The following is a 119,584-nucleotide window of genomic DNA, read 5'->3' as shown; positions in this document are numbered from 1 at the left end:
TAAATTCAGGTGTTCCACAATTGTGGGAGGCACAATAACATCCCACAATTATGAAACAGGCAATTTGAAGGCAGTATTTTGCTGCTCTGGACAAAATAGTCTTGGAATGAAGTTTTTTGTTCAAAAGTACATACTACTTTTACTAGTGAAATAGCAAGATAATGTCCAAATAAAGGTTCTAAAAATAGTAAGGTCGACAGAAAAGCTACTTTTGGCATGCTATTGACAAATTATCATAAAAGTGTTCCGAATTTGTGGGTGTTCCGAATATGTGGGATGACTGTACAGGGAAAAAATGCCAATTTATCAAATTTCTTTTTTCACAAAAAATATTATTTGATTTTCGAGATTTTTTTATATGTTTTAGGGGACAAAACCCACAACTTTTGAGCCATGGAAATGTATGGTCAAACAATCTGCCGCCTAGTTATGATTTTTTATGAAAAAATGTGATTTTTGGAAAAAAAATCGATATTTCATGTAAAAACATATAAGACTTAATTTTTTATGGTAAATTGAATTTGCAATCGAAAAATACTTTACAGTTATTTTTATTACAGGGATTCGTTTTCAAGATATAGCCACCGAATGTTTGATTTTTGCGAAATATTTGCAGTTTTTCGATTTTTACGTTGATCAAATTCCAAATTCATGAAGGCCCAAATATAGCCCAACTTATTTCAAGATTATTTAGAAAAATACCTGTAAATAAACTCAATGTTAAAGTAGACTAAAACAAAGGCTCGATGAACTATTTTGTGAGTGAGAAACATTTTTCAGCCAGAAAAATATTTTTGCTGTGAAATTTTCTTACCCTTTTTTGCTTAGTTTTTGTCTTGATCAATCAATAAAATCAGCTAGTTAAACATTATGTTTGCGTACATGAATAATTCAGGTGCGCTGTATTGTGACTCGTTAATGTAGTATTATTGACATTATTTTCAATTTACGAAGAGCATATTTGAGTATGAAAATAATATTATTTTTGCCTTCCTTACTGAGGAAAGTGTTTAAAATTACTCTGAAAATTAATTTCTTAGTTAAACCACGTTCTCTCTACGCGCACGCTTTTGTCTGTGTGTGCGTTTTTATGGGATTGCACGAAATGATTATCTTGGCACTGCAGTACCATTTTAAACTTTTTTGGTCTCATTCGATCAGTTTGGAGTCCCATAACCCCCTACGTATTTCAATTTGCATTTTCTGTTTGATTTTACTTTTAGTGATTCAAATCGATCTGAACTGCATTTTGAACTGCAAATTTAAAACCAATTTCCATATCAATTGTAAAAAACGGGCCTATTTGCTTTTTTCATAATAGCACAGCCACTGCCCCTTTTTATGTCAATTTATGGTGAATGCTAATTACGCATGATGTTTGCACACACGTGGGCAGTTTATATGGTGCTCTGGTTACGGGAAGTTAACAGTGGCTTTTGAAGGCTTTTTGTTTGTTTTTTACAATATTAATTTAGAAAATGTAACGAAAGCCTGAGAGTATTTAAATTTTTATAACCAAAATTAATATTTTGGAAATAAATTGTTCATAAAATATCGGAAAAACACTTCCTGATTGTCTAACTTATTTTTAACTAGTACCTATAAGCTGTGATCATTGTATAAAATATCAACACCCATCTGATTCTAATCAGAAATTTTCATCAATCCCCTACAAATTTTGCCCAATCAAGATCTGCCCAAGGGGTACCATTGCTGGAAAGGTACGTGTTCATTTGCCTCCCCAGAATTAATCATCAAATTATTCCCATTTCTAGCTCGTTCCCCAGCCGAAAACGAACAACAACTGCTGCAATATTCATTTTCATAAACTGAATTACCGATGTTAAACAAGCACTTCGTTCGTTGTCATTTTCAGCAAGCGTTCAACGCGACCCATTTTCTTTCTTTTCAGCCCAAAGAGACACGTTTTGGTGCTTTTCGAGAGAAAGTCCCCGCTTTGCACCCACGCCCACTTTCGATTGTCTTTGGGGAAAATCCATCCCCCGCTCCCCGCCAAACTTCTCATCGCTTTCCTTTCAAGTCCCGTTTTCCACGGGGACAAACTTTTCCTTTCTTGCCAAACCTGCTACCTTTCATCATTTGCTTCGAGAAAAGAATAAAGAGAAAGCACCAGACCAAAAGTACAAATTGTTATCATTCGGCTGAAATCACATTAGCATCCACTTGAATGGTTTCTTTGTGAGCTTTGAGGCCGAACCACCCAACAACCACCACCCATGGGGAACGGTACAATGTTTGCTGTACTGCAGCAAACCAAGGGATCAGTGGTTTACAAGTTGATTTTTTTTAGTATAATGAATCCTAAAAAATGTAAACCAGAAAAATGACGGGGTCGTAGCACCCCTCCGTCACGAAACATCGAAAACAGACTTCCGATTGTGATCGAGGAACAAAATCGCCACTAAGAGCAAAGTTTCAAAGAAATCGGAAAGGGATCGGTTCAATATTTCCGATTTCGTGGAAATTGCCGAACACGTGAAAGAATAAAAACTTTTAAAATGTGTTTGAATTCAGATTTTACCCAGATTTTATCCAAAAGTATTTTGCTTTACTCGAACGAACTAATGTTGCTTGGTTTGTAATAAAGAAAAAAGTAATTCCCTTAATCATGATTATATGAAATGTAAAAAAATCCTTGATTAACAAAATCTAAAGAATATAACCTAAGTGGTCCTTTTTGCTGGAAAAAATCCATTCGAAAAATCCTTTTCGTTTCGATTTAAATGACTTGGGAATCACCGAAAACCGAACAAGGTAGTAAGCGATCGTGGCGATGGCGTTTCTATTTTAAAAATTGGAATAATTTTGTTCTTCGGGGGCGAAAAAAAAAGACGATTCCCCACCCAACAAGGTGGCAGAAAAACGTGTCCTGGCGAAAATCCACACCTCCAGTTGTTGATTCATAACGAGGGGGAAAAAAAGGAAAGAAAGTGCGATGACAGACGAGCAGATATTAATAGAATTTGCTCGATTTCAATGGCAACCAATCATCGTACTTTGGGATCACACTTTGAGCTAACGATGGTTGATTGAAGCTTCAATGCTGAATTAAAGTCCTTTCATGGTATAATTTTATGCAAAAATTTCGTACTTTAGCTGGAAAAAAAATATTCTAATCAAAATTCTTATCTTGAAATGAGAACTTATAACCTTGAATTTTATTCATTTTCATCAGACAATAATAAATGTGCGATTTTAATGTTATATCTAAAAACAAAAAAATGAACGCCTTATATACTATCTTTAAAGGTTTACATCAAAAGAGCAATATAAGTACCTTAATTTCCATTTCGCTACGTAACTTCCTCAATAAACCAGCCAAACCAGCACCAAAAATTTGTCGCCATCGTGCTAACTGGTCGTACGTGCATTTTGGGCCAAATTGAAATAAGAACCCTATTTTGTGCAGTTCACAATGCCTCACCTTTTGACCTTCATAGATCCCCAAAATTCGATTTCAATCCTGAAATATTCAATAAAAATCGAAAAAACTCCGTGCATTTTTGTCACTTTACATACGAAACTAGTTTCAATCATGTCGTGCTATCTTGTCACTCCCTGAAAATGGATGAAAGTGCGACAACTGGCCAAAGGGCTTTCAGGTCAGAACGCGTTTGACGCACGTACAAGTAAGACTACCGCAAACATTTGTAATTATAACTCGGGACTCCAGCAAACAACTTCAACCAAACTTCGGGACAATGCACAAAATGATCAACCAAACAAAATGTGTTTGTTATTGTTTACCTTGCGTGCTCCAGTTTTTTTGTTTATTCAAGGTCAAACATTAAAACACGTTTTTCTCGCAACGTCGAAATGGCGGGTGCAAAAAGATAGCACGACGACGTCGAATTGCGGACCTTCGGGCGAAACCTTATCGCTCCTTATTCGCCTACATTTATGCTGCCGCGGCGTGTTGCAGCAAGGTTTTTCTTTTGTTTTTGCGCAGGAATGTTGGCAATTATGAGTGCCGAAGGTGGCAAAACAACAAGAACAGCTTGACTAGCTGTTTGGACAAGGCGGGACTAGGAAAGGGCTAGGAAAGGTAAACAAATCGAACCATTAGGGTGGATAGGGTGAGTTTGAAGTGAAATGCGTCATCCGTCAATATACGTAAATATTTTCCCTGTGAGGTGTTTTTAGCGTGCGACCTGTTCAAGTCTGTGGTGTGTGAGTTTTTCTTTTACTGGAGGCGTGCATGAAACGCCTTTCCTTCTCAATGAAGTGGGTGACTTTTGTTGATTGGTTTTGTTTGTTTCAGATTTTATTCTATGTGACAAAATAACATTTTTCTATACTTTCTATATATGAAGATTCGGCACTAATGTTCAACAAGTTATAAATATATACGGTTTTGTGTTCGCCACACGTTGCGTAAATTTGGAAGGTTGAATATTACCTCTTTTATGATGTAATTTAACCCCAAATTAAGACTGACATATTATTACAGTCATCCCACATATTCGGAACGGTTTCCAGATCGGCCAATATTAAAAAAAATTATAGCAAATCGATAATTGAACTTAATGTTTCGCTTTTACCTACAATTGAAAGCTTTTCTTGCGATCTTTCGAATGCTGTATCGAACATCTGCAAATTTTAACTTTTATATGAAGTTTTTGAAGAATTACTTTGACCCTTGAAATCCACAAATTCTGAACACTTTTTTCTTACGAATGTAAACAAACTTTGGAGCTCTCCAACAGTATATATTTATTACCAAATAATGACTTCACACACTGAAACCAATGAATCTCAAGCTTAGTGATGTTTTATACATGGTTTGATAACTTTTTTGTGAACGATCCTCGGTCCAAATCTGGTCACAGCACCTAAAAAGACCTAATAAAAATAAGTTATGAAAAAAAAAACTTTTTTGTGAAAATATCAGTTAAATTCAGGTGTTCCACAATTGTGGGAGGCACAATAACATCCCACAATTATGAAATAGGCCATTTGGTTGCAGTGTTTTGCTGCTCTGGACAAAATAGTCTTGGAATGAAGTTTTTTGTTCAAAAAGTCCTACTTTTACTAGTGAAATAGCAAGATAATGTCCAAATGAAGGTTCTAAAAATAGTAAGGTCGACAGAAAAGCTACTTTTGGCATGTTATTGACAAATTATCATAAAACTGTTCCGAATTTGTGAGTGTTCCGAATATGTGGGATGACTGTACTATGATTATTTTTTTACTGTGCACCAAATCAAAATTGTCAAACACAAATTTAGTTGAATTTAGGTTTAGGAGATGCATTAGAACATTTATTACCACAGGAAGCTAAAATGTTGGTTTTGCCTAAAAAGATGTCAGCCATTTTTACGAATATGGTCAGTTCTTTATTGAATCTAGAACTGGGATAGAAAATAATACAATCTCAATTTTACGGCTTGCTTGAGCAACTATTTTTTTATCTTTGGCTCAAATTCATCGATTGGATTCCTTCAAATTGCTATTTAAAGGAGTTTTTGTTATTTAGTTCATAGTCTTTAATGTAATCATACTCGGAGAAATCTTTCTCAAGAATGTTGAAAAGTGTGCTATTCGTGACTTAATAACCCAAACAATATGCATGCTCCTTCTTCATAGCTAATTTCAACACAAACTCAAAACAAAATATATGTTTCTGAATCCAATGAAAAAGCCTATTTTTTATTAAAGTGATTTTATAACCTTTCCTTAGCTTGGAAGGCAAACCATGCTAATTTAAATGAAGACTTAAAAATGCATTTTTTTAAAATAAACAATAATTTCTATACAAATCACATGCAAGTAATTTTGAAGCAGGCACGTAGCCATGGAAGTGGGAGGGGCTGCCGGGCTGATAAGAGAGAGGAAAGAAAAAAAAAACAGAAAAAATGTTCCTTCAATACATACCTGCGGTACCTGTGTGCTTCTAGCAGCCCAAGTAACATTTTAGGATTTATCAAAGCTGTCACAACCGCTATAAAACATATCAACCAAAACCAACATTAAAACCACTAAGTCGTAACAGCCTCCCCAGAACCCAAATAAACCTCTGTTACAGCCCGAAAGAACCTCTGCAAAAGGTTGTCACGGCCTATTTATAAAACCTACATACACAGAAAAAAAATCAATTCTCGTAATCGTGAATTAAGCTCACGAATGTGAGAACCACGCGATACTGGTGGAAGAAAATTTGAGTTTAAGACTGACCTTCTTAGATTTGTGGTTCCTGAGCTATCACCATTTGAAAAAACAAGCCCAAAAGTCGATTTTTTTGGGAGCTATCAAATTTTAGGGGATGGTCCGATTTGGATGAAATTCTGAATTCTTTCAAGTTTCGAAGGTTTCGATAGTATCAACATCCCTGCCAAATTTTAGCAGGATCGGAGAAGGTATTTTTCAAATGCTGTTCCACTTCAGATGGAATAACCCAAATGCAAAAATCGCACATGAAACTCCTATTTTCTTAAATTTAATCAAAACACACAATTTAAAAGCACACAACTAAATTAAACAAATTCAAGTTTCAAACCCAATTTTTTAATTAATAAAACAATAAAAAATATGATAAAGGTTTAAGTTTAGCAAAATATCTTTAAAAATATGAAAATAGTTTCATGTCTTCGTGTCCCATCGAATGAGTAGTATTATATTCCAAAATATTTAGAACTGGCTCTGGCTGAACTAGTTTCATTTGACTTATAAGTCGCTATTGATTTGTTTGAAGCTTCGATAAAAAGTTCAAAAGTTATGATTATGAATTAGTGTTCACAAATATTTAAATGTTAGTAAAGTGACCGGATATCGTCTCAAATACCATCCTGTATACACAAAAAATGTTGAACTTTGGAATGTTAAAAATTTGGCAGATTGAATATTGCCTCTTTTTTTGAGTAATATTACATAAAAATTGTGTAAAAATGTGAACCTGATGAATATTCATTAAAATCTGATGAAAATTAATCATTTTCAGCAATTTTCTGAGGTACAATTAATTAAAAAAAAAAAACACAAAATCTGTCACCATTTCCTGATGAATATTACCATCATTTTTTTCTTTGTATCTTACCTACCTACCTACCTCAACTAAACTAAAAGTTTGAAGAATGGGCTTTACAAACAAATTATGGTAATATTCATCAGCAATAGGTGACAGATTTTGTGTCAAAAAAAATGTGTGATCTGAAAATGATGAATTGTATCAGGTACACATTTTACACATTTTTCGGTAATATTACTCAACCTATCAAATTTTCAACATTGCAAAATTCAACTTTTTTGTCGTTTTCCCAAAGATTCTGTATGTTTGATGATCTGGCAACCCTGTCTCAAGCTTATCATTTAAGTTAATTGTACATTTTGAAACATCTTTATTGGTACCATAAAAAAGTCAAGTTTTTTACACATTTTGTTTTCAAAGAGAGAATAATTCAAATGAGTATTTTGTTTGGATTTTTTTTGTGGATTCAGTTAGCTTTTTTTTGTAAATAATTGATAACATTACGTTAAAATTCCTCAATCATGTTTAATGTTAAAAAACCTCATTCAAATTTTAAACCTTTGCTACACAGTGTTACCAAGTAGGGTATCATCACATCGCCCAGGTTAGCTGGCACTACTAGGTTATGGTAATAGGGTAGAGGACCCAGTTTTCGCCCTGCTCCAGTTTTCGCCCACCTACTGGATTTAAACTGTGTTTAGCAAACTCATACCGTTTTTTGGTTGAATTTACTATGCAGGTTCACATATTTATTCATTTCTAGTACTAATTGAAACTTTCCTAATGAATTTCTATTGTTTATTAAGTTTTTATAAGCTTTTCAAAAATAGCCTTTCTGCAGCCGCCATATTTTTGTCAATTTAGACTACAGCGGGTAATAATGTTAATGAGGGAAAACAACTCATTTTGTCCGAAAATAATGTGAATGAATAATTCATTAGTTCACTGTTTGTCTGAATTTTATGAAAATCTATTGATTTACCTGTTTTAAACGTTTACCAAACGTTATTTCAATAAAATAAAGTGGGCGATTTCTGGGGTCATGAAAAAACATTCGATCCAATTTTCGACCAGGGCGAAATCTAGTATTGTGTTTTAAGATGTTATCTAGAACCAGTTTTCGTTTACCATAAAAACTTTTCTAATCGTAGCGAAATGTGATTGAAAATATATTTGGAACATTCTAGATTATTTTTAAAGGTTAAATAATCATTTTCATTACATTCATTCATAAGGGGTTTTGGTTCAAATGTTGTAAAAGTTTACTGGTACATAGGAGCACAAATTTAGCAGAGGATGGAGAAGTAGTTACACATGTGCTTTAATATTTTATTAAGAGGTACTCGATGATTTATATTGAGTCAATTCGGGAGCAAATGACCCATAGGGTTAAAGCTCCCCTAACAAAATCAACAACAACATGGAGCTAATTGTAACTCTGTGCCCTTATCTTGGGTGAACAGGGACACATGAAGTCTATCACACATTTTGATTCAGATCAATGAAATTTAGCTTCAGAAACATGTTGTGTATCAATAGGAGACCATATTTGCTTAGCTTTGTGTCATAATTTCATTTGATTTCTTGATTTTTGTCGTGGGCGAAAACTGGTTCCAAGAATGGGCGAAAATTGGATTTAGGGGGGCGAAAATAGGGTCTTCAGAGCACTTTATTAAAACGCAAAATTTTATCAAAAATGAACACGTAAATGATAATAACCTTGTGGAAACTTAAAATCAAATAGTTTATCAACGTTCTACAACAAATAGAACCAAAAACCATAAATTGTCATCAAATTCTCATCAAATTTCCTAGATTACCACTATAAAGTGGGCGATTTCTGGGTCCTCTACCCTATTTGATTACCTGATTGGATAACCCACACCAAGCCAGGTTGTCCGTCTCCTTGAAGTCCTTCCGCCGAAGTGACCCTGTTGTAAGTGTACTCTATCATTCTCTCTCTCTCTCTCGGTCGGTCCTTCCTGTGAGAATTTGCTCTCCGAAATTCCTGTACAGAACTTGAGTTCTTTCGAGGGAACCTCGTCGTTTTCAGGTTTCTTCTCTCTTGTACTCTCTGTTTTCCGTTGGAATTTCCCACCCTAGCGGAAACTACTAATGGTACTAGTATTGGTAGCAGTAGTAGTTGCTCGTCACCTCGACGAGCGAGGGCGAGCTCGCCACCCCTTCCGAAGAACTGTGCCAGTTCGAAGCCCACTTTGAACCGCGTCGGGTGGTGGGTCCTCGCTTTTCCGTCTGAGTTTTTCCAACCACGCCGACCTGTTTTTCAAAATTTAAATTGAAATAAACTTATTTAGGAAATCCTTAAATTCCTCCAAATCAGGCGAAATCCCGTGCTGCCAGTTTTTGTGAGAATGAAGTGCAAATGGAAATTTTGAGGTTAGAAAGTGACGCACTCCAAACGAGCAATCAATTAGTGATGGAATGTTGCCAAATTGCATGAATCGAGCAGTGTGAATGCAGTGGACTGGCAGTGGCCAGCTTCCTGGGGGGGAAAGCTTACCGTCGGAAAAGTTCAAAGTGCCATTCAATCGTGCCTGCAAAGTGCATTTTCAAAGTTATCAACCTTCGAGTGGAAGTGAAATCGATTGGCCTGGAGCCACATAACCTCAAATGGTTCGGCAGTGCCTCACGGTGTTATTATATTGTTTTTTCCTTTTCGAGTGATTTTGACCCAATTAGACACCAAAAGCCTCGTGGTTTGTGTGCCAGTGTGTTGCTGGAAGAAGCAGTGAGGCCATCTCGACCGCTAGGTTGCCAGTCTCTATTGAACTGATTAATTCTGTTGCTTTCTGTCCTCATTCCGGGTTGGGCGCGGACGGGTTTTTTTTTGAGGTGCCAGACGCGGCAAGTTTTCACTTTTTGTTTGGGTCTGTTGTTGCCGCACGGAAAGATTTATGAACAAAATTTGATGAAGAGATAACTGTTTGGTTTGTTTGGATAAATTTTCCATTTTCGAAATTGACTCAATTTACCTATAACAGGTCAAGTGCAATTTCTCAATTTTATTTTCACATGTCACTTAGGGAACAGCATATAACTCCGTCGTGGACTTTGATGATGAATTGGCTGTTTCTAAAAGGAGTTTTCAACAAAAAAAAAAAACACAATGATTCAAGGCAGAACGATGAAAATTTGAAGTAGAATTATTCACTGTCATTGAATAGAATATCTTAATTGAAATTTGATAAAATTTTCAGGGTTGAATGTTATCATTTAAAATCAAAATAATGTTTAGTACATTATTAAATAATCCTTAAAGTCCTTTGTTTAACCACAAATATGTTTGATCAGGCAACACTGCCACGAGATGATGATGATTCTTTGAATACAGTGAACTTTTCATGGCAAGATGTTGGTTTGTTTTGGTAAAAACTCCTGGAATAACATTTTTATATGATATTTAAAGGCAGTAAACTTTGTCCGATAATGCTAAATGACCTGGCAACACTGTCATGCGTTATTTTTGGATAAAAATACAATGAAAATTGCAAAAATAAAACATTTTTTTTTCTATTTTCAATTCAATTCAATTTATTTTATAAGTAAATAATCAATTTACAATTCCGTATTTCTTATAACCTAATAGAGTTTTGGAGTTCCTTTCAACTATGATTTGAACTATATTTCATTTTGATATAATTGGATATTCTAACAATGGATTTAGCAAGAGAAGGAAAAATAAAAAAAAAACTTCTAGATTTGCTAAGGAAAAGGATAGAAATAGAAAAGCTTAAAACTAAATCACAGTATGTTTTGTCTATTGACGTCGAAAAACTTCGCTGCGCAAGGCAGCTTATCCGTTGTAGATGTACTTCATCATCAGCTCATCGAGAGCTTGGAATTGTTCTGCCTTGTTTCGGCAGGCACGAAAGCGCGTGAGCATCTCTCCAGCTAGGGCGAAAAACTCAGGAAGCGTGAAGAGATCATCACCGGTAACATCAGCTTGTCCCGGGGGAGAACCGCCCTCAGAAGCGGCTACTCTAGCGTACGAACCTCCCCAACCGGGTTGGTCGATCGAACCGCTCCGCCGCCAGCTGCTGCAGCGGTCGAGCTCGAAGTCTCCGGGGGTTGGCGGGACGCTGGCGCTTTCTTCTTCTTGTCCTGCGATATACTTTTTCCGCGCGGCACAGCCACGGAAATTCGCTGTGTGGTTTACACCACAGTTTGCGCACTTGACGCGCGCTTTGTGCTGCTGAGCGTTTTCCCCCAGCTGGTCTTTCCGCGGAAGATTGCACCTTTCTGTGAAGTGGGTCTCACCGCACTTTACGCACCGGGGCGGAAGATGGCAGTTTCTTGAGCCATGTCCAAACTTTTGACAGCGGTGGCATTGGACTGCATCGGCCGGATTCTTCGTGTAGAATCGCCACGTCACAAAGAAGCCGTCCAGTGCTTTAATCCGCCGTAGGTCCTGGATTTTGACGGACCCGCGATCGAAGTACAAGAGGTACAAGGTGTACGTACCTGTCACCGTAGTCGATTTTGAGAGCACCTTTATCTCTCGAGGCTTTACCTTGACGCCCGTCAGGTGTTCTTCCAGGTCGGAGATCGGGCGATCCGGATATCCCTGAAGGACGATCTTCACTGGGACCTTATCTGCAGGGTCAAAGGTAAAAAAAAATAAAGTTTCGCAACTTCAACTTCTTCACCACCAAGTCGAAATTCAGCTTCTTGTGTGTAATCACTTGCACAGAAGTTTTGCTAATTTTGAGACAATATTGGAGTCCCTCAAGCAACTCGTCAACATCGTCAGCCAACGTATCCAAAACAAAAATTGGAGGTGGTCGTCGTTCCTTCGGAGGGTTACCGTTTTTCTGCTTTCCTTGTTTGCGCGCAAGTTCATCATCGTCATCGTCGTCTCCAGTACTGCTACTGTCACTGTCGGTGTTGTTTTCATCTCCACTCAGCATCTCAAATTCGTTGCTGGTGGGAACGTTGGAAGTGGTTGTTGTCGTAGTGCTGGTGGACTGCTGCTGCTGGCCAGAAGTGCTTCCGGATGCCCTGGTCGATTGTCTCGTCCGTACTGGGGACTCACGTGGACGGTATGACACGTGCACGCAAAGAAATTCCGGTGAACGTTGGATGCTCAATCGCGCTAACCCATCCGATGTTCAAAATTATTCCCATCGGATGCTCAAAGCATTTCAAAAATCACCAACACCACCGCATTCTGTATCATACGATTTTGTTCATGCTCTAGTATGCGTGATATTTGCGCAAACCGTACTGTCAACAGAAGAATTTCTTCTTCATCCTCTTTAAAATAGCCCGTTCTTCTCTGTGGCCAGTTTGACGTTTTGTTTTTTTGTCGCGGTAGGCTGTGCTCGCTTTGCAAGTTTTTTTCGTCCAACAACGGTAGGCGCTCCGGGAAAGTTTCCGCCGGTAATTCTGTGCACAGCGCATCGCGAGTGTCCGAAATTGGTTCCCGTCCGTAGCCCAGAGAACCAATTTCGGTTCACTGTTTAGTGTTTTCTCCTAATTAGTCAAGCCTCCTCTCTCCCCTCAACGTTTTTTTAGATTTAAGCTTACTAATGTGCGTGATTCCTAAAAGGAAATAGGACAGTCTGGTCGAGTCGTTGGTCCTGGTACTTCCCTCACCGGACGAATAAATCCGCGGCTGCCCGGCCGAAATGATGGTAAACGATACGGACCTGTTGATGCCCATGCCGGAAGAATCCGGAAAAGTACCCCGGCAAAGTGTGCGCCTAGTGCGCGCTCGGCGAATGCAGCCTGCTGCGCCAGGGCGCAATGCTACGGACCGAGGTCAAGAACAGTGTCGAAGGGACGGTGGCGGCCGCACTTTCGTCCTAGGAAGACGACGAGGGATTTTCCGGGAGCAGTCCCAGTCAGGGGGACAAAAACCCCAACACGGGCAGCGGTGGTGGTGTCCTCACGCTCGCAATATCGCCGCTGCTGAGCAGCAACAAACGGCAGAAAGGATTGAACGTAACGTAAGTGCGTATGGCTGTGACCTTTTGACCGGCGATCTTACTCAACACTCGATCTTTCTTCTGCAGAAACCCAGTTATCAACGCCGAGTACGTGAACGAGCTGGAGAAGATCGGCCACACCGAGCCGGTGGAGTTCACCTCGATCAAGAACGGCGGATACTTTTACATTCACCGGTCGTGTGCCAGCTGTTTGTTTGGCGTGGGGCGTGGCGCGGCCACGGGGACGCTCAGCATCCTGGAGGGGGTCGTGGCGCAGGCCTTAAGCAAAATGTGCTACTTTTGCTCGCGCAAGGGGGCGAGCTTAGTGTGCAAGGTAGATACGCAAGCTACATCGTGGTCCAGAGTATCAAAACATTTATTTTTCCCCAGATGTCCTGTCCAAAATTGTTCCACTACCCGTGCATCGCCGCGGCCGGTGGCCGGTGACACTACCACGGAACGTGACGTCGATTCCGAAGTACGGCTAAAAGTGCCGGTGCTGTCGGGTTTGTTTTGATTGTGCGAACGCCGGGAGGGGGCGCTTCGTCGCGATGGCTGCCAGCAGCGGGACAAGGGCTTTTCGTGTCCAATTCGTCATCTAGCTGGGCGGCGACCCACCGGGAGACGGTTAAGTGCAGTTGATGTAACAAGTATCGTCGAAGCGCCACCCCATCTGTTGCAGAAAAAACTGACCCAGACACCAATATCCACGCCAAAGTCCACCCCAAAACCGGAGGAAAAGATCATTCCATTCGCGCAGGCAATCACTACTTGGACGGAGTTTGCCTTAGCGAGCACAATCTGCCAAAATCAAATCGCTGCAGGCCGAGTTGGCAAGCGTGGCAAGCTGCAGTTGCAACCTCCCCCGGCATTGGTCAAGGACGACGCGATCGAATCAGTCGTAGCCGGGAGCAACTTTGACAACTCGTTTGATGATGCCAAGCTGGAACCGCTGGTTACGAACGAGCAGGACGTCGTTGAGCTACGCAAGAAACGGCAACGCAATCTGCAGAAGCTTGGCATCGGTAGTTTTTTTGTGCGGAGGCGTCCCGAGCGGACCAAAGACGACTAAATCAGAGAAGAATCTACGACCGCAGAGGTCAAACCGAAGGAACCAGAAAAATAAGCCGATACGTTCTTCGGCAGGCCACTGTTGCCGTGGTATTCCGTTGCCATCGGTAGACCTGCCAGTCTAGTTCGCCGCTTCTTTCAAAGTCTTCCATCAAGGCGTCCCTAAAATCCCATTCAGAAGACTCAGACCTGGCCGGCACGACCAAGTCGAGGAACCGGTTGACAACAACAAAAACATTTCGGTGTGTTACTTCGGAACTACTCGGCGGAGGTGCGGACAATTACTGCGTAGCACTGAATTCCTGACTCTTGATTCATTGTCATAGAGATGACTAAAAAGATGGGTGTTTAATTTAGTATTAAAAAATCAGAAATCAGAAAAAAAATAATAACAAATAAAAAAGCTGTTGTTTGTTTTTTAATATATTTTCTCTTTGGGAGGAATATTTATAAAAACATACAATTGCTGTTCTTGGTAAACCAAAAATAAACTGACTCAATCGTAAATTTGATTGATTCAGTTTTAATTTTGGTTTAACGGCAAATAAATTGTATATACATGTATGTTTTAATAAATATTCTCTGCTTCTTTTTGGTTTGTGTCCTGGGGATGGCGGAATCCATCTGGTGGCGAAAAGCGGTACTAGAACTAGCCGTGATGATGTACGGTGGCGGCGCTAGTGGCGAATAGTGCAAACAGTAAAAAGCTGCGTGTGATGACACGCACACATTCAAAAGAGCTGTCAAAATGTCAGAAAAACACGTTGAACATCGGATGGTCAACGCGCTTTGCGCATCGAATGCTCATGATCGTTTATGACCATTCGATGCTCAAAATTTTGATACCAATGGTCATTAAATTCGCATTGGCAGTTTTGCGTGTGTAAAAATGAAGGATCGGTGACGTCACCGGGCACGCTCCCGAGCGCGATGGCGGTCGATGCGGCATTTGTGTGTTTACCTTTCTGCACTCTGCCGGTACATGAACTTCGCAGGTTTTTCGAGGCCGCACTCGAACTGCCTCGGCCACGGCTGGCCCTTGGCATGCTGGAGGAGCTAACTCGTGGGTAATCACGGTGAATTACGGCGAAAAAATCGAAAAGTTTGAAGAGCTCCGAACACTTGACTTTTGCTGGCTGGTGTTGCCAGTCCCGATGGGATGAGGGTTTTTTTTCTCTTTTAAAGATAATGGTTTGCATAAAATTTGTTCTGTGACAATAAAATTCATGATATTTTAGACTTTTCCATTTTGTGTGAAATCTTGACTTGGCAATGTTTCTGTCATGATAAACAACATATTGCTTCAAAATTCCAAATAAATTCAAACATGTAGGTTTGTCCAGAATTTGAAAAATCAGTAAAATAACTATAATTTAATGATTGACCAACTTAAAGATAACCTAAATGTAATCTGAATAACTTTGGGAATAGAGGATTTCAAATAAACATACTGAGATTTTATTCTTTACAATTGTACACTTTCATTAAATAATATCATATTGTGGATACAAAAATACTATAGAGAAAATTTAAGAAAAAAATGCCAAGCTCAAGGTTAACAACAAAAAATCAATTTTTTTATATAATCTGATTTATTTTGTTCCATTTTTTATGTTTTTATGACTTATGAAATGTAACATAAAATAAATATTAGGAACTATTTTTTCCGTAGTTCCTCAATCTAAGAAAAATCGTTACTTCCCACACTTCCAGCCAGTCATGAGCCAGTGGTCATGCCAGCCGTCGCCGCCGGACCTTGCATGCCACGGATTTGTTTTGGACACGTCGGAATCTATGGAAACATCGGGGCTGGTTCTGAATGTGCTCCGCTGGTCTGGGGCCAATGCGTGCTTGCTGGCGCTAGATACGACTGGCAGATTGTTGTTCATTTTTGGATTTTGGAGGTTAAATTTGGAGGCCTTTTTATGGCTTGGTTTTGTTTTCGTGGAGCTCGTTTGAGAAGGTTTTCTTTTCGGTATAGTTGCTGGAATGTGGCTATTTTCGACAGGATGAAGTGAGAATAGTTCTACCTTACGTTTGCCTTGTTTGTTATATGTATAGTTTGTATCTTAGTACACAAAAAAATAAAATTTTATCAAGTACAAAATTGCATGATCACAACGTTCAAGTCTAATTCTAAATAAATCTAAACAGAAAAAAAGAACTAATAGTTTACCTTCGAAAATACCTATCCGATTCCTTTAAACCAGTTTGGAATATCAATGCTCTTCAAACGTATATGCTCCCTCGTTAAAACCAATAAAATTTTGCTCGATTGAACACACCAAAACAAATATAAAAAACAAAAACAAACACTCACCAACAAACATTCCATTGGGGGGCAGCTAGGATCGAGGACACTGCCGGCAACAGACACAGGGAGTTGCGTCGCGCATCGAGGAATTATTGAAACGGCAAATTCAGAAATATGTTCAGGAATTCCGGGGACTGTCCTGTTTTGGTCGCGCGCACGTTGATTGCAAAAGGTTTTTTTTATTTGGTTGGGGGAGGGGAGAGCAGTAGGAACAGGGCTAGGTGCTCTAAGCAGGGGCTCCAAAATGTTGGTCGGTTATGTTTTTTTATTTCTTCCGTTTCCTACGACAGGTTAACTGGTATTGAATGATTTTAGGGGAGGAAGTTAAATGTTTCTCATAATTGGCTTGTCTTTTTGAAATCTGTAATTTTTTTGCAAATTTTTCTGTTATAGTATCTTTATTTGATCATACCATTTGTACCATACCAACTTTATTTGACCATCGTTGTAGGGGTTTACTAGGGTTTACTATAGTTTACTATAGAGGTGAGCAAAAAGAGCGAGCCGCTCAAAGAGCCGGTTCATAAAAAAGAGCGAACGAACCATGGCTCACAAAAAAAGAACCACGGTTCTTTTTTGAACTCCGGTCTTTTGAAATATCCGTTCCAAGATGGAATGATTTTTAAACTTGTTATAAATAAAATTTATTGAATTTCCAACAAATTGTAGTGTTGAATTAGTTTTTGAGTATTGAAAATGCAATTTCAAATACGTATTTCAATGCTATTAAAAAATTAATCACAACATTGTCCCTTGGTGTTTTTTTTTTCAAGTGCTTCAGGATAAAAAAGCAGGCTAAAGAAGGGCCATTTCCCGACATTTTTAGATCCGAAACATCATGGTTCATTGAGATGTCTAAAGCAACTTTCTCATCAATATATATAGAAAGACTTTTAATAGCATTGATGCCAATATAAACGCCATATTTGAACACCACTTAATAGTTTTCAAACTCATATTTTCAGTTTCCTACATTTTTTGGAGTTCCAAAAGTAATAAAATGAAAAAAAACGTCTCATTGCACAACTGATCGTACACTAAAGTATTACCCGAATATAAATTTGAGCGTTTCAAATTGCTTAACTTGTAAAATATTACCTTGAATATTACCCAAAATCTACTAAATAGCTCAGAGAAAAAATCTCTTACCCGGATAAACTTTAGCGCTTATAGACTTTATCAATCAAATCAGAATGTAGATAAGAGTTAACAGAATATATTCTCTAAATAAAACATCAGCATAAGGTCAATGTTGGCAGAAATAAACAATGTTGACAGCAATTTCAAAATTAATAGCAATATTTCCCAAAATCTTGGGTTTAATTTTGGGACGGATTCTCGTTTCAGCTTATTTCTTTCAAATTATTTATATAATTCCAATGTGAAATAGCTTAAAAAATCACTCCTTTCTTTAAAATAAATATTTGATCCATATTTTGAAAAAAGCGAAAGAGCTGTCCAAAAGAGCGGCTCTTTTTAATGAGCGAACGAAAATGAGCGGCTCCTAAAAAAGAGCGGTTTTGCCCACCTCTAGTTGTTTTAGCCAACCATCAGTGAGAACGACCAAAAAAAGCAAACTCAAAACAAACAAAGTCTTTCTAACTGACAAGTCAATCAGAGAAAAATATTAGCATTATTTGTTTAGATAATCTCTATACTTTTTGCTTCATAAAATCAAATCGGTGTTTTATTGTTTTACTGTAAAGTTTTTGTCTGTTTATTTCATCACCATCTTATTGCTTAAAAAATAAAATAATTGATTTGCTTTGAAATATTCAATTCAATTTGGTTTCGATAAAGTTGTAATATTTCTAATGTATAATCATGTTTTATTCAAAGTTAGCTGGTTTGAATTTTATCTCACATTTCCCTACCCTAAATTTATCAGTTTGAACAGTAAAAAGCGCAACCACATCGCTTCAGGGGGGATCGAAGAGAGGGGGCACTAGCCCCGGAAAATGGCACCATTTTCCGTTGATTTACTTATGAAAAATTCCAATCATGAGCGCACTCGGGACAAACAGTGCCAAAACACGCACACATAGTTGAAATTCCCAAAAAAAAGCAACGGAAATCATACCTGTGTCACTGGGTGCTTGCTGTTGGCGGCGGTGACATTGTGCCGAAATGTTGGATTTCCTGGTGTTGCGGACGCCAGGCTGGGGTTTGAGGACGTTTCAGGTGAAATCGACCCGCGGAATTCTATCGTAAACCTACATTCGGGCTGAAACAGAATAAATAGTGCACTCTGCGAAGGCCACGAACCATTGGGGAGGATGGTTTCGGTCACGATAGGTGGGCTTGCGAGGCCGGAACAGGTTGATATTTGGTTATCCTAGGGTAGGAATTTGGGGGCGGTACGATTTGTTCACATACTTCGTTAACTCAATTTGGTAATTGAGCGTTATTGATGACACTCGCAATGTTAGTTTTTCATCACACAGCTCGTTTTCTTTAAAACGTTACTTAATTCACCATAAGGTAGTTCGTCGCCGTCGTGCTAACTTGTCGTACGTGTATTTCGGACCAAATTGAGTTAAGGACGCCATTTTGTGCAGCTCACAATGCCTCACCTTTTGACCTTCACAGATCCCCAAAGTTCGATTTCAATCTTGAGATATTCAATAAAAACTGAAAAAACCACGTGCATTTTTGTCACTTTTCATATGCAGGAAGTTTCAATCTTGTCGTGCTATCTTGACACAGTCTGAAAATTGATGCAAGTGCGACAATCGGCCCAAGGGATTTCAAGTCAGAACGTGTTTGACGCACGTACAAATTAGACTACAGTCATCCCACATATTCGGAACACTTTGATGATAATTTGTCAATAGCATGCCAAAAGTATACTATAGCTTTTCTGTCGAACTTACTATTTTTGGAACCTTCATTTGGACATTATCTTGCTATTTCACTAGTAAAAGTAGTACTTTTTGAACAAAAAACTTCATTCCAAGACTATTTTGTGCAGAGCAGCAAAACACTGCCTCCAAATGGCCTGTTTCATAATTGTGGGATGTTATTGTGCCTCCCACAATTGTGGAACACCTGAATTTAACTGATATTTTCACAAAAAAAGTTTTCAACCCATGTATAAAACATCACTAAGCTTGAGTTTCATTGGTTTCAGTGTGTGAAGTCATTATTTGGTAATAAATATGTACTCCTGGAGCGATCCAAAATTTGTTTACATTCGTAAGAAAAAAGTGTTCCGAATTTGTGGATTTCAAGGGTCAAAGTAATTCTTCAAAAACTTTATATAAAAGTTTAAATTTGCAAATGTTCGATACAGCATTCGAAAGATCGCAAGAAAAGCTTTCAAATGAAGGTAAAAGCGAACCATTAAGTTCAATTATCGATTTGTTATTGCTAAAAATCTTTGAACATTGGCCGATCTGGAAACCGTTCCGAATATGTGGTATGACTGTACCGTAAACATTTGTAATTATAACTCGGGACTCCAGCAACCAACTTCAATCAAACTTCGGGACAATGCACAGAATGGTCAACCAAACAAAACGTGTTTGTTATTGTTTACATTGCGTGCTCCAGTTTTTGTTTATTCAAGGTCAAGCATTAAAAGGCGTTTTTCTCGGGACTTATAAAAGCGATGGACGGGTATTTTCACCAAAATTATAAGATCCGTATTTTTTTTTTTTTGGCGATCAGGGTGAGCGTGATAGGGTGGTTCAAAAATGACAATTTTCGTCATTTTTCGCAAAAAACTACTTTATAAAAAATCATATCTCCGCGCCATTTTATCCATTTTAGCTGTCTTAGACGCAAAAGAAAGTTGATGAGTTTGGCTCTTTGGAAATATAGATAAAAGTTTGAAAAATCTAGCTTAACATTTGAAAAAGCCGTATGAAAACTAAAAATGGCGTTTTGACCGTGTCTGGACCAAAGAGCCTTTGTCTGAAAATATTTTTATCGGATTCCTCCGAAAACTTCACATAACATTTGGCCAAATAAGATTTTTTGAATATAAAAACTGAGTTTTTCGACACGCCACGTGCAAAAACAGAATAATGACGAAAGGCGTCATCCTTAAAGTATGTCACGCTAAAATCGGCCAAAAATGCCCCCCCCCCCCTCCACCCTATGTCACACTTTGTCACGCTGGCTCTGACCCACCCTGGAAAAGTACGCCACGTTTGGTCGGACCCCCCCCCCCACTATCTTGTTTTTTGTACAATTTTATCATGATTTTTAAAAAAGTATTATTTTTAAATTCGGAATTCAATTGAGAAAGTTTTGCCTTCCTCACCTTAACTGAGGAAAGGCTATAAAATAACTCGAAAAACGAAATTCTTAATTTGACCTCCTAGACCCACCTTCATGTATACATATCGACTCAGAATCAAATTTTGAGCAAATGTCTGTGTGTGTGGTGGGATGTTGATCAAAAAAATTTGCACTGAGTTATCTCAGCACTGGTTTTTTTTTCTTAGGGTCCCATAAGTCGCTATTTAAAATTATAAAGTTTAGTTAAGTACTTCAAAAGTTATGCTAAAAAACGATTTTAACAAAAGTCCGGAAGATTCATGTTCATGTCATGTCATGTCATGTTATACATTTTTAGAAAGGTATTTGAAAGACCTTTTCAACGAGTTCAAAAGATTAGAGATCTGACAACCCTATAAAAAGTTATAAGTACTTAAGTGTTATTTATGCACTTTTTAGAAGCCGAATTTCATATATTTCGATGAAAGCGTTGTCCGGATCTATCATGCGACCTGTTGTTGCATAGGTAATCAAAAGACCTTTCCAACGAGTTCAGTAGATTGAAAATCTGACATCCCTATCAAAAGTTATAAGCACTTAAGTGTTATTTATTAACTTTGTGAAGGCCGGATCTCAGATATCACTTAGCATTACACTCAAAATGTGAGGAAGGCACCAACCACCTAATGGTGGATTAAGTAACGTTTTTAATTGATACAGGTTGCGTTTAGATTTGTTTATTTTGTTCAATATTGTAATGAAAGAAATCAAACCGATTCTTAGCAAAGCTACACTAAAATGCAACATTTTTCAATTTCCAATGCGATTTTTCAAATGATAGGTTTCATTTGTATTATGATTTAATTATTGCAATGTGCTTTAAATGCGTTTTCTTACCTCAAAAGCCAAAAATATTGACCAAATAAAGTCTGCAAGCCATTGAACGGGAGATGAATTTTTCATAAATCTGCTCCTTTCGTTGTCCCGTCACGTGTACTGTATGGTTCATTCTCCATGACATTTGTTTGAAGTAAAATTAATTATCTTTCCAAATATATAATGATTGCTTTGACTATTTCTCATATCTTTTGCAAATTTTCATTGTTAAAAAAAATATTTTAATTCATTATCTTTGGCAACAGCCTCCAACACCCATACTCCAATAAGGTGAAGCCGTTTATCATTTTTGAAGAAAATTGATCATCACTAGAAAATATTCTGTATAAATTTCATTTCAACGAATATCTGCACCAAAATGAATCAGCAAGTGCCGGTTGTTGCTTTCTTGAAGCCACTGAAGGAAATTTTGCTCTAAATCAAATGTGTTTCAAAATTTATATAATTTTGTGGAACAATCATTGACGCCCAAGTTCGCAATCATTGATTAATGACGATTTCCATAACTTTACAAGAAATGGCATAATCGTTACCAAAAGGAATCAGCATGTGTTGGGCACTATTCTAAACAACTTGTTGAAGGAATTTTGTCAAAATATTGAAAGCGACGCAAAATTTATATCTTTGAACGAAAAATCATGACAATGATGGAAGTCTTCACGATAAGTCAAAAGTGAAATAATTTCATGGACTATAAGCCTACGGTATTAACTTCTTAGCCTATCGCAGTTTTTTCTCATGGTTTTACGATTTTTCTAAAACGTTTTTTTTACAGAGTTAACTTTTGCCCTGTAGACCAACAAGACGGCTTTTTTTCGTTTCAATTTCAACATATTCGTTATTTTTGAGAAATTTTGATTTAAAAAATAATTAGATAAAAAAGGTTTCAAAATAGTTAAATTTGTTTTGCCCTATGATCAATACGAACAATACTGTAACAAGTAGACGTAAATCCAATTCACCCCTAATTCAACAGATTGTTGAAAAATATTTTAATTCATTCTTAGTGGCAGTTTTTTCTTTCAAAAAAAAAATCAAGCATTTTGCACTAAATCAAGCCCGGAATCAAGCTTTCCATCATGCTCCGGTTTCAGAAATTTCCCTCGTCCAGCTCACTACACTGCTGCCACAAATTTCCAATATGTCAATAAAGTTGAAACGAGCTCAACTTGGAATCGATTTCAAAGCGTTTTTCACGTAGCGTAACTTCCGGTTATTTTCCATGCTTTGACTTTGCTCTGTTTAAGTTACGTCTTTTACTTCGTCGATCCTGGAAGAAATATTATTTCAAATAAATCTCCCCGGTTCGGTTTAAGCGTGTACTGGCCTTCCTTTTGGGTTTCGCTGAACGAAATTCCTGGTTGCGTTGTTTGTTTGGATTCTGGCAAGAAAGCGCAAGAGCAAAGTCAAGATTTATTTGCCGGGTTTTCAAAACTGCCAGCAAAGTGCAGCGATTCGAAAGGGTGGGGGGGGGGGGTAAATTGAAGGTGGGTGCGTTTAGTCGAGCACTGTGGCATGGTACATTTTGACACGGTGTTTTGTGGTTTTTCGATGGAGGTGGTGAACTGTTCGAAGGATGAAGTTTGTAACTTTTTTTAACGATTTTTCAAAGATCTGCCAATCCGACCATCTACTGCGGCTGTTGACTGGCGCAAAGTTCTGCGTCCAGGGGTGCGTTCGACGAAAAATGAGCAATCAACCAATCCCAAAATTCCATTCTTTCACGGTTTCACAACATCCGTTCCCTCCCGTATCCCCACCAAAGGTACAAGTTTTTCGACCCAAGGTACTGAGCCAAGAGTTGGCGGGATGGCTGTTTTCGCTCAAAGTTTGGCGGTTTTCCGCTCCCAATAAACCCGGAGAAGAGTCGAGCAAAGTTCGAGGAAAGACCGGCCAGCCAGCTCGGCTTGGCAGCGTTGGCTTATGAAAATGAGGTTAGGGGTTTGTGTACACTTTGAATGCTGCTGCGAAAATGAATTTCGTGCTGGTCGAGCTTGGTTGTTGGAGCTGTAAATATTTAAAGTTTTCTGATTTATACACCTTGATCAAACTGTAAGCGCGCTGTATTTCGGTGAAAAGTTGGTTGCGAGTAAACACACATTTTACAAGATTCTTGGAGCGCTCTCTTGGTTGGCGGCGGTTAGTTTCGTAGCACCTGGTTTCGTGGTGACTGAGTGACCTACATTCTGCGGGATAGCTGAATATTAACTCACAATTTACAAAAAAAATCTTCAAGTTTCCTTCCTTTGCCAAGTTCCGATAACTTTAACCACAAACTGCACCTTCAAAGACCGCACAGCTAGGTCAGTGTGTCATCACCGTGAAAACATGACAAAGCTCCTTGCACCTGGAACTTTCAACACGTGTCCGCACACGTGTGAGTTTGTGTGTGTGTATGTGTTTCCACACGTGATACTCGCCATTTCATCAAGTTTTCCACTTGAAAGCGACCGTAATTGCTGTTGATGGAAATTATTAACCGTGAACCGACGACGTGGTTCTAGCAAACTATCACTGCGCAAAGGGGTTGGTGAGTGGCGTGGATGGAGCTAATTAAATCATTCATGCGAACGCTGCCACCGTTTGTCATTCTGCTCATTGAGGACGAGTGAGTGGGGTGAGTAAACATTTCTACACCTCTCACCAGGAGACAGTTGCAGAAACCGCATAACTCTGCACATCAACACGCATGCTGACAGCGGGGAGACGCAGAAGAGAATAATAATGGCACCGGTGATAAGCCCAAATGTGAGCTGGATATGGTCCTCGCGGGCGGTGGGTTTGCGTTTAGCGGTCTGAGTCGTCCTGCAAAAGTAGTCCCTTGATCAGCATCCTCCGCACAGTAGCGAACGCGTTTATGTTGCAACAATTATCGATAAATTAAAGTTGACGTATCAACAAATAAAATCATTTTTTTTATAAACTTTAGATTGCTTGAATTTATTTTACTGGTTGGGTAGCCAGCAGCAATATATTCATATGCAAAAAAAATAAGAATAGCATGTACAATTTGTAAATGAATAACAAATTTGATAACTCTGTTCTGTATTGCACTGAATTTTAAATTTGAATAATCTAGCAATTAAAATTATTAATAATCATGAATTTGTAAAATTTTAGTTAACTTTTTCATTGTATCTTTTCCAACTAAAGCATTTTGACGGAAAATTTATGGATTCATAAGTTAATTGATGATCGAAATTCTATTTGAGAAGATTTTGTAAAATATGTTGATTTTTTGATACCTGTTGGAGGCAGCTTAACTCAAAACTTCATTAGTTGAGACTCTTAACTTAATGGAAACATGTATAAAAATGTTTATTTTCATCCATTTTAACCCTTTAAACAATTAAAGTAAAAAAAAAATCATTAATTTACACCAGAAAAAACAACTTCTTAATTGTTTGTAATGGATAAATAAACATTTTTATGCATGTTTCAACTGTGACATCGACTCAGAAACACGAATGATAAAAATGTCTAAAAAAAGTTGGATTTAAGGGGTCCCTCGATAAAAAGTTTACAACCAAAAGATTCACTAAAAGAAAAAGTGTATATATTCTATGTTAAACTTACCCAGACAGCAATTCATTACAAAATCGGTCTTTTTTCTTAAATTTTATTTTTTGTATTTTTTAATCCGACTGAAACTTTTTTGGTGCATTCGGTATGCCCAAAGAAGCCATTTTGCATCATTAGTTCGTTCATATAATGTTCCATACAAATTTGGCAGCTGTCAATACAAAAATGATATGTGAAAATTCAAAAATCTGTATCTTTTGAAGGATTTTTAAATCGATTTGGTGTCTTCGCAAAGTTTTAGGTATGGATACGGACTACACTGGAAAAAAATGATACACGGTAAAAAAAATTGTGATTTTCTTAATCAACTTTTTATCATTAAAACTTAATTTGCAAAAAAACACTATTTTTAATTTTTTTTATTTTTAATATGTTTTAGAGGACATAAAATGCCAACTTTTCTAAAATTTTCAGGTTGTGCAAAAAATCATTGACCGAGTTATGAATTTTTTAATCAACACTGATTTTATCAAAAAATTTAAATTTTTCAACTTTATTTTTCGATGTAAAATTGAATTTGCAATCAAAAATACATAGGTGAAATTTTAATTAAGTTCACCGTTTTCAAGTTATAGCCATTTTTATGTAACTTTTTTTTCAAAATAGTCGCAGTTTTTCACTTTTTAAAATTAGTGCACTTGTTTGCCCACATTTGAAAAAAATATTTTTGAAAAGCTGAGAAAATTTTTTATATTTTACTAAGATATTGTCATGCAAACGTTTAAAAACAGAAAAATTGATATTTTCTATGTCTTATCCAAACAACCCACCATTTTCTAATGTCGATATCTCAGCAACTAATGGTCCGATTTTCAATGTTAAAATATGAAACATTCGTGAAATTTTTCGATCTTTTAAAAAAAATACTTCCAAAATTGTTAAACCAAGACTAACATATTAAAAGAGCGTAATATTGAGTTTATGGCCTTTTTGAAATGTTATTGTGCACTTATTTTTAAAAATGAAAAACTGCGAATATTTTCAAAAAAGTCACCTGAAAATGGATTTAACTTGAAAACGGTGCAATTTATCAAAATTTCACAAAAGTACTTTTTGATTGCAAATTTGATTTTACATCAAAAAATGAAGTTGAAAAATTTTTGCGATTAATTTTTAGATTTTTTGAAAAAATCAGTATTGATTCAAAAATTTATAACTCTGTCAAAGATTTTTTGCACAACCTGGAAATTTCTGAAAAGTTGGCATTTGATGTCCTCTAAAACATATCAAAAAATAAAAAAAAAATCAAAATAGTGTTTTTTTGCAAATCAAGTTTTAGTGACAAAAAGTTAAATAAAAAATTACCAAAATTTTTTTTACCTTGTATCGTTTTTTTTTCAGTATAGTCCGTATTCATACCTACAACTTTGCCGAAGACACCAAATTGATCAAAAATTCCTTCAAAAGATACAGATTTTTGAATTTTCATACATCATTTTTGTATGGCCAGGTGTCAAATTTGTATGGAAAATTATATGGACAAACTAATGATGCAAAATGGCTTCTTTGGGCATACCGAAGGCACCAAAAAAGTTTCAGTGGGATAAAAAAATACAAAAAAAAATCGAATGATTGAAATCGGAGAGAACTGCTCAGGTCGAATTGTGTTGATATCTGGATGGAACACTTTTTATTTGAGTTTGAAAATTGTGCTATTTTTTCACTGAAATGCCACTAACTGTCTATAGATTTTATCAATTGAAATGCTTCATGCCGCATTTTGTTACCTTTCTTAAGCTCTTTGGATGCATTTTGAATTTCGAAAATTAATTGACTTTTGCCTAAGTTACAGCGTTTCAAAGATTTTTGACGTTTTTGAATCAAACAACTTTGTTTCCCAATTTGCCCCACTTCCCGTTGACCTAGAGTGTTCATATTTTGACCAGAAGCTATGTTTTATATGTACAAACAACCCCTGAAAAATTCTGGCGGATTGGTGAGATCCAATCGACGTCCCATACAAACGAGTATGCCCTGTTGGTGGATTCGCTCTTGAACCGTTGAAAAAAATAAGCCGATTTTTAAAGTATGTTGCATCCATATGCAATAAAAGTTTAAGCAATTCATTACTATTTCCCATTTTTATTACATTTTTTAAATGAAGATTGCCTCCAGCCACAACATGTTTAATACCCCTCGACCTTCACCAAATCATAGTTGGTAAATTTCTTACAAAAAAAAAATGCAGCAATCTGATTTCCATGATTTTTAAGGCTTGCAGATTGCCATGCAATTTTTCAAATAACTTTTTTTTATAGTTTTCACATCTGGCCGCGTGAGTTTTAAGTTTTCTTCAGCCATTCAAAAATGTTGGACACCCCTGTATATAGACTAGGGTGACAATAATACAAAATCGACATTAGGGATACCCTCTGACTCGATTCCATAGGCAACAATTAGTATCTGTGCCAATTTTGAGCCAACTCGGTTAAGGTTTAAGGGTTGCTTTATATCGTTGAGGTTTATAAAAATTGCAAAAATGTATGCAGAAAAACTTCGCTTCAGTGTTTTTCTGTCAGATGGCGTGGGTATCGTCCAAAATTGTCCAAGTGTTAGACTCTTGTAAGAAATTCAATTCCCTTCAACTTTGTCAAAGAGTGCAAAACGATCCGAGTTGATCCTGATTTTTGGTGATTATTTTAGTAAAAAATGTTTTCTTATAGAGCGATACCAGCTCAAATCAGGAATTTTTCTGGTACTTTTGTAGCCGACCCTCTCCGGTTTAAATGAAACTTTTTAGACATGTCATCCTAGGCCTATATAAGCCATTTTTGTGTTTATGAAGCCAATTGTACTCAAAAATGACCTTTGAGAAGGGCGTAGGTAATTTAAATATTTTTGACTTTTTTTCATTCATCCCCCTAAGTACTATCTACAAACCATTTTACAACATAGTTTGACTATTTTTACTCTAAGATTGTGGCAGTATTGGGTCCGTAAGTTTTATGACATAACTTTTGTTGATCGAAGTTTTAGGGTACACAGCAACTAAGGAATTTGTTATCTTCTTATTCCAAAATTGTCAATTCCTTAGTTGCTGTGTATTCTTGAACTTCGATCAACAAAAGTTATGTCATAAAAAAAGTTCGAGCAGAAACTTGCAATAGAGACCACAAAAGACCCAGAGGTCGTTAAAGGGGATGGTTTGATTGATATCATTGTGATCTTGGTATCTTGTCACACTCGCTTTTTTCACGGATCTGCGATGGTCATAAAGTGATTGCTGCACAAAATGGCGTTCTTGAATAAGGTGACAAAATAAGTCAACATTTCAGGAAGTGGATTACCAAGTGATATTGAAAACAAAAATTGAAAGTAAGAGAACACAAACATTTGTCAACTACGTTACCAGCCGTTTCGCCAAAGGCCCTTTTATTTGTGTGCGATGGAATGCGAACGACAACCATTTTTTGTCACAGACAGATTATTCCATCCCTTGGCCAATCTATCTCTTACACACACACGCACTCCCTTGCACCACGTGGCAAACTACGTGCAAACAGTTCGCGTTTTCCGAGAGCCCAACCAACCAACGTTCATAAATCAAGCTGACGTGTCTCACCATCAGCAACCACCAAGCTGAAACAAAGTGCGAATGCGTTACCTGGTTTAGAAGATAATGATGATGGTGATGGTGATGAGCTCTCGCGAGATTCCATGTGTGTGGGAGTGGGAAACTAGCGAAGATAGTTGTCTACACACACACACACACACACGTGGGAGCGCAACTTCCGGGAATGTAGATTATGAATTTTTCAGCATGCCAGCACCGGTGACGAGCGCGTTGATTGGATGCCGGTTTGCCGGAATTCCATCCAGGACCAAGATCCGCAAATAGAATGAAATTTCTCAAACTCGCATGGAAAAATGTTCGAGAAAGTTCAGCCACACCTCACTAGGTGGTTCGTTGTTTTCCAATTCGACAGATTGAACGTCATTCAATTTGTACTAGTTTTTACCAAGTTCGGGCTCCAAACTGAATCCCCATCATCGTCACGGTGACGAGTACTTTTGCAAATGCACTTTCTCGTCCTGCCCGGAGGACAGCACCGTGCGCACCGTGAGTCGTCTGTCTGTTACGGAAAAGTTTCCCGCTCGAATACTCGGAAATGGAACGATTCTTCTCCGAGCGCGTAAATCCTGCGGCCACGGAATTTCCGAGGAGTACACAAAAACAACCACTTTGGACTGGCCGAAAGTGCCCTTGAGCGTTTTTCAGGGAAAAAAGCAGCCGGCTAGGTAGATTTGGAGACTCAAATGACAAAACTTTAGCAGGGTGTGCTCTGCGTACTGACGGCACGTTACTCACTGTGCAAAAGCTCACGTACAGCTACTACATCTCGTTCGGCAGGGGTTACCCGAACAGAAATTTTCATATTGACAATAATTGAAACAGATTAGATAGATTTTTTTTTTCGACGGACAATACAAATGTATCAAGATTTACGATCTTGTTTTTTTCTGATTTTGCAGGGTTATTTTTAAGAGTGTAACAATGTTCTACAAAATAGTAGAGCAGACAATTACAAACATTTTCATATGTAAACATAAGGAGTTTGCTGATAACGATCATGAGTTTTCTCGATTTTAGGAAACATTTTTTTTTTTAATAGTTGCTTTTTGCTTTCTTCTATGTATTGTCGTTCGTGTATGTCACAGGTAACGATGAACGGGCATGATAAAATACAACCAACTTTTTTAAAACTTATTTTCATAAAATCGCCGTAACTCGTGATGATAACCAGCAAAACCATCATGTTTATATATCAAATCGGCTGATTTCGACCATTTTTATTTTTTGAATTTTTTGATTGACTCAAACTTTGTGGGGGCCTTCCCTATGACCAAAGAAGCTATTTTGTGTCATTGGTTCACCCATACAAGTCTCAATACAATTTTGGCTGCTGTCCATACAAAAATGGTACGTAAATATTCAAACAGCTGTAGCCTTTGAATGAATTTTCTGATCAATTTGGTGTCTTCGGCAAAGTTGTAGGTATTGTTGAGGACTATTGAGAAAAAAATAGGAAAGGCAAGGAAAAAAATTGCAGACTTTTAAATCAATTTTTTTCACCAAAACTCAATTTTCCAAAATACGATTTTTTTATTTTCGAGATTTTTTTATATGTTTTAGGGAACAAAAACCCGCAACTTTTGAGCCATAGAGCCATCCGTGTACCTATTTTTTTCTCAATAGTCTTCAACAATATCTACAACTTTGCCGAAGACACCAAATTGATCAGAAAATTCAGAAAATATTTACGTACCATTTTTGTATGGACAGTAGCCAAAGTTGTATGGAGACTGGTATGGGTGAACCAATGACACAAAACAGCTTCTTTGGTCATAAGGAAGGCCCCCCCATAGTTTGAGCCAAATCAAAAAATTCAAATAAAATCCATTTCCGGTTTTGGTAGAGAATCGCTCACGAATTTTTCAAATGAATAAAATGTGATCTAAATGGAAAAATGACCGTTCTGGGTTAATGTATATTTGAATAGTACCGCAAAACGGGGTGACTTTGGTAGGTTTGAGATTTTTCCGCAAAAAAAGAGTACAAATTAAATACGTAAGGAATGGTTTGGAACCATGCTGAACATGGTAGAGAAGTACTCAAAGTACCTCAAGAAGAACTTTTCATAACATTTTGAAAGGTTTAAAAAGTTAGTTAACTATAATTAAGAAAATGTTGATGAAAGGCATTATTTCAAACTTGTCAAAGTTTCATGATTTTCAAAATGTATATGATTTTGAATCGGAAAATGGAATACATTTTTGGATTCTTTGGACGATTTTCCACTAGGAAAAGGTCAACTAATTTTGTAAATATTAAATAATATGTGTTTTTGAAACATAATTTAAAAAAATATCCTATAAATTTCAGTTGAACAAATTTCATATAAAATGTGAAAACTTGTGATTTGTGTTTCGAATTCAGTTTAAAATGTAATATAAATCGATAATTTACCTAAAATTTATATGTATTTTGTTAAAAAGCCTTAAAACTTAGTTAACTTAATATAAACATAGATTTTTTTTCTTGAAAACTTTATCATCAACCTTAGTGATGGTTTAACGTAAAAATGAAGTTTGAACACCTATAATCTTATTTTAACGAGAAAAACTATGACTATCAAAGTCACCCCGGAATTTAAAATGAGAATTTTTAACGTAACTATTTTTCTGAGCATTATAGAAATATTTTTTTTTCCAGAAAAAGTTCGTGAACTTTGTGTAGCCTACCCCAGTACATGTTTTAAAAATAATAATCTTGAGAAAAATCTTTCCAGTTGGGCAATATTCATAAAATAAATTGAAATCCTATCAAAGTCACTCGGTTTACGGTACATTAAATTTCAAACTGTTGAGTAACAGAAAATGGCAGAATTTTTTTTCAGAATTTTGATTACGAGTACTCTTTAACACCAAATTTCCATCTTATTACCTTTTCAGACTGCTAATTATTAAAAAAAAAAACAGACTTTTTCGCATGTTCAAAAATTTAAGCGGTCGTACCGCCTCTGACCTCGGATTAGTGATAAGGGACAAAAGTTACCCCTTTGAACAGAGTTTCACGAAAATCGAATTCGTGTGAGTTGGTAGAGAATTACCCGAAAGACTTAAATTTTCGGACACAAAAACATAGTGTTTATATTTTCCGTTCCTGAACATATTTAAAAAAAAAAACAGAAAAAAAAATCATGCAATACTCTTGGGCAAATTAAATCAAACCCTATTTTTTCATTAAAAAGTGCTTGCCTGAATCAAAACCTTTTTTTGTAATTCATTATTTAATTACACCGAATTTTCAGAAATTGACAAAAAATACCGTGAATTTTGTTAAAATATTCCTAAATAAAATTTACAACTTTATAAGGAAGATATCCATAAAGTTTCAGATAAATTAAATAAAATGTAAAAAAATCTCTTTTTTTGTAAAAAAAATCCTCTGCATTGAATAATGCAAACAGGCTAAAAAACAACTTGTCACAAATATTTCTAAATTTCAATGTGATTTAATAAAGAACGTGATTCAAGTTTAAAAGAGCACAAACACAGATGATCAGGAAGGTTGAAGGTTATTAGAAATGACAAACTTATTTTCTGGGCTAGATTCTTTTAACGTTCTGTTAAACCACTTTCATCAATCAACATCAAAATATCCAACATTATTTTTCCCGTGTTCATTTTGAGCAACTTTTGTTCTACGAAAAACTTTACTTCTCTTGTTTCCTGTATATCTTGTTTCATTTTTTTGTATTTTAATTTCCATTTATCTTGTTAAGTTTATGCTTGTTTTTGGTAGTATTTGGCCTATTCTACCACCTCCTATCATTATACTTTGCCTATCTACTTTTTTCATGTTTTTACAGTCACTTTTCAAATTGTTTGCTTGTTTTTTTTTATAAATTTTCTGCTGTAAAGTGGCACCCTTATCATTTAAATTGTTAAAACAATCGTAGAGGCATAGTCTGGGACACTAGAAAAATTTCTGCATACTTCTGATTACTTTAAATATACGAAATGTTAATAAAAAATACAGCCAATGTTGACCCCTAACAAAACCCATAAATTTTCTTAAATTTCAAGAGTTCAAGAGTTGGTTGAATAATTGATTTTTGGAGATTTTTTCAAATCGAAGCCCGTCTAAAGGCGGGGTTGGGTTGTTGAGGGTTAACAAGCAACCAATCTATGAATTGTTTCTCTTACTATTTTTTAGCGTTAAAGTTGTTTCCTTAATCTTCTTAAACAACAATTTCCAATAATTTTCAAATCTTCCGGAAATTTTCGGGATTTCCCGAGAAATTTGTTGAAAAATTCCCGTTTACCGGGAAATTTTAAGCTCATTCAATCATAGGTGGTTCGAGCTTGGTTCGCAACCTTAACACTGTCCAAATGAAAAAATCTTAGTGCACATGTTTCTGAACCGGCGCAGAAATTTTGTTGTTGAGCGTGGCGATGGATGTCAAAACTGTTACAGCTATTTTTCAAGAGCCCTCAAGTTTTTTGGGTCCTCTTAAAATATCGTAATCTAATTTCATAAATTTGAAATCTTGATGTTTCAAGACTTATTGCTTGCTTAAAAATATTTCTTTTTTTAACGTACAACCCATTTATATAAAAAAATCATAATTATTCAAAAACAGATATATTTGTGGGCGTTCATCAACCCTGATTCTGTCCATCACAAAAAAAAAAACACTAACGCAATCCAACTTTTCCAATGACGCCGGTTAACTTTGGTCCTCTAGCCTTGAGGCATCCCGAGGACGCCAGCTCAAAAAAAAAGAAAGTTGTGTTTCCTCCCCACCACCACCATTTTCAGCCGGTGAAAGTTTGGAAAATCCATCACAGCTTGTGCCGATTCGGTAGGGGCCGGGAAGAAGAAAAAAAAAGGCAAACAAAAAACTGTCTCACCAACTCGTTTCAGCGCGCTAATTCAATCATCTAGATGTTCTGAGATTATTCATAAAAATTTGCCCCGATGCTCTGCGTGACGACGACGTGGGACTCTGTGGGAAAAAGTTGGTGTTTTTGCGGTGCTCCAAGATACACGAGCTAAATCAGACCGAGGCGCCGCCAAGGGGTTTCCAGCATCGTGTCAGACTGGTCACTAATCCGGAATTACTTGGAATTTGAGCAAGTAATTCTGTAATTCCGGATTTACTGAGTAATTCCAGAGTAATCCTGGTAATTCCTAATAATCCCAGTAATCCTGGTAATTCCATGATTCTTGTTTGTGAAAACATACTTCAGAAAATAATAAAATAATAAAAAATAACTGTTAAAAAGATAATTTCGATAAACCTTTTATAATTCTATTTATTGCCTATTAATTTTCATGCATGAAACCAAAGTTACAGCTAGTACGGGATCATTCGGATTTTGAGTAAGTAATTCAGTAATTCCAAAATTACTCCGCAATTCTGCAGTAATTCCTGTAATTCTGGAATTACCTAGTAATTCCGTAGTAATTCGAGTAATTCCATAGTTACTCAGTAATTCGTGTATTTCCCATTAATTCAAGTAACTACTAGTAATTCTTAAAAGGTAAATCGGCAGAATGCATTTTGCTTTTCATTGATGCTTTTTATGGTTGTAAGAAGTACAGAGTGGATTCGAAATGTCCGCCAATTTGGGTGCTCTCTAATTCAAATGTATTCGGATGAAAAACACTCAGACGTCAAAATCAGTTGTCAAACTGACGTTGATGTTTACCACATTATTCGATGATTTCCAAGTAGGGCGTCCAATTTTCCAGGGTTTTGAGTTTACCGGAAAACGGAAAAAATATATTTTTTATCCCGGGAAATTTTTGAAAACGTCATGAAATCTATGTTTTCTTTATATTAGTTATGTTTTTAAAATCAAACTATTAGCACAATACTATTAAAATCAATCTAAACAGGGATAGCACTTTTAGATAGTTTTGAAGATTTTTTGTTCTTTGTTGTGCTTTGAATTTTAAATGCACTCGAACGCCAAAATCAGTTTTCAAAATGATGTTGATATTTACCCAATTGTTCGATGATTTCCAAGCAGGACGTCTAATTTTCCCAGGTTTTGAGTTTCCCGGAAAACGGGAAAAATATTTATTTATTCCGGAAGTTTTTAGTTTTTGAAAAAGTCATAAAATCTATGTTTTCTTTATATTTTTATGTTTTTCAAGCTTTAAATTTATAGAATTAGCTCAATACTATTAATATCAATCTAAACAAGGATAGCAGTTTTTAGATAGCTTAACATTCCAACGCCCAAGGCTCCAAAAAAGTTGGAACGGTAACTTCAACTCGCTGGTTCTCGGGCATAACTTAACCAATCAAGATGATTCTTCTTTCCAGTGATTTGTTAGATGTTTAGATGATTATAGAACTTTGCAGAACTTAATTCGATCAAATCTGTAATTTTTGCGATCAAAAACATCGTTCCAATTTTTTTTTCACGTGTAAAAAAAAATCGCCGAAAATTCCGCGGCGGCAGTCGTTTTAAAAAAGGTGGAACGATGTTTTTGATTGCAAAAATTACAGAATTGATCGAATTAAGTTCTGCACAATTTTAGGATCTAGACATTCTTACAAATCACTGGAAACAAAAATTGTCCCGATTGGTTGAGTAATGCCCGAGAACCAGTGAGTTGAAGTTACTGTTCCTCCTTTTGGGAGGCTTGGGCGTCTGTGTAAGTTGGACATGCGTTGGGCGTTCCAGTGTTAAACAAATTTTTGCTGTTCTCTGTTGTGCTTTGAATTTTATATGCACCACATTTCTAATTCAAATTAAATAAGTATCTTATAAATATTTATTTTTATTTATTTCTATATGACATGAATAAAACAGCTTGAAAATTGGTTTAAGATGTCTAAAAACAAAAATGACAACAAATAAAATGGTACCAATATATGTAAATTTAAGAAAAGTTTAAACTAATTAATTGTAATACTAATGTAATTTCCAGGCCAAATTATGATTTTTGTTTAATTTTGGAAATTCCCCGTACAACATATAAAAATCCCGGGAATTTTATGCCGGGAATTTTGTGCATTTGACAGCTGTCATTCGATCCAATTCTCAATATGCTGGAAGCTAGGCAGTAATTCCAAGTTATTTTTATAAATTTGAGCAATTCTGCGTGGTTTCTGGAAATCCCAAGTAATTCTGGGAAATCAAAGTAATTCATGACATATTGCCAGTAATCCTGGTAATTCCATTTAGACTGGTCAGTAATCCTTGATGCTGGAAACCCCTTGGCGCCGCCACGGGATGGTAAAGTTTTGGTTGGGAGAAAAAGTTTGCCCGTGGACGCGATTGTGCAACTAACGTAGAGTTATACTCTGCAGCGGGATTTTTTGGTTTGGCGTGTCTGCCGAAGTTATGTGTTTTGAGAATAATTCTGAGTTAATAGTGTAGTTCATTGAAATTAAATTTATTTCTGTTTTTCATCTTATTTAACAACACTTGGCTCGGTTAGTCAACTTCACTTCACCTTACTTTCTTGACTTCAGCTGATTTCAATTGACTTTACTTAACTACAATTAACCTTTGTTAACAGAATGAGTCATTTTTCGAACAAATCTCTGTTATTACTATGTGTCATTATAACAACTTATCTGGGTGTTTTTAAGAACTTTAGTTGCTCGGGTTACTTTACTTCATTTTTAAGTTCACTTGACTTATTTCATCTTCACTTGATTTCACTTAAATTCACCTAACTTCTCATGACTTCATTTCACTAAACATTACTGAGCAGTTTTCTACGAAATCGTTCTTTTTTTTTCATAGTTTTAATTTATGTATTTTTTAATCATTTTTGGTGCTTTCGGTATGCCCAAAGAAGCCATTTTGCATCATTAGTTTGTCCATATAATTTTCCATACAAATTTGCCAGCTGTCCATACAAAAATGATATGTGAAAATTCAAAAATCTGTATATCTTTTGAAGGAATTTTTTGATTGATTTGGTGTCTTCGGCAAAGTTGTAGGTATGGACATGGACTATACTGATATAAATGATACACGGTAAAAAAAAGTTTAGTGATTTTTTATTTATTTTTTGTCACTAAAACTAAATTTGAAAAAAAAACACAATATTTTTTTTTCATTCTCTGATATGTTTTAGGAGACATCAAATGCCAACTTTTCAGGAAATTTCCAGAATGGGCAAAAAATCTTCGACCGATTTATGACTTTTCGAATCAATACTGATTTTTTCAAAAACTCGAAATAATGGTCGCAAAAAATTTTCAACTTCATTTTTCGATGTAAAATCGAATTTGCAAAAGTACTTTAGTAAATTTTTTATTAAGTGCACTGTTTTCAAGTTATAGCCATTTTTAGGTAACTTTTATAAAAACAGTCTCAGTTATTCATTTTTTAAAATTAGTGCACACGTTTGCCTACTTTGGAAAAATACTATTTTTGAATAGATGAGAAAATTCTCTATATTTTGCTTGTTTAAACTTTTTTGATTGCAAACTCGATTTTACATCAAAAACTGAATTTGAAAAAAAATTGAGACCAATTTTTCGATTTTTTCTGTATTGATTCAAAAAATCATAAATCGGTCAAAGATGTTTTGCCCATTCTGGAAATTTCTGAAAAGTTGGCATTTAATGTCCTCTAAAACATATAAAAAAATTAGGGTTTTTTTGCAAATCAAATTTTAGTGACAAAAAATTAAATAAAAAATCATCAAAAAATGTTTACCTTGTATCATTTTTTTTTCAGTGTAGTCCATATCCATACCTACAACTTTGCCGAAGACACCAAATCGATCAAAAAATTCCTTCAAAAGATACAGAATTTTGAATTTTCATACATCATTTTTGTATGGACAGCTGCCAAATTTGTATGGAAAATTATATGGACAGACTAATGATGCAAAATGGCTTCTTTGGGCATAGAAAAGGCACCAAAAAAGTTTCAGCCGGATTAAAAAATACAAAAAAAATCGAATGACCGAAATCACAGAGAATTGCTCTACTTAAATTCTCTTCATAGGACCTGACTACTCACTTAATTTTACTAGATTTAACTTCACTTGATCAAACTTGAATTCATTTTGACTTCACTTGACTTATTTCATCTTAATTCACTTCAATTTACATGACTTCATTTGATTTCACCTGATTTAATTAGAATTCGCTTGTTTTTATCAGACTTTAATTGACTTGATCACTTGATATTGACATTGACTTTGACTTCACTTGATTTCATTTGACATCATTTCAATTTACTCAACTAATTCCTTCTGACTTTATTAAAGATTCATTTGCCTTCATATGACGCCGTTTGATAGTTTTAGTAATACTTGAATTCTAATTTCGTAATAGAGATGATTTCCAGAAAGTCAGACTAAAATTAAGATTAACATTAAAACAAATGAAAACCACATTTCTGCTCAATTTATCAAAACTTCCGGTACCCAAACACACCTTCCTGTACTGTATCACTTTAAACTTTTGTCATCAGACATGCCATCAGTTCCACCTCATTTCCCCTCCCGAAGGACCTGCCAGTTGATACCTCCCGTCGCGCAATGCCGTGACTGGGTGTCTCCCTTAAGTGCCGGAATTTGCCACCGGTAAGCACGGAACAGATAATTTGCATCCACAAATACCAGAGACTCCTCCTCCGCCCCCTTCAAGTCCCATTGCATTCCGGAAGTTGAACTCTTCATTAATGAGTATTCCGTCGTCGTTGGCGGCTACGTTCTGTCTCCGCTCCCATAATTATGCAATTGCATTCCACGTGAGTTTATATTTACTTGCCGGTGAAGTTGGGTGGTTTTTGCCACATCGACGAGCACGGGGCGGGGTCCTTGGGTATCTACGGACTTGGTTTTAGTTCAGAGGGTCAGGAGCGCCATGTTTGGTGCTTGAAGTAGAACGACCGCAAACACTGCAACTCAATAAGTCAGGATGGAGCGTGGTTTTTGCATGGGATGAAAGTGCATAAAGTATTTTCAATGACAGGGGCCAGTTGGGGTTAAAAAGAACTTATGGTATTGAAATTGTGCAAACATGGAACGTCAAAGATAATATGAGGTTGTTTAGTAAAAAGTAAAACGAAGTGATGTAAAGTGAGTTGGTGAATTCTGTAAATGCTACCAATTCTGTTAATTCTATGAAATTTAATAATTTTCCCAAAATAATGATTATAACCCTTCAACCTCACGTACGTCTTTGCAACAAAAACGACCCCGGCTAGTCGGCCAAGTGGTGAGGGCCAAGGACAAACCCAGAACCCTAGTCATAACAACTGTTCCGCGATCGTCCACACACCCAAAATTCAGAATCGAGATAATCGTTCTCTCAAAATTTATTGAGGGCTCAGTGCCAAAATCGATAGAATAATGGTACCAACTCACACCATCATAACAAATGAGTTCATTCGTTAGTTGAATCAATAAATCTCCAACAAGTGTCATACATCGACTTCTGACTTCTCTATGGTCACCAAGCTGTGGTGGCCGAGGCAGCTAAGTCATTGGATTGGTTTGTCAAAGGACTCTGGTTCGATTCCCGTTGTCGACACTTTTGGTTTTTTGTTTGACGGATGAACTTTTTTTGCAAATGAACCTCGAGAGAATAGTTCTATCGCCCATCTCGAGCTGTGTTCTCTGCGTCCGTGAATGGTACCACTATTCTTTCGACTCGAGACCATCATTCTCTCGGACTAGCGCTGCCAGTTTTGGGTGCAGGTCTACGAAGACATTACACACGTTTGAATAGGTCAAATGTTCTGTCGTCAAAGTCATATCGGGTGTTTTTACGACATGAAATGATCTGAACTCTACATTTGGTGATTTAGTTTCGGTAAATTGAGGAAATTCTATTTACGCGTTGATGCTCAAATGCCCCTACGTGTAAAATTATATTTGATTATTCTACATCATGAACAAATGCTACAAACCAAAGCTGCCGAATGCATTGCTTCTAATCTAATTTGGTCTCCAACGCGAAGTTTCGCTTTGTCAAATTTTGCAGCGCTACTAATAAGACCACAAAACCATTTTCTCGCAAGCTCATCAACGGTGTTGTTCTGTTTGCTGCAATTTTCGAAACTGCGCTCAACCCGTGTAGGACGTAAGTTATTGGCACGCCACAAATCCGCACTTTTGGAATATGCCAAATTATCATCCACTGCAATTTCAGCATCAGCGATGATAAGCGGAGAAGTCGAATTTTGCACAACTTTTACGCTCTATATAGCGCATTATTCAAATTATATTTCAAAGAGCGAGAAAGTTTGAAACCCAACTTGTTCACAACTAATCTCACAATTTTACAACGTTGCATGATGTTTTCAATGGAACACCCGATTCGAGTGGTAGAACAGTTCTCCCATAAGGAATACATTGTAGAAAAAAGCAAGAACTGCTCGAATGGAATACAGTTATTACACTTAGTACGGACCTCGTTGCAATCAACAATAATTTATTTGTTTTTCTTCTCTACAAAATTGCAAAATTCCCAGCGCTCCTTCCACGTTTTGCACCGCACTGTTCCCAGCAAAACCACTCTAATAAACTATCCCGTTTGCTGTCCAAACATATTCATGGCGAGTCAATCATTATTGCATTTGCCTTGGCCTCTCGGTCATTGCAGCCTGACGTCCGTGCTGGCAGTGCTGTTTTGCCACATACAGAAACACACTCCGACACACACACAGAAGCGCATACACCGATGCACATCAATTTAAACGTGACCGGGTACGGTTCATAATTAATTCCATTAGATTAAATAGTCGTTTAGGAATTTCATAGCCGAGGCCAACCTTGGGTTCGTCGTTCATTTTGTCGAGCAATTTTGGTGAGGAAGCGGGCGGGATCCAGGAGGTTATGTTCTAAATGTTGCACTGTTAGACGTACGCGATCAGCGGTGTAGGTAGGGAGCTTTTGCTCAAAACGCACTTGAAAGATTAGCATTTTTAATTTAGGTCCTTCAGTAAGTTGACCTTTACCAGTTTTTCTAGGGAGAAGACTAGGGTGATCCAAATCCGAATTCATTGTTTCCATTGGACCATGTCAATGGAATGATTCCTTGAAGTTGTGTACCATTTCTGACAATGTTCTGTCGAAATGTTTTGCTGATGCGGATGCAATGCTGATTTTTTCAAAAACAATCGAAATATTGGTCGCAAAAATTTTTCAACTTCATTTTTCGATGTAAAATCAAATTTGTAATCAAAAAGTACTTTAGTGAAATTTTGATAAATGCACCGTTTTGAGGCTAAAGCAATTTTTATGTATCTTTTTTGAAAATAGTGCACATGTTTGCCCACTTTTGAAAAAATATTTTTGAAATGCTGAGAAAATTCTCTTTATTTTGCTTTTTTGAACTTTATTTATACGTCCCATAGATGCCTTGCAAGTGTTTAAAAACAGGAAAATTGATGTTTTCTAAGCCTTACCCAAACAACCCCCCATTTGCTAATGTCGATATCTCAGCAACTAATGACTTGATTTACAGTAATAAAGTATGAAACATTCGTAAAATTTTGCGATCTTTCCGAAAAAAATATTTTCAAAATTTTTAAACAAGACAACTATTTCAAAAGGGCGCAATATTGAATTTTTGACCCTTTTGAAATGTTTGTCTTGATTTCATTTTTTTTGAAAATATTGCTTTCAAAAAGATCGGAAAATTTCACGAATGTTTCATATTTTAACATCGTAAATCGGACCATTAGTTGCTGAGATATCGACATTAGAAAATGGTGGGTTGTTTGAGTGAGACTTAAAAAAACATCAATTTTCCTGTTTTTAAACCTTTGCTTGACACTATCCAAGAATTTAAGGGTCGTATCAACAAAGTTCAAAATAGCAAAATATTGAGAATTTTCTTAGCTATTCTAAAATATTTTTTTCAAAAAGTAAATAACTGCGACTTGCAACTTGCAAACGGTGCACTTTATCAAAATTTCTCTTAAGTACTTTTTGATTGCAAATTTGATTTTACATCAAAAAATGAAGGTGAGCATTCCTCACCTTACTGAGGAAAGGCTATAAAATCACTCAAAAAATGAACTTGTCAATTAGACCTCCTAGACCCACCTTCATGGGTGCGGGACATTTTGCCGAATGTCGTTTCGCCGACGGTCATTTCACCGAAGGTCATTTCGCCGAATGTCGTTTCGCCGCATGAGACGTTTCGCCGAATGGGACGTTTCGCCGAATTGACAAATAATCGTAAAATAAATATATAAAATGAACACAAATTGTATAAAAATATTTTGAAAAAGTATTATGTCCCTAAAAGGTGATTTTGCAATCTTTTTAAAATAAATTATTTTTGTTTCTTAGTATGTTATTTTTATAAGTTTATGCTTTATACCATGCATAAACAATCGCTTTTAAAAATAATCTAGTTGAAAAAAATTGTGCAAGTGTTTGCATTCATTCAGTTATTTAATTACAGCAAACAATTTTAAATCATTTCTGTGAGTTTTTGCATTCTTGTTTTAATATATCATTTGAATTATTTCTGTGAGTTTTTGCTTTCTGTTAACCATGAGCAGTTCTTTTAATTGGATGCTTATAATTTAAATTATTTTCGTTAGTTTTTGCAGTCTTTGTTTTTTAAGCATATTATTTGTATAATTTTTGTTAGTTTTTGTATTCTTTCCAACATAAGGAGTTCTTTTGATTTTTAGTATAACATTTTGGAAATTTTTTGTTAGTTTTTGCATTCTTTTTATTTAAGCATATTTTTTTTAATTATTTCTGCTAGTTTTTGCATTCTTTCAAACATGAGCAGTTCTTTTAATTGGCTGCTTATAATTTAAATTATTTCTGTTAGTTTTTGCATTCTCTGTTTTTCAAGCAAATTCTTTATATAATTTTTGGGAGTTTTCGCATTCTTTCAAACATGAGCAGTTCTTTTGGTTTTCAGTACAACATTTTGCAAAATTGCTGTTAGTTTTTGCATTCTATATTTTTGGAATACTTAACGAATTTTTCGATGAGTTTATGCATTATTAGTTTTATAAGCATATTATTTCTATAATTTTTGGGAGGTTTTGCATTCTTTCAAACATGAGCAGTTTTTTTTTTATTTTTAGCATAACATTTTGAAAATTTTCTGTAAGTTTTTGCATTCATTGTTTTTATAGCAAATTATTTGTATAATTCTTATGAGTTTTTGCATTCTTTCAAACATGAGCAGTTCTTTTAATTGGCTGCTTATTATTTAAATTATTTCTGTTTGTTTTTGCATTCTTTGTTTTTCAAGCAATTTATTTGTATAATTTTTGAGAGTTTTTGCATTCTTTTAAACATGAGCAGTTCTTTTGGTTTTCAGCACAACATTTTGTTAAATTGCTGTTAGTTTTTGCATTTTATATTTTTTGCATATTTTTCAATTATGTCGGTGAGTTTATGTATGTTTAGTTTTTTAAGCATATTATTTCTATAATTGTTTTGTTTTTGTTAGGTTTTGCCATCTTTGAAACATGAACAGTTTTGCCTTCCTCACTGAGGTAAGGCTATAATCCTGCTCTAAAAATGAACTTTGTATAAAAACGTCGTAGACCTACCTTCATGTATACATATCGACTCAGAATCTAAAACTGAACAAATGTCTGTGTGTATGTGTGTGTGTATGTGTGTGTGTATGTATGTATGTGACCAACAAACTAGCTCATGTTTCTCGGCACTGACAGAACCGATTTGACCCGAACATGTTACATTCGACTTGGTTTAGGGTCCCATAGATCGAGTTTTATACAGATTGAAGTTTCGATAAGTAGTTCAAAAGTTTTGTATAAAAATGTGTTTTCAAATATATCCGGATCACACTTAAATGTATGTAAACTATGTCCGGGTCAATCATCCGACCCATCTTTGGTTAGGTTATCAAAAGACCTTTCCAACGAGCCTAAAACATTGAAGATCTGGCAACCCTGGCTCGAGATATGGCCACTTAAGTGATATTGATGTACTTTTTGGAAGCCGGATCTCACTTAAATGTATGTAAACTATGTCCGGGTCAATCATCCGACCCATCGTTAGTTAGGTTATCAAAAGACCTTTCCAACGAGCCTAAAACATTGAAGATCTGGCAATCCTGTCTCGAGATATGGCCACTTAAGTGATATTGATGTACTTTTTGGAAGCCGGATCTCACTTAAATGTATGTAAACTATGTCCGGGTCAATCATCCGACCCATCGTTGGCTAGGTTATTAAAAGACCTTTCCAACGAGTCTAAAACATTGAAGATCTGGCAACCCTGTCTCGAGATATGTCCACTTAAGTGATATTTATGTACTTTTTGGAAGCCGGATCTCACTTAAATGTATGTAAACTATGTCCGAATCCACCATCCGACCCATCGTTGCTTAGGTTATCAGAAGACCTTTCCAACGACTCTAAAACAATGAAGATCTGGCAGCCCTGTCTCGAGATATGTCCACTTAAGTGATATTTATGTACTTTTTTGTAGCTGGATCTCATTTAAATGTATGTAAACTATGTCCGGATCCACCATCTCACCCATTGTTGGTTAGGTTATCAAAAAACCTTTCCAACGAGTTCAAAAAATTGAAGATTTGGCAACCCTGTCTCGAGATATGCTCACTTAAGTGATATCGATGTATTTTTTTTATTCCGGATTTAAAAAATAGATAAAATTTTTGTACAATAATTATTCCATTATATCAGCCATTGTTGGTAATAAGTGAGGAAGGCTCCAACCACATAGGTGGATTAAGTTAGTTTTTTTTTATTTTTAGCATAGCATTTAGAAAAATTTCTGATAGTTTTTGCATTCTTCATTTTTTAAGCAAATTATTTGTACTATTTCTGTGAGTTTTTGCATTCTGTGAAACATGAGACGTTCTTTACTTTTTAAATTATTATATTATTATCTTGCCACTCTTTCTCATGTTTGCATGAGTGAATTACAAGATGGCACTGCAGCGAACAAATAGCATAAATTATACAAAAAAAATCAATTCGGCGAAACGTCCATTCGGCGAAATGACTTTCGGCGAAACGTACCATTTGGCGAAACGACATTAGGCAAAATGACCGTCGGTGAAACGACATTCGGCGAAACGTACCAGATCCTTATGTGGATTTTTCACCACACGCATAAACATTTAGAAATTTTCACTTAGAAACCAATGGACAAGTTGAATGGGGCAAATCTATGTGCTTGAATTTCTGTTTAACTTACGAATTCTACCAATCTCGCTAGGTATCATTTCCATATCCCTTTCCGTGAAATGCTTAGTGGCAGCTGGTTGCATGGATTTCCAGTTTAACTAACCAAACAACACCAACATTATATTTACAAATCATAACTGTAAATTGGTTCAATTTTCCATTTCACAGTAATTGTTAACGACGTTTTAAGGCTTGATTGACTTCCAACATTGCAATCGAAATAACACCGATACTTGGAATCAATGATCGATAACAGTAACTATTGCTTGCAACGAATTTAGATTCGCAGAATTTGGTAAATGCTACTCAGATTACAATTATCTGTAAACATATCGATTAGAATTATCAAAAGAAAAAAAAAGAAAAATACAGAATTAGTAAACCTACCAAGAAAAACATGCGTCATGTCAATCGATGTAAACATGAAATTTGACGTAAACAGTGATTCAATTTGTCGCACTGCCCGTTGGCCCTCGTAACACCTCTGACAAAGTGCATATTTGGCGTCCTCGCAGGGACTAAGTTATCGACATCAACTGGACACCCTCTCACACTCGGGTCAAATTTGGCTGAAATTGTTTTCGCTGTCGCTGTTGTGTCCGTGTGATGAATGACCACACAAACACACACACACACTCACACAAAAGCATGGTAAAACAGGGCCACACGAGTTCTCGAGTGTGTATAAGAGACTAATTGAATTAAATACTAGTTTTCGAAAATACTCTCTTCCCAGCAAACCAGCATTCCCGCTGCTGGTAGAGCGTAATGAAATTCAAACAAACTGACCAAACTGTCTGCCGTTTTCTGGCAAGGATGAGTTGAAGTAGCTGGGCGAAAATCAGAGGGACTGGACCCAATTCAATCATAAAGTTGATGATGAACTTTATACAGTTTTTGACCTCGCTCAGAAACTATAGGGGATGGTTTTACTTGGGAGGAGACTCATACTAGAAGGCTGCCACAAAGTACAATTATAAAGTTTTGAGAAGAGGTAAGTTCATTTTCATTTGATAAACCAGTTTGGGAAACCACACAAACTAATAAACTCCTTGTGTGGGGATGTTGAGAAGCCAAGTAACTTTAATGCAGTTTGAAATCTGTCCCCCCTGATGAATTTAGATTACATCAAGATTTGAAATCATTCTACAAATTTACTACGAAAACATGTTAACAAATTGAAATTATTTGAAATATGATTTGTTTCTTTAATTATAAAATTTGAATAATTTAAATAAATTCATGACGAAATTTCACTAAATCAGTCAGACGGTTCAAACATGGCTTTATTAAAAAAAAGGTTCAAAACAGATATCTTTCCTGCAGAAGTTCGAATTTCAAACAAAAACTTTCCATTTAAAACATAAGGAAGAATCACCACCTTCGGATCCCCGGTGACCAATAAAAGGGACCCCCCAAAATTATAACCACGAAAAGTGGATAATCTTGCAATTAATTTGAGTTTCCTGGGTTGCCATTTTCCACCGCACTTTTCTTTGGGGGCCACCCGTTTCTCCCTTCCACTCCTAAGCTGGAAGCCAAAATTTTGGCACTACCGAAAAACAAGCGCACAACTTATCACCACCACCAGCAGCAAGACGTGCGACAAACGGCTGATGACGATGACCCGAGCAAAGTTAGGTTGCTCAGTTGGAACACAATTTGTAAATGTTGCTGCGTTATGTTTTGCATATTTCTCCAATTTTTCGAAAATTTAACTACAAGCAAATTGAATTGTAACATTTCACTCGGGTCACCACATGGGAATACTAAGTCCCCGTCGAAATGAGTTTCCCAGCGTCGAAAAACAACTTCGTAAGAGAAGGGATGGCCCGAGCGGGAGGGGGGGGGGGGGGGGGGGGAACCAACTCGATTAACGACCATGGCGGCACGACGACACTGGCGCTGCAAAACTATCCCATCTTCGCTTGCTCCTTAAGAAAGGGGAGCAGAAAAGTGGAGCGGAAAGTGCCAGTGTCCTTCTGGGAAAATGGTGGCAAAGTGATGGTCGGGAAATTATCATAAAGAGTGAAAATAATCATCGGGGGGTGGTTGGCACTTTGGCACTTGCGAAATGAGACACCCATCCTCCTGGGGGGAACGGGCCATGTAATTATTTGAGTTTTGGTGTGAGGATTTTTGCTTTTTGCTGCAATTTGTGGTTGAATTGATTCTACTTTTTGTGGCGAAACAAGGATAAGATTTTGGAAGTGAAGGTTTTTTTGCATTCGAGATAATGTAACTCAATATCTTAATTTGAGGTCACCATCGACAATTCAGGGATTTCATAAATAATTATTTTTTAATAAATTCAGCAAATGAGCAACTCTCTACGAAATCGGCCGATATATTCGACCAAATGTCCGATTTTCAATGTTAATGCATAAAACGTTCGTGAAATTTTTCTATCTCTTCGAAAAAAAATATTTTGAAAATTTTTAAATCAAGACTGACATTTTAAAAAGGCCAAAATTGAATATTTCGCCCATTTTAAATGCTAGTCTTGATTTAAAAAACTTCAAAATATTTTTTTTTCTCGAAAAGATCGGAAAATTTAACAAATGTTTCATGTTTTAACACTGAAAATTTGACCATTAGTTGCTGAGATATCGTCATTATAAAATGGTGGGTTGTTTTTGTGAGATTAAGAAAACTTCAATTTTTGTGTTTCTTTTTCTTAAAACGGTTCTATCTCAGTAAACCGAGGTTAAATCGTCAATGTGTCTACGACAATTTTACAGCAAATTTTCTGAACCTTTCAAAAAAAAATATTGTTGGGTCGCGGACCCTATTATCGGTGATTATTTATCACCCCCCGTCGCACGGGGGTACTTTTCGATTTCAAATTCAATTTTGCATAAAAAAATAAAACTTCGATTTTTTCCGAAAATCACTATTTTTTCAAAAATTCATAACTCGGTGTTCAGATTTTTTGACCATGTTTCTCTATGGCTCAAAAGTTGCGGATTGTTGTCCCCTAAAACATATCAAAAAATCTCAAAAATCAAAAAATACATATTTTGAGAAATTGGGTTTTAGTGAAAAAAAAAGTTGATTAAAAAATCCGCAAATTTTTTTTCCTCAAATTTTGGGTAATCCCAAAAATGTCCATTTTCGTCATTTTTAGCAATAACCCGAGCAGACGGAAATAACTTGGGAATAACATTTTTTGATATTTGAAAATAATAGGCAAATAACATTTTATGTTATTTATAACAAGATTTGTTATTCGTCGTTATGATTTTTTTGTTATTGGATTGTTATTGTAATAACAGACTAATAACATTTTTAATGATTCTTTGAAATGAATGAAATCTTTGTTATTATTTTTTGTTATTTTAACAACTAATCCGATCATCCCAATAACAGTTGGAGTTATTCTTCCATAACAAAAAATGTTATTCCAAAGTTGTTTTGGCGTTCAACCAATATCAGACCAATAACAAATTTTGTTATGATAACATAAACTGTTATTAAATACTTATGCAAAAATTGATTTTTCAAAAAGATTCCATAACACTTTCTGTTATTTTAACAGTATTTGTTATTGAAATGGCATGGATTTTGTTATTACCGTCTGCCCGGGAACCACATTTTTGAAAAAAAAAATCATGACTCCAACCGATTTCAGTTGTCTTGGATGCAAATGAAAGGTGAAAAGTTAGTCTTCCTAGGAAAAATAGTCAGAAGACTGAACATCTAGCCCAACATCTGAAAAGGTCGAATGTGTAAATGTTTGGGTACCAATATTTTCGTAATTAAAAGCGTCAACTCTTGGTACCAAAACATGTTTAGGTCATCGCTGATTTTTTAAAGTTATCGCAGTTTTAGTGCAAAAAGTTGTTTTTTCCCCGTTTCGTCAATTCCTTGCTTTTACGCGCAGCGCGCCGAAAATCCCAGTTTTTATTTTCAAAAAGTTTTTGAGTATGATACGTAAAATTTTCCGAGGAGTCCGATAAATATATTTTCAGACATAGTCTCTGTGGTCCAGACACGGTCAAAACGCCATTTTAAGTTTTCATACGATTTTTTCAAATATTTTGATTGGTTTTTCAGACCTCAAATTATGAAAATTGACGAATATGACCATTTTCGGGACCATCCTGGCACGGTGTAGGTCACCCTTATGGCCAAACATAAAATACGGTTCGAATTATTTTAGCCAATGAACCACCACAAAAAAAATTGAGCCCGATCGGAGAATTTTTTGTCGGTTTGTGCCCTTTTCAAATGAAATTGCTGAATTTTAAAAGTAATCAACTTTTAATGTAAAAATACATTTAAAATACCAAATAAATTAAATTTTCTCAAAAATTCAAATTACCAGCGCGACTATCAATATAAGTCGACAGGAAAGGCGATTCTGAATTGCATTCAATATCCACGGTAAAAAAAATGGAAGAAAACATTTTTTAACAAGTCTAGAGTTTTATTTGAAAAGGTCCTATGAACATAATTTCCTCCCTCATAGCTTATAGGACCTTTTATTAAACAAAAACTCTAAAAGTGGAAAAAACAAACGTTTTTTAGTTTTTAACTCAACTCACTCAACAAACTTTCTCAAAACTTTTTTTTTCAATTTGGCCGGAACTCAACATCTTGTAATGGTTGAAAGCTTGTAAATAAATCGGTATGTTAAACCAAGTCCAGCTGTTGTTTGCTGCACCCAAAATTCAGAGTCAAGATAATCGTTCTCTCAAAATTTATTAAGGGCTCAGTGCCAAAATCGATAGAATAATGGTACCAACTCACACCATCATAACAAATGAGTTCATTCGTTAGTTGAATCAATAAATCTCCAACAAGTGTCATACATCGACTTCTGACTTCTCCTTGCTCACCAAGCTGTGGTGGCCGAGGCAGCTAAGTCATTGGATTGGTTTGTCAAAGGTCTCTGGTTCGATTCCCGTTGTCGACACTTTTGGTTTTTTGTTTGACGGATGAACTTTTTTTGCAAATGAACCTCGAGAGAATAGTTCTATCGCCCATCTCGAGCTGTGTTCTCTGCGTCCGTGAATGGTACCACTATTCTCTCGACTCGAGACCATCATTCGCTCGGACTAGCGCTGCCAGTTGTGGGTGAATAACAAAATGTCCCAAACATTGCTAAAGCGTATTGTTATCATTTATGTTCAAAAGAAATACTTTATGCATTTTCGGAAATTGAGTTTTAAAGTTTTGACATCACGCTTAGTGAATTAATATATTTTGATGAGTATTTTTAACCTGGATATCTTGCAAATCCAAATGGTAAGAAAGTTTTTATTCAAATTTATTGAATAACTCAAGAGTTATTCCGGTCTATATTGTAAAAATGTATAAAGCATAACATTTAAATAATGTTTGAATACATGTTTCTTTGATGTTAAAACTCATACAGTCCAGACTCGATTCCCCGTAGGACTCAGAAAAATGTCACGTCGGATAATCGAATCACCAAAAAAAAACATTGTCTTATTTTTGATTGTCAAGCTAAAGTATGACCTCTAAACTACTCTAAAGTGATTTTTGAATTTTCAAATCCAAGATGGTGGCCAATATGGCGGTGGCGAAATATTGAAAAAAAATGCATTTTATTATAAAATAGGCAATCAACTATTTAAATTCAGCTAAATTCGTAGAGCTCGAATTTGATATTAAAAATAAGAAAAAGAAAAAAACGAAAATTAAATGGTTTTGCTCGTGATTCGGTAATCCGAAGTCCCATACAAACCTTCGGATAATCGAGGCTTCGGATAATCGTGGCTTTGGAGAATCGAGTCTGGACTGTATCTCCTCGAAAGTATTCTGCAATGTTAAGACTTTAATATACTCCAGTTCCATATGAAATTGCGTATTTTAAGGACGAAAATTTCAGTACCCAAAATTTTAATCTGAAAACCAATGTCGACCCAACCTTTCAATTCCATACTTGAAGCATTTCCAACTGTCCCACTTTTTCCAATTATCACAAATGATGCAAAACTAAATCCATCAATCCTCGTCTGTCGTCTGCTTCCCCAGCTGGGATGTTTTCCTCGGGTAATTAATTTGCTTGTATCGTGCAGTTAATTAAGCTTGCCCAAACAAATAAAATAGAGCGCACCGCCGTCTCCACGGTGCCCATGCTCATTAATTCAGTTTGACGCCTTCAAAATTTGATGCTCAAACAACGGAAAAAAAGAGTCCTTCAAGTCCTGGCGTAAGTAATTAATCACTCAATCTATTCCAATCGCCTGGGGGGGAAGGGGAGAAATCGTTTCAATTCAGCGTCTCGTGTGTAAACAATCAATCAATTTGTCGGTTTGTGTTGTCAGGCTGTGAGCTTTAAAGCATCCTTGCAGAATCGAATCGTCCTGATTGACGGCCAGAATCTTGTCTGAAAAGCACACTATAAACAGCACGAATAGCTCGTGTTTTCCTCCCTGGGGGGATGTTTGCGAAGAACGTTGCAAAAGATGGTTTAAGATCGTTAATTAAACTATCTCATCTTTATTCATGATGTTTTGCTGCAGCAGCATCCTTCCTGTGTGCCCTCCGGGGTGGAAACTCGAGAAGAGCTTTACGGTGAGCTTTTTCCTCTCAGTTCTGCTTGAACACTTCTCGATGGTTTGTTGATTGTTTTTTTTTAAGTTCAAGCTTACTTTCAAATAGTTGTGTGATAACTGCAACAAATAAACTTTACTCCACACCAATCCAACGGCCATTCGAGGGCTGATTCCTAACGAAAGCGAACTGCAGTGATGAGTCTGGTCTCGGGAGAGGTTCACTCGATTTAGGCTTCCTTTGGTCCCGTTAATTTATCATCATTATCCGGTGGTGTAATCTCATTTAAGGTTCGAAGTGAATGGACTGTGCGGGTGAGGCAAGGAAGGAAAACCCATTAGCCATCATTGGCAGGTTCCTGCGCTGGAATCGGTTTCACGGCACTTAACGGAAAGGAAGCTGCTATCCCAAGTAACAAGCAAAATGCCTTTACTTCTTAACAGGTTTTATAAAAGGTTTGAAATTTGCTTTTCTGTTTTATGAAAACATTGATCAAAACTTGCTGGGTTTATGATACGAAAGTTTTAAAAATATCTTTAAGAATACTTTAAGAGCATGGAACATAGTTTTATATCACACTTCAATGTTTCTCTTAAAGCTATACCAGAGAGGTTATTTATAAGACTTTTAAGCATTGTCAAAACTGCTTTGAAACTAAATTAAAACTACTCTGTTCTATGAAAGCATATTTCCAGATTATTTGAACTTGATCTGTCAAATCACATTTTTTTGTACAGTCGGTCGGTTTAGTGTCAAAGAAACTTTTACCAAAATTTGTGATCCCGGTAAACAAGTGATACTTTTCGCCCGTTTCCGGCTCCAGCGCGGATGTAACGGAGTACACCTATCCGAGGGTGATCGAGTACAAGCCGATTTGGTCCATTGACATGCATGGGCAGTAGATGTTTTTTTCCGGCACGTGTTGATCGAGTAACACGAGAATCATCATGGGCGCCGATTCCGTAGCTACCGTGAAGCCGACGCGCAGAATCGACAAGCTACAAATCATCAGTTAGGCCATCCGTTTGTCCGTCAGAGCCTTTCGAGGATAAGCTGGATAAGGCGTTCCGAGAAGCGGATAAATTCGTCGCGGAGTGCTAGTGTTTTAACGTTGGTCTAGTGTTGTTTATTAAAATCAGTGTTGTTGTGTCGACGGTAAATTCCTTTATTCGAGGAAAACTTATGATGATCCCAATCAAATAAATGAATAAAGAATATGAAAAAAAAATGTATTTTGTTTTTTATCCAACGATGAAAAAATAACCATAAAAAACGTTTTGGATCTACCTCCTACTAACTAAAATTCGCATGCGCTACGGTCGCAGTACTACGCCTTTTGCTCTTGGTTAAATCGTCTTAAAGCTCACTGCAGTCTACATGTTCTTGCTTAATCTTGAACAAGAGCTTCGCAAGAAACAAAGCTCTTAAAGTTTCTTGTACAAGAGCTTCTTAAGAAAAATGGCCCTAATAACTGCTTTGAGTAAGAGAGAATAGTTTTTATGAGTTCAGCCATATTAACACGAAAAAGCAACGGCCAAAAATGGAAGCCATGTTGATTTTTCAGAAAAAAAATAATTAATCGGTCCATCAAAATAAAAAATCGATGCAATTTTGAACGATTCATGCCTTCAATGCATATTTTTTCGAGGTATCTAAGAAAACTGACCAGTGAAATTTTGATGGCAAGAATTTTTCAGTTAGAACGGCTGCGTAAAGTCACAGTAATTTATTATTTTGATATTATTTTATAGTTATCAATATAATTTTATCTTTTTTCATTGGCCATTTGTGATTTATTTCATAAAGAATTATTGAATTTAACGAGATTATAATTAGAACTGATTTAATTCGACAAATCAATTTTATCTTCAACAAGAGAAAACATCTTTAATGAAAGTTTATTTCAGTCTTGAAAACCTCTTCTGTGCGGTTATAAATTTAAGAAGCTTGAGCATAAGTTTTATTTAAGCAATTAAATACACCTGCAGAGTGTTTTAAAAATCAATGTCTATGCTGATGAGTTTTAGATAACTCCTAATAAATGGTCATGATAACCTCCTAAAATAGTCCACTTTGCTCTTAACTCAGGTTTAATGCTGATTTATTGTTGTCCTGGAGATAAAATGGCTTTATGGTCATTTTTAGCTAAGATAACTTCAATCTCTCCTCAAGATAGGTACAAAACTGAAAATGTTACTTGGGATGCTTTATATTCTTATATGGTTTTAAAAAAGTTTTATTAAATGCAACAATGTTTTATAAAAACTTTCATCAAAGCAAAAAGGTTTTCATCTCGCATAACCTTCAAAATATTTTCAAAGTTTCTTCAAGACTTGATTAGGAATTCTGCTTAGAAGTTTTAATTCAATTTTTAAGTTACACTTCGAGATTTCCTGAAGAATATATGGCGCAGCTTGAATACCTTGACGAAGTCTGCAATAAATCTTTTGCGTCTTAATAAGGAATTTGACCAAGCTTGTTGGATTTGAACTGTCACTTCAACTTGTTCAGTTGTAGAACGAGAAACACAGTGCAAGGAGACGAATTACTTTGATCCAGCTTTTAAGTGCAGCTACAAGTGATCTCTTAATTCAAAGTTTTCAAAAGCGTGCAAAGTTTTCAAAAGCGTGCAAAGAATAATAAAAAGAATAAATTGGTGGTTTTGGTTGTGTTTTTTTTGTTTGGGAAAAGATTTTTTAATTACCGTTTTTTTCAGAATTTATTATTGGGAACTATTTGTGTATTTCAGAAATGGTGCCAGTGCAGTTGTTGCTTAATACTATTTCTATGTAAAGATATGTTATTTTCGCAATTTATAATAACTGAACAAGGCGTTTCACACATTTTGTTTTGTGTGGCGTTTCTCGCAGACTTTTTTTTGAAAACTTTTAAGGCTTGATCAGAACTGTATAAAGTGCTTATGGTTTGCAATTAGAAATTGATAGAACTTTGAATTCTGCAAGTTTTCTTGTATAAAGCCATCAAGCTTTTATTCTGTGTATTGTTACGCGCTGTCATTTGCAATTTGTTGGTGCTGTTTGATTTAGTTAAGCACACGGAAGTGATAATTGCGCTGTTGAGTCGGATAAAGGGCATCCGAAAACCGATCAGTATGGATAGTTTCACGCAGATGGGGCGGATCAAGTTTACGCCGGTAGATCCAGTGGATGAAGGTCAGGAGGTTTTCTTCAAGGACGTCGCTTGTCTTCAGGAGACGAAGCAGGAGATGATGGAATTTGTCGAATTGAAGGCACCGGACCGGCTGGGGCAAAGGTTCCTAAACTTGCTCTACCTCTGGGTTCACCTGAGTGTGTTGGCGAAGGTGGTGGCCATCCAGGCGCAGGTTCCATTCCTCAGCATGAACTGATCGGAAAGAATCGAAATGATTGGCAGCCTAGGAGCGGCTCGTGTCTGAGATCTTTTCAAAGACACCCGCATGCAGATTCCGTGCATAACCTACAGTGACTGGACGGCAACGCGACGGTGGATGTAGCTTCGGCGGATGTGTTATTCGAACAAATAAATATTTTTGAAATGCAAGCGTATGTTTTTTTATTCGGTTATTTCCAAATTCAAGTTTTTCACCACCGATGGCGATCTTTTTGCAGCTGAGAAAACACGCATGCGCTGCGTCCTCGCCTTGTGCGATTTGATCTTGATGAAAGCCATGATAAAACATTTTGAATCTGAATATAGCCGTTATAAATCTTTTATAAATCTCGTAAGTCTTGGCAAGTTTTGAGCCACTCTTGTACAAGAAGGAATGAATTTGAAATAGATTTGAACAAGATCATTAATATTTCATGAACTTCGCCATGTTGCTGAAAGGTGCGAGCAGCCCAAAAGGAACAGCCATATTGAATTTGGGAGTAACAATATGCTAAAACATTGATTTTTTGAAAATAATCTTGACTTTTTTTATTGAATCGAAAGTGCGCATATTAGTTTTTCGAGCTATCTTTGAAAGTTGGTCGATGAAATTATGTCGGCATAACTATCACGGTTCATTATATATTGAAACTCAACACATTTATATTAGTAACAATAATAATTTGACATCAAATAATTATTATCTGCCATCAGCTTTCTGTGTTTCCATGTAGGAATAATTGCTTTTAATCAAGAAAATTAGCAAACTATTTTGTCTGCCACGCAGGCTTTTCGGTTTCCTACAAATACAAAAATATAAATGCTTTATGTTCTGTTCTAGCATCCAAGACTGCGCACAGACTACGAGAAAACCTTTTTCCAAGCCAAGCAGTTTTATTCATGCTTTCAAGAGATCTATAGAGTTTTTATAAAACACACAATAAAACATTTATGTCTCACGATGCTCCTCAATAATACTCTGGGCAACCTCCTAAAATAGTCCATTTTGGTTTTAATGTTGATTTAACTCGTTTTTAACTCAGCATGTAGGACTAAATAGCATTTCGCTGAAATTTACTTGAGAACTCTTCAGAATCTCTTGGAAACTATATCAAAACTAAAATTGTTACTTGGGATTATTGTGTTGCTCTGTGGTTCTGTATCGTAGAATCTTGGTTGAAGATTGAGTTGAGTAAATTTGAATCTTAAAAACAAAAACGGATACAACTATTTTTAAGTTTCTGCAAAATAAACTGAATAATAAACTGAAAACTGAATAATTATCGAGAATTCCACGTATCTTATCAAAATTTTCAATTTTGTGCTTTATGAAACTTTTTTCATACATTTCCAATATCAAATGAAGTCATTTTACATCATAAGTCTCCATACAAATTATTCGCTCCTTGGGGTTCTAGATTGCGAGATTCCTACTCGAGATCTACAAAATGGGCATGCGAATACACTCAAACCCCGATGGTTTGACACCAACTGTTGTCAAACGAACGGGGTCACTTTTTAATTTGACACCCCTTTTACACGCAGTTCACACTCCCTACCAAACGTTTGTTTTGATAGTGTGCGTGTGCACCGTATAAAAAGTGAAAGTTCGTCACTTTTTAGTTTGATTTTGACCAACCAACGGGGTACAAACTAAAAAAGTGTCAAACGAAAAAGTGACAAACCACCAAACTCAACATCCCGTAATGGTTGAAAGCTTGTAAATGAATCGGTATGGTATACCAAGTCCAGCTGTTGTTGCCATGTAATAATCAAAAGATGTTGAAATTTGCGGAACTCCAAATTTTAGTACAAAGCTCCTTTTCACTTTGTTCATAATTAGCTTATGAATTCGCGCATAACTTTATAGCATTTCTTACAATTGTGATGGCATCCATTTGAGTGTTGAAAAGTTCAACTTTTCAGTATTAGTATCGAAAAGTAATATTTTTTAGTGGTTTTTTTTTTGCGGTACTGACACCAAGGGTGACATTGGGTCTGAGGCTAAGATTGGGTCATACAAAAATGCTGAAATTTGTATGGCACAATCACACCCCCTAAACCCGATGTCTCACGGGATGACGGTAAATAAAAAAACGATGTAATCAATTCGTTCAAAAATTCGTTCTTTTCATCATTCATCAAATTTCTCCAATTCGGTAATCTTCTTTTTGCAAATTGTTTAAAAATTTTTTTTTTGTTGAGGTCTTATTTATGCGACCCAAATTCCAATTTTCTTTTATCATTAGACTATATTGCATGGTTCAAAAAAAAAAGTTTCCTAGTCAGATCCTAGCATTAACTTAGTATTTAACTCGCTTTGCGAAAGTCCTGACCTTCCGCACACAAACAAAGAACACAAACACACTCCCATGCCTCTTCTACCAGCGTTAAATGCTTGCTTCGTTTTACATAAATATTGATTCGAGCTACTTTCACACCAGCCCGCCTTAAGATGTGAATGTGTGTATCTGTGCCATGCCGGTCTGTGGGTTCCTTCCTGTATTTTAGCCAGCAAGAACAGAAGCAAGAACAAGCAGAAGGCAAATCACTTCCCATGCGAGAGGCTCGAGGAAACGATGCCAAGGCTAGGATTAATCCCTTAACACACACCTTAGGTACACCGTAACCCTCTACAGCAATTTTTTGGTGTTCAAGTTAAAGTTAACTTCTCTTTAATAATTTTTCCTATTTTTTCTATTTTTTCTTGTAAACTAGTTTATAATAAGGCTGTTTCAAGCCAATTATACAACCCTCAAAAAATATCTTTTTGCAATTCTGTCGTGAAACTACTTACTTTTCCTGTCATTCTTGAACGACGAAATAGCCTACTTTTCTGTACCAAAAACAATAGAATCGAATAGCAACACTTTTCAAAATAAATGCTGAAAAGTTCTTTTTTTTCAGCACTGAAATGGGTGCTGAAAAGATGAACTTTTTAGCACTTGTTTCGAAAAGTAACACTTTTCAACATTTTTTTGATTTAAACGATTTATTGACAAAATACATGAAATTTCGACCTAATATTTCACTAAATGGGTGTTTTTCGAAATTGCAAAAAATGTTGTATGGAACTCGTTGCAAAACTTGATTTTTTCAGCACTCGTCGTATTTATCCAACTCGGTGAACCTCGTACGACTCGTGCTGAAAAAATCCTCTTTTTGCAACTTGTTTCATAAACTACTATTTACGCAGCAAAAAATCCGATGGTAAAATCGCATGCAAAAGCATGCACATCACCTTCGTCAAAATAAACACTTGATATTACACACTGCATGTACAATTTTTGCAAATACAAAAAAGTTGCAACCGACGGAATTCAAACCTAGCACTAATAGTAAGGACTGGCGCCTTAGCCCACTCGGCCAACAGACCGATGAAAAGTTGTTAGGATAAACACATATATAAGCTTGACATTTCGGTCAAATAGGTTTTCCATACTAATGGGCTACATATTTCAAGGTGTAAAATCACATAAAATTGTATAAAATAGTGCAATATTTTTTTTACTCCCAGGCCTTTAAACGCAGCTGAATTACTACTTTTTTCGCTATGTACCTATGTGCTGTTTTGAATAATTTTGCAGTCACTTTTCGATTTTTTTTGTGTGCTTTTAACATTTTTAAACCATTAGATTTTAAATTGCAACAAAGTGTGTCAAAACATAAACTTAAGAGGCAGTATTTGTAGATTCTGCTCGGTTTGTTCTAGAGGTCGTATCGAGGTGCTCCGATTTGGATGAAACTTTCAGCGTTTGTTTGTCTATACATGAGATGAACCCATGCCAAATATGAGCCCTCTACGACAAAGGGAAGTGGGGTAAAACGGGCATTGAAGTTTGAGGTCCAAAACACATGAAAAATCTTAAAATTGCTCGCATTTCCGTAAAACTTCATCAATTCCAACTCTCTTAATTGCATTCGAAAGGTCTTTTGAAGCCCTTCAAAATGTGCTATAGACATCCAGGATTGGTTTAACTTTTTCTCATAGCTCTTGCAAATTACTGTTAAAAATTGATTTTTTTAAAACCTTAATATCTTTTTGCAACAGCCTCCAACACCCATACTCCCATAGGTCAAAAGTTAGGGAATTTTATGGACTATAAGCTTACGGTATTAACTTTTTGGCCAATTGCAGTTTTTCTAATAGTTTTACGATTTTTCTAGAACAAACATTTTACAACGTTTTTTTTTTTTTTTTTTATTCTTTACTATAGAGTTTTTCAGCCGGAGGCTGGTTCGACTCTTTTACAACGTTAGTTTTTGCCCTGTAGGCCAAGAAGACGGCACTTTTTGGTCTCAATTTTGTCATATTCGGAATCCATTTTTTCCAATCAAATTCAAAATTCCAACACCTCAATCTAATGTAAAATTTTCTGAGGATTCTGAATATGTCAAAATTGAGACCAAAAAGAGCCGCTATGGAGGCCTAAAGAGCAAAAACTAACGTTGTAAAATGTTTGTTCTAGAAAAATCGAAAAACTATGAGAAAAACTGCGATTGGCCAAAAAGTTAATACCGTAGGCTTATAGTCCATAAAATTCCCTAACTTTTGACCTATGGGAGTATGGGTGTTGGAGGCTGTTGCCAAAAGTTATTAAGGTTTTAAAAAAATCCATTTTTAACAGTAATTTGCAAAAGCTATGAGAAAAAGTCAAACCAATCCTGGATGTCTATAGCACATTTTGAAGGGCTTCAAAAGACCTTTCGAATGCATTTAAGAGAGTTGGAATTGATGAAGTTTTACGGAAATGCGAGCAATTTTAAGATTTTTCATGTGTTTTGGACCTCAAACTTCAATGCCCGTTTTACTTCCCTTTGTCGTAGAGGGCTCATATTTGGCATGAGTTCATCTCATGTGTAGACAAACAAACGCTGAAAGTTTCATCCAAATCGGAGAACCTCGATACGACCTGTTTCACATCGGTGAAAAACTCGCTCTTAAACATAAGTAAAATTACTGCGTGATTACTTTATTATGAAATTATTGATTATTAGTTAAAAAGAGATCCAAAGTTGACTCCAAAAAAAAAAACAAGTGTTCCCTTTTGAAATTTTAATAAAATTTGAGAGTGTTTTTTACCAATGCTTTAAACGATTCAAAATCTGACTTTTGACATTTAATTTGACTTTTTCAAACCAGAAAATTGTCAAACTCAAACATGTCAATCCACCGGGGGTTTGCGCACATCATTTCAGAATTACTTCTTAAAATTCTGTCTTCATTAGAACTGAACTTTGCTACTGGAAATGTAAACGCAAAATTTGGCTGACGGCGTGTCCAAAATTACTGTCAGCTGACAGTGTCAGCTAGCACAGTGCTTGGGTGCGTTTTCGCAGGAGGCATCATTATACACTATAGCGACTCAAAAGACTCAAACTGGAAGCTTTGAGTTTCTATTTCATGAGTTTTCTTCGCCTTTCACGAGAATTGCCATTGAGAGAAACGCTAACAATGGGAGCCTTTGCGCCAAAGGGTTTCCTCCTCAGTTATGCTTGGGTTGGTTTTCTTTCACAATGTTAAAGGTGGGCACTGCTAAAAAGATGATCATGTAAGTATCATGATCATCTTTACATACATTACATTAAATCATCTAAAAAACAAGCAAATTGGAATGCATGTTTCAGCCTTATCAAAAATTCATAAAAAAAAGAACAACATTTTTCAATCTGTTTAACTGTGCTTCCAAAAAAGCACAGGATGTTTGCTGCAAAACTTTTGCGGGCCCCAGCAAACAGCTCACTTTTTCGAAATTAACATCCGGTAACAATTCTTCATCTTTCGCCCCAACCAACTTCCACTTTTAAAACAATAGAACAACAGGGCACTTGCAATGTGAGTGAAGAAGCATAATGCAAGCATCACTTCTTCCATAGCAGAAATTTCCATCCTCCTAAAGTTTGGCCCGTTTTGTGTTTTACAAACTTCCCTCTCGGATTCATGCTTCGGTAATTTTGAATTTTTAATGTCACCACGACCACCACCATCTAGCTTTCTTCTTTGTGTGCAGTATCTCGCCCGAAATTGCTCATTTACCGAGTGATGTGTATATTAGGATGGCTCGAGATGGTCGATTTGTCAGAACATGTTTTTTGTCGGTTGCTTTAAGGTCCCTAAATAACTCTTTAAAATTTGGGACTGATTGGTGGCGTCCACACTTAGCGCATTGCATTACAATTTTGTGTGATAATTAGTATGGAAGACCCTCTTTTTAACATTTCGATTTTTATCATTATTATTTTCCACTAAAATTGTCAAACCAACACAATAGCGCAAAAATTGAGAAAATTCTCTAAAACTTTCCCGAAGAAAGTATTGTGCTTTCTTGCTTCTGTCAAAAGATACAGCGTCCTCAGAACTGGTCTAAAACGTGTTTTTTACTCGGAAATCACGTTTTAGGCCAGTTTTGAGCACGCTGTATCTTTTGACAGGAGCGAGAAAGGACCATATTTTCTTTGGGAAAGTTATAGAGAAGTTCTGAATTTAAAAAAATAAAATTTAAAAAAGAGGGTTTTTCCATGCTTTCCATGCTGCCATGTGGAAGCCACCAATCACTCCCAAATTTTGAAGAGTTATTTAGGAGCCTAAAAGCAACCAAAAAAAAAAAATGTTCTGAAAGTCGACCATCTCGAGCCATCCTAGTGTATATCTGAATAAGTGACAGGAAAATATATGTGTACATAACAGCAAGAGTGTAGTAGGTGTGTAATGGATACGTTAAGGACAAAATATTTGGGGGAGTGTGTGTGTGTGTCTGAAAAGTCGAAATAATTGATGCTTGAAGCAGGTCGGACAAAGGGTTGAAGAGGAGGAAAGGTGATGTAATACTACACTGTACTCTTTTGGGATGAAAAACTAGGTCAAAGAGGTGTAAAATTATCTTAAAAGGAAATACCGGTACCACAAACCCCGAGGATAGTGTTTCATGGATGTTCGGAGCTAACCTTTGAAAAAACATACTTAATTAATCTGCCTTCCTTGTTTCTATCCAAAAAAAAATTGCTTGTTTGATCCAGGTATCATTTTCATCAAAACTACTGAGACCAATCCGGCTTCAAAATACAACATAAATATCATCTAGAGGTCATTACTTGAGATTACAAGAAATCCAACTTTATGAAAGTGACCAGTTGTCTAACTTTTTGTCTCATCATAGTTGTTTCAGGAGTTGAAAACATTGTCTTTCCATTACGAACAAAGAGCTGTTTCTATGAATCCTGTAAATGAATTTCTACTATTTTGGGTATTTTATTTGGCTTTTTCTGTGGAATCCGATAATAGTACATTCAGACATAGGCTGTTTGGTCCAGTTTCGGTCAAAACGAGATTTTAAGGTTTGATACATCTTTTTAAAATGTAAGGCTATGATTTTTAGTCTTCAAGCTATTTTCCTTTAAAGCAAAACTAATAACCTAACAAGTTGCAACAAGAAGATCTTGTCAGCACGAGTCGTACATTTATCCAACGAGGTTCACGAGGTATATTTAGTCAATGAATCGTTTAAATAAAAAAAAATGAAAAATATTGCTTTTCAAAACTAGTGCTGAAAAGTTCCACTTTTCAGCATTTGTTTTGATAAGTGTTTTTATTGGATTTTGTTATTTTTGGTAGAGAAAAGTAGGCTGTTTTGTTGTTTGATAATGACAGGAAAAGTAAGTAGTTTCACGACAGAATTTCAAAAAAAAACTTTTTGCAATTCCGCCGTGAAACTACTTACTTTTCCAGTCATTCTTGAACGACGAAATAGCCTACTTTTCTGTACCAAAAATAACAGAATCGAATAGCAACCCTTTCCAAAATAAATGCTGAAAAGTTCTACTTTTCAGCACTCAAATGGGTGCTGAAAAGTTGAACTTTTCAGCACTCGTTTCGAAAAGTAACACTTTTCAACATTTTTTTGATTTTAACGATTTATTGACAAAATACATGAAATTTCGACCTAATATTTCACTCAATGGGTGTTTTTCTAAATTGCAAAAAATGTTGTATGGAACTCGTTGCAAAACTTGATTTTTTCAGCACTCGTCGTATTTATCCAACTCGGTGAACCTCGTTGGATAAATGTACGGCTCGTGCTGAAAAAATAATGTTTTTGCAACTTGTTGCATAAACTACTATTTCGACATTTTTTTCGAAACTTTATAACTTGTTATGGTCAAAAACGTCATGATTCGAATTCCCGGACGCTTCGAAACCCGGACACTTCATCTTGTTTTATAATTTTTTAGGATATAAGTTCGCATTATGAATGTCAAAACTGTTTTTTTTTATGAATTCCAACATGAACTTTCATTTAAAAATTGTTTGAACGCTGTAGTTAATGCCAAAACAATTTAATACAATAAAATTATAAGTTTATCAAAAATGCGAAACATTTCACTTGAAATATTTCATAGGCGTCCGAAGCAACGGGAAGGCAAAGTAGAAATTTATGGTTTCGATTTCCTTAAATTCTAGCAAATTTTTATATAAACGATCGATTGTTTTGATGTTAACAGCTTATTGGAGACCTAAAGAATGCCATTCACTAACATTTCAGTCCAAATTTGTGCGATTCATAAGTAAAATCGAGTGTCCGGAATTCGAAGCTAAAGTGTCCGGATTTCGAATCAGTTTTTATCAGTGTCCGGGATTCGAAGCACAACAAGTCATTTTAATTTTAAAATTCTGATAAAAAAATTGTTATAAAAGACACATTTTGCATGCATTTTCTTGAAACTGACTGTTTATACTACATCCTGATGATATTTCTACATTTCCAACTTATTACATGATTTTTTGCCAGTTATAACAAAAATGATATGTTACTAAGTGTCTGGATTTCGAATCATGACGTTATTAATGGACAAATAAAAAACTAAAACACACAAAAGGTAATAAATATCTTTCATAAATTTTTTTTTTTTTTTTTGAGCGGGATCAACTGAAAGCTAAACATCCGGCTTCAAAAAAGAATATATATATAACTGAAGTAGTCATAACTTAAGACAGGGTTGTCAGATTTTAAATATTTTGGACACGTGGACTTTCATATGGATTTGTTAAAAAATAATTGCAACATAACAAAGTACTAAAAACATTCATTAAAAATTTAGTAAAAATAAGAATATTTTTAAGGAACAAAATTTCGTTTTTCTATGCATAGCTATTTCTATCGCCCATAAATTGAGGACAGAAAGCTCCATCAACTTCTCTGAGGTGATGGCTAGGCAAATATTGTGTTCATAAAGGTCGTGATATTTATCAGGAAGAAAACCGCATCATTCAGCGGCAGCAGCAACGAAAACAACTGCCATAACCATAAAGCCCCGTGGCTGCGGCAGTGTTGCATTGCCCTGGCAAAGTTTGAAGAGTTGTGAGTGCGTTTAAAATAGAGTCGACCACCGGCCACCACTGACAAAGTGCAACGAATTTCGCAGTGCAATTTACTGCCAGTGTATTTGTGTGTAGATTTCCCCCTCTTTGTGTGTGTGTGCCTTAAATCCACCTCCTCCTAAACCAACACACCGCGAAGATGAAAAGTTCGAGCCCGTTGAATAAATGGAGGCGAAGAGTAGTAAATTCCGTGGCCACCCTCCACCCTCCACGTCCCACGACCACGTCGTGCCGTTGAAGGCTCCACCGCTGCAGTCCTCGCTTGCGTCGGCGACCTCGCGGAAGAATCGCGGTGGTCCTGCGGCGGCCGTCCGCCATACGGTCAAGTTTAAGGAGCAGTCCGACCAGGACATCCTCGTGGTCACGGTAGAGCCGCCGTCACCACTCAGCCCCAGTCCAGAACCGCGCTTCCACCTGCCGCCGGTTCCTCCCCCACCCACGGGGACTCCCCACCCGCAAGTGAGCGCGAAAAAGTCCAAAACAAGTGCAAAAAAGGCCACCGACAACGAGTCCACCACCAGGAGGAAGGCCGTCCCCGTTGGCCATAAGCCGCGGCTTTCGGAAGGATGCACTTCGTTGATGTACGCCTGCCAGCAGGGGCTTACCGAGGAAATTGTTAAGGAGCTGCGCGAAAAGGTGAGAGCATTGGGAAGGGAAAGGTGAACATGCAGATAAATTGGAAAGTTTCACAAGGGATTTCCTCAGAGGTTTTATTTATGCTATGTTTTCTCTGATCGATATTTCAGAATATTTTTTTTTCTTATGCTGAGAGGCATGATTTAATTTTGAGTGATTTTAAAATTAACAACACTGTAAAAAAATAAGTTGTTTTTTCGGCTCAGCAGTCAGAGACAAATTCAAAAACTTGTAGTTTTTTCTTTTTTATTCCGACGTTTCGACGCAATATGCGGTCTTCTTCAGGGGATTCTGTAGGGACATTAACAAAAACATAGCAAATACGAAAATCATCAAGTCAAAATAATACAAATCTTACAGAAAATACAGTTTTCATGTCCGGGGGCTTTTTAGCTAAAGCTGCATTTGTCAGGGAAGGTAGAAGACCGAGATCCTGGACCAACATCGAGCCAAACCTGCCCTGGAAATTCTAGAAATGTGTCATATTTTCACTACGGATCAAACTGTCAACAAAAGGAGCGATGTTGATGGTTTGAGTTCGATTTATGGTGGAATTTTGCATTTGGTAAGAACGAAGAAACGAAAGCCAAAACCAAAACAATACACGAATGTCAGGGAAGAAGAGCAAGATTAGTACTGTTCGTCTAGATAACATCCAGCAGTACCCACACGACCTTGCATGCAAGTTGCATGCAAAGTTTTGTCTGTCTAGTTTTTCTATTTGTCGGTTAGTCTTGAGGTGATATTGCTCCGTGTTCGTTGTTGATCGAAGATTTAGCTGTTTGGGCGCTCCAGAACAGTAATTATGTTAGTGTTTTCCACTTTTTGCAACTAACTTAACACATTTTCTGGTCATGTTCACAGCGCCTTTTGATGCTACCTTCCCTGACAAATGCAGCTTTAGCTAAAAAGCCCCCGGACATGAAAACTGTATTTTCTGTAAGGTTTGTATTATATTGACTTGATGATTTTCGTATTTGCTATGTTTTTGTTAATGTCCCAACAGAATCCCCTGAAGAAGACCGCATATTGCGTCAAAACGTCGGAATAAAAAAGAAAAAACTACAAGTTTTTGAATTTGTCTCTGACTGCTGAGCCGAAAAAACAACCTAATTGTGTAATACAGTCGAGAACAACGTTTCAGTAAAAAAATAACTTATTATTATATCTGGGAATGAGTAAATCTTTACAGTAAGAAAAAAGTGTAACTTTGCCCCAAAAATTTGTAAATTTATCGATTCACTGTTTCAGTCTAAATTAATGTAAAATAACATCATAAAATAGGTACACCTTTTTTTAAAAATCTGTATTGATTCAAAAAATCATAACTCGGTCAAACATAATTTGCCCGTTCTGGAAATTTCTAAAAAGTTGCCATTTGAAATCCCCTAGAACATATTGTAGTCCTTATCTATACCTACAACATTGCCGAAGACGCCAAATCGATCAAAAAAATCTCAAAAGATAAAGATTTTTGAATTTTCATTCATCATTTTTGTATGGACAGCTGCCAAATTTGTATGGAAAATTATATGGACAAACTAATAATGCAAAATGGCTTCTTTAGGTATACCGAAGGCACCAAAAAAAAGTATCAGCCGGATTAAAAAATACAAAAAAAAAACGAATGACCAAAAGCTCAGAGAATTGCCCTGCAAAATTTTCAGGCAACTTTGATTAACAGTAAATTTTAATTGCAACCTTTAATTTAAAAATATGATTGAATATGTCAAAAATTATTGAAAATATTAAAATTTCAACATAAAATTCAGTTTTCTGACATATTTATGTCACTTATTACTGTTTTGAAATCAAAACAATCATGAAAACAAAGGAAATTTAAAACAATTTCTTAAAAATCAGGTAAATTTATTAGGAATGCCGAATTTTTGTTACGGCTCATCAGAGCCTTACCTAGGGTCCACGGCGCCCTTGGCAAAGCATCAATTTGGCGCCCCTCCAAATTTTTCATCATTTTGATATGTTTACTTAAATTTTCAGCGATTGCTTCAAAGAGTTTTAATAATATAATGGTAATTGATTGAATAAATATAACAGCTAAAAAATCCAACCACAATTTAATTCTTTGATGAATATTCAAATTAATGTTTTATTATTTTTAAACCATTTCAATCGATTTATATCTTTCCAATACAAATAGGTTGTAACGAAAAGGTGCTTTAGGATTAATGTTGACTGAAAATAGTAGAGTGTTGTTTTATCGATTTAAACAGAATTTGATCTGACCTAGCTTAAATTTCATTGAATCAGCATTTTCCTGCATTCCTGAAAAAATAGTTTAACTGATTAGAAAATGGACTCCTTTTCAAACTGGTTTTTGGATGGATTCTTTTTGAAACTATTTTTTTTTCAGTTTATTTTTGAAAACAATATTTCTCTTCTCTGTGACTGTGTTTTTTGATTGATATAAAATTCCTAAAATTAGTTTTTTGAAAATTCATAGCTTCAAACAAAGGCAATTAGTTTTTACCTTTTTAACACATTGAAATTTTTTGTGTTTATTTTTCGACATCTAAAGTTTCTTAAAATTTTGTACACCCAAAATTCAGAGTCGAGATAATCGTTCTCTCAAAATTTATTAAGGGCTCAGTGCCTAAATCGATAGAATAATGGTACCAACTCACACCATCATAACAAATGAGTTCATTCGTTAATTGAATCAATAAATCTCCAACAAGTGTCATACATCGACTTCTGACTTCTCCTTGGTCACCAAGCTGCGGTGGCCGAGGCAGCTAAGTCATTGGATTGGTTTGTCAAAGGTCTCTGGTTCGATTCCCGTTGTCGACACTTTTGGTTTTTTGTTTGACGGATGAACTTTTTTTGCAAATGAACCTCGAGAGAATATTTCTATCGCCCATCTCGAGCTGTGTTCTCTGCGTCCGTAAATGGTACCACTATTCTCTCGACTCGAGACCATCATTCTCTCAGACTAGCGCTGCCAGTTTTGGGTGTATAAAAACCATTACAAACTAATAGAGGGTGACGAGCGGGGATTCCCGGGAAATCGAAAAAAAAATTGAAAATTCGAAATTGTTCAGAACATCGGGTGTTTAATGTAAGATGTTCAAGTTCGAATGAACCAATGATTCTCTTATCTTCTAATTAAGAAAGTGTAAATTTTAACTTATTAAAAATTCCAATAACTATAATTGGGAAAACTTAAAATAATGTGGACCCCAAAATTAACCTTAAAGCATACTTAGCAGTTAGCCACAAGAAGAAAGTCTAATTTTTCATATCCTCTTTCAAGCATAGCAATTCTTATAATCCATTTTTTTTATTCTTATTATTTTAATTTAGCTGTATCAAGGTAATTTCCTTTTTTGATGTCATGGAGTAATTTTGTGTTTCGCTTAAACCTCAATATTAAATTATATCTTAGAAAAAAAACTCTGGAAATCTTTGTAAAGTCCGCCAAATGTGTACATTCGGGTTTTCCGGATCACTATTTCTTCAATGCATATTAACAGTTTTAAAAAAGAAAAAAAAATAAAATTGTTGTTTGGGAAATTATATATTAGCTATTTTGTTATTTCACAAAAATCTAATAACAAGTACATACAAGTTGTATTGCAGATTCAGAAAAAAATCAAGAAGGAGATCATAGTTCCCAAAAATAATGAGGCTACTAAATAACGTTTCATTAAATAAGCATGAATAAATCGTAACTGAATTCATTGAAAAGAAACACATTTATAACTTTTCTTTATACATTACTGGCACTATTGGCATAGTTATAAACACTACCAGGTCCCGGGAATTCCCGGGAAATTTCCAAATTCAACTCTCGATTCCCGGGAAATTGAAAATCTCGAGAATAGTCACCCTCTACACACAAAGCTTTTAGAACCGTTTGTGTAAATGTGAAAATTTAGGCGAAATTACACTGGATAGCCCAACACATGGAATCCATGAAATAAAAAAATGTATGTGAAAGATAAGCAACTTTATACATTCCATTAAAACAAAACAAAACAAAAATTTTCAAGGAAAATGTTACTAACATTCTTCAAATTATTTACCCTAGAAGCAAAATTAAGTGGAACTTTGTGTTTTCCCAAAAAATATTGCTGTTTTTGGAGTTGGAATTTTGCTTTGGTTTAAATTCTAATGGGTCCGCGATAATGGTGTTTCCGCAAATCAAAATTATACAAGAAATTGTATAATATTTTACTTTTACGACTAAAAAGTTGATGGGCATGCCAATCTATGCAACTTTGTCGAAGACACCCAAATTTTACTTTTTCACTCTTGCTACAAGCAATTGAATACAAGCAGCAGAATATAATATATTTATTGCAATTTATGTGTTCTTAAAAAACCAATATTTTTATGTTGAAAAAAAAATATTTTGCTAGAAATTTAACAAAAATCAAAGCATTTTTTGTGTAAGAAATATTCAATTTAAACTCTTCAGTATTTCGAAAACGTAGGCCAATCTCAACGCACAAGTTTGCATTTAAAACGATAAAAATATCTCAAATGCCATTTTCCTTAAATTTGAAATATCTTATTCTTTTTATTTCAGATTTTCAATAGAAATGTGTAAATTTCAATTAAATAGCTGATTATATAAAAAAAAATACTTCAAAACATAAAAAAGCTTGATGGTTCCTAAATCCTGATGCTGGAAAAAATTGTGAAATTTAAATTGAATTTTATATACTGTAGTTGGAATATAAAATCTCTAGCTATTTCAAAGAATTGTTATAAAACCCTGAAATTTTTGCCACTTGAGCGCCCCCTTTGATAAATGAATTGAGAGAATTTAATTTTAAATTTAATTCTGGTATCATCGTTTTCGGCGCCCCCCAAGGGCTGGCGCCCTTGGCGGTCACCAACTGCGCCAACCCCTAGGTACGGCGCTGCGGCTCATCCAAATTTTAACACATACAGTGTTGAAATTGTAGTAACAAAATGATTATTTTTTTTAAAGCGAGTCGTATATTTATCCACGAGTCGCGTACAATTTAATTTGTGATTTCGTAAAACATTTTTATAAAGAATATAGAGGCTGTAAAAGTTTTGCACATTGTGTTTTGTTTTTCGTTTAATTCATCACATTAATTAATTTCCCTGTGGTAGAATACTCCAGCATGGATTCAATGTTATTTTATCAACAAGATCAAATCACCAGTAACTGGAAGCATACATTGTTTAAAACAATTTTACGTACATCAGAGCTCCACCAGAAGTAATCCTACTCAAATCACATAATCTGCTCTTGCAATTAGACGGCAAAACCTGCCCCTCAATAATTCATCCTAAGCTCATCGCAATCGTCTAATGCGTCCGAAACAACAACAGAATCAACAAGCACCTCGAAAAGATTTCAACTCGATTGAATCCGATCTCCAGTCATCCGCTGCCAAAGGTGACCATCGAGGTTGATTAAATTAATCCGGATCGAGTCCGGAATTCGGAATATTGTTTCGTTTCTTTTGTCCGTTTCCGGGGGGGAAGGAGGGGGGGGGGACGCCGGAATTAACTCAACAACATCATTTAGCAATCTTTTTTAAGGGGGAGACAAGGGCTGGGGTTGAATCAATTTCCAGCTTTGAAACTAGGGAAGCTTGTTTCTTGCCTGTGGTCCAATGTTCTGTACCCGTATTTTAGCTCTGTTTTAGGATGGGGGTTGAGAAACTAAGACCCAGAGAAAGAGCCTTTTCCCAAAACTATTAGACCACTGGGACAGAATTTATCCGAAAGCATTCCGATTGCGGTGACAGCAGCGCCCAAGCTCTGGAGGAGGAAAATTGGGAGGATGCCAAAGGGGGGCAAAATGGGCCCAAAAGTACGTGCCGAAGCCATTATGTCAATTGGTTTAGGAGGTTTGATTCTACGGGTGGAACCATGGCAAAGGGACAAATCCTACGTGTTCATCTCGAACCGTACCATAGAGTGAGGGGGTATTCCACGTGGACACTCCCGGTGGTGAACTCCCCAAAATGGTTTGTGTGGGAGTGTTGGCTTTTCCCACAACACCCATTTTTGGAGGTTTGCCACAACCAACACTTTGGCTCGGTTGCTGCTGCTGCGAAAGGTCGGTGGTGGTGCCACGTGGAACGTGTATTCACACGCACATGTGTGAGTACATTCATACATCGGTTCTGGCGTGTGTACATTAAATCCGAACCACATTTATGCGGCTATGGGCCGGACGGGACACCTCAGTCAACGGTTTGAGGGAGAGCCTTAGGGAGACACACACACATTTGGTTGGTAAGGAAGGGAAAATGCACGAAAATGTGAAGAACAAACTAGTGCAGGTGAACTCGATAGGGTCTGTAGAACAGTTTTAAGTTGATAACATTTAATTTCGATTCTCAGATTACCTTGCTTTTCAAGAGTTTTGGTGAAAAAGTTTAAAATAAATCAGGGGATATCTCAAAACATAAACTAACACTGCCAAAAAAAACTTATGCAATCAATCCTTGATTGTTAGGAATCGGTTTAGAATATATTTTAAAAACATTAATTGAAAAAAAATAACCTTCAGAAATTTTTCCTTTCTGGACCACAGACCATGAACCACGACCATGACAGGACAATAAATTTCAAAAATTAAATTATCGTATTTTGGGAATCCAACTTTTAGTAAATAAAACTTAATAAAGAAATGAAAAATTTATTAAAATGTATTTTTTTTTCCTAAACCGTCCTTATTATAATCTACAACATTCCCAAAGCCATCAAATTGATCAGAATATACCATCTCGAGATACAGATTTTCATATATTTACGAACACAGCCGTTGCCCCGATCCCTGTTCGATTTGCGTGAAACTTTGTCCTAAGGGGTAACTTTTGTCCCTGATCACGAATCCGAGGTCCATTTTTTCGATATCTCGTGACGCAGGGGCGGTACGACCCCTTTCATTTTTGAACATGCGAAAAAAGAGGTTTTTTTTCAATAATTAGCAGTTTGAAACGGTGATGAGATAGACATTTTGTGTCAGAGGGATTTTTAAGTAAAAATAGACGCCCGATTTGATGGCGTACTCAGAATTCCTTAGAAACGTATTTTTCATAAAATAAACACTAAAAAGTTTTAAAAACATTCCCATTTTCCGTTACTCGATTGTAAAATTTTGGAACATGAGCAACTCTCTACGAAATCGGCCGATTTCGACCATTTTTTATTTTTTTGTATTTTTTTATTTGACTTAAACTTTTTGGGGGCCTTCCCTATGACCAAATAAGCTATTTTGCGTCATTGGTTCACCCATACAAGTCTCCATACAATTTTGTAGTGCGTCCATCCCGGGAATTCCCGGGACAAAAATCCCGGGATTTTTCCAAAACCGGAAATTCCCGAATCCCGGGAATTTTCATAATTTGTCCCGGGAATTCCCGAAATTGATAAAAATCTAATTATGTTCTGTAAATTCAGATTTGGTTGTAGAAATAGATGAACAGTTGAATACATAGTAATCGATACGAATTTTAAAGCATTAAAATTCGTTTTCGGCATATCTCAGCTTTGATATGGCTTATTAGGGAAAATTGAATTATTTTTATTTCACAGTTCCCCAAAATGCCTGGCGCTTTTAATATTATCTATTTAATTTTATGTTTTTTTTAAAGACTGGGTATTTTATTTTTATTAAGGATTTTAAATTTAAAAAAATATCATCTTAAATTATTTTTCATCAAACACCGGAATCTGAGGCAAATCACGAAAAAATTTACGAATTAAGACAGCTATTTAAGTCCGATTTCCAAATTTATTGCTTTGGAATCACTTGTACCTTTTCAGCCTGTAGTCCTGATTTTTCCAAGTTGGCGGTAGTAACTTAAAGATTTTTAGTAAAATATGTTTTATGTAAAATAAGACAATCAAACATATCTGAAATTTTACATTGACTGGTATCATTTTATTTCTAGAGTTTTTGTGTTAAAAGGTCCTATACTGCCCATGTTCGCATAAATGTCCCATATGCAAAAAAAGCAAGCAGAGAAAAATGCATTTGAAGTTTGTCCCACACATAAGGTAACGTGTTAAGTTTTCACTAAAAAACTGGATTTCTTCCTGATTTCTAGAACAAAGTACTGGATAGGCTTTTCTGAAAGATCTCGCGATTCTGAACAAAACTGCATCAATAACTCAAAAACGATGAAAATGCATATGGGACATTTAAGCGATCAGGATATAAAAAACTTATAGGACCTTTTTTAAAAAAAAAACTCTGGTTTTGTTGTCGCTTCTCGTTTTTTTACGTTTTTCAAAAAAAATCAAGCTTTTCTAGTAATGGAATATAAAAAATATATAAATGAAATATATTTATAAAACACTTATTTAATTTGAATCACATTAAAATTGAAATTTGTTGTTTTTTTTTTTAATCCAAAGCACAGCACGAAAAAAATAATTTGAGTTATTTAAAAACTGTCGTCTTTGTTTAGATTGAAGTGTAAACTGTCGCCAATAAACGTATCAAATATTATGAAAACATAGATTTTATGACTGCTTCAAAAATTTCCCGGGATCCCGGGAATTCCCGGGATTTCAAAAATATTTTTCCCGTTTCCCGGGAAATTCAAAACCCGGGAAATTTGGACGCCCTACAATTTTGGCTGCTGTCTATACAAAAATGGTATGAAAATATTCAAACAGCTGCAACTTTTGAGTGGATTTTCGGCAAAGTTATTGAGGACTTTTGAGAAAAAATAGGTACACGGAAAACAAAATTTACAGATTTTTTAATCAACTTTTTTTTTTGCTAAAACTCATTTTCCCAAAATTGATTTTTGATTTTCGAGATTTTTTGATATGTTTTAGGGGACAAAAATCCGCAACTTTTGAGCCATAGAGAAACATGGTCAAAGAATCTACCGCCGAGTTATGAATTTTTGAAAAAACAGTGATTTTTGGAAAAAAAAATCGAAGTTTCGTGCAAAAACATGTTTGATATTATATTTAAATGCAAAATTGAATTTGCAATCGAAAAGTGCTGTACAGATTTTTTGATAAAGGGCTCCGTTTTCAAGATATAGCCACCGAAAGTTTGATTTTACAATATATTTGCAGTTTTTCAATTTTTCAAAATAGTGACCATAAGTGACCATTTCTAAAAATATATTTTTTTTTAGAAGTTCAGAAAATTTGCTATAAAGTTGTCTGAGAGACATTGAAGATTGGACCTCGGGTTGCTGAGATAGAGCCGCTTTAAGAAAAAGAAACACAAAAATTGAAGTTTTCTAAGTCTCACCAAAATAACCCACCATTTTGTAATGACGATATCTCAGCAAATAATGGTCCGATAAGCAATGTTAATACATGAAACATTCGTGAAATTTTCCGATCTTTTCGATAAAAATACCTTGAAAATTTTTAAATCAAGACTAACACTTTAAAAGGGCCAAACATCTTGTACTACGCCCATTTTAAAAATTTTAATTTTTTTTTTCAATTTTTAAAAATTGAAAAACTGCAAATATTTCGCTAAAATCAAACTTTCGGTGGCTATATCTTGAAAACGGAGCCCTTTATCAAAAAATCTGTAAAGTAATTTTCGATTGCAATTCAATTTTGCAACGGCCTAACTATGATTTAAAAAAATACGTGGCAATTTGAACGCATTTGTCATGGTTTTTGAAAAAAATATAATATTTTTTATGAAAACAGATCATTTTCCAGTAATTTGCAAATCGCGAGTTATAAACGATTTTTTGGATTTTTTTGTTGTTTGAAAACAATGTTCCTGATACAAAAACCTATCGAAATCTGGGTGAGCCCGAAGGGATCATAAATAAACCACTTGGACACTTTTTTTAATGATCTCAAGTTTCATAACATATCTCCATTTATAGAACAATTTCTAATTTTCCCTTCACTCGAATTCCTCTCCTTTTTACCCTTTTCATCTAAAATTATAACAAGAAACCGATTCCCACCGTCTGGCCAGCCCCAAACAAGGAAAAGCTGAGTAAGAGGTTTGTCTGTTTTATTCCGAAAAAAAAATCGGCTTAGAGACCCTTTACCCCGCTTTCATTCCCGACCACCCTTTTCTCCTCCTGTTTCGGATTCTTTCACGAGCAACGCGCACCCAACATTTACGACGTCTTATCTATTAAAGTAAAATTTTCCAAAGACCCCGCTCTCGGGCAAGATTTTCAATTTTCCTCTCCGTTCAGGCGGCAAACTGATATTAGTTCGCCCTCTCATTTGGAATTAGGACGGGCCCACCACCTTCTCCAAGAAGTCATGGAGTGAGGGGAGCTAATTTCGGTATTGCACAGTAAACACAACTGTAGTTTTGAAAAACAGTTTTAGTTGACTGTTTTCCAAGTTTTTTTGGGCCTTGAGAAAAGTAGTGTTGTTAAAGTTTTTTTTAATCATTTAATTTTTTTTCTTGTGTCGAATGGTCTTGTTTCTGTTAGTGCAAGACAGCGTTCTAGGAAATTCGAATGCTGGCCTCAGTAATTTGTAACCGGACCATTCCTGACCACATTCTTGACTAAAGCTGCCCAAAAAAAGTCTATGAAAGGACGATGCGCCTCAATGCGAGCAGACGATGTGAATGTTTCATTCTACAAATTGATAAAGTTGTTAGGGCATTGGAATGGAAAAGAGAGAAAAAAAGGGGTTTTCGTCCTTTCGGAACTCCTCGACGGCAGAACAATGCGAAACTCTATGAAAAAGTTCGACTTCATGGCGCAAAGTTAGATTGAAAATTCCTGCACAGAAAATTTGATTCGATAGACGTTTGATTTTGAAATCTGTGGTGAATCAGTGATGGGACTATTTGTCCCCAATCCTAAACTTTCCCACAATTGCTTTCACAGCAAAAATTATTACTATTCACGAGATGGAAATCCCTCAGCTGACACCGAAGCACTTTCCCACAAAACACGCAAAACCGCCAGTAAATGGCAAAAGCATCAGCGAAAAAAATAACAATCATAAAAGCGGATTATCTAACATCCTCCCTTCCTCCTCCTCCTCTCGCTGATTTGACCAACAGCTGAACATTCCCAATAATCGCCATAATCACCAAAGTCATCATCTTTTCCCAAAACCTATCGAGACACAATAAATTACGTGTTTGCCCCCCTCCGCACCACCGAAAGCCATTCATCCTCAGAAAAGTCAGCGATTTTCCTTTTCCGATAACGAAAGGAAAAATCATTTCAATGGCCGCCTCTCCTGGTTCGATGTTTTCCTCGCCAAAATTCGCGAGGGAGCAAGCACATCGAAAGTTGACCCAAATTTTCGTCTGTTTTGAGACCTTCCAGGATTACGCAATGAGAATGGGTGTGGTGAGGGGCGTGAAGATTATATCAAAGTTTGCATTATTTATTTATGCCAGGAATCTGCCAGGAGTTGAAATTTTCGGTTGACAAAAAAGCAACTTCTGACTCTTCTGAACATTTCTGTTCGCTGTCAACAGCACTCTGAAAGGTCCCCCGACGGGGCAGAGGTCGTCCCATTTGGGCAATTTCCCAGGCCACTGGCAAATAGGCGGCCTTTTGCATTTTTCTTGGAACGAGTGGATCTGGGAAAAAATAACTTGGGCTGTTTCCATTTTGAAAGTGTTGTTTTAATTTGTAAAAAAAATGTTTCAAAAATGCAAAATAAATGTAAATATTTATAAAAAATGGCACAAATCTAATATATTTTTGTTTTGTCTTGGCTTTTGCCTTAGTTTGAGAAATTTTAAAAAGTCAAATTTACAGAGAGAGGTCTGAGATTTCAAAAGAGTGTCCACGTGATTTATGGATGGTCCCTATAAGCAGTGTTCGGCCCAATCGCCCAGTCCCTACGTTGTGCTCTAACTCTTTGCGGGACTGCCGGAACCAACGACTTACGAACGACGGCGGAGCTTCATTGGCGATGGTGGACGAAGACGTTTCTCACCGTAAATGAAACAAGGTGATTCCTCGGTCAACGAGAGGCCACTTGCCTTCTCGAAGGTTCAACACAGAGGATTTTATTATCACAATTTTACAATACAAGAAACCTAACAGACATTTAAACACATTTATTTCCGAAAAAGATCAAAGAAAATGTTTAAAAAACAACTGTAAACATTAAAATTATTAAAAAAAGTAATTCTGATGCACATTTTTCATATCAATTACATAAATAGTTGACCTAAGCAAAACAATAGATTTGTTTACAGTTGCTGATAAAACTACGCATGTTTATTTTCAAAAAATGTTTTGTTATTGATTTATACTTATAAAATATCATTTCAAACATTGATTATAATGCTTCTGTTAAGAACAATTAACTATAGTTTGTTATTAATTATGATTTCTTACGGCTTCAGCATTTTTGATACATTTAACATGAAAACAGCTATATTTATACTCATAATTGAAAAAAATATACAATTAGGTTGAGTACAACAAGCATTCATTGTATGTTTAAGAGAAACTTTTGCTTAAATACACAGTTTCTTCATTTTTGAAGGTTAAATTAACAGGGGGCCACTTTTGGAAAAGTTTGGATTTTCGTTGTCCTATAATGGACCCCCCTAATTTTTGCTTGAAAATGAGCAGTTCTTCGCTTTTTTTTAGTATAGTTCCTTAAACTTACATTATTTCGACTTACTGAAGTTAAATAACCAGTCAAAAAATGATTGGATAGTTAATTCAATCATAAAATAGAAATGCTGTTTTGTTGTGAAAATGCTAGTGGCCATGTCTGATTTTAGATGTCGAACTCAAAACACTTATTTTGGCAAAAAGGACAATTCAATGTCAGTCAACATTGCTTTAAATCATGCTGAACATGCCAAATAAAAGATTTATAGACAACAACACGCTTGAAATTGGGATTTTATTGATTTTTTCATCAAAAACCCTTCAGAGGGTACACTATAGGAAAGGGGTCCACTAATGGATAACGTACCCTAAACAATTACATTCATGACAGACTGTACTGTCAGCCTACTAGCGCTCCCAGCGGTCAATGAGGGAAACACTGCGTTACCGGGGGGTAATACAAATTATGCTATTATAGGGTCCGCGACCCAATAAGCAGTTCTTTGAAAAATATTAAAATTTGATAATTTTATCAAAAAAAAAATAATTCCGGGAAATTTTGAATTTTCAAAGCATAATCCACTATAATTATTTGAGAGAATTTTTTGTCAGGTTTTTTTCTTAAATAAAAAAAAATCTGATTCAAAAAAAGCTGTTTTGCATTATTTGGTGTCTTTGGAAAAGATATAATTGTTTGAAGAAATATTGGCTTTAAGAATGAATCGAAAATTTACCCGGAAAAGCTTCCTTCAATCATAATTCGATTATGTAAAATTTAATTTGGAATCAAGAAGTATTTTTGTGAACAATGGATGAAATGCACCGTTTTTAATATGAAGCTACTATTTAGTTAAAATTTTTAGAAAATAATGTATTTTTCAAGTAGGCACCATTGAAATGAAATTATTAACATTAAAAATAGGATCAATAGTATCATCTATCCAGAATTGGGAATTTAGTGGAAAGCTTGGAAAATAGTACACCCAAAACTGGCAGCGCTAGTCCGAGAGAATGATGGTCTCGAGTCGAGAGAATAGTGGTACCATTCACGGACGCAGAGAACACAGCTCGAGATGGGCGATAGAACTATTCTCTCGAGGTTCGTTTGCAAAAAAAAGTTCATCCGTCAAACAAAAAACCAAAAATGTCGACAACGGGAATCGAACCAGAGACCTTTGACAAACCAATCCATTGACTTAGCTGCCTCGGCCACCGCAGCTTGGTGACCAAGGAGAAGTCAGAAGTCGATGTATGACACTTGTTGGAGATTTATTCATTCAACTAACGAATGAACTCATTTGTTATGATGGTGTGAGTTGGTACCATTATTCTATCGATTTTGGCACTGAGCCCTCAATAAATTTTGAGAGAACGATTATCTCGATTCTAAATTTTGGGTGTAGTTTATGCAACGTTGCAAAAAGAAGATTTTTTCAGCACGAGTCGTACATAATAAGAGGAGTGCTGAAAAAATCAAGTATTGCAACGAGTTTCTTACAACTATTTTTGCAATTCCCCTTTTGAACCCTTATTGAAAAATTTGACTTTTTGATACTAGTGCCAAAAAAATCAACCATTCACTGCCGTTTTACGGCGATATGATGTATACGCCATTTTGGACATTTTCAATTTTATTGTACAGTCTGATAAATAATCTTAAAAGTTACCTCCTGACGAAAGAATTTTTCAAAAAACTGCTCTGGGGCCCATTTTATTAAGCAAACAAACAATGATGTATACGCCAATTTTACTCATCATGATGTATGTATACATTTAGAATTGATAGAAGTCAAATTCAATACTGTTTGAATGTTGAATTATTGGACCAAATCAAGACTGGGCAATATATTATTACATTATTGATTAATCTTAACCCCCCCCCCCCCCTTAAAGTATCCCCGTGGACAATTCATTAAGGGATCCGGTCAGTAGTCAAAATAGCTGGCACAATACATATAGCTAGCTTTGATCGAGCAATGTATACATACATCATGGGAAGGAAAAGTAGTGATTTTTTTTGCTATTTTTTCGGCCAAATGATGTTTGTGGTTTAAAATCGTAGAGAATAGGAAAAAACAAGAAATTTTGTAGGGGCCACACTTTTATTGTACTTTTGAACAGTTTCTACAGAGCAGACCTTAAATTAGTCATTTTAAATTGAAAAAAATGAACAATAACAGAAAATCCTGTCTACAGCAAAACCACCTCAATGGCGTATACATCATATCGCCGTAAAACGGCAGTTCAGCACCCATTTTAGTGCTGCAAAGTAGAACTTTTCAGCACTGGTTTTGAAAGATATTAATTTTCCATTCTGTTTTTTTTGTAGATAAAAGTTGGCCGTTTCGTTGCTCGAGAGTGACAGGAAAAGTTAGAAGTTTCACGATTGAATGGCAAAAACTCGTTTTTTTTAAATTCCGTCGTGAAACTACTTACTTTTCCTGTCATTCTTGAACGACGAAACAGCCTACTTTTCTGTACCAAAAAAAAAAACGGAATGAAATAGTAACCCTTTGCAAAACAAATGCGGAAAAGTTCTACTTTTCAGCACTGTAATGGATGCTGAAAAGTTGAACTTTTCAACACTCGTTTGGAAAAGTTAACCTTTCAACATTTTTTTGATTTAAACGATTCATTGACTGAATGAATGGGCATTGTCCTATAATTCTGTTCAAAGGGTACTTTCCGAATTGCAAAAAACGTTTTATGGAACTCGTAGCAAAACTTGATTTTTTCATCACTAGTCGTATTTATTCAGCTCGATGAACCTCGTTGGATAAATACACGACTCGTGCTGAAAAAATCTTCTTTTTGTAACTTGTTGCATAAACTACTATTTAGATATTCTAAATTATACTCAATTTCAGAAAATTGTATGGAATTATTTCTTCATTTCAATTCATTTTTTCTGAGATTTGAGATAAGACGAACAAACAGCTTAAAAAATAGATATTTTTTCATAAACTACAACTTCAGCAAACTTTTGTTTGAAACATTTAATTGCTTATACTCATGATAATAAGTTTTTTACTGAAACATGTGTTTTCTATTCCTACTGTAAGATTTAATTTGTAGCATATTACAGTACATCAACTTGTAGAAAATATTCTAAAAAAATATGACACAAACTTGTTTAATGGCTTCTTTTTTCATATTTCAAAGCAATACACAATAGTAGTTTATGCCACAAGTTGCAAAAACAAGATTTTTTCAGCGCGAGTCATACGTTTATCCAACGAGGTTCACCGAGTTGGATAAATATGACAAGTGCTGAAATGATCAACTTTTGCAACGAGTTCCATACAACATTTTTTGCATTTCCGGAAAACACCCTTTGAGTGGAATTATAAGTCAAATGTTCATGTATTTTGACGATAAGCCGTTTAAAACAAAATAATGTTGAAAAGTGTTACTTTCCGAAACAAGTGCTGAAAAGTTCAACTTTTCAGCACCCATTTCAGTGCTGGCATCCTGTCCTTTTCAGCATTTATTTTGAAAAGTGTTGCTATTCGATTCTGTTATTTTTGGTACAGAAAAGTAGGCTATTTCGTCGTTCAAGAATGACAGGAAAAGTGAGTAGTTTCACGACGGAATTGCAAAAAAATAATATTCATGCCATTTGCGTGATCAGAGGACTTTTGTTAATTTGATTTGGTTAACCGCGGTGGATTTTCTTGAAATAATTTGAACTGTCAAAAATCCACCAAAGCATATACCACATTGATCGCACAAAAATCTGTGGTAGAAAAGTATCCACCGGTAGATGCTTTGGTGGATTTTTGACAGTTCGAATTATTTCAAGAAAATCCACCGCGGTTAACCAAATCAAATTAACAAAAGCCCTCAGATAAAAATATGCAAAAAAAAAAAATAGAAAAAAAAAATAATTTAAATATAATTTTCAAAAAATCAATTCATGCGACTCTCGTTTGAATTTTCAGCACCTCTAGTCATCTCTTCTTTTCACAACAACAGAAAAAAGCTGTGCGTGCGTAGGCGTTCATAATTTAGCTGGAATCGAATTGAACAAAATGCAAAAGCTTGGGACATCCTCGGTGGTCTCACAGGCTCGTTTTTTTTTTGCTCTGAGGTGAATCTTGCTTTTTGTAGCAGTCTGTTGAGGCGATTCCCTCGATGTCAACAGCTTCGTGGAACCAATCAAAACGATTCGCGAATAGAGCTGAAATAGCACGTTTTTCGAGGGATGAAAAGGTGACACAATACCTATGCTGATTTGATCACCTATATTTTGCTTGATACCTCTCAATTGATACATGATTTCGCTATCATTTTGACGAAAATTTTGGGAACTTTGCAAAGAATTATGATTTGTTGTAGAGTTTCGAGTTTGTTGTAATTCCATCGCGCACCTCTTGAAGGGTCCTCAAATTTTGCTCCAGCATATGCCAACATTTACCTTTCCTTCTTTAACCACAATCTCGAAAATCCCTGCAGCTGCAGCAGGAATGCACCACCCGGTGGGATCACCGAGATCAGGATGCAGATCTTCACCGTTGACATCGTCGTCTTCAGGCAAGAGAAGAGTTGTCTGCTTCTGCTGGATGAAATTGAGACACGTGTTTGTGCCTTGGCATGTCGAGATTTTATCCCCCTTCAGGAGCACGAAATTGAGCTATATCTTCGTCAGTTTTTCCTCGCTTGGGATCCGGGGACGTGAAATTGGAAGACATTTTTTTTTTGAGGAACTGGTGGAGAGGGTACTTAATGCAAATACCTTTAGATTTACTTTCGTTTTGCACCATTAAAAGTTCAATCTCTGCTCCGATTGTGTAATGTGAGTGTGTATAGTGTGTATTTGTGTACATCAGAGTGAGGATAAGTTTCTCTCTTGGAAACGATTTTCCCTTTCGTTCTTATCAGCTCCGCTATAGCACTTTCATCAGTTTTCTCGATAAGAGTTCTTCTGCAGATTACGGCTTATCTGCAATTGGCCAAATGGCTTCGATGATAAGTGTGATGAAAATTTCCTTGTAAAGCTTTGTTTGTTTTCTCTCTAGTTGGAATGTTTTCCCGTGGAACTAATGGAATTCGATTCCATCTAGCAATTCTTCCGTTCTGGTTCAATAAATTACTGCTTAATTGTCGATTTAAAGTATTTTTTCTCAGACACCATCGTGGTTCACATCGAGAGTTTTTCCAAGAAATAACGATTGTATGGTTTCGGAAAAGCTTCCCAATTCATTGCTCCGAGCTGAGTCACGATATCGATACGTTAAAGGCGTGGTGTGCAATTTATTGCCATCAATTGATTTCCTTCGATTAGCTGGCAGATGGCAAGTTCACACGCGATACTGTGATGGGGCAAGGTCACACGAACCATCTGGTGTTGAAACAGTGTATTTTTTTCTGAATCTGAATGGCAAAAGCGTGACTAAAGTAGTTCAACTGTCTGCCGATTTATGTATTGACAGGATGCCTTTGTGGAAAACAGACAATGAGACGTCGCTTGTGTGCTATCTTTTAACACGTCTGCTGTTAAAATATAGATCGTGTCACAAGATGGAATGGAAGTTTTGGTGTAGGAAGAGGTTTGCATTTGCCTTAACAAAAATTTTGATTTATAAACATAAGGACTTTGCTTGTAATCATCACGAGTTATCCCGATTCAACGGAAACAAGTTTTGAAAAATTTACTTTTTGCGTTTCTCTTTGTTTGAATAACAAATCCTGTTAAAATGAAAAAAGTGTTATTATTTTATCCTGAACTTCAACTACAAGAAGAAAAAATAATAACAGTTTCTGATAAAATAACAAGATTTGGTATTGAAGTGATATTATATTGATAATGTTTAATAACACACTAGTAAGAGGAAATGTTATACATTTCATAAACGCTCCTAATAACAAGATTTGTAATTCGTTTGGTATTCTGACTTAGAAATAAAATTACCATGAATCGCACAAATGGAAAAGTTTCTAAGTGTCCACTACACAATCTGTTATTATTTTTTTCTTTTGTTAAATATGTTTAGATCTTTGGGATAATAACAATTTCTTCGGATTTATTATTTTAGCCAAGAAATGGGGTCCTTAAGCTAAAATTATTCTGAAAGGTTGAAATTTTGATATTTGTTTTTTTTTTTAATTATTTGATAGACCCCCTAAGGGACTTTGCTAAAATTGGCTAGAACTATGGAATAATTTTTACCAATTTCGTCGGGGTCAAAATTTTGGCCATAAAATGGTGTCCTTAAGCTAAAATTATTCTAAAAAGTTGAAATTTTGAAAATTGATTTTTTTAATAATTTGATATAGGCCCTAAGGGACTTTGTTAAAACCCAGTTAACTCAATCCAAATTTTGAAACGGAATCTAATTAGAATCGTATACAAAATCTGTTTCAAACGCAACAACCGGTTCCGTGTTCGAACCGGTTGTTGCGTTTGAAACGGAATTTGTGTACGATTCTAATTAGATTCCGTTTCAGAATTCGGATTGTTTTGACTGGGATTTGGCTAGAACTATGGGATAATTTTGACCAATTTCGTCGGGGTCAATATTTTGCCCATGAAATGGAATCCTTAAACTTAAATTATTTTTAAAAGTTGAAATTTTGATAGTTGGTTTTTTAAATTATTAGATATACCCCCTAAGGGACTTTGCTAAAATTTGCTAGAACTATGGGATAATTTTGACCAATTTCGTCGGGGTAATTTTTTGGCAATTAAATGGGGTGCTCAAGCTCAAATTATTTTAAAAAGTTGAAATTTTGAAAGTTGATTTTTTAAATATTTTTTTGTTATGGAGACATACCAGTTCAATCACAATTTTCGTTATTATGCTACTTCATATCTCCGCACAAAATAACAAATCTTGTTATTCCTTCATGATTCCTTCTCTGTTATTGGTTTGTTATTGCAATAACAACATAACAACAGTTTAAGTTATTCTTCGAACAAATTTTTGTTATTTTAACAACAATTCCGATCATCCCAGTAACATATTTCGATCTTCTCACAATATCAAAAACTGACCTTCCCAAGTTATTCCCGTTTGCTCGGGCTGCCCCTATTTGCGAGGAAGGCATCAATCACTAAGGTAGTGTTGAATTTTCAAAATTGAAGAAATGTATTTTATCAGTTGATCCTTTTTATTTCAATTTATCTTGATATTCTTATTTTAGAAATCCATCTCCAATACACTCCAAAACTAATCTCGTTCCAAAAAGTTAAGCACCAAATTTGATTCCTTCCCCGTGACTGAAGCAGGGCTCACTCCTTTGCTTCTTCAAACTCATCAAAGCGCCCGTTTATTCATCGTTAATCATCTGAAGCGCTTTTGCTCGTACTCGTCCTCTATCATTCTATCCATTTGGCCGTTCCAATCTCGAAAGGATGGTCTCAAGCGCTCGGTCCTTGCCTCGAAAACACTTTTCCTCCTACCACCTACTTTTTCATCGAGGCGCAAAAAAACAGCCTGATATTTCGAGTTGAATTCTTCAATTTCATTTCCTGGGAGCAACAAAAAAAAAACGAGCCGGCAGCATTTGAACTAGAAATTGAACCGATTTCTCGCGTTGCGAGTCTTCCGATGATACTCTGGCTAGATGGAGCCCAATGGGAGGATGTTTTTGCACCCCTAAAGTGCTGATGCCACACACATACACATACGAAACGCACAGACACATGAGCACAAGTGCACAGCAAATCGGTTAGGCGTAACTTTTGCCAGTTTGTGCAAATTGGAACGGATTGAATTGGGTTTTTTTTTTTGCTCGACCAGCTGAACCAGCCTAGGCATTGCTGCAAACCTATCCACCAATCGATCTGGGAACACTGGAAAGGTCAAATTGTCACGTTAAAATAGAAAATAAGGAAAATCAAATTAAAACTAAAATTAACAGAAAACATATCGAAACAATAAAATTCATAAATTTCATTTCGACAAAATGTCAACCAAAGAATTTCAGTGTCAAGCAAGGATCAACCATTTCCGCGATTGGCCACAAATTTGGTACCCTTGGGTGGGAGGCATGCCGGTGTTGCCATCAAAACCGGGGAGGAAAACAAGCAAATATGGATCGTGGAAGTCACACCCGGGTCATTGCGGTGTAGCCGGGCTTCAAGGCCTGCACTCGCACTGATAGCTGGTCGGTGGACAACCACACCGGTTAGTAATGCGATACTAGGTTAAGGGGGGCGTCCGTAAACCACGTAATCAATTTGAAACCAAAGCCGGGACGAGAGGAGAAAAATACATCAAATCGAATCTTATGATAAATTACAAGCTACGTGATCTACGGTCGATCTCTTTTGAGCGGGGTCGTTTAGAAGTGGTTTCCGGATTAGTGTTTGGAGGACCACGGCAGGCTCGGGTGGCCGGCTTTGCAGTTAGTGACCGGAAATTGATCGCAATCCACTGGCTGGATGGATTTAGTCACGGGGAGGGAAACATTTTATATGTGGTTTTAGGATTGCAGAGGTTTGGTGAATTTTAATAGATTGATCAAAGATAAGTAAAAATTTAAATAGAAATAATGTTATGCCGATTTTTATTGCAGTTTTTTTTTTTTTCAAATTGATTTGGCTCAATCCAGCCGTTACGAAACTGACTGCTGAAGAAGATGAGCAGTTCTCTCAGGTTTCGGTCATTCGATTTTTTTGGTATTTTTAAATCCAACTGAAACTTTTTTGGTGCCTTCGGTATGCCCAAAGAAGCCATTTTGCATCATTAGTTTGTCCATATAATTTTCCATACAAATTTGGCAGCTGGCCATACAAAAATGATGTATGAAAATTCAAAAATCTGTATCTTTTGAGGGAATTTTTTGATCGATTTGGTGTCTTCGGAAAAGTTGAAGGTATGGACTACAATGAAAAAAAAATGATACACGGGAAAAAAAATTTGGGGATTTTTGATTTAACTTTTTGTCACTAAAACTTGATTTGCAAAAAAACACTATTTTTAATTTTTTTTATTTTTTGATATGTTTTAGAGGACATCAAATGCCAACTTTTGAGAAATTTCCAGATTTTGCAAAAAATCTTTGAGCGAGTTATGAATTTTTGAATCAATACTGATTTTTTCAAAAAATCGAAAAATTGGTCGCAAAAATTTTTTAACTTCATTTTTCGATGTAAAATCAATTTGCAATCGAAAAGTACTTCAGTGAAATTTTTTTTTAAAGTGCACCGTTTTCAAGTTAAATCCATTTTTAGGTGACTTTTTTGAAAGTAGTCGCAATTTTTCATTTTTTAAAATAAGTGCATATGTTTGCCCACCTTTGAAAAAAATATTTTTGAAAAGCTGAGAAAATTCTCTATATTTTGCTTTTTTGAACTTTGTTGATACGACCCTTAGTTGCTGAGATATTGCCATGCAAAGGTTTAAAAACAGGAAAATTGATGTTTTCTAAGTCCCAACCGAACAACACATCATTTTCTAATGTCGATATCTCAGCAACTTATGGTCCAATTTTCAATGTTAAAATATGGAACAATCGTGAAATTTTTCGATCTTTTCGAAAAAAATATTTTCAAATTTTTTAAACCAAGACTAACATTTTAAAAGGGTCAAACATTCAATATTACGCCCTTTTAATATGTTATTCTTGGCTTAAAAATTTCGAAAAAAAATTTTCGAAGAGATCGGAAAATTTCAAGACTGTTTCATATTTTAACATTGAAAATTGGACCATTAGTTGCTGAGATATCGACATTAGAAAATGATGTATTGTTTGGGTGGGACTTCGAAAACATCAATTTTCCTGTTTTTAAACCTTTGCATGGCAATATCTCAGCAACTAAGGGTCGTATCAACAAAGTTCAAAAATGCAAAATATAGAGAATTTTCTCAGCTTTTCAAAAATATTTTTTTCAAAGGTGGGCAAACATGTGCACTAATTTAAAAAAAAATGAAAAATTGCGACTATTTTCAAAAAAGTCACCTAAAAATGGATTTAACTTGAAAACGGTGCTCTTTATCAAAATTTCACTTATGTACTTTTCGATTGCAAATTTGATTTTACATCGTAAATTGAAGTTGAAAATTTTTTGCGACAAATTTTTCGATGTTTTGAAAAAATCAGTATTGATTCAAAAATTCATAACTCGCTCAAAGATTTTTTGCACAATCTGGAAATTTCTGAAAAGTTGGCATTTGATGTCCTCTAAAACATATAAAAAAAATAAAAAAAAAATAGTGTTTTTTGCAAATCAAGTTTTAGTGACAAAAAGTTAAATAAAAAATTGTCAAAAATTTTTTTACCGTGTATCATTTTTTTTTTTCAGTGTACCTACAATTTTGCCGAAGACACCAAATTGTTAAAAAAATCTTTCAAAAGATACAAATTTTTGAATTTTCATACATCATTTTTGAATGTAAATAAAAGTAAATCTTTCCCAGTTCCTGAGAGGAACACCCTTGAAGAGTATCGGGGCCGACATTTACAAAGCGGATTCAGTGGCAGTTTCATTCTCAACTTAATGTTAACATGTTAAGGTTAATGTTAACATTCCATAGGTCGCCTCCCTAAGGTGTCATTTTTGTATGGCCAGCTGCCAAATTTGTATGGAAAATTATATGGACAAACTATGATGCAAAATGGCTTCTTTGGGCATACCGAAGGCACCAAAAAAGTTTCAGTCGGATTAAAAAATACAAAAATTAAAATTTAAGTAAAAAGACAAATTTCGTAGAGAATTGTGGTCCCCTGTTAATTTAACTAACAAAGACAAAATAGAGCATTTAAAAAGTGAGCAAAAGCCCTCTTCTATTCAATCAATCCATCAAAACATCAAATATCGATTAAATTTACCATTGCAATTAATTAATGAAAAAATAGTGATTAAAATACGCTTTATGAACTTTTGAAACCCTGAAATTTCATTGATCATCACCGAAGAATTAAATATTTGATTCTAAGAATTGATCAGTCCTAAAATAAAGCTACGTCATTTGTGGTGGGACCTTATGCCAGCTTTTTGAATCAAAAATCAATAAAAATTAAAAAACAAAATCAAGCAGTAATTCCTAACAGTGCAACCCGTAATCAGTGTGTCAAGTGGAGTCTGACTTCCGTGAAAAGTCACAACCAAAGGCAAAGCAAAGGATTTCCACATGGTTGATTCGTTTGAACTTCATAAGGCGCGGTTCGGGGGCAAGGCAGGGCAGAAACATGTATGCACTTTCCACACCATGCATGTGCAGACTGCTTTCAAAGGATTTCACGGCCTTCATGGAATTCAGAATGTTACAGCTGTCGCCGCTATGGCCGTGTAGTCGATGTCAATGCTACGGAACCGGGTGAGATCCGGAGCGAGGACGTCCTTTAGCGTGAATTTAAGCTTGAAATTACGTGTGTTTTGATTTAATTGTTTGATAACTTTGAAAAGCTATTAGTAAATTTTGGATTTTCAATAAAAATATATATATATATCTGAATTTAAAACTTGGGACACTTTAACGATTACAACATCATTCCAGATTTCATTTGGCGGCACAGTTCGGTCAAATGGAGGGTGTTTTGATTTTCCTGTTTTTCACCACCAACATGGGATTTGGTATAACGTTTGCTCTCTTGCTGCGAGGAAATTTTCAACCGCGACAGGATGTGGTAATGGCTGTGACACCAGCTCAAAAACAACCATCCAGCTGGACTGAGGATTTTAGCTTTGAAATAAATTTATAATTTCAAACTTTTTTTTAATGTGTTTCTGAGTTTTTTTGGAGAAATACGAAAGAATCAATAATAAATAGGAATTATTATAACATAAAAATGAGTGAGTTAAAAAAAAATTGATAACCTTTTTTTTGGGACAGATAAAAAAAAGTTTATCCTTTGTTTCTTTTTTGATCATTTGGATCAATCGTTAAGTATTTGGCTAAACTAAAACGGAGGTCACCCTAGCCAGTCTTAACGAAACTCACAACACATACGAACTGTACCGTTCACACCATTCGACATGTTCCCTTGGCAGCGGAACGGTTGCCACCGGAAACTCCATGAACGTCCAGGCGGCGTTTGTGCAAACAAACAAACAAACCCGCGAAATAACCATCCCACGGGTCCCCCACAGACCGTTATTATGAAGAAAAAATTTCCACCCAAACCAATGATTGGACATGGTTTCTGGGACCATTTTGCACCTCTGGGCCAAGTTTCAAAATATTTGCCGGCAGAAATTTCGAATACGGTCAGTTTTAGTATTTTTAGTTGAAATTAAGGGGAAATCGCATGTAAAATGCGTAGGAAAAGTTCAAAGTTTCAATGTTTTAACTCTTAAACGTTACTGGTCATGGTTTTTAATTGTACTTACATGTAGCAGAATGATATAAAACGATTTATGGAACTGACTTAGCCGGATTAAGCCTTAGTTAAGTGACTTAAGTACAATATTTACAAGTTTATATCAAAATATTTTTTAAAAACTCCTACATTAGGCAATTTTAAGTCTATGAAGACTAGATTGCATAAAAATAATTAAAATGGGGTGACTTTGAGCCAAGGGGTGACAATGTACAAAAGATTGTTTTGATAAGCATTAAGTTTATGTCAATATTTGTTTGTAGACTGCTTGATTTGGTCTATTTATGCTCCCAAACCTAAAAGTAATTTGATGATATTGTTTCGCAGATCGCAAATTAATATATTTTAAAAGGCCTATTGATTTTTAATCATCTATTAGTGACAAATTTAAAAATGATGCGCACATGTTCCAGTTCTGAATCGATACGTTCTGAATACAATAAAAGGAAAAACAATTATGTGACGTGGCAAGTTTGTAGCATTGCATTAATAATTATATTTTTTTTTTAATTTCAGCTATCATTTAGCTCAAACATTTTTGTTGCCCTGTGTAATGATTATAATTAGCAAAAGTTTAATGGCACAACTTCCCACAGGATTAATATTTCAAACCAATTATGATTTTGCAAAATTGCAGTTAATCATCATAAAAACTGTAATTTATAATTGATTAATGTATTGTTCATACAGTTTCATCATCGTTGAAATTCATCAAAACATATTATTGATCAGCAATTACTTTTACTGATAATATATTCAGTAAAACAAAACCTACTTCTGTCTCATGTGAAAACACAACCACTCATCCACTATTTTAACAAGCCTGGCATATCTTAAGAAAATGTGAAAATAGTATAGTCTAATATGTATAGGTTATTGAACTTATAAATATTTACATATGAAGGACGATGTAAGTTTTCAATGTAGTTTGGGTCTTAAAACTCTTGTTCCAACAATAAGGCTAAAAATCCTTTGTAGATTTTTTTTCGTTCATATTCAACTTTCTATGGAATTTTCAAAATTGTGGGAGAGGACAACAATATTTGCAACGAGTATTTAATCCTTACAATTCAAGCTTATCGAGCTTGTTGTTAAGCTATTTAATAGACACCACACCGTCTTTTCGGACTGAATTTACTAACTAACGGGACAAACACAGAACACCCAGAGGAGATGGGCGGGAATCGAACCCGGGCCCCTTAGCACACATGAGGAATCGGCAGCCGAAGCCGCTAACCACCGCGCCACGGGGTCCTCATTTAGTTATTAAACAAACGTAAAATTTGGTACATTGTCACCCCTTGGCTCAAAGTCACCCCATTTTAATTATTTTTATGCAATCTAGTCTCCATAGACTTAAAATTGCCTAATGTAGGAGTTTTTAAAAAATAATTTGATATAAACTTGTAAATATTGTACTTAAGTCACTTAACTAAGGCTTAATCCGGCTAAGTCAGTTCCATAAATCGTTTTATATCATTCTGCTACATATAAGTACAATTAAAAACCATGACCAGTAACGTTTAAGAGTTAAAACATTGAAACTTTGAACTTTTCCTACGCATTTTACATGCGATTTCCCCTTAATTTCAACTAAAAATACTAAAACTGACCGTATTCGAAATTTCTGCCGGCAAATATTTTGAAACTTGGCCCAGAGGTGCAAAATGGTCCCAGAAACCATGTCCAATCATTGGTTTGGGTGGAAATTTTTTCTTCATAATAACGGTCTGTGGGGGACCCGTGCATCCACAACTCGATAAACATCGCGCCAAAGTGGTACCGTTTTAACAAACTTCAATCAGTTTTGGTCAATTTAATCGGTAAAAACACTATTGATACTCGATTAAGCAGTAAAAATTTCGTTACTTGCCCACCCGAAAGCTCGGATAAGTCGTTAAATTTCTCCATATTGCTGTGAAACGTGAGTTACGAACCTAACCTCGCATTTGTTTCATTCTCAATCCGCAGCCCGACGCGGTCCACCGGCGGGACCGTAACAACCGGGGGGCGCTCCACTACGCGACCAGTTCACGGGACATTGTGGCCGCGGCCAGCGTCGCGATGGTGGCCCCCGAGCTGATCGAGTCGGCCGACGAGGACGGCTTCACGCCGCTCCATCTGGCCGTCATCCAGGGCAACCTGCAGCTGGTCAATCTGCTGCTAGCGAACGGAGCCGACGTGAACGCCCTGGACAACGAGGGACACTCGGTGGTGCACTGGGCTACCGGTAGGTTCCAAGTAACGGCTCGTAATGTTTAATCGATATTCATCAATGTTTTTTTTCCTGTGTTTCTGTTTTGCTCCTTTGGAATTCCATCGACAACAATAACCTTTCCGCAGTATGTGGTGAAGTGGAAGCCCTGCGGTCGGTTCTGAACGCCGGTGCGGACGTGTCTACGCCGGACATCAACGGGGGCAGTCCGCTGCACTATGCGGCACAGATGTGCGGAGCAAACTACGAAGGAAAAACGGCTCGCGCTTCAGCCAAACTGGCGCTGGAAATTCTAAACACGCTGCTAGCCCATCCGGACACTTCGGTCGAAGTGGAAGACAAGGACGGGCGGCAGCCACTGCTGTGGGCGTCCTCAGCCGGTTCTGCCAAGGCTGTGCTGGCTTTAATCAAAGCCGGTGCGCACGTCGAGAGTGCGGACAAGTGAGTTGCAGACAGATCGTTCTAGTAGCCTTATAAACTAATGTTTGTAATTTTGTTGTAGGGACGGATTGACAGCCCTGCACTGTGCGGCTTCGCGGGGTCACACAGAATGTATCGATACGTTGATCAACCTGTGCGGGGCTCACACGGACCAAATCGATTCTAACGGCTGTACGGCGTTGCATTATTCGGTGACCTTGGGTCATGCGGACGCGACTTCGTTGCTTCTGAAGCTCGATGCCGATCCGAATCGGCAGGATCGTAAAGGTCGCACCCCCGCGCACTGTGGTTGTGCCAAGGGCCAGATGGAGACGGTCAAGATACTGCACATGAAGAAGGGTAACCTGTGGCTGCGGAACGCCAAAGGGGACTTTCCGGTACACGATGCAGCAAGCTCTGGGCGGAGACAGCTGGTGCAGTGGCTGCTGCAGATGAAACCGAAGCACATCAACACGCCCAGCAATGACGGAAGGACGCTGCTGCATACGGCCGCTGGCCACGACAACGTGGACATGTGTAAGCTTCTGCTGGAACTCGGCGCCGAGATCAACAACCTGTACCGGCCAAATTCGAAAAGTGCTCCCCTTACACCGCTGGATTATGCCCTGGCCAAAGGTTTCCGCTCGACCGCCAAGTTCCTCCAGATGCAAGGCGGTCTTCCGGCAAACAAGCTACGCCTGTCCAGCCGACAGCAGAAGATCCTTCCCGATATCGACAAGGTCGAGCCACTCAAGCTTACGGAAAAGGAGGAACTGATCGACCTCAAAACATCCAAGCGCTACATCGTGTACATGAACTCCAACACGGACTCGGACAGTCAGGCTGCCGAAGACGATCGGTCCCACCGGAAGAGTCGCCACAAGCGGAAAGGAAGCCACCGAGCTCGGCGAACTAGCAGCTGCAGCGATACCGTCTACCTGTTCAAGGAGGGAGCGGCCGACATCAGTCGCTCCCGAAGTAACGTAGAGTTAAACCGAAGTCACCACCACCATCACCACAGCAAGGGACGACGCAGCAGCTCGTCATCATCCGCTACAAGCGAATCGTCCTCCGAAGATTGCTGCCGACACACGCGGAGAAAGCACCGATGCTACCGAAAGTGTTCCTCGTCCAAAAGTTCCCGATCGAAAGACCGCTCGTCGCATCGCCGGGAGGAATCCAAAGAGGCAAAAGAACTCAAAGAGTACGAGTTTATGTACGCGGAAAAACGCGAAGCCGGTCCACGGAAGCCCGGCGAACGCTGTGGGAGGATAGTGCTTAAGCAGGTGCACAGCGGTTCATCGGAGAACGACTCGATGGGAGAGTCCGGACGCGGTGGAACGCTCAAACTGAACAAGAACGGGAAGCCATCTTCACTGTTGACGGTACCGTCGGAGATGCTGGGTGGTTCCGGAGGCAACGGAGACGGTCTGGAGGAACAATCACTGCCCAAAACACCACCGCGAGCGGAGTTCAACATTAGGAAAGAGTCTGACACCAAATCGGACGGAAAATCATCCGAATCGTCCGGTGGAAAGAAGTTGCACAAAAAAGGCAAAAACGGGAAGAAGTTAAAAAAAGATGGTAAAACAACGGGGAAAAAGACAGACTCACCGAGTGAGGAGGAACAGAAAGCCGGAACGATGCAGGGTGAAAAAGTGGTAACGGAAGCACAGGTACATCCAACGCCGGAAGTGATGGCCAAGTCGACGGAGGATGATGGAGCAGCGACGGATGCAACGTATACGGTCGATCAGAAAACCAAGTCGGATTTTGAAGGTTTGAGCGAAACGGAAACTAGTGCAGCGAAGGGCGTCGCAAAGATGAAGAGCAAAGCAGGGCCGGAGACGATAGCGGAAGCAAAAGACGAATCCGTACAGGAGGTTCCGGTGGTCCCTTTAGAAGTGCACGAGGAGGTGGCACCTCCAAAAAAGGACCGACCAAAGCTAAAGTCAAGCAAAGACAGCAAATCAAGCAAATCCAAGTCTGACTCGTCGGAGAAGGAGATGCCAAAGCTCAAGTTGAAGCCGAAAGAGAAGGAAGTGCCCCCACCAGCGCCTCCTCCATCACCACCACCACCTCCTCCACCACCACCGGAACCGGAACCAGAACCCGTACAAGAGCCAGAACCTGTCGTCGAGCAACCACCAGTCGCCGAGCCAGAACCGGAACCCATTGAGGAGAAACCTCCCGAGCCGGAGCCAACGCCGGATGAAGCAATTGTCCCACAAGAACCCGAACCCATCGTTGTCATCGAGCCAGAGCCGGAACCTCCAGCGGCCGAGGAATCGCCAACGGAGGAGAAAAGTTCGGAGGCCGAAGAGTCACCGTCAAAGTCCAGCGAGGAAGCTACGGTACCCGGCACCGAAGAGGAAACGACGACGCAGACTGAACACGAGGTGCCCTCGACTCCGGCACCGACGCCAGCGGAGGAATCGCCCAAAAAGGTCAGCTTCGACAAGGAGCAGCGACCCAAACTGAAACGATCCACCGAATCGCTTATGGAGCAGGTCGAGGAGGAGGAAGTGCGCACGGAAGACGATGCTGTGGTTCCACTGGCGGTGGCGGCCGCGGTTGATCAAGAGAAAGTCGACATGACGAGAAGCTTCTTTGTGAGTTTGGACGAGGGCGGGGAGGGAGCTGGTGGAAGCAGTTCGGGTGATTTGGAAGAAAAGAAAAAGCGAAAGTTGAAGAAGAAGAGTCGTTCGAAGGAGGGTGACGACGATGCGCAAAACAGCAAAGATCAGGACTCGGGGTTTGAACCGAGCCCGCAATCTTTGCGAAGCAAGTCGACCGTGTTTGATCGGCCGACCAGTACAGCTGTGCTGTCCAAGAGGCCACCGGCATTTACGATGCTCGAGGAAGGCCGGGCGGCCAGTTCCCGGCCCGATGGGCGCAAACCAGGTGACAAGAATGCCGTCAACATGACCACCGTCCAGCAGTCTATCCAGCGGAACATTCGCAGGTAGGTGAACGAAGGGATTTATTTTATTCTATTAGTAGCTACTCTAAGCACTTTGAACTCCCTTCAAATAATACCCTGTAAACCCTAGGATTCCCCGTTGAGTTCAAAATCATCCCACTCTCTCTTGTTTACATTCCCATTCTAATCAACCAACAATCGATCGAACAGACTCTGAAGTGGAACCACCCGTGTTATTGTTTCAGATAAAAAAAGCATTGCAAACAGAGCAGAGCTTTCTCTCTTTCTCTATGTCAAACTCTCTCTTTCTCATCCCGTTCAGCTTCCACACACATACTTCCGATTCCTAAACAGTCAAACAGCAACAAACAGTTTGTTTCAAAATTTACGAACCATTGCTCCATGCTTGATCCAACTCGCGCACAAAACCCAAACTCGCGCTTCCATAAATTCCGTAACCGAGTTCCCATAACCTCAAAAGCTGTGTTGTGTAGCAACGCACAGACACAAACACATAGCGATATAAATTGAACCCGTTCCGGCTTATCCGGTTGCGTGTGACGGAAACAAGCAGATCAGCTCTGCGAGCAACAAAACAAATCATCTGTCAACGTACGTTAGAGGAAGAGAAAAAAAAAGTGCAAAACGAAAAGACACAAGAAACTTGTACTGCTAGTGGTCCATAATGCACGTGTTTATGTGAAACTGTTTCCGGTAGCGTTTTGCAGCGTAGACGTGTTTGTGTGTGTTGTAGTGGTAGCCATTTGTTCTGGTGTTATGTAGTAGTGCTCAAAGCAAAAAACCACACGAGTAATTTATGTGTAGTTTGTGGAAAAAAGAAGAAGAAAATCGAATCGATCTTACGAGAACTCCCAGCATGACCGAGATGGAGATAACAAAAATGGAAAACAATTCGGCATGAAAAATGTGCAGCACGCAGAAATGTTTGGCAAACTCTACCACTGCCAGACGTGTGTGTGTGTGTGAGTTGAAAATAAGAGTTCCAAGAAAGAAAACCTTGTACTTCCGGTACAGAGTGTGGGACTATTTTTTTCGCCAATATTCAACTTTTGCTATGCAAAAAGTCTTTCGAACGAAACTGGATGCACGGAAGAGATGGTAAAAACAAACTAGGATAATTAGAAATTTCACACTTTTCAAATACAGTTTGATCTTTTCCGTGCATCTATCAAAGAACTTAACACCAAAAACGTCCAACAGGGAAAGACGAGAAACCCACCGAGTTAGTTAGCACACGTTAGAAAACCCATAAAATAAGAAAAAGTAGCCCGATCCACGACCACGTTTGTGTTTGTAGAAAAATAAAGACGCCTCAGAAAAGCGTGTAGAAGAAAAAGTAGAGTGCAAAATTAAGAAGTGAAAAATCGTGCAACATATTAGCGCTACGTGCACCGAATTTCAAACCCAAAATCGTCGACGTTCAAAAAGTGGAACCAATTTGTGCGAACCCCTCATGCCACCCCACATCTTCCTACCCCGTTGCAACCAAATTGGCAAACCCGTCAAGGAACCATCCACAAACCTCACCGAAAACCCCAATCCAATCAAACCGGCCAGCAACACGCGCTCTGACAGATAGACATCTCGCAATCGGCATCCGTCGTCCCGTGAAAAAGTTCCACGCGAGAACCGAACTCCTCACAACATCCTCACAAGAACCGTTCCATTCTCCCGGGTTTGTTCGGGCAGTTCTTTGCGAAAAATTTGCTTTTAATATTGTTTTACTTAAAATTTTAGTGAAAAGATTTTTTTTTAAACTCTATCATCCCGGTACGAAAATCGAACACACGAACTTTGGATTGGAACCAATCCCTTACCGATCAGTTTTTCCAGTGAGTAGATTTAAATACTCTTTGAAGAAATCTGACTTTGCCGAGCCAGACAGGAATTGAACCCATCACCTTCCGCTTGCATTATTGATGATTGGCAATGAACAACCCCCTTTTAATGTCTACCGTCAAAAGATGTCACAAAATGGTCCAAGATTCGTTATTAGTACACTCAAACCGCGATGGTTTGACACCAACTGTTGTCACACGAACGGGGTCACTTTCTAGTTTGACACCCCTTTTACACGGAGTTCACATATACTTCCAAACGTTTTTTTTTTTTGATAGTGTGCGTGAGCGCCGTGTAGAAAGTGACAGTTCGTCACTTTTTAGTTTGACTTTTTTGTGTAACTTTTTAGTTTGACTTTACCAACCAACGGGGTGCATACTAAAAAAGTGTCAAACGAAAAAGTGACCAACCACCGGTGGATCAGTGTACATTAAAGTGTTTCAAAGCAAATAAATTATTGTACGGTCAGTCGTTTGAAAATTCTTTCGACTCAATGATTGGTGAACTAGACGGCGGGTCTGAACTAGACGGCGGGCTTTAAAATGTCAAAAACCTTTCTTCCTTCACTTCGCCATCACCATCCTTTAATATACTTACTCACTCGCGTAAACTTCTTATAAATTTAAATAGGAATTAGGGAATAGTTTTAAGACTCGGATTTAGGATTAAGTTAAATATCAAATTATACTGTCTCCGTACTCGCTGACGGCTAGATTCGAATGAATCTTTTATTAAATAAAAATGCCTTTTTATACATGCACGATTTCGCACGATCGTTCCCGATCTCACTCGATCGTTGCGAGTTCATCCCGATCATATTCAATCGGTTTTACCGAACACGGTTAATAATTATTGATAATTTTATCTGGACACTACAAGATCTTCCCTCTTAAGCAAATTCATTCTAATTTGTATTTGATTTCATATTTATCGAGAATATAAACTTAATTTCATTTCACTGCTTATATACTACACTGTTAACAATATCAGAAAGAAATATAATTTCAAATTCACTTTAATTCAGCGCAAAAATGTATTTTTCATGATGATTGGTTCGACTGTGCATTTCTTAGAACTTGCACCTGAACGCAAAGGTAGATCTGTTAATTGTGTCCCTGCTGATTCTCCAATCTGGCCCTCGACCTCGTTCTAACAGGACTGCGGGATTCGTTGTCAACCTTTCTCTGCTTACGATACACCGCGTAATCCCTCGAATGCCCGAGTAATCCTCCATCGTCATCGATTGAGGAGAAGTTGCGTTTGTAACTGTTGGCCGCAAAACACATCTTCACGGACCCACGTTTGGGAACGTGCAACGCCTTCAGCTGATGTCTGTGCGCCGTAGCCACGTGTCGGCCAATTTGAATCTGGAAGACGTTTTTAGACACTTTTTTAATAAACTGTGCTTCAACCCACTTTGGGAAGGTATCGTGACTATTTTTATACAACAGCTTATCCCCTGCCTCAATTTTATCCAATTCATTTGGAGGATCAAGTTTTTCAGTGTCAACGACACATCGTTGTGCTGGAGGTTCAGCCAGATTGTGTTTGTAAGTTTTAGTTGGATTAATCAAATCTAACAAGGTCTTTGGTGTATATTTGAAAACTCTTTCAGAAGGAAACAAACCTTCAGAGTTTAAGGAACCATTTCTATAGTTAATTAGAAACAGATTAAGCTTTTCATCCATCTCAAGAGATTTCGTTTTGTTATCAATTAAAAATTTCTTTAGCACATCTTTGACAACTCTCACCATTCTTTCAGCCTGGCCGTTGCTGGCAGGATTGTACGGCGGGCTTTTAAGAACTTTTATGCCTTGTTGTTCCAAAAACCAATAAATTCCGTGGAATTAAAGGTGGGCCACCGTCTGTAACAATTACATCCGGTAAACCAAAGCGTGTAAACATTGCCGCAAATTTCTTGTTAACAAGTCTTGCATTAGTGCCAAAACGCATCCATTCAACTTCCAACCATTTAGTATTGCTGTCAACAATCAATAAGAAAGTATTTCCTTGGAAGAAGAAGAAATCTGCATGCAAACGACTGAACGGTCTTGTGGTAGGAATCCAGGACCCCGAAGCTTCCGGTTTCCTCACAACTTCCATCTGAGAGCAAGATTCACAACTTTTAACAAAGTCTTCAATGTCTGAATTTAAGCCTGGCCAGTAAACTGTCCTTCTGGCTAACTTCTTCATTTTCACCATTCCTCCATGATTCAGGTGTAATAATTGTAAAATCTTTTCTCTCAAACTGCTTGGAATTACCGCTCGATCTTCTAACAGCAAAACACCATCAATTACTTCCAACTTTTCCCTCTGCGAAGAAAAATCTCTGAACTGATTTGGTATAGTTTTTGGCCAACCGATTGTGACAAAATTCAAAATTTCTTTCAAGAACTTATCGTTCTCTGTTTCTTTAGAAACAAGCGTAAAATCAATTGGAAATTCATTTGTGTAGTTCAGGCTGTTGATGTACTCCTGATCCAAACTAGTAGGCACTTTCTGGTCCAGGGGAAAACGGCTGCAAAAATCTGCGTTCGCCATTTTTGAACCAGGTCGATACTCAATCTCAAAGTCATATATGGACAACTCCAAAATATAACGTTGGATTCTGGTTACAAAAGAGAATTTTGCCTTCTTTTCCAAATATGCCAATAAGGGGTTTGTGATCAGTGAATACTTTAAAATTTTGACCAAATAAGAACTTATGGAACTTTTTGATAACACATACCAAAGCCAAAGCTTCTAAATGCAAAATTGGATAACGTTTCTGCGCAGAGTTCAATGAAAAAGATGTGAAGCAAACGGGTTTCTCTGCTCCATTCATCATTTGTGCCAAAACTCCTCCTAAACCATAAGAAGAAGCGTCAGTCACAACTACTAATGGTTTTCTAGGATCATAATAAGTTAGAAGTTTAGCGTTTAGTAGGCAATTTTACTTTCATTGAAAGCTTCGTCACAGTTTTTTGACCACTCAAACTTGACATTTTTCTGTAAAAGATTGTACAGATGTCGCAATTTTTCTGATAAATTTGGCACAAATTTGTTATAGTAGTTTATTAGTCCCAAATACGCTTTGAGTTCAGTCACGTTCTGTGGAACTTTTGCTTTGGCAATTGTAGAAATTTTCTCAGGTGAGGGTAAAATACCTTTGTCAGAAATAATATGACCAAGATATGGCAAAGATGTCACAAAGAACTTACACTTCTTAAAATTTACAGAAATATTAGCATCGGAGAGTCTTTCCAAGACTTGCTCCAACTTGTCCAAACATTCTTCATAAGTTCTTCCAGCAATAAGAACATCGTCAAGATAACAACACACTCTTTCTAATCCTCTCAGGATCTGGTCCATAATTTGTTGAAATTCTGATGCACTTGGACTTGCACCCTGGGGAAGGCGATTGTAGGTGTATAAACCTTTAGGTGTGTTAATTACAACAAATTTCCTTGAACGTTGCGACAACTCTAACTGAGTGTAAGCGCCCGTCAAGTCCAAAGAACAAAATATTTGTGAATCAGCCAATGAAGCAAACACATCTTGAGCAAGGGGTAGAGGATAAGTGTTGGGAATCAGTATTTTATTTAAAGAAACTTTGCAATCTATTACCATGCGTAAATCCCCATCCTTTTTACAATCGCAATAACTGGCGAAGCCCACTCGCTCGCCTTGATTGGTGTGATCACTCCCTGTCGCTCCAACATGTCTAAATGCTCATTGAATTTGTCTTTGATCTTGTACGGAACTTGATACGCCTTCTTGAAAATTGGTTGTTCTGATTTAAAGGTCAGATCAGCTTGGTACCCTGTAATTGGTTCAGTAAAGTCTTTAGAGAACACTTTGTTGTATTTCAGTTTAAGATTACCTAAAACTGTGTCAGTTGATTTGTAATCCAAATTTCCAATGATATTTGCCGGTAAAAACTGAGTTTTCCAGCCAGGATAGAACATGTCAAGCCAATCTCTGCCTAAAAGTGGTGTAAAGTTCTTCAAACACCTCAAAACAACCAAATTTCCGGTCTCGGTTCGCTTATTCAACCCAATTTCAACAGAAATCTGTCCAAGCACCTCCAAACCCGAACCATTAACCACAACCAAGCGTTTATTGCAAGATTTAAGAGGAATTTCATTGAAATATTGCTCGTACAAATGTTGACTAATAACAGCAACTGCTGACCCTGTGTCAACTTCCATTTCCAAAAATTTGTCATGAACTCGAACATCCACTAAACACGGCTCACTTAAGGTCTTCTTATCCCCAATTTTCATGCACTGCATCTCACTTTCATCATCCTCAGAGTTGTTGATTCTGATTCTGTTGAATTTGTCAAAAACCGGTTTAGTTTCAGGAGTATCCTCTTCAACAAAATTCACCCTTTTAACTTGTTTACCCGCAAGCAAATCACAAAAACGCTTAATATGTCCCTTTCTTTTGCAATAATTACAAATTGCATTGTTGTAGTAATTTTGTTCACGGCTGTGGCTGCGATCGTAGCTGTGATTACGATTGTGAGATCTGCGATCGTAATCTCGCCTCTCACGACTCACTTCTCGGCCTCTGCGATCCATGTCACGTCCTCTGCGCTCATGACCACGATCACGACTCCTGCTGCGTGAACGATATCTCCCCGAACAAGAATTAACTTTTGGTCCCAATCGCTGATGAACAGCCAGAACGCTAGCAGTAGCACCAACATTTTCCACACGATTTTCACCCATTTGTTGAGCCCGTTTTTCAGCCCTCTCCGTGTTGATTACCATCTTCTCAACCTGCGCCAAACTTAAATCTTCTTCTTCTAGCAGTTTATGTTGCAAACGTTTGTCTTTAATGCCCATAACAAGTTTGTCGCGAAGAGCCTCATCTTTAAATGCATTGAAGTTGCAATCTTCAGCGAGAAGTTTTACTGAGAGTACAAAATTCTCAGAACTTTCATTAAGAAGTTGAAAACGGTTGTAAAAATCAAATCGATACATCATGGCTGGCACAGCTTTATCAAACCTGCCTTTCAGCTGCTTAACAACTTCCTTAAATTCAAGTTTTTCAACTTCTTGCTTAGGAAAAATCAATTTAATTTCATCAAAAACGTCCTCGCCACTCACAGAGATAAACCACGACAACTTATCTGCATCGCAAGCCACCTTGTTGAGTTTGCACATTACTTCAAATCGCTCAACATAATTGGCAAAAGACTTGCTTCGATGGTAATGATCGATAGAACCGATCATGCCGGGAACAGACGACATCTTGGGGCGAAAAAAAAAATCAAGTTTTCTACTTACAGTAACCGCAGGAGTGTGACCGTAGCTTTGGCTGAACTCTTGGGTTAATGCTGCTGATGACACGTGTCCGCGGGGTCGGTTGGTGCTTCTCGCCGACCGTGAGCAAATCGTCTGGCCTCGCCGCCCTGATTCCTCACTCACGCCTCACTTGTCAAATCTCACGATCTGGATTAGCGATTCTCACCGCGTCAAGCCTGCTCACCGCCGGATTACCGCGATCTCACGCCGCGAACAAAAGGATGATCCCGAGGATGATCGGCTTGGGACGGCTGGTGCGTGTGTGCGGCTGTGAATAGAACAAAAGATTTGTTATAAAATGGAGTCTGCTAATCACGTGATCGGTATGAAGAGATGGGTTTTCACAAAAATTTCAATATGCGCTTAATCGAGGAATCTCCGTGCAATAGCTGTTTAAGATCACTAACTACAGACTATCTACGGTTCTCGCAGGTCACTTAATACTCACGTCTGTTCACTCTGGACTAATTAGATCCGTTTGAACCTCTCCGCCTTAAATCTGCAACCACAAATTGTGTTAAACCAAAAATCACTGCACGACGCGTTCCGCGTTTTCAACGTTTTCACTCGTCGCCACTTTTAATATACTTACTCACTCGCGTAAACTTCTTATAAATTTAAATAGGAATTAGGGAATAGTTTTAAGACTCGGATTTAGGATTAAGTTAAATATCAAATTATACTGTCTCCGTACTCGCTGACGGCTAGATTCGAATGAATCTTTTATTAAATAAAAATGCCTTTTTATACATGCACGATTTCGCACGATCGTTCCCGATCTCACTCGATCGTTGCGAGTTCATCCCGATCATATTCAATCGGTTTTACCGAACACGGTTAATAATTATTGATAATTTTATCTGGACACTACACATCCAACTGCAGGATTGTTGACAAACAAACATAGTATGTCGTCACATAATGATGGCATCAAGATGGCAACTTTTTTCAAAATAAACAATTGTGCAGGGATTTTCAAACAATTATTCATGAAATGATTTTGCGAAGAACTGCTCGCCCACACCTCACACAAACTCCATCACCTTGTCCATTTCTTTTTGTGTCTGTGATTTCAGTGTGAGTGTTCGTGTGCCTCTCTTCTTTACATTTTCTTTCCCCAACTTGCGTTTGCTGTGACCTCCTAAAATGACTTTGGATCTCTACTCAGTCGTTTGATTTTTTTAATTCTTTCTGTGCAACCCCTACCACCCACCAATTGCATCTTTATAATTCCCTCTGATTTCTCCTCCTGTCACACACTCGAAAAAAAATATGTCTTTTTCTGTCCCCCTCCCGCCCCTTCCCAACTCCGTCCGCGAAACCTCGAAACGTTCCAGATATTACATGGAAAGAAAAATCTTCCAACACTTGCTCGAGCTGAAAAGCCTGCAGATCCGGTCGACCAAGATCAACGAGAGTGTGCTGGTGAAGCGGGCCGTCGACGACTACCACCGGTCGACGATCGAGCTGGGCTACGAGACGGGGTCGACCCTGAAGCGGTACCCGTACTCGGAGTACTCGTTCAAGAACTTCGAGCTGTTCCTGTACGACACGCTGAAGACGCTGCAGAAGCGCGAGACCTACAACTTCCAGAACATCTCCGAGGTGTACGACGAGGTGAGTGTGGTGTCGCCGTAGTGTTCGGCTGGACTCTTGCTTTGGTCTGAGTGTGTGTGTGATTTGGGCGTATGTGTGGGTTAGGGTGGTTTCAGCTTGCTCAGTTTTCCTTCAGTTACAGGCCACTAATATTCTTGCTGGTATCTCACTTTTGCGTAGGGATGCTTGAGATGATTGCATAGCATTTACACCCGAACTTTACATTTTTATTTATTGGCCGGGAAATCTCTTAGAATTCAATTCCTTTCGATTGTACACCCTGAACTGGACATCGGCATACGAGAGGATAAAGAGCACGATTCGGTAGTAAAATGGTACTGTGTGCGGACTGAGAGGATAAATCCCGAAATTACCGAGAGTACTTTACTCATGGGTTCATCTTCAAAAAAAGTTCATCTATCAAAAAAAAAATACCGGTACCGAGACTCGAACCCAAGACCTTCGGCATATTGAATCGTGCCTTTGCCGTATGGGCCACCAAGGTTCGGTGACTAAGTGGCGGTCATTTGTCTATATAAGCCACTCAATAGAATGAACTGTTCCAATGAACGAATGAACACGCCAGAGGACTATACTGCGCATGTTCGCATAAATGTCCCATATGCAAAAACAGCGAGCCGAGAAAAACGCATATGAAGTTTGTCCCATACATAAGGCTACGTGTTAAGTTTTCGTAAAAAAAACTGGATTTCCACCTGATTTCTAGAACAAAGTACTGGATGTTATAGGCTTTTCTGAAAGAGCACACGATTTTGAACCAAACTGCATCATTAACTCAAAAACGTTGAAAATGCATATGGGACATTTATGCGATCATGGGCAGTATACTCTCGCAAAATAGCACTTTCCTCACGTTTCTTTTCGTGAGGACTATCCCCTCGTTCTTTAACTTTGGGTGTAGCTTATTCAGGGATCCCAAATCTATCATACCTTGAATAAGCCGAAGCGCTTACTGACATCAACTCCAAAAATGTTGAGTTGTGTAATGGAAGGAAAATTTACCCAGTTTAAACCACTCTACACTGAAACCTCGATGGTTTGACACAAATGGAGCACTCCCATTTGAGCAGTTTTTACTTTTTTCTACAATGTGTGTAACAAACGAAAAAGTTACCCACCGGAGGTTGAGTGTAGTATGAATGAATAGGAATTCCAAGACTACGGAGGAATTGCGAATAATTCAAAGGAATGAATGAGTTTTCAAATATTTTTGAGGAAGTTGAATCTCCCCACAATTGGAGGTTGAGGTCAGTCTTCTATAATGTGATGACGCTACCATGTTTTAATAAGTAAAAAAGCTTGTTTTTTTTTTACATTTTTCGCTAAAAGTTAAAATTTCTAGGAGAAAATAACAACATAGAAAAAATATGTTGCATAATTATTGACATACATTTTGTTTGGTTGTGTTCCACAAGAAAATAAGACTTAAATTTTCAAACTTAAAGTACCATGCTACTCCATAGAAATGATTTTCCAGTACATTTTGCTGGAGACGCATGGTAGATCAGTTCTAATACCGAAATCTGATAACTTTTTTCCAGAAAATCAAATTTTATAATTTTGTGGATACACAGTAAAACATTGCTTAAATTTGGAAGATGTTCTTTTGGAAGGTTAAATATTACTCTTTAATGCTGTAATTTTACCACAATTGAGACTGCAAAAGTTTTTTTCCTGACATAAAAGATGTACCTCTTCTCAGATTTAATATTATCATGATTTTTCACTGTGTTTCAAACAACAATTTAAACATTGTTTTCAATAAACGAAAAAGCATAAAATTGATATATTTGCTTATACAAATCTAGCTAACAATCAAGGGCAGTCCCTACAAATTCTTTCCCAACTCAACTCGTAATTGAATGTGTCACTTCACGACTGTTCTATTAACTCGTGTTGGACTTTCGTCGTCTTGTGTGTGTGTTTGCTGAATGTCTGTGTGCTCGCTCGCTGAACGTATGTGTACATTTCTATTTTGTTTCTCAATTGTGTGTTTGTCTACTACTGAACAACTGGCGGTGTACGTGAGCTTGTTTTGTTTTACTACATAATACTAACGACTCCAAGTCGCACACGGACCGACCAACTTGGGACGAAGACTTATAGAGACATGAGAAAAAAACTAAAGCAACAAAACATCTCATACAAAAGAATTCTTTTCATGACGAGAACTCAATTGCCCTGATTAAAGCATACTACTGCACGTGTTTTAAAGCTTGTTTACCGATTTGCTTGACTACCCGACTCCGCGTAATTTCATCGACCTCCCCGTTGAGAAGTGCAGTAAAAGCTTTAATGAAAACACTTTTACTGCTCAATCAGTTTCGATGTTGCGACACGAGAGCGCGCTAATTTCCAGTTTTGCATCTCCCGAGTTTAACGATGGCAGCCTGACGTGCCATTGTGACTTTTGCAGCAGTACTGATTATAAAATCCAGATCTGTCACGCAAGACGCGATACTTTGGAGTTTAATTCAAATCCAGCTTGATGGGTGCTCTTGCTCTCTTTGTGCGATGACGAAATTAGGGCATTATGGCATCAAGCTATAAAGATTAATTTGAGTCAACGCACAGATAGATTGACGTTCAGTGACAGTACTTGACAGACGGTGACATGTATTGACAGTTGACAGATTTTATTGATTTTTTACTGACCTAACTTGAATTTACACTCAACTTCAACTATTATTATCTCACATTTATAGCGAAACCTAAACACTGAAGTGTGATTCTGCAAATGTCACCCATGTGACAGTTGGTGACATTTTTCGACAAAACTGACAATTTGACGTACCCTCAAACCCAGCGCTCATTCTCTGCCGTTCCATGTTCCATTTCTCACCGATCGTTTCTCTCTTTCTTTACATTCTAATCGTGTCCTGCGTGTGTCGCCAACCTGCCAACATGTCACAAATTATCAAAAACCAAAAAAAAATACTGCACTCTTAATCCACGTGTCATCCACCATATTCCCTCCCTACCTTTCGCCCTCTCTATCTCGCCCACACTGTCTCTTTCGTGCGCGCATCGGTTGCGCTCTGTCAGCAAGAGGTATGCATGACAGATGAGGTACCATCTATTCTAAGCCACACAAACACACATCACTCCTTCTATCTCTTTCTCTCTTTCCATCACTCCGTTTCACTGACTCACTCTAATGCACTCACTGCACTTTTCACAGTATTTTGTCTTTTGATGTTTTCAATTTTACCGTACTCAAGTAAACTCACAAACACAAAGTCATGAAAATCGGTAAAAAAATAAAATAAATACTTTTTCTGATTGTCTGTGGCCAACGTTCGTTTTCTTGCCGTTTTTTTTTTGTTTTTTTGCTAAGAAAACTGGATTCAAAGACCAGTTTCCTCACATGAGCAGCACTTGTAGGGGTAATTTATACTCGACAATGTTAGTGGGGATATGAATGCTAGATCGTCGTAAATATGCTTCTTGAAGAAGAACCCATCAGAGAGGAAATATATCACGGACTGAGAGTAAGACAGTTCAGTGAACAAACTGGAAGATTTTTTGCACGAGATGGTTGAAAACTTTTTACTCCTGAAAAATTTTTCAAAAAAGTTTCCTCCTAAAAAAAATGTCAGTGACGGGAACCGAACCCGAGACCTTTGTTTCTTTAAAAATGAAAGATGAGTGGAGCATTCTTTTTTTTCTGTAAGTTAACAAACGACTTGATCCAGAAAACATATTTAGATAAAAGCTGTGGTTGTATTGCGATGTCCCAGATGGAAAAAAAAAAACATTCTAACAAATTAAGGTCAATTGTGTCAATGGATACATTAGTCTACTCCATGGAAAGAAAATATATCGTGAAAGTTACGAAGAAGAAAGTTAAAATTATTTACAACTAGTTATTTGCCAAACCAAATTTAGTTTAATTTTTTTTCAGTTTGAGTTTTTCGAGGTCAAACAAGTTTTTAAAATTGAAAAAAAACTAGCTTAGAAGTTGCCTGTTTTTTTGCAAGCAGAAAAAATGCTGTCAGTGTTGAAAGCCAATCATTTTACGGCAAACTAGAGGTGGACAAAAAAGAGCGAGTCGCTCAAAGAGCCGATTCATTAAAAAGAGCGAATGAACCATGGCTCACCAAAAAAGAGTCGCGGTTCTTTTTGAAACTCCGATCTTTCGAAAGACCCGTTCCAAGATGGGACGGTTGTAGTACTAAAGTAGTATTTTTTGTAATTTTAAATATTTCAATGCCAATACAAAATTAATCCCATAATTATTCTATGGAATACTTTTTCAAGAAATTCAGGATAAATGGTAAAAGAGGGGCATTTTAGAAGCTGCAGGTATATTGCAATTTTCTCTTAAATGTTTTCAAACTTACTTATTCATTTTTGTTCAATTTTTTCATAGACAATCACACCGTCTTTTCAGTAAAATTTTGGGTGCCTTTCAATTATTCGAGCCTTTAGGTTCGAGTAAAATTTTTGATAAAAATACCGCCATAACTTTTGGGTTTCAACGCATCTTGTTATGTCTAGTTTTTATTTTCAAATAATTTATAAAAGTCAAATAACAAAAACATAAACAGGCCCACCATTTTTTAAAAACTAGCATTTTCATCAAAATTTAAAAAAAAGACCGAAAGAGCCGTTCAAAAGAGCCGCTCTTTTTAATGAGCGAACGAAAATGACCGGCTCCTGAAAAAGAGCGGTTTGCCCACCTCTAGTTATACAATAACAAAAAAATCATAACGACGAGTAACCAATCTTGTTATAAATAACATAAAATTTTATTGGACTAGTATTTTCGAATGTCAAAAAATGTTATTCTCAAGTTATTTCCTTCTGCTCGGGTAGCACAGCAAGTGTTCGTCCGTTTAAATAAAATGTAAAGAAGTATTAAAAAAAAAACAATATAACAATAGTAGTTCATGCAACAAGTTGCAAAAAGAGGATTTTGTCTGCACGAGTCGTACATTTATCCAACGAGGTTCACCGAGTTGGATAAATACGACGAGTGCTGAAAAAATCAAGTTTTGCAACGAGTTCCATACAACATTTTTTGCAATTCCAAAAAACACCCATTGGGTGAAAATTTTAAGTCAAATTTCCATGTATTTCGTCAAAAAATCGTTTAAATCAAAAAAATGTTAAAAAGTGTTACTTTTCGAAACAAGTGTTAAAAGTTCAAGATTCTTTTTTGCAATTCCGTCGTGAAACTACTTACTTTTGCTGTCATTCTTGAACGACGAAATAGCCTACTTTTCTGTACCAAACATAACAGAATCGAATAGCAACACTTTTCAAAATAAATGCTGAAAAGTTCTACTTTTCAGCACTCAAATGGGTGCTGAAAAGTTGAACTTTTCAGCACTTGTTTTGAAAAGTAACACTTTTCAACATTTTTTTGATTTAAACGATGTATTGACAAAATACATGAAAATTTGACTTAAAATTTCACTCAGTGTGTGTTTTTTTGGAATTGCAAAAAATGTTGTATGGAACTCGTTGCAAAACTTGATTTTTTCAGCACTCCTCGTATTTATCCAACTCGGTGAACCTCGTTGGATAAATCTACGACTCGTGCTGAAAAAATCCTCTTTTTGCAACTTGTTGCATAAACTACTATTTTTGTCATTTAAATTTGGTATACCGGTTTCGGTTGGCGAATTGATAATCAGAGTATGTTATTTTACTAATTCTAAATTGTTTATTTAACCTTAAATTTTTGCTGATTCAATCGAAAAATAAACTGTATCATCAATTTGAAGTCAACTTATTTCAAATGGTAATTTTCAGATGGAACTCCTTTCCATGTCGTCATCAACGAAATTGAAAACAACCAGCTTATGTCAACAGTGTTCCTCAAAATGTTGGCATATATAGCCATGCTTTTTCAAAGTTCAACCTAATGGCTCTGCAGTTACCCTCACTCAAAGCAGATTAATATCCCTGAAAGTGTGTTAATCCCCCTCGCCCGAACAATTGCATCGCAAATCCCAATCACCACGCTCTAATTACGTCCTGAGGGGATGAAAAAAAAACTCCCAAGTCGACCATCACCAGAAAAAAAAACCCCCGCAGGAACCAAACCAGAAGAAACTTGCCTTGGGGCGCCAAAAAATCACTCAACCCCAGAAGATTTTTTTTTTCCACCAAGTGTTGAATGAAGACGACGACGTGGTGCAAATTTATGCAAAACGATTCGCGCGCGCTCGTCCCTCCTTTGTATGCATGAACGGAGCAAATTTTAATTTAGTGGCACGTCAGAGAAATGAGCAGCGGCAGCAAACCCCACTATTCCATTACAGTAAATTTCCCTGGTGGTCATAAGTGGTTCGGGAAAATATTCTACTAGGCGAGAAAAAACAAATATCAGCGGTTGTTTAAGTTTGGGTGGGAAAATGTTATTTGAATTATTTTTTTAACTAAAAAAATTACAACCACAACCAAAATAAAAATGCTGATGGGAGAATTGCTTCATTTTTTTCTACTCCCAAAACCAGTCAAAGTTCAGGAAGAAGAGAGCGAAAAAAAACAAGGAATAAGTCCTGATCTACCCAGTAAACACTCCCGATTACACTCGGCTGGGACAGACCCCGGGAGGGAAATGTTGCGCCGCTGACTGGAGTGAAAATGAGTGCACTCAGCTGCTCAACTCAGCACTTTTTTTTGTTGTTGCTGGGGTCAGCACTCTTTTCGCAGGAAAAACACGACAGGAAAAAAGCCTTCCATGACACGACATTTTTCAAGTAATTTGAAACACCATTTTATCAGGACATTTGGTACAGAAAAGTTACAAAAAATGTTAAAATAAAGATATTTAGATTTTGAAGACAACATAGTTTTTAACAAATTTGAAAGAGGTTCAGCATTTTACATTGCAAACATTTACCTGACTATTTTTACTTTGGTAATTAATTTTTCAAGAAGACTTGAGTTGTGAAGTCCACACTCGAAAAGAAGTATTGAAATCGGTGGTAATAGCACTGAAAATACTTCCCGCCGTGCCAACCAGTCCCCTGCAGGGAGAATGGAAAACGAATTTATCTCCCAGTTTCCGAGAGCTCCAGCTCCTGAATTCTGCAAAACCAAACATGCCCATCCTCCTAGCCACTGCTAACTGGCTGGGAAAACTGGTTTACCAGCAAGCTTCACGTGTGCAAATGATAAGGTGTTAATTAGATAAGCCACCTCTGCCACCCCTGAAGTCCTTTAGGGTGCACACAAGTTGAGCTCAGAGTCAGCAAGTAATCTTGTTAACTGAGTTTTCCAGAGATTGCTCACCAGTTGATATATTTGTAGAGCTTGGTTTTTCGTTTGAGATGCACCCAATTTGCACGTTAGCACCTCACTTCTTATCACCTCTTCAGAATCATAGATCATAGACTGTGTATCATACATCAGTAATCCTTTGAACTCCCGTTTCCACCAAGACAGACTCACCGTAATCGGAGTGCTAAAACCCTGTACTTTTGTCAAACCCCGTAATTACAGTAACTTTGTATTGACGCAGTTGTTTGTTAAGATTAACCCCTGTCCAAAAAGGGCCACTAATCGTTTTTAAACATAACCTCCAAAACAGACCGAGCGCCGCCTCAGTCCGGACGTGAGCCGCTACGAACGGGCCCTGAACTGCACGACCAAGACGCATCGATGTCTGCACGCGACCCACGCGTACACGGGCATTCCCTGTGCAGCTTACAGTAAGTTCTCCCTTCCTGAAGGTATGCAGCCCGCTGACAAACCCTCTCTTATACCCCTCAGTTCCCATGATGAACCACCACACCATCCCCAAGTTTGGATTTGGTCCGTACAAATCATCTTCCACCGGGGTTGGCAGCTTTTTCCTGCCGAAAATCCTCACCAACCCGACGGACCGGAACTGTCCGGGGGCGGAAGCCGTCGCCGCCGCAGGTCCCAGCAGCAGTAAGGTAGCCCTAGAGTTGACCCACGGTAGCAACAAGCAAATCATTACACTGCCATCCGAGAAGCTCGATAGCAATAAGCGATACTATGTAACCTTTACCTTGAACAAACCCGATTCACAGCAAACCGAGGCCGACCACGCCCCCAAAGGCACCGATCCCACTCACTTGTCACTGTTGTCGTCCACAGGGAAGTCCGCGGAAGGTCAGCCTCAGCAGTCTGCCGGGAAGCCCCCGGAAGCAACGACTTCAGCAACATCTATCTCCCACTCGACAGCAGCTGGTGATGCCCAGAATCCCCAGCAGCAGCAGCAACAGCAACAGCACAGGTCCCAACTCCACCCAGGTCTTCCAGCCGTTGTAGAGGAGGACTCCAACCTAGACTCGAGCAGCTCCGGGCCGTCTCCCGCCGCCGTTGGAACCACGTAGTACCGATGGACGGACGTCCCGACCGCCGCTATATACATACTGCCAGAACTGGCCCTCCCCAATCAGAGGGGGGGAGCAGTTCCTTGTTCGTTGTTCTTTAAAGTTTTGGGTTATTTCTTCACTGTTTGTAAAACCCACCCTCTCCATTTCTCTCTCTACCAGTCGCAGAGCTTTCTTCTCTCTTCCGAGTGAGACACCTAGCGGGCACTAGCGCAAGCTTGGTTTTAATCACTCAACGAGAGGAAGAAAACGCTGCATTTGTTTATTTGATTATTGGTAGTGTTTTCAAACTATTCCAAACAAAACCGGAAAGCAATTCTTGTTGTAAATATGAGCAAATAATATACACAGACAGATATACAGTAATGATTGGTTCGGTTCTCTGGGACCGAATTTGATCGCAACCTTGAACAAAAAAGGTGTTTTGTCGACTTTGCTTCAAGAAATAACTCCCTGGGTTGTCATCTTTCCGCTACTTCTCCATCGTTTTCATTACAATTGGCTTCATCAGAGAATCTTCATTGTTGTTTTGTTTTCATGAAATTAAATATCCTCACAACTCAGCTGGTTGTCCGCTTTCTCTCCTTATTCAACACATAAACAATAAATTTGATTGAACTTCTTAGTTAAACCTTCCAAGTTATTTGCAATCAAGTCCGAAAAGCCATTCCACCTACGCCACACTCTTGTTGGATCAACTGAAGTTGAACTTCATGACCATTTCTCGATATTGATTTGCTCGCCCACCCATTGCTAAATCGTAAAAGCTGAAAAACCAAGGGTAATTCCACGAGCATAGTTGACCTTCAAGTGCCCCCGAAAGCCTCACCCAAACGGCCTTGACCCACTTTGGGCTTATCGCGTGATCCCCCACCCTGCGTGGTGAGTGTGTGACCTAATAACCTTCACGTGCCATACTCACACATAAACCGGGCCGAAACTTTTGCATGACTGCGGAAAGGTCCCTGAACTCGCTCGAAGCTGCCGTACACCAGTTCCCCCGTTAAGCCCCGGTCGTACAGTTCGTGCTGTTCCATAATTCATCAGAGAGTTCGCATGTGAGTGTGAGATTGTATGTGTGCCACAGGTAACTTGTACGTACCCGTGGGCCTTTCCGGGTACTTGTGCGATTTTGTTCGTCTTTTCGGAACATTTTAAGGTGATGTCTCGCTCTACATCACCTTAATGTTCCAAAATAAAACAAAACAATTGTTTTCTAACCAAAACAAACATTTCAAAACAATACAAGCTTAGTTCTCAATTCATCGTGCTCGTGCTATTTTAGTTAAGAATGCCATTTGGTGTAGCTTCACAGATCCCCAAAATTCGACGTGTTTTCTTGATACACCCTGAAAATGGCTGCACGTGCGACAACTGGACAAAGGAAATTTAGTCAGAAGACGTTTGACACGCGTACATTTCCGACTAATGTAAACATTTTCAACTAAACAAGATATTTACAAACTGCCCATTTTGTGTAAATATCAACTGACGTGAGCAGGAAACACTGTTAGTATATGTTTCCAGAGTTTTTTGTTGTGAAAAGGTCCAATTTTTTAATTAAATTTTGAGTGTTTCGTTCCACAATTTTCACAATGACTTTTTGTTTAGTTACGTGCTTCATTTTGACACGATGCAACTTGAATTGAGGCAGATCAATGATAGTCATTATGGTAACGTTAACCCGTTGAAACAAGAATCAGTGTTAATCTGTTGAGTTTTTTTTAAATATGTAAATTGCTATTGAAAATAATTGCGTTTAATTAGTTTAAAAAAATATTTTTGCGTCAACTTACTATGCATGTTTTTTTTCTCTTTTTTTATTTCGTCCAAGGTTCAAGGTTGATTGAACTGAGGTGGTGTGGCTAAGGTCAATTAAGGATTGAGTGGTTGACCGCATTGTGTTGCTGTGGCATGGCCACCGAATTGACGCTTTGTCGGCAAGTTCAATGGCAGTTGTGGCCACAGCAGAGGTAAAATTAAGTCACTTTGAAGGATAGCTGAACTTTTTTTTGTGATATTTATTATGCGAAAAATTTCTTTTATTTATTTCAATATTTCTGGCAGGAAATTTGTTTTTAGCATATTATGAAAAATTGTTTTATTTGAAATGCGCATTTGCTTATTTCGGCTTTACAAAAAAAAACTCAAAGATTTAATATTTATATGCATTTTAATGGTTTCACTGGCTTCGCTTTCTCTCTCTCTCTATGTGCTCGCAATTATCACGATGTGCCTTAATTTTCATTTCCGCGTTCATTTTTTTTGTGTCCTGTTTCAACAGTTAAGGCCAGTCGGGTGGCATTTTTTTCTCACTTGAGGACGCAAACCATTTCACAATGCCACCTCCGGTTATTCCGGCCCCGTTGGAGTTCATATTTATGCAATTTTTCATTCGTTCTGCTGGCCGGCGGGAATTTTGTCGAGCTTTTCACGCGGAAAATGAAAGTGGAAAAAAAGAGAGGTTCCTTTTTTGAAAGTTTGAAAAATTGGACAAAAAAAATCTTGCTTTTAATTCAAGTAAATCATGATTGATACTATTTACTTTTGTCAACTTATATTAAAATTTTAAAGATCAATATTTATTTATTTTCTCGGTGCACAATTGCATTCTCCAAAGCTTCCCAAGAGCATGACGGCGTTGGAGGTCGCAAATTAAATGAACCAAATAACACTGCTTCCCGGTAGTGACGTCGCCAACGTCCTTCCTGTCAGACATTCTCAATCACGCTCCCGGAAATTCGTACCAGGAATGCTCAAGTGACACAAAGTGTGGCAAAATTTCCAGAATGAATTAATTTCTCCTGGTGGAGAATGCCAGGTAATTTTTTTCCATTTAAAATTGATTGTGATAATTTGAATCATCAGATTTTTCAAGAAATTTGCGGTCAATCATAATCATCATCATAATCGAGTGATTCCACTTCAAACGGAAATTTAATGAATTCCATTGCAGAACACGCCCTATGGAGTCATTTTTATCGGATGGGAATACATGTAAAATTTAATGATTTAAACATAATGAAAATAACCAGGTGCCTTGCTTACACTATTTTAAAAATGGTAGAAAATCACTTTGTCCTAAAGTCAGGCTCAGTATCACCCCTTAATGAAGGTATCCTAATCTTTGGCGATTGTGTCCGACTATTACCAACACTCCAATAACAACGTGAAAACAATACACAGTGGTCCATTAGGGTGTAATATCAAAAACGATTTTCCAGCACAGCATTATTTTAGTCCCTTTTGGGGTCCTAAACAACCCCCCAAAGTTTGGGAACGATTGGTTTAGTCCTCACTTTGCGCAAAGCAATTCAATTTTCCATACAAATTTGTATGGGAAATTTTTTTTTTGATTTTGATATTTAAAAATCTAAGTTTCACGCTATACTAAAACCGGATTCATATTCGGATGCTCTGGAATGTGCTCTACAACTTTCTCGAAGAGAGTATGGTGCTAACTTGCTCCTGAAAGAAGATACAGCGTCCTCAAAACTCGTCTAAAACGTGATTTTCGATCAAAAAACACGTTTTAGACGGGTTTTGAACACGCTGTATCTTTTTGTAGAGCACATTCCAGAGCATCTGAATATGAATCCGGTTTTGATATAGCGTAAAACGTAGATTTTTTAAATATCATAATTCAAAAAAAATATTTTTGCTGTAAAAATTTGTATGGAAAATTGAATCACTTTGCGCAAAGTGGGGACTTAACCAATCGTTACCAAAATTTGGGGAGTTGTTAAGAACCCTATAAGGAACCAAAAAGTTGCTGTGCTAGCTAAATTTGGACAACTTTTTTTTCCATACAACCATATCACACCCTAGTGGTCCATATCGCAAAATTAAGTCGAAAATGGATTTGATTATGGTTTGATTGGAAATTAGGGTGGTGGTGAAAATCAAACTTTTCAGGAATATTTTTGGAATTTTTTTTTCTTCTAGAAAATTGTTGGGCTTGCCAATCCAAGCAACTTTGTCGAAGACACCAACATTTTATCTCGTAATCTACGCCTTCTACGACCAAGTTTATAGAAATCATCTGAGCAAACCTTCAAAAGTCAGTTTTTTGAACGTGGCAACTTAGGGTTAAGTTTGAGAGAAAAGTGGTATTCAGGGCACTTTTAAAGCTCTAAAAAACAACCTTTTTTATGTTTTGGTCAAGTCAATTTGGACGTAAGGGTCAAAAGTTATAGCGATTTTAAGGTAAAAAAGATGCAAATTTAAAACATAAATATCTCGAAAAGGCGCAAGCCACATTTTAAGCACCAGGATGCATTTGAAGGAGGAGATGCAACACTACAAACGCTGGAAAAACCCAGGGGTGTTTTTCTTTAAACTCGAGATATCTTCATTTGAAAAAGTATGATTCTCAAGGGAAAACCTTATGGGACCTTTTCGAGGGGAAAACCTTATGGGGGTGCCTTTTCGAGATATTTAAGTTTTAAATTTGCATCTTTTTTACCATAAAATCGCTGTAACTTTTGACCCTTAAGTCCAAATTGACTTGTCAAAGGTTTGTTTGATTTTTCGCTCCGCGTTTTTTTCGTCTTCTGAGGATTTCCGTCAAATTCTTATCGGCTAGTTCTAGACGAACTTGTGAGTGGCAGTGGACAAGGTGGAGATAGTGGAGATATCCGGGATTCGCGTTGCGTTGCTGCATGTCCGGGAAGACGTCGCTGACCTGGGATAGAGCCTCAATCGCGCAGATGACGAGGAAATCTTGGCTGATTTGATGCGGCCGGATTGGCGGCTCCTAAGAACTTAAGAGCTGCAGGTTGGGACACAATCTGGCTGTGTCTTTCGAAGATTTTAAGATTTGCTGATTCTTGGTGAGAGCTTTCCATCATTATTTGCAAAATGATTATATTCCCTTATATTATTATACTATAAATTCAATAGCCCTCCTACCCCTTCCTCACTTTCCCATTCCTTAATCCCATTTTGCCCAAATCCACTTCCCCCTAAAAATATAATTATCTGCCAAATTTACACTAACAAACCACACCTAACTGATCCGGAGCGTTTGGTACGGTATGTCCACGCATCCTTCCTCCCCTGTAGATTCTGTGGAATGTGATCCGTTCACAGAATCCTCTCTGCGGTAAACACAACGTAGTAGGGCTGGCCGCTTTAATTTTTGTATTACATTTTCGGGTGATCTCGGATGTAATGCAATTATTAATATAGACAAGAAAAGTGCTTGGGGCGTAATCTAATCACAAGACTTTCCAGCATGCTTTCATCGGACTGGCTGCGTTTGTGTTAGATTAGATTAGATTAAGTCCAAATTGACTTGTCAAAAAATAAAAATGTTTGTTTTAAGAGCTTTAAAAGTGCCCTGAATACCACTTTTCTCTAAAACTTAACCTTGAATTGCCACATTAAAAAAAAAACGGATTTTTGAGGGTTTGCTCAGATGCTTTCTATAAATTTGGTCGTAGAAGGCGTAGATTACTAGATAAAATTTGGTGTCTTCGATATTTAAAGCTGATTTTTCAAAATAGGTATTTTTGGAAAAAAAAAAGTCAAAGAAAAATCGATCGGTGTTTTCATATAAGAAATAAAATTTGCAATTAAAAATGAATTCACACATTTTGTTTGTAAAGTGCACAGTTTTCAAGTTAATGGCACTCAACGATGCCAGATTATTTTTAGGGTGATCTGTATTTTCCTTAAAAATAAATCTGAATTTTATCTATATCATGTCAAAATTAAAGCCGCAGAAGAACAGCAGTGGGGGCGGGCGAAACGGGACAACAATCTGAACAGGGACAGTTTTTAGAGCACTTGAAAGCTTCAAATATTGAAAACGATGCGGTATGTTTGTTGTTCTTTGTCTGTTTTATCTAAAAATATCCAAATATTAGGCAATAACAATGCTAAAACAGCTGTCCCTATTCACCCATGTGTCCCGTTCTGCTTAAGAATTGTTGTACAGAATTGTACTGAATTGTTTTAATTTTTAAATATTATCATTAAAAATATCTGTAATTTTTGGATCGAAAAATCTATAAACTAAAGATTTATTTGTATATTTTGCATGACTGTAGGCACTTCAGGTTCATTTTTTCGAAAAACTTTCAGTTTTCTGCATTTTCAAAATAATTTGTGGAGGAAAACACCCCTGCGGACTATAACTATTTTCGAAAACCGAAAATAGACCTCAAACAATATTTTGTAAACCAAACAAATGTTTTGCGGAACAGTTAACAACTGCTCATTTTTGCTGACTTCAACTGTCATGTTCTCGGAATATACTCTATTGTTTGGAGGTTTAGGAATATGTGTCCAGCTTTTAAACGTGGTTTTCAGAGTTAGTGATAATAGCTTTTACGGTAATTGCTTTCTACTTTCTCTCTTGAATCGTTTTCTGTCGAATGTTATCTGAAGTTATCGTCCATTATTTATGTCCACCTTTTGGACCAATTCGTCTCTGTTTGATTATTTGAAGAGGCTCCAACGTTGAGACAATATAAAAACAACGAGACACATTCTAAAACGCAATCAGTCCGACAGCAGATCGACACCATGAAGCCACTTTTTTTGGCCAGCGGACAGCAGAATTACTCCTCCAGCGCGTTCTACCCGTCGGCGGCCCGGATGGCAACATTGGTGAGGCGTTTTGAGCAATGAACCGGGGTAATAATTTCGATTGTGTTGTTGTTTTTCTTTCAGCGCTGGGACAATGAACTGGCGGCAATTGCCGCGGCCAATGTCCGCCGTTGTCAGTATGGGCATGACAAATGCCGTAACACGCCGCAGTATTCCAACGCGGGACAGAATATAGCCAACCTTGCGTTTCAGAACACCAACTATGTCGATTCGGACGTGATCCGGGACTTTATCAACGACTGGTATTCGGAATATGCCGTAGCCAACCCGGCACTGATGGCTTCGTATCCGAAGGGTTACACTGGGTGAGAAATTTACTTGGTGCTTTGTAAATGTCAACAAAAACATAAATTTACCTTCTTTTTAGTCCCGCTATTGGTCACTTTACCCAGATCGTGTCGGACCGGTGTACGGCCGTGGGTTGCGCGATGGTTCGGTACGTGGACGGCGATGGGTGGACCAACCAGAACCTGGTGTGCAACTATGCCATCACCCAGATTACGAGCCAGCCGATCTACGTGGCCGGTTCCGCTTGCTCGCAGTGTGCCACCGGATGCAATCCAAAGTACCCGGGACTGTGCAACCCGGAGGAGAAGATCTTCCCGAAACCGTAAATTAACTAGTTGCATAAAGCATCCATGACTTTGGTTTTTACCATGATTGATAACAAAAACAAGAATTTTTTCGAACATATTTTTTACTTAAGCTTACAAAATTCGATGCCAAAGTTAGACGACAAAGCGTGCAGGAAAAAATATCCATGAAAAAAACACCTTAAAACATGTGCTTTGTCACAAAAATGAAATCTAAATATAAAACGATACTTCATCCACCCTTAGGTGGTTGGCACCTTCCATTTCCATTATCTGATCTGATTGAAATAATACCTGTATAGCAATTTTGTAAATTTCCGGAGTTTTTTTTTGCCTTCCTCGCACTACTGAGGAA

The 119,584-nt window shown here is 37.1% G+C and overlaps 3 protein-coding genes and 1 long non-coding RNA gene across 14 annotated transcripts; 3 read left to right on the top strand and 1 right to left on the bottom strand.

The window, feature by feature from the left end:
• The first annotated feature begins 9,152 nt into the window (after positions 1–9,152).
• Positions 9,153–112,439, top strand: LOC6033013 (ankyrin repeat domain-containing protein 12). 8 transcript variants are annotated; one of them, XM_038255384.1, is made up of 10 exons: positions 9,156–9,756; positions 63,829–64,592; positions 91,346–91,604; positions 91,718–92,030; positions 92,092–94,974; positions 103,424–103,703; positions 106,749–106,754; positions 111,250–111,370; positions 111,432–111,598; positions 111,783–112,439. In XM_038255384.1, exons 2-10 carry the CDS (start codon positions 64,122–64,124, stop codon positions 111,954–111,956), a joined length of 4,674 nt encoding a protein of 1,557 aa, XP_038111312.1. In that variant the 5' UTR covers positions 9,156–9,756; positions 63,829–64,121; the 3' UTR covers positions 111,957–112,439. The 8 variants fall into 8 exon arrangements, 7 of the variants coding, with proteins under 7 accessions (XP_038111293.1, XP_038111300.1, XP_038111288.1 ...); XM_038255365.1 differs by having other exon boundaries at positions 9,155–9,382; positions 63,727–64,592; positions 111,432–112,439; XM_038255372.1 differs by having other exon boundaries at positions 9,155–9,619; positions 111,432–112,439.
• Positions 65,228–65,655, top strand: LOC119767251. The gene is made up of 3 exons (XR_005277417.1): positions 65,228–65,391; positions 65,457–65,536; positions 65,599–65,655. It is a non-coding gene; the product is annotated as an uncharacterized LOC119767251 (long non-coding RNA).
• Positions 97,475–102,952, bottom strand: LOC119767245. 3 transcript variants are annotated; one of them, XM_038255417.1, is made up of 3 exons: positions 100,655–102,952; positions 100,399–100,594; positions 97,475–98,159 (listed from the first exon to the last, which is right to left on the bottom strand). In XM_038255417.1, coding segments are annotated over exons 1-3 (1,575 nt in total). In that variant the 5' UTR covers positions 102,033–102,952; the 3' UTR covers positions 97,475–98,158. The 3 variants fall into 3 exon arrangements, with proteins under 3 accessions (XP_038111345.1, XP_038111341.1, XP_038111332.1); XM_038255413.1 differs by having other exon boundaries at positions 100,399–102,354; positions 102,535–102,952; XM_038255404.1 differs by having other exon boundaries at positions 100,399–102,952.
• Positions 112,440–118,256: 5,817 nt separating the features above from the next.
• On the top strand, positions 118,257–119,329 carry LOC6033015 (venom allergen 3 homolog). 2 transcript variants are annotated; one of them, XM_038249812.1, is made up of 4 exons: positions 118,257–118,359; positions 118,478–118,636; positions 118,700–118,941; positions 119,004–119,329. In XM_038249812.1, the coding sequence occupies exons 2-4, from the start codon at positions 118,553–118,555 to the stop codon at positions 119,248–119,250; spliced, it is 573 nt and encodes a 190-aa protein (XP_038105740.1). In that variant the 5' UTR covers positions 118,257–118,359; positions 118,478–118,552; the 3' UTR covers positions 119,251–119,329. The 2 variants fall into 2 exon arrangements, with proteins under 2 accessions (XP_038105740.1, XP_001843523.2); XM_001843471.2 differs by having other exon boundaries at positions 118,299–118,636.
• The last annotated feature ends 255 nt before the right edge of the window (positions 119,330–119,584 follow it).

The sequence above is a fragment of the Culex quinquefasciatus genome, chromosome 1, assembly GCF_015732765.1.
Source record: "Culex quinquefasciatus strain JHB chromosome 1, VPISU_Cqui_1.0_pri_paternal, whole genome shotgun sequence".
Taxonomy (NCBI): domain Eukaryota; kingdom Metazoa; phylum Arthropoda; class Insecta; order Diptera; family Culicidae; genus Culex; species Culex quinquefasciatus.
This window is presented reverse-complemented; position numbering and strand designations above follow the sequence as displayed.

Coding starts and splice junctions, on each gene's coding strand:
- LOC6033013 (XM_038255365.1), top strand. CDS start 64,122: ATGGAGGCGAAGAGTAGTAAATTCCGTGGCCACCCTCCACCCTCCACG. Junction 91,605..91,717: donor GGTGGTGCACTGGGCTACCG/GTAGGTTCCAAG, acceptor ACCTTTCCGCAG/TATGTGGTGAAGTGGAAGCC. Junction 92,031..92,091: donor CACGTCGAGAGTGCGGACAA/GTGAGTTGCAGA, acceptor ATTTTGTTGTAG/GGACGGATTGACAGCCCTGC.
- LOC119767245 (XM_038255404.1), bottom strand. CDS start 102,032: ATGTCGTCTGTTCCCGGCATGATCGGTTCTATCGATCATTACCATCGA.
- LOC6033015 (XM_038249812.1), top strand. CDS start 118,553: ATGAAGCCACTTTTTTTGGCCAGCGGACAGCAGAATTACTCCTCCAGC. Junction 118,637..118,699: donor CGGCCCGGATGGCAACATTG/GTGAGGCGTTTT, acceptor TTTTTCTTTCAG/CGCTGGGACAATGAACTGGC. Junction 118,942..119,003: donor TATCCGAAGGGTTACACTGG/GTGAGAAATTTA, acceptor CCTTCTTTTTAG/TCCCGCTATTGGTCACTTTA.